This window comes from Ceratotherium simum, chromosome 15, assembly GCF_057802395.1.
Source record: "Ceratotherium simum simum isolate JZ-2026a chromosome 15, ASM5780239v1, whole genome shotgun sequence".
Taxonomy (NCBI): domain Eukaryota; kingdom Metazoa; phylum Chordata; class Mammalia; order Perissodactyla; family Rhinocerotidae; genus Ceratotherium; species Ceratotherium simum.
In genome coordinates, this window is record NC_141914.1 from 11404172 (window position 1) to 11545902 (window position 141731).

Genomic DNA, 141731 nt, shown 5'->3' on the forward strand with positions numbered 1-141731 from the left:
TGGGTTCGATCGCCTTCTCTCTGAAATAACCTTGGGCTCCTTTCCCATTGTCTGACCACCTTACATTTGTCTAACCACTCTTTTAACGTTTCCATGTGTTTTTACTTGGAATTTGAGCTCATCTTATCTTTATGTACGGGGTTTCTTGGGTGGAAAGTGAGGGATTGATACATGTGAGAACGTTTTGAACAGAGCTAGTGCACATTAGATATTTTACTTAAGTTAATCTCCACAGCAGCCTTGAAACGGTGTCGTGCTCTCCATTTTAGCGATGAGGAAACAAGAGAAAGAGCACTTTGCCCATGGTTCTGTGTGATATTTCTTTCTCTCTGTCTCCCTTGTTTCTGTCTATCTCCCTTGGCCTCGTTTCCTGACTCTTTCTTTTCACTCTTTAACATCAAAGATGTTATAGTTTCCCTTTACAGATGAATAAACTTACAACCCCAAACCTTTGCTATTGTCATGACCCTTTATAGATGAGGAAGGTGAGGCTTGCTCAGAAGCGCAGGGAGGGGTTGTGGTTGGACTGAAGTTAACCTGACTCCAGGGCCAGTGAAAACGTTCACAAGCTTCTGTTCTCAATTCAGGATCAATTCCCTTTTCTTTCGCTTCATATCTTCACAATGCATCTACTTTTATCTTCCTCCCCAAACTATATCTGCATCCTGCCGCAGAGTCCATATTGATATAATATTGTCTAAAAAATTATTTTGATACAGTTGTATCCTTATTGTAATTTTTCATTCAACAGGTATTTTTTGCCCCATGTTGTGGCATGCAGTGTGTTGTCGGCTCAGAACCATACGTGCCTAACTGCACGTGGTCCGTGCTCTGTGTAGGGCCACATGCACCATTCTGCATCAGTGGACCTCTGTCAGGGGATCCCACAGTAGACCAAAGCCCAAAATAACCCCAGTATGAGTTAAATGCCCCTTCTCTGTGTTTTAGTCATGTTTGGTACATATCAGTTACCTTAGTATATGAAATTATCTGTTTATGTGGCTATCTTCCTGTTTAATAGTGACTTCTTCCTGGACTGTAAGCTCAATGAGGGGAGAGACCACATGCGTCGTGTTCACTGCTAGCCCCTGTGCCTGGCACTTAGTAGGTAATCAACAAATGGTTGTTAACAAGGTAAACTAATGGTTAAACCTCTCAAGGCCAGGAATTATGTCTTCCGTGAGTGTCTGGCAAAGTTCCCAGCATAAAGGGGTATTCAGTAAACCTCTGTCAACTGAACTGTTGAAGTAACCCTGAAGCTTATCTAACATATCAGAGGTCTGTGAACTGAACCGTTGAACTAACCCTGGAGCTTATGTGACATATCAGAGGTTCTTAGCATCAATAATTCCAATTTTTGGCTTATCAGTCAAGCTGGTTGCAGTACATGACTATTCTCTCTTTTTAGTGTTTCTGAATATGTGTTTTGTAATGAAGAGTCTTGTATTTTTAACTCTTCTGGCCAGTGTGGTCCTAGCTAACTTCTGTGCTGTGGTCAGGCACTTTACACTGGCCATGCTGGACTTTTCTATGCTGGGTCTATTCTACTTTCAGGCTTCTCTGCTTCAATCATGCTGTTTGTTCCCTCTGCTGCATATATTTTCCCCCATGTTTTCTTATCTCTTCAATCCAAAGAATTCCAAGTCATCCTTCAGGGCCAACATCAAGTTTTACCTCCTTCTGGAAGCCTTTCTCAATCCTACTTTTCCTCTTTCCTGTAACTCTCCACCACTTTGCGGGTCTAATTATCTCTCCCATTACACTTTGTTCATGATGCTAATAAAATGTGTTAATATATATTTCTTTCTACATATCTGTCTCCTCTTCTGTCGTGTTAGCTAGGAGAAAATGAAATTTTTTCTGGGCATATTTGTATCTCCAGGGTCTGGCGCGATGCCTAGTTGAAACCTAAGGGCCCCGTGTGTGTTGAATCAGTCAAGAGGACCAGTGTGGTGCGTGGTATACAGAAACACTGTAGCCTGAGTTTAAGTTACTGCTCCAGCCACCTACTAACAGTTAACCTTGGACAAGCTGCTTAACCTTTCTGAGCCCTAGTTCCTCATCTGTAAAGCCAGATGATAAAAATAATAGAAATTAACTCTTCAAATTGCCTTGAGAATTTAATGTTAACACTTTTGCAGTTACACAGAGCAGGGCCTGGTGCACAGTAAGCACACAATCAATATTAGCTCTTATTATTACAACCTTCTTATAGTGAGATGGGTCTCCCAGAAGGGCAGTGAAAATTATTATCAAAAGGATCGCCAATTACTGGTCTGGAGCCTTGAAGAAGCACCATGAGTTAGCAAAGTGTCTACAATTTTGTTTCAAGCTAGAGGCACATGTCTGTGCTCAGTGCGTGGCCCGTAATCCTCTAGCTCTTCTGCACACTTTGCTGGTGATTGAACACCGAGGGACCCACATCTGTGACACCTGGCTCAGGGCCCAGTGCCCTAGGGTGTTATTTCAGGTCAATCCAGTTATGAAAGCATAGGAGCCCCAGTTTTCAAAGAAAGCAGTGTAGCAGTGAGGGTCTGTGCTCTCCGGCAAGGACTGGGTTTGCATGGTCAGGCAGCTGGAAGATATTGACGTGCAGTTGGAGGGATGGATTTGGCTTAGGGAAACGGAAGGCTCCAGCAGCAGGAGATGATCTTTGTAGCCCGTGCTTCAGCTAGGGGCAAATATTAGAAACATAAACGGCCTCGCGGTGGGAGGGAGGGCTGAGGGTTTGGGTAAGGGATATCCTCCTAGAGAGATGACAGTCTGATCCGGTGTGAATTTCCTCCTGGGTGTCAGATGTGCACAGGATTGTTTTCCTAGGTCAGGGAGAGGCACAGCCTTCCGTCTTCCTCCTCCTCCTGCTGCTGCTGGAGGCTACTCATGTAGGGGCCCATCCTCCTAACAGCTAGAAAGCATTAGAGAAAGCCACCTTCCAGGTTAGATTGTAAAATCACAGCAGGCTTATTTCTTTGAGAGCACATAATGTTTGGGGTCCTGGGAAGGCCCCTTCACATCTTGTCTCACTCTCCTCCTTGAGCAGATAACATACATGTGGTGGGTGCATACTATGCACCAAGACTTCACCATGCTAGTGTATTTATTTTCTACTGCTGCCAGAACAAATTCCCACAAATTTAAGGGCTTAAAACAACACTCATTGATTATCTCACAGTTCTGTAGGTCAGAAGTCCACTGGGCTCAGCTGGTTTCTCTGCTTCTGGTCTCAGAAGGCTGGAATCAAGGCGTTACCTGGGCTGCTTTCCCTTCTGGAGGCTCTAGGGGAGAATCCAGTTCTGGGGTCATTCAGGTGGGTGCAGAATTCAATGTCTATAGGACTGAGGCCCCCGTTTCCTTGCTGGCTGCCGTCTGGGGGCTCCCTAGCATCTAGAGACTGCTTTTGGGTCATTGTGTGTAGCTGCATGTAGTCTCGGACATCTGAGAGCTAGCAATGGCACATTAAATCCCTCTTATGTTGTCATATCTCTCTGCCTCCCCTTCCTCTGCCACATTTCTATGACTGACTCTTCTGCCTTTGTCTTCCACTTTTCAATGCCCACGTGATTAGATTGGGCCCACTCGGGTAATCCAGGATAATGTCCCTATTTTAAGGTCTCTAACCTTAATCACATCCACAAATTCTCTTTTGCTGGGTAAAGTAACATATTCGCATATTCTCAGGGTTAGCACTTGGAAATATTTGGGAGGCATTATTCTGCCTACCCGGTGAGGTTCTTTTCATATTTATCTCCCACAATCCTCATAAGGGGTAAGCCCAATAAGGGAAGCATCGTCACACCCATTGTGCGTGTGAAGAAACTGGGGTTCAGAGAAGTTTGCATCACAACTAATTATTGGTGGAGCTGGGGTTTGAATCTTGCTTCAGCGCTCACGCTCCTTCCTCTGGCAGAGAGAGGGAAGTGTGGAAGCAAAGCGGTGGTACGCTGTGTCGCTTTCACTGCAATTCCTGCTGTTGTTTCACCAGTGCTGCTTCTCAACTCAGGGAGGTGGTCACCGCAGTGTCTGCCAGATTTCCAGTTCTTCTCCTGGGCACATGGTATATGTAGCCACTGGGTCTCAGCAGAAAACAGATGTCACGCTCAAAGGAAGTTATTTAGAGAGGTTAATAAAGGAACTGTTTGTAAAGGTGTGGGCAGGGTTAAGGGAAACCAACCAAGAATGGCAAAGCACTGTTAGCTAACAACAGTTGTCGTCCCTGGGTCCCTAGGTCTGGAGGTGCAAGGGGAGGAAATGGTTGCCATGACTCTGAGAGAAAAGAGAATCTGAAGGAGGGGCTGCCTCTCAGGGGCTGTGACCCTTGATAGAGGAACACAGTCACTACAGCCAGGTGGAGAGGAAGGTGGCAAAGTAAATACTCTGACTTCACTCTCCTCCCACCCTCTGAGCTCTTGTTACGGACAGATCTCCACCGAAAGCTGGAGGGAAAGGAGTCTGTTTATGCAGTTCTTGAAGTTTAGTTTCCAGGGCAGAGTATGGAAGGGTGGAGGGCTGATCTGAGGGAGACTGTCCAGCACAGCAGGACGGTGCCTCCCCATCGCCTTGAAATTGGGTATGAATATGTGCCTTACTTTGCCCAGTGTATTAGTTTTCTAGGGTCTTCCTAACAAATGACCATAAATGAGGGGGCTTAAGACAAGAGAAATTTATTCTTTCATAGTTCTGGAGGCTAGAAGTCTGAAATCAAGGCATCAACAAGGCCATGCTCCATCTGAAGGCTCTAGAGAAGAGTCTTTCCTTGCCTCTTCCCAGCTTCTGGTGGATCTTGGCAATCCTTGGAGTTCCTTAGCTTGAGCTGCAATGCTGCAGTCTTTGCCTCTGTCTTCACATGGCCTTCTTCCCTGTCTCTGTGTCCTTTCTTCTTCTTAGAAGAACACCAGTCATTGGATTTAGGGCCCACCCTAAATCCAGTATGATATCATCTCCAGATCCTTAATTAAATACATCTGCAAAGACCTATTTTCAAATAAGGTCACATTCTAAGGTTCCAGGAGTGGACATGAATTTTGGGGGGATACTAATCAACACACTACAACCAGTAAAGTACGTTACTTCTGGACAAAAACATCAAGACCTAGCATGCAATTTGCCACTTTCTCTTCCCCTCCACCATGGCAATCAGCAGTGCTCCAGACAGTGGCTGCTCCCTCAGCCTGGGTCCTGGAGTGAGGATGAGGCAAAGCAGAACCCCAGCTGACCTACAAAGGAAACGCACCAAGAAGAGAAATAAATGTGTCATCTCTCCTGATGGACACATCTACTGTGTTTAATGACCACAGTTCAGCCCTTCAGAGATATTCCCAGCAGCCAAGGCAGCTCCCCACTTCCTTCCTTACGTATAAAAACTCCCTCGAATACTGCCATTAGCCAAACCACTTCGCAGGCTCACTGTTCCCTTAGTCCCAACTCCGTTGGCAACATTTCACTTCACTGTGGTTCCTCTTTGGGGCCAAGGTGTAGAAAGAAATAAATTTTAAAGACAACCTGTTATAACCTTAGAGGGGCAAGTTTTCCAGAGAAAATTACTTTGAAATTAGCTGCAGAGTAGCTGTCTGCATTTCAGGTGGACAGTCTTGTCTCCAGTTTAGGAGAGTTCCCCACCTTGGCAGCTGGGTTCTCTGCCTAAACCAGGGCTCTCTAGGCATGCTCCTCCCTGCCCTACCATGGCCACTTGTGCAAAATTACTCGGCACTGTGCCTCAGGAAGTTTGTTTATTGATGCTACGTGAGTTCTCTGGGTACATCTGCCATCTACTTTTCTGTAATACTGGTCTAATGGCTATGGGTGTGGGCCAGCAGACTCAAACTACCATCAGATGGGCTTTAAAAGTGAAGTGGATAAACTAGGATCAAACTGCCAGATGGGACAGATGTACATATTTGGAATCACAAGGAAGGTTGCCTGATTCCACGTCCCTTTCACCTCACGTATTTGTCTGTCTTGAATGACAGCCTGGACTTGAAGGCTCCAACATACCAACTGCTGCTGCTGTAGATGCAGCTTCTACTCTCTCTCCCTAACTGCAGGCCCCAGGAACCACAACAGCAGGAGGAAAGGAAGAGTTATAGAAACACTGTGCTTACAGGAGTGGTTCTCAAAGTGTGGTCCCTGGATCAGCAGCATCTGCAACATCTGGGAACTTGTTAGAAATGCACATTCCTGGCCCTCCTCACCCCAGGCTTATTAAACCAGAAACTCTGGAGTGGGGCCTAGCAATCTGTGTTATAGGGGGTCTTCCAGGTGATTCTGTTACACACCAAAGTTTGAGAGACACCGGCTTAGGGTTTGATCTCAGAAGTCAGGTGACCTGCCTAGGAGGTGCTCCATCTTGGTAGAAATATCATCAGCTCCTCTGTCGCCTTTGATCTGGTGGGAAAGACCAACCTATGGCACAGTGGAGAAGTCCTAGGAACCTCAGTTGTCTCCTGGCCCACTGGGCATTTTGTATTAGCTGCAGGTCACAGTGCTCGTCAGGCTGCGGTGGCTCCCAGGAGACAGAATCATGTCAGCTACAAGAGAAGCCTCTCGTGTGGAAGCAGGATTTCTCTAACATCTCACGGTGAAGGAGCTCATATTCTACCTCCATTCTGATAGAAACCAACATGTACTTCCAAGCGACTTGAGGATCTCCTTAGTTCTGTATTTAGTGAGTTTAGAAGTAGTTTAAGAAATTGGTTTCATTGTCGCTTACAAACTGCCTTTCCTGAGTGTCCATCAAGGTATCTGTGCTAATCTCTCGTGAGTTTCCACTTACAGAATGCCATTTTGATAAAATGTAGAAATCTTCCATATAGCTACATAATTGAGTCTCTTTGTCTAGAGAATGATGTAAATGAAACCAGGGATTTCCTGGAGGAATGACAGATCAATAGCCATTTCACCAGACGACAAACTCAGAGGTACCTACGTGTCAGTATGTAGGGGAGAAACGAGTCACACTCTATCATGACTCAACGGAAAATTATTCGTTCATTTTCAACAGCCACGTGGGCTAGACCACCTGGAGCTGGTTCTGAGAAACCAAGGGAAAGAGGTCGTCCTCATCTGCTCTGTCCTCAAAAGGGAAGTGGCCTTGTCCCTGGGGTGTGCATGAGCACCTCTTCCTCTGGAGCCGTAAGAAGGGCCTCGGATGGACAAATCACTCGGATTTGTGACTGCGGTACTAATGGAAATTAGTATTAATGGATATTACCACAGAAATGTGGTACTAATGGATATATTCTTCTTCTTCAGTTGTTCCAATGATCCTTTTAATTTTGTCTGGCAGTTCTGGATTGCCTGAGAAAGTCTAACGGTTTCCTTGCACAGCACACAATCTTGGAATTTTTTTTGTCCTTTTTTGGTGAAAAGGTTGCACCTCTCCATCTTTTCCTCCTCTCCACTCTCAGAACCCTCACTGTGTTTTGGAGCATGGTAAGTATGGCCCCAGAAGGCCGTGGAACATGCTTGTGATTTGTGCTCCAATAGTGGCCCCCCTCTCCCTGTCTCGCCTCCTCGGGGGCTGAGGCCTATGCCTATCCAGCTTCCTTTTCCTCCCCAAGAAGCAGCTTTGTGCCAGCGGGACTGTAAGCTAGAGGAAAAGCTATCAAAGCGCTCAGGGAAGGAATCAATAGTAATATATGTAACTGTGTAGATACATCACAAGTGACAGGTTCATTTCCATGTAAGTTAAGATGTTCTTGGTGCCTCTAATTGACACCCTGTGTATCTGTGTGCACGCACACTCCAATGAGGCTACGCATGCTAGACTCACCCTGCAGAGCCAGAGTGGACAGCTGCCCAGGGGCTGTGACTTGATTTGTCTGTGGGGACTCTCCGTGGCTGCCCCAGCTGGTCAGGCCTTGGCCTGGCTCAAAATTCCCACATCACTGGCCTCTTTGGATTCAGGCACTGAAAGTTGTTTAAATGCAAATTGCTTTCTAGGAGGGAGAGACATTATTATTCATTAATATTTGGGCTTTAATGAGTTTATCAGCTTGGAAGAGAGTGGGCTGGAGTCTTTTAGTCATAGAAGCCAGAGAGATATGTTTTAATAATGATAGGGGGAAAAGAAAGAGTGAGATCTGAAATACTGCAGAAAAATATAGCCATAGACTCAAGGAATAGCATAAGGACACTGGTTAGCTGGTAGGAAAAATGATGGAAGAAGGGAAGTGGGAAAGCGAAGAAGGAAGCGCTCCCGGAGTCCACAGTCCTTGCTGCCTGGAGCTCCTAGCGATTCTTTCCTGAGAAGGAGTGTCTGCGGAAACCCTTGCTGATACACTGGTGCATTTCACCTCTACTGTAGCATTACCACTTCCAAGGACTTATGCATTTATTCAAAAACAGCTATTGAACACCTAGTACATGCCTAGGCACCACAGGTGTATCAAAAAACAAACCAGACAAAACCCTGCCCGCATGGAGCTTGCATTCATTGGGGAGGTGGGGAGAGACTCCAGCTGCAATTAAGAAAGGAAATGTGGTACATTTAATGGTGATGGATGCTACAGAGACAAAGAAAGCGATGAGAGGCCGTGGGGAGGGAATGCCATTTTAAACCAGGTGGTCAGAGAAAGCTCACGAGAAGGTGACATTGGAGTAAAAAGGGAGTGAAGAGTGAGCAAGCCAGGTGGCTGTCAACGTGGACATCATTTCTGGCAGAAGGGACAGTAAAGGCAAGGGTCGTGCATCAGGAGCATGCCTGGCCAGTTTGAGGAAGAGCAGAGGGTGGGGGGCAGAGCGGGTACTGGGGGACGTGGACGGTGTGGCCAGATGACAGTGAGCAGGGGAGAGTCATAGGGATGATGGTCAGAGGATCAGAGGAGGTGCAGTTCACACAGGGCTTTTACTCTAAGTAAGTGAGAAGGTTTTGAGCAGGCCAGTGATATTATCCAACTTTCAATTTAATAGGCTATCGCAGGGCTCGGCCAGAGATGGTAAATATTTCTTGCAGGCCGTGAGGTCTCTGTTGCAATTCCTTGACGCTGCTGTTGTAGCACAAGGTAAACTAATAAATGTGACTGTGTTCCAATAAAACTTTATTTACAAAACCAGGTGGCAGGCCAGATTTGACTCAGGCTGATCCTTGGGCTATTGCAATAATCCAGAGGAGAGATGAGGGTGGCTCAGACCAGGGTTGTAGCAGTGGAGGTGGTGAGAAGGGATGAGATACTGGCTGTATTGTGAAGGTAGAGCTCACAGGATTTGCTGTCAGACCAGATGTGGGCTATGAGAGAAATCAAGGAAACCAAGGAAAGAAACCAAGGATGACTGCGAGGTTTTTGGCCCGAGCAACTGGAGAAATGGAGTCACAACTACAGAAATGAGGAAAACCGAGAGGGGAGGTTTAGTGGGGGAGAAGGGGGCTATCAGGAGTCAGTTTGGGACACAAACATTTAAGATGCCTTCAGGATAAAGGAATTGGATTAGATGTTCCCTAACTCTCCTTCTGGCTCTAATAGTCTATGATTCTACAATTGTGAGAGAATAAACGTCTATCCAGTGGCTTCTGCTGTGATCGTGTTCTTCAGGGAGACCTTCCACGCTGCATTACTCCATCTTTCCCACACACAATTGGTGATTATGCTGGCTAGAGATCAGTTGCTGGAAGGAAAAAACACTGAAAGGGAGGCAACTGCCAGCTGAAACTAGCAGGGGCACTTGGAAGAGTGGCATACATGGTGTGTGTGCCTGAGGAGGCTTTGAGGGCTGGAGGCGAATTCCTGTGTATCTTAGTTTCCTGGAGGTTATTCATAATGGAGGGTTGTCAGCCGACCAGGCTAAGAATGCTCAACTCGTTTTCAGAGAAAAAGCAAAGCATCTTCTTCAACTTCACCTCCGCTCCACTCTCAGAATGGCCACATTTCAGGCTTGCTCACCCCATGCATAGACACCCTGGAGCTGGCCGCTGATCCTGATGGCCCCTGGAGACCCACAGGACACAGAAGTGGTCTTTGTCATTAGCTTCTCCAGGCAATTTCCTCCCCCTTCTGTCTCCTCTCTCTTCACTGAGAGATATGTCTTCTGTCTGCCCAAATTCTTTCCACCTAACAGGTGGCTCTGTGCCAGGGGGGTTGTTTGCTGTGTGGAGAGCCAGCAAACCACCTTGAGTGTGAGCTGCTAGTCATATATTTAAAATATGAGCGTTTATCAGAAGCAGCAGATGGAGGCAGCAGAGTGGAGCTCCCAGAACTGAGGGCAGGGAGCGTTTTGTTCAAGTGTAAAGTGCGCACCATCTAGACTCTGCTGGCACCAGCTCATGAAACCAGCAAGAGAAGGAGAAAAACAAAAAAAGGCCACCTTTGTGTGGGGTGCAGGAGGTCACAGCGTTCCCTGACCACGAGTCCTCAGTCCCTCAAAGGCTGCATTCACTCCAGGATGGGAGGGAAAACACTTCTGGGTGCTTTCCTTAACATTTTTGACTTCCCTAAAGCTTAGTAATTTTAATAAAAATTCCAAAGCTCAGAACAAATGGAAGTATAGACCATTTCAGTTATGTACGAATGCATTAATTATTCGACAAACATTTGTTACGTGCCTCAGACATGCCAGGAGTCGTGGAAAACCCTGGGACAGAGAAGAACCAGGCAGATATATATGTTGTAATTCTTAAATATTAGAACTGTCAAAAGAATTTTAGCTTTAATTTTTTACCACCATCCCCAAAACCCACCCTTAAAAGTACGAATATCTTCAAGACCTATTCTAGTTCCTATTTGAACTAAGACAGTATATTTTTTAGTGGTAAATTTCCTCAGGGCACCAGTACCAAGTTCAATACATTAGTGTGGAAAAAAATGATATTAATTTCAAACTGCCTGTTTGAGAAGAGTACTATGATGAAGCCACCCCATGTGGAAAAACCAGTTGCAACAGTTGATCTCAGGTCTGTAGAAGGGCCTCACGTCACTCAACAGAGGGCAGATATGTATATTCATAATAATAAGCCTTTGAGGAAATGCCTGTCTTCAGTGTTTTTTTGAGACTTTGAAAAGTGCCATCAATGAATAAATCACGTATTTCTTCATATTGCCTTTATACGAGAGTCCCAAAATGTGAACCTTTGCACTATTATATATGGAAGATGTGGATCTCGAATCCCCCAGTCGGAATTAATCACTCCCTCCCTCCGTGCCACCAAGGAAGCATAACGTCACATATAAACATACCAAGTTATGCACTTAGCTCTTTCTGACGATACATTGTGAATTCCTCAAAGGAATGTGCACCTCAGCGCCTGACACACAATTGGCACTGAATGCATTGAACGAAAGAATAAAGACAGTACAGAAACACTTTTGGTTACAAAGGAGAAAAAAGAAAGATTGCCACATGTCCATTTTTATCACGTTTTCTTCAGGGTAAAGTAGATACATTAGAAAGCATTCAGTTGTTATGGATGACAGTATCTTTAATCTGCATGCTCTCAGAGTTGTTCTTTTTATTTTGTTTTCTAAGTCATTTATTCAACAACCTGTGTTGAGCATTTACTCAGTTTCAGATTGTGTGAATCCCTGGGGGTACGAAGGTGTTTAAGAGACATTCCTGCCCTACACACCTGCCCTCCTGCACTACAAGAGCGCGGTGCCAGAACTACATTCAGGGAGCTAAGAGAGCACCATGAAGGAAAGAGCCAGGCGAGCGCCAGGATGGAGAGGGGGACTGTAAATTGAGGCTTGGAGGTAGACTTAGAGAGCACCTGGCAGAGCAACAGTTCTCAGCATGAGAGGTATTGACCCCTCGGGAAGTTTGGAAATCTTAGGGGGCATCACTGGTGGTCACGGATGGGAGGATGGCTGTAGCATTTTGTGGATGCACGCCAAAGATGCTAGGTGTCCTGCTATGCACGGTTTAGTCCTCTATAACAGAGAATCATCCTGCATCCAACATGACGTTTGAGTGTCCCAGCAGACATTCATGCAGTTGAAAATCTGATTATAATTATCTGGGCCCAAAACCTAACTCCTGTCACATATAAACACAAAGTAGGCTTTGCACAGTTTTAATAAAACTGCATTTTCCAGGAATATGACTCCCTTGTGAGTTGGAGGAAGACTGTGTTTATCTCTCTTTGGAACGTTGCCAAGAGTTGTTCACTATCCTCCAAAGTCATATTACTGACTGTCTTGTTGCTTGTCGTATTCGTGCCACCATTACAATACACCTGAATCAGTCTTCATTTGTATCTGTCAAGCCCCAGTGAGTCTAGGCAAGCATTTCATCACTTCATGTCTTTGACTGTAGTTGTGCCCAAGCCTTTACATATAAAAATACACTTTTTATTCCATACTACTTGACTTTTTCATGCTACAGTTAAAGTATTATGTTGGATTTTTTAAAATTATGAGCATAAATATGTTATCCATACCATTTATTCCAAGATAGTAAAGGGCAGGTTACTTTTTTAATATATAAAAAGGGAACATTGGGTTTCTAACGCTGAGAAGCAGTGAGATGAGCAAAGTAGGTGGAAAGAGCATTCCAGGCAGAACTCTAAAATTTTAATGTGTACAAGAATCACCTGGGGATCTCACTAAGTTGTAGATCCTGATTCAGTAGGTCCAGGGTGAGGCCTGAGAGCCTGCATTTCCATCAAGCTCCCAAGTAATGCTGATGTTGCTGGTCCGTGGACCACACTTTGAGTAGCAAAGTGCTAGACAAAGGGAATTGCAAGTGTGAAGGTACAGAGCCTTGGAAGAGTGCTTCTGGGAAACAAGCAGTAACTTGGTATAATCAGAGCACAAAGTACGAAGTGTTATGTGGTGGGAGATGAGGTTAAAGAGGGAGGCAGGGTCAGAACAGGCAGGACCTTGTCCACCCTGTTTGGACATCATTTTGTAGACAACAGAGCACCCTGAAAGGATTTGAAGTAGAGATGTGCAACATTGGATCTCTCTGCCACCATGTGGGATGGCTCTGCTGGATGCAGGGAGTCCAGGGACGAGGCTTTTACAGTTATGTTGCCGGAACCTAGAAATAACGAGAACTTGAACTGAGGAAGCCACAGGAGAAGCGGAAGGAAAGAGACAGGCTTGGTTTTGTGGAGTTGGGTTTACTGGGACTTGGTGATTGATTTAGTGTGGGTGGTGAAGGAGAGGGAGGATCAAGGATGACAATGCCTGGCATGAGTTCTCAGTGTATAATGATGCCATTATTGACCAGTGTAGGGAGCAGACAAGGAGAGGAAAGCTTGGGGTCAAGGTTCAGGGAAATTGGCTTTCAGATAAATGATTTCAAGGTGCCTATCCTACAAAAAAACAGAAAGATGTCCAATTGGACCTGGATGTGAAGACTTTCATTAAGAGTGTATTGTGTTGTGGAGAAAAGGGAACCGTTGTACCCTGTTGGTGGGAATGTAAATTTGTGAAGTCACTATGGAAAACAGTTTGGAGGTTCCTCAAAAAACTAAAAATAAAATACAATATGATCCAGCAGTCCCACTGGGTATATTCTCAAAGGAATTAAGATCAGGATCTCAAAGAGATAGCTGCACTCCCGTGTTTATTGCAGCATTATTCACAATAGCCCAGGTATGGATACAACCTAAGTGTCCATCGATGGATGAATAAATGGTATATACATACAATGGAATATTATTCAGCCTTAAAAAAGGGGGGGGACCCTGCCATTTTCAACAACACAGATGGACCTGAGGGACAATGTGTTAAGTGAAATAATTCAGATACAGAAGGACAAATAATACATAGTATCATTTATATGAAGAATCTAGAATAGCTAGACTTATAGAAGCAGAGAGTAGAATGGTGGTTGCTGGGGCTGGGGGGAAGCAGGAACAGGGAGATATTAGTCCAAGGGTACACAGTTTCAGTTACAAAGATGAATGAGTCCTAGAGATCTACTATACAGCAAAGTGCTGATAGTTAACAAATACTGTATAGTGTATTTAAATATTTGCTAAGAGGGTAGCTGTTAACTGCTCTTATCATGCAAAAATATAATAATAAGTAAGAGCGTGGGAGGAAACTTTTGGAAGTGATGGATATGTGTATGGAATAGATTGTGGTGATGGTTTCATGGGTGTATACTTATCTCCAAACTCATCAAGTGGTATACACTAATTATGTACAGCTTTTCCTATGTCAGCCATACCCTAATAAAGTGGTTTAAAGAAAAGTGCATTGTATTTCACTATAACAGGCATCACTCGTACAGGTGTATTCATTTGCCACACTCAAGTGGATTTCCGAGGGAGTGTAGGAGGACCATGTGCCATCTCTACAATCTCTGTGGTTGTCCAGGCCAGGTGTTAGGGTGAGAAGAAAAGAGGCAGTATTAAGACACTTATTTTCTTATGGAAATTGTGTTAAGTATTATCATCATCTGGGTGTCAGAGAGTAGAAGACACATGTGGAATGAATTTCCTGCTTCCTGGGGTCAATTTCCTTCTCTCTCTCTCCCCGCTTCCCTTTCTCTCACTCACACAACACACACACACAGAGCAGCAGCAGCAGCACACCAGAGTTCTGTTTTTGCTCTGCCCCCAGTTTATAGACATTGGCATGTCAGTGAGTTTGAGGTGGTCCTGTGAGGTCATGGGCCTGGCGTCCGCATTTCTGTATTCAGTTGTGTCAAACTCCACAACCACCATGAGCAACCAGTCTTCATTGAGCACTAGGGGCCAGGTCCTTGTCCATAATCTTAAATTGCATTATCTTATTCAATTTTCACAAGAGCTCCAGGAAGGAATTTTATAAACGAGGAAACTGAAGCTTACAGAGGTCAGGTAATTTGCCTAAGGTCACACAGAGAGAAGAAAGGACAAATCTAGCCTTGACCCCATTTCTTTGCTCACTCACGCTCCAATTCTTTTCCTCTTACCTCTCCCAGTCACGCTGAAATAATAGCTGTCCCTCTAACGCCGCATGCTGCTTCACACCTCTGCACATGCTCAGTACTTCTGCCCGGAATCCTCCTCTCTGATATTCAGCTGTCAAAGTCCTACCTAGGGACCACCGTACCTGTGAAGACTCTTCTGAGCCTCCCGACTTGATGCCTCATCCACACTTCCCCTCTTGCATGTATCTGTGCTGTAGTTATGTGTTGACACATCCCTCCCTCTCTCCAGGCTGTGGGCTCCTGAGGGCAGGGTCATATCTGAGTGCTCTTTCCTCACTGTGTCTGGCACATATTACTGTCCAATAAAGGCTTTTGGATTAAACTGGTGTGTACAGTCATTAGCAGGTTCTCAGTAAATTTCGATGGATGTAACAGTCTTTGGGAAGTAAAAAGCAGTTTCTAAAGAAAGTAGATGCTAGCAATGGGCAGAAAAGATGGCTTGGAAAATTGTAATCTTTTAACACATTACTACATATAAAACTTTTTATAAAAAGTAGGTTTCACAATGGACTTCCTCTTCTCCTGGAATCTCTCACCATTAATATTAGGCTTCATTATTTAAATTTAATTTATTGGGAGTCAATATTTAATTTAAAAATCTAGGGTTTTAATAAATAATATTTAATAACTACCAAATTGACACTTCAACATATAAAAACACTTAATTTTTAACATAATTAATTTAAAAATAAAATGTAACAAATAATTACTCTACGTGCAACTTTACACCTTGACCAAGTTCTAGTTCTAATCTTCATCCTCAGTTCTCTTCAGATTGCTCATGTCCATGGCTTTCTCCCTCCTTTTCCTGTTGTTTCTTTAGTGAGGTTTATGTGAAAGAAGATGGACTTTCTTTGGGCCTACAAAAAAGTGGGGGAAATTAACACTGACAAAATAAACAAAATGTAGTTACTTTTAACATACAAGAAGATATGAAAGTGTCTACCAATAAGCATATTTGGGTTTGAATATTAAATTCCATTTTTCCATAGTGTGTGTTTAATTTTATTATAAATTAACAAATATTTAAAACATCTAGAATGCTATCTGTTCTGCCTTTTGTGATTCAGAAGTTGTTCTTGAACGGGGTTCACACACACACATTTATATCTCTGTAAAACCACTGCATTAGTTAGATTTTTCAGGGAACGGTCACTCAGATAACCTCAAGTAATGTAAGTTTATTGTAAGACTATGTTTCTCAGACCGAGGTAGCCATATCTCAGAGGATTACATGAGTTATCGGCCAGGAGTTATGAGAAGCCACTGAAAAAAAAAAGTAGCCTATCTCTTTAAGTTGTTAATTTTCATCAGCCCATTATATAAAAACTAGTCCGGGGGCCAGCCCAGTGGCATAGTGGTTAAGTTCGCATGCTCTGTTTTGGCAGCCCAGGGTTCACAGGTTCGAATCCCTGGCGTGGACAGATGCACCACACATCAAGTCATGCTGTGGTGGTGTCCCACATACAAAATAGAGGAAGATGGGCACAGATGTTAGGTCAGAGCCAATCTTCCTCAGCAAATAAGGGTAAGATTGGCAACAGATGTTAGCTCAGGGCCAATCTTCCTCACCAAAAAAAAAAAAAAAAACCTAGTCCAGATCTTTTACAGGGGAGAATGCAAATTTCTCATGAAATTTTAAAGATAAAAATAACATGAGACTGCAAAGAAATGTTGAACTTGTGATCAGCTGCTTGGGCAGTGTCCCAGACTGCTAGCAGTACACATTCTTTTCTTTTCTTGGGTTCAGTGGAAAAGTCAGAGAAGTATTGCACAGGATTTACGTAGAAATAAGGACATAGTAAGAGCCATATAACAGGTAACGCTGGAGATTGGAATGCTGTTCAAAGAACAGTTGGCTAAACAACCCAAGATGGCTATCTTGAGATCACATCAACAGTCGAATTCTTCACCCTCTGCCCTTGAGCTAACTCTAGCAAGGATCTATATGTCTGCTTCAACAGTTCCTACTCCCACCAGCCAACTACCCTCCCCACTCCTTTATATATCTTTTGGTTTCTACTTTCTTACAGCTTTTGCTTACCAATAATTTCAGTAGATCCAATGGTCCTTCATAGCCTCTATAGCCTTACTTTCTTTCTGGATATCTTTTGCTTCTGCTCCATCTTCCAAATGCCAAAACCAATTTGTATATTAAATGTAAAACTCTCCAAAAGAGGGACTATAATTCCTTTAATTAATCACCATTATCCCTATTTTGACATAAGTTTGAACCAAGCTGCCTCATAGAGCACCAGACAGCCTACATGTTGCTGCCCTTGAGCTCAGTTTCCCTTCTGGTGAGCATGGCTGTTGTTGTGTCAGTGGAGCAACACAATTTAAGGAATAAAATCATCCATTTAAGGGTTCACCATGATCAGGTTTCCTTCGCAGGAGACTGTGGAAGTAGTGTCATGGGCATTCTGACTCTTGCCTTCTCCAAAATAGCCCCCCTACAAGAGGTCAGAAATGGATTCCTTTGGAAGGATGAGCAACTGATATAACCAGATAAGGAGCTGGAGGCTTCTCATTGAAACCAAAATCCTGGGTAAACGTATATAGAAATTTAATGAATGGAATCTTCGTTTGAAGGGACCACCTATGCAATGCAGGTATCCCTTCTTATTTATTTTCCTCTTCCTTAAAAAAAAGTTTTGTACTTCAGTTACAGAGGGTTGAGTTAAACATACTCCTTAATTTCTAGCCCACCATCACTATTGGTCGACGCAAGTCCTCCCCTGATTGATTGATTGATTGAAATCCTCTCCACAATATCTCTGACAGGTGTTTTAACCTACTGCTGGAACTCACTCTCTCAAAAGGGAACAGCCTATACCATATACAGAGGTCTTTAATTCTTAGATAATGATTTTTTACATCAAACCAAAAATAACTATAACTTTGCCCCAATGTTCACAGGTCTTTCCTGTGGAACCAGACAGAAAAAATCAATTCCTTCTCCAACTTGATAGCCTTTCAGTCCCATAAAGTCAGCTATCATGACATGTAAATCTCCACTTTTCTATATGAAACATATTCTATTCCTTAATTAATTCTTCATATGTTGTGGGTTTACAAAACTTTACTCCCTAGTCACCTTCCCTCGGACACACTCTAGTTTGACAGTGTCTTTTTTTAAAATAGGTATTTAAATATTTTTAAATAGATGTGCTCTGTTAATGCAAAATACGATGGGTACAATCTCGCTCCCCCTTCCTTAATTTCATTTTCTATTAATGCATCCAAAAATTTGTATTCATTTTTTTTGAAATAATACCACATTTTTGACTCTCATTGAACTTTAAATATTTTTCAAGTGAACTGCTGTCAGTCCAGAGCTTTCCTACCTTATATTTAAGTAGTTGATTCTTTGAACTTAGATGTAGAACTTAACATTTAACCCTATTAAGTTGTATCTTGTTAATTTCATTCCATCCTTCTCCTTTGTCAAGGTCTTTTTCAAGTTTAATTCTTTAATACAGTTTATCAGCTTTGCCTCCAACTTTCAGTCATCTACAAATTTGATAGGCAAAATTTATACTGGAATTCACCTAATTCACCAATTAAAATGTTTAAGATTTCAAGACAGAGGGCAAAGAAGTTTAGTGTGGTTCTCAAACCTTCGTGAGCAAAATGAATTATCTGGGACATTTATTAAACATGCAGATTCCCATGTCTCATTTCTAGAAATTTTGATGCAGTAAGGGTGGGATGTGACTCCAGGAATGCACATTTCATACAAGCACCACACTTGATTCTGATGCTTTTGCTCCTAGGTTACACTTTAGAAACATCTGTAGAAATGTCCTTTAAGTCTAGGTTGACAGTAATGCATTCATTAATTCCAGCAGGCTGGTTGTCCAGCACAGGGCTGGACACATGGTCAACACGGCATGAATGAGTGAAGGGATGAGGATGGGAAGGAAAGTTCTGCTAATAAGTCAGCTTACGTTTCTCCATTTTAATCACATAGCCAATATGATCGACTTTTTCAAATCCTTTGTTGTACTTATGTTGTATTTTTGATGTTCCTCACTGGGAAACGTGTGTTTTTTGTGCCCTATTCTACATGAGCATACATTGTCTCCTAGCCATCGTTGCTTTCCTTTCTAAGTGCTCACAGATTATGTGCTTAATTCTTGTGTCTAGAATTTCATTGTGAATTAAAGGGTGTTTTGTATTAAAACCCATATATCTCTGTCTGCTAATTCCTGCTTGACTTACAAGAAATTAGAGCAGAGCTTTAGTGTTTGACTTATTTGCTCCCCTTCAGGCCATGTTGATAATCTTTTCTGTTTTAACATGTTTGCAGATAAATAAGAACCAAGTGCCAGACACTTCAAAAAGGAGAGATTTTTTACTTTTCCCCTGAATTTATATTTTTGAAAACTTTCAAAATCCACAGAAAGACTCAAAGAATAATACAATGTTCTTTACCTAGATCAACAATTGTTAGCACTTTGCCGTATTTGTTTTTTCATATCTAATTACAGCTAGACAGATTTTTTCCCCTGAACCAATTGGTCACCATGTTTCTTTAGTCTCTTTTAGTCTAGAACAATTCCTCTAGCCTGTTTTCTGCCTTTCAGGGTGGGCATCTGAATTCTCTTGAGTATACTTCTTGTTTTCATTTGTTTGTTTAGTATTTTTAGTTTTGGCTTTTGAATCACATAAAGTTTTACATATTCAAAAAATAAAATAAAATGAAAGAGGATCTAAAGAAGCAAACTTTAAAATTTGTTCCTAAAGGGGACCAGGGTGGCACATCATGGAGTTCACCACAAATTTTAAGGAACCAGATGCTAAGTAAAGGAGAGAAGGACAGAAGGCTGGGTGGAAGCATCCTAGACCACTGGGCAGTCTCAGGAAGGTTCAGCAAGACGTTCGGGGATTTCTCCAGACAAAATCAGCTATCAGATCAGTCCCCGCCCTCCCAGGAAGGGACCTGCCTGAGTTTGTACCCCTTCGGGCACAAACGCAGCGTGGATTTCAGATCCCAGCCCTGGGTCTGGGGGAGGAGACCTGAGAGGTAACTCATCAGGGTCACGCCCTCTTCTCCGGTTGGTCCTCATCTGATCGACTGCAGGGTTATCAAGGCCAAGCGCCCTTTTGCCCCAACTCAGGACAGATCTAGAGTCCCCACAGGCTCTGTCAAGACTTCATCACAGCTCGGCCTCTCGCTCTGCTCCATCCTGCTTCTTCCCTTTAGCTGCAGCTGGTGCTGATTTTAGAAGTGCTCCCGGATAAACTGCCTGTGCGCCTATCTCCAAGCTCTTATTATCTATGAACATATGTAATCCTCACAACGCTACGAGGTAGGTGCTATGAGCACCCCGTTTCATATGTGAGGAAACTGAGGCACAGAGAGCGGCTAAGCGACTGCCCAAAGGTACTCTTGCAGCTGGGAGTGGCAAAGCTTGACTCAAACACAGGCGTCCGACATCTCTGCCACCCCTGATCTGCCACACGCGCCTCTCCTCGGTGACACCGAGACTGCTGTTAGCACACACAGATCCTAGTTGTATCGCAATTTCAAGATGCCTTTCTAAGCAAAGATGTAAAAAACTTCCAGTAGACTTAGCACACGGAGGGGTCTTGTTCTGACTGCGTGGGAGAGGCGGGCAAGAGCGGTTGTAACCGGGACCTTTGTTCTTCCGCGGGGCCTCAGCCCTGCCCGGGGAGTTCGCTCCACACTCTAAGCTGATTCCCAGGGCTCGGTTTTTCGCTGGTGACATGATACACATGCCACCTCCACTCTTGCAAAAGGAAAGAATATGCACAGCACAAAAAATGAAATGAGGGATAAGTAAGCTTCTTTTCCCTAGGACAAGAGGTAGTTCTTGTTTCCTGACCTATTTGAGTCCACATTCCGAGCTTGGATCACGTAGCTTCACCAGCCTATTTAGCATTTATGCAATCTGCTCTGCTTTCAACAAGCCCTTTAAGATGTGACTTATTTAAAAATCTTCATAAATCTGCAAGGTCAAAATAGCCTCTTTATAGGGAGACTGAAGGAATTATCAAGACTACTGTTGCAATTTACAGTTGGGTAATCTTTCCACTCCAACGATTCTTTCAGGCCAAACAGTAAGCTGACCATCTGTGGCAGGTTTTCCCTGGGGCTGAGAGGGTGCCCAGGATCTGACGCTTTCCTTGCTGAGACTGAGAGAGTCCCAAGCCAACGGAGAGAGTTGATTACCCTACAAGGGACACTTTATGACCCAGCACCATTATGTTACAGGAAATGCTTGCCCCTCTGCTGTAGATACTTTCTATTATCTCAAAAAATATTTACATTTTATTAGTAAACTAGAAAATTTAGAAACCATGGAAGGAAACAAAAAAGAAACGAAAAACCACACATGAGCTCATAATGCAGGAATCACTATTTAAGCCTTTCAACACCTACCATGAGTTTTTCTTTGTGTGTTTGTATACATCTATTTTACAAATCTAAAATTGTGCAGTACAAACAATTCTGTATCCTGATTTTCACTTAGCATGAGCATTCTTCCATATCAGTAAGTACTTTTTGAAAACACCGTTGCTCATGGCTGCACAAGTCTCCACTCAGGACGTGCTCTACTTTGTTTAATCATTCTCCTATTGTTCAGCATTTAGGCTAATGTTTGCTATTAAAGATAATGTTGCTGTGAACATCAAACTTCAGGTTTCTAATTATTTCTTTTGGAAAGGTTTCCAGGACCTTATTGGGTAAAAAGCTAGGGGCTCAGTTAAAGCTACGGGCTCAGTTAAAGCTACCGAATGCTAAACCAGAATGCTTCCGGAAAAGCCTGTACATCAGCAGTGTTTATTCCTGCTCTGCTGAACTCCTGCCAGCGCTGAGTGCTTTTTCAATCTTTATCAGTGTTATAGGTTAAAAAAAATTACCCTAATAATCTGCATTTCTCTGTTTACTAATGAAGTTTAAACTTTTCATATCTTTCTCATTGGAACTTTCCTGTAAATTGTTGTTATATTTTCCCAGATTTTATATTGAGTTTTAACGTCTTGCTTCTCAATTTATATAAACTCTTTACACACTCACTATAATAACTCTTCTTATGTCATACTTATTTCAAGTACTTTTCTTGATTTATTGTTGGATAAATGTTTTTAAAATACTGACACTTAAAAATCTTAAATGTTCCTGATCATGAGGCAGTACATTAAACTCTGCACACATACACACACACAACCCTTGCGAGAGGCCTACGTTTTCCTTTAAAAGACTTTTTTTTTTCACTCTTAGCTCATCAGACTTAAAATTATTTCGTAATATTTGAGAACAAAATGTGTACCATATATGTAATTTTGAAGAAAAATAGTAAAACAAAACCACACTAATCCACTACCCAACCTAAGAACTAAAATGTACCAACTAGTCTGTGTTCCTCCCTGTAATGGCTGATTTTGTGTGTCAATTTGACTATACCATGGGGTGCCCCAGATTAAACATTATTTCTGAGTGTGTCTGTGAAAGTGTTTGTGGATGAGATTAGCATTTGAATTGGTGGACTCAGTCAAGTAGATAGCCGTCTTCAATGTGGGTGGGCATGTCCCATCTCTTGAGAACCTGAATAGAACAAAAAGGTGGAGGAAGGAAAAATTTGCTCCTTTTGCTTCCTGCCTGTCTGCTTGAGCCGGGACCGTGGTCTTCTCCTGCCCATGGGCTGAGATTTACACATCAGCTTCCCTGGTTCTCAGGTCTATGGACTGGAATTGCACCACTGGCTTTTCTGGGTCTCCAGCTTGCAGATGGCAGATCATGGGACTTCCCAGCCTCCATAATCACGAGCCAATTCCTTATAATAAATCTCTTCCTATACACATCATATTGGCTCTGTTTCTCTGCAGAACCCTGACTAACACACTCCCCAATCTCAGATCCCTGCCTTTCCCAAGTGGTAGCCACCATCCTGCTTTTGCCTTTATCATTCCTGTGTCTTTTTAAAAAACGGTTTTATCCTGTATATGTTTAGTTTTCATATTTTTGAGCTTTATAAAAATAGATTCATCTTTTATCTCATCTTCTCAGTCTAGCTTTATTTCATTAAGTACTATATATAAGATTTATCCATATTTTATGTGAAGATATAATTCATTCATTTTCACCCCTAGAAAACATTTCATTTCATGAATATATATATTATATGTCTCCCTATACATATGTGTATATACATGGGAATGGAATTGCTGGGTTGAAGTGTGTGTGCATGTTCAATTTCACAAGTTATCACTAAATTGTTTCCTTGAGCAGTTGTACTAATTACATTCTCAACTACAGAGTATAAGATTCCCATTGCTTGACTTCCTTGCCAATACTTTGATATTTTCAAGTAGTTAAATCTGGTAGTCATTTTTCACTCAGGAGATTTGCGCTAACTTTTTAGGCTTATTTGTCCAAGTCATTCTCAAAAACAAATCAAATCTCTTTTTATTTGGGCTTCTCATTTCTCCTTGAGGTCAGTCACCTTGGCATGATGGCTTTCCACTAAAACACTTAACAAGCTGTTCATCGTGTGTCGTGCTGGGCCTAATGTTCAGCCCTTCTAAGAAGAGGCCACATCAATTCGGACAAGTGAAGAGCAGACTGAGTTAGGAATTAGGGAGCTGAGCTCTCACCTGGTGGTGTCTCTGCAGCTTTGCAGGGCATGCGTATAAGTCCGTCACCCCTCGGCATCCCATCTGCTCACTAGGCATAATAGCGCTGACCTTCCTCCCGCCCTGCAGTGGGGATGAAATCCTGTTGTGGAGCACTTTGAAATCTTTGGATGAAAAGCACGACAGAAGCGCCAAGTGTGATTGTTGCCCGTGCCAGCAACACTATAAGGCAGCATAAAAATAGGAAGCAAAGAAAATTTCATTTTACAGAAGCTTCAGTGAGAAAATTGGCTGGTCAGAATGTCATCCCCTGTTTTTGGTTCACATAGACATTGGCTTTTATAAAATTAAAAAAAAAAAGTACACATTTTTGTCTTTGCCAGACAGAAACTCTTTGATCATCACCATCTCTGAGACTTTAGATGAGTCACTGAGGAGGAAGGAAGATGAACACCTTAGGAGACCCTGTGAAATCAGTTCTTTGTAGTTACCTCCCAAATCATGTCTCTCATTACAAGGCACCGAAGGCACAAAGTCTGAGAGGATGTTACAGCTTGAGGCTTGGGGAAGATCTAAGCCTTGACATTGTCACAACATCCAAGACACCTTGCCCTCTGCTCAGATGCTCTCAGATCCCCCATCCTGCCCTTAATATGAGAACGTGAGAGACGCAGATTTAAAACCCCACGGGGACCTTTGCAACAAACTTTGCTATATCAGGAACCCCCAAATAAGGTGAGTCATGCTGATTAATATGAAGGCTCATTCTAAAAATGACTTAGCAACAATGTTCATAGCTTATACCCATCTTGGTACAATGCTGTGAGTTCTGATGAGCTGTACTCACTTTCCTTGTGAATTGGATGGGCTGTGGAGACAGTTCCAAACCATAGAAAAGATATTTCAAACCCTGATCTTACCACTTGATACGACACTCAGAGAATTTAGAATAGGAACTTTTGACTCTTTTGCCATGTCTTTACCACACAAGTCCTTTTATACTGGAGTTTTAAAAAGCCAACCCCTACAGGGTGGTTTGGTGGCAGCATCCCACTGAGAAGCTGAGAAAGTAAAAGGTAAGGAGGTATAGCCCTGGGCGTAGAGGGGGATGTGAGTGACAGGAGTCCTCCCACAGCTGTTCTATGAAGTTATGAATTATATTGTACTCGACTCCTGACTACCCCCCAGGAAGGCAAAAGGACTGGGCCTTATTGAAATGTTTTGTTCAGACGTTTCTCTGAGATGGTACACATAGTGTTTTGTGGAATAATTTGCATTCTAATTGGCATAATTAAATTATTGCCATAGAATTGGTGTGGTGTGACTTCTGTAGGAACACTTTCCATTAGGAAATACTCTTTAGGAGAAAAATGTCCACTGTCATATCCAGTCACATGGCAATCTCTATTCATTCTATTCACTAACCCCATGAGAATGGTCATTTGCACTGGATTTTCAATTGCTTAACAGAAGAAATGAGTTGAAAAGTGGAAACCCAACCTGCTGATAGTTTCTTCTTCTGCCCACACCTAATAATTGATTTGACTGATTTTTCTCTTTAAATTGACAGCTTATTTATGCTTCTGTGAATTACAATGCTGCTAGGGTCTTTCTTTTTCAAAAATTTTTTTGGGAGTTAGAGCTGTCGAAAGTCAGGCTAAAATTTAGTTCCCATCTTCATAATTCTCATTTGTATAATATGAATTTCTAACAATGGTAGGATACTGGATTATTATGCAGCCTTGAAATACCACGTTGATTAAGACATTGGAGCACCATAGGAAAATGATGGCACGTTAAGTGAAAAAGAAGATGAAATTGCATCTGTACCATGATTTCAAGTACACAAATTATGCATATATAAGCATGGAGTGAAAAAGGAATATGGAAAGAGGAAACAGTTTGTTAAGACGGTGGGATTATGAAAGGTCACCTCCCCTCTGCTTTTTTCTTTTTAGTTTTCCATTAACACTCTTACACTATTTCTCGTGTAATAAGCACAGTTGTAAAAGTATTTAGTTGGGTGCAGAAGATATATCATGAATCTAATAAAGTGTAAGCTACAGGTCCCCTCATTTGCATGGACCCAGTGAGAGCCTGAGTTGCTAAGAGCTGTAGAGTGTTCCAGGTGGAGAGAGGAGCCCTGTGATACTCAGAAACATCTCTATGTTAGCGTTTCTGGTAAATCGCTTGAAGAGATCTCAGAAGAAAGAGACCTAATTCTCCAGCGCTCCTGTAATTTGTCATGATCTATTTTCTCCTTCTAAGTAAATATTCACTTTCATGCCTAATTTTGTATTTGTAAATCTGCATTCTTTTTCTTAAAGAAGGCTCCCATAATTGTACCAGCTTCATGCCTCACAAATCCTGAAGGTGCCTTTGATTAAGTGGGTCACCAGTGACGTGTGAAATCCACCACTAGTCCCATCCCTGCCTCTTCCTGAGAACCACTATGAGTGTGTCAGACAAACTGCCATTGTGCTCAGTGCCTTGTACCTCACCACACTCCCGATTGCACTCTGCCTCCTCTGAAGCTGTTCTCAGGTCTTCATCATGGGAAAAGCAGCTCAAAATACCAGTTCAGAATCTCAGGCTAGGAAGGGACCTACCTGGGAGTCATGTCCAGCCACTCCTCTGTGCTTGATTCTCCCTGTCCAGGCATTTGGGCCTGGGCGCCAACCCCCAGCCTGAGGCCACCCATTGGAAAGGGTTTTTCTTGCCTTGAGTCAAAAGCTGTGGCTGTTGGCATTGCTCTACGCTTCTGTGCTCAGTGGAACAAGCAAGGGAAGAGAGAGTAACTTGAGTTGTTCCTCCACTTCCGTCTTAGGCATGCTGTGAGGCGTTTCATTACAGTGTTTGATTTAATCTTCACAGGCACTCTCTGGGCTAGGTATTATTATTATTATCTAGGGTTACCAGACTTAGCAAGTAAAATAGAGAATGCCCAGTTAAATTTGAATTTCAGAAAAAAACAAATAATTTTTAAATATAAATATGCCCCCCAAAAATCTTCTCTTTGTCTTTGGAGAAGATACTGAAGTGTCGTGTATTTTACCTGGCAGTCCTATTACTACGCCCGTTTTGGAACTGAGGAAACCAAAGCTCACAGCCTGGCAGGTAGCAGAGAATCCAAGCCCAGGTCTTTTTCTCTAAAGTTCAGTTTTTTCCTTCACTATATGATACAATTATATGTCTACCTCCAACCCACCCCAAGCAAAATGTGGAATTAATTTGTCCCTAGAAAAGAACTGCCAAAGCTATTAAAACAAAGAAAACAACACACATACAAAGAACCAAACTTACTCTCAGCTAAGAGAAAACAGTCCCCAAATAAATGGACTACTGGTCCATTTATTTAACGCTATGGGCAGAATCCTTGGTGAGAAACCAGCAAGATCTTTAGCCTGCAGTGTACACTAGAGCTGTGAGGTGACCCTGAGGAAGAAACTAGAACAGTGGGCTGAAACCCTTTCCATGAGAGCAGCTGTTTTCAAAGGCCTCTGGAAAGGATCCTACTCTGTCACGGCAGCAATGGGAAAGGGAGGCTGGGACCCTGATGCACGTCTTTCCACCTGGGTGTCATTGGAACCTGATGTCCTAATCATATTTCCCTGTCACCTCTCAGCACTGATTTACTTTCTCCTCCCATTCTACATGCTGCAGAACTAATTGCCTGCCTAATTGCCAAACTAATTGCCGTGACATTCATTGTTCATCTGCTCTCTTCTCTGGCTTGAGCTCAGGCAGGTGGCTCTTGAGAAGGCAAGGATGGAATTATTCCTGGGTTGCTTCGGGGACAGGGTGTTTCAGAGTGATGTCCCAGCAATTGTTTTTCTCATGGAGGTGGACCAAGAAACCAGCTTCCTCACTGCAGAGAGGACAGTAACTCTTGGCAGAAGTTCACCATCTTCTGGCTTGAGATGGGGTTGCCTTGATGGATTCTAAGTCTGTTAATTTGTACTTCTCAGAAAGTCCCTCTCTCCCATTTAGAGATTAGTATTAGATTTGTTGATTATAAAATTGAGACCCAGAGAGATGAGCCTACTTCTTTTTGGCCACAGAGCTCGTTAGTGACAGAGCTGGATCTAGCGCTCAGATTTCCCAATTCACAGCCAAGATGATTTCTACTGCATTGCCCTGCAACTGTTGCATTCGCACTAATTACTCTTTTACATTTCCTTATAAATTTTTATTAAAACACTATCAAGTAGTATTTCCTTATTGGTAGCTAGAATAATAATCATTAACATTTATTGAGTTGTTATGAATATCAAGCCCTTTCCATGCATTCTCTCATTTAATCCTCAAAAACAGCAGCATGAGCAGGTGTTATCAGTATCTTTATTTTACATACAGGGAAACTGAGGCTCGGGGAGGTCAGTAACTTGCCCAGGTTTGATGTCAGAGCCCATCTTCTGGCCACCACAAGGTCATGTGCAGGATCCTGCTGACAGCTTCTGGATTCTGACACATGAAACAACTTCTGAAGATGGATTGAACGTTGGAGTTGGAGCAACTTGAAACTAATCAACCAGATTATGCAAATTATTATGTAAATTCATGTTGTTGAGCCAGGAGTCATGACATTCCTTTTCCTCCATACGGCTAAGATGGACACAAATGGATTGTAACACTAACAAGGGATGAACTCGGGGAGTTCAGGGGGAAGTCCTGGGACTTACTGGGCAGTGGAAAAGACAGTGTCAAAGGCCTGAGGTTTGGTTTTGGATCTGCCCCCAGCTAGCTGTGTGGTCCTGGATGGCCTGATTGCCTCAGTTTCTGCTTCTGTGAAATGAAGGGGTTAGACTCCATGGTCTCAAAGACCCCTGCCATTCTATGAGTCTCTGATGGCATGTCCAAGATGGAAGCGCACAATGGCAGAGGCGTGTTGTGACCTTCCGGACGGCTCTCCAGTGGCTGTAATTAAAAGTCTTATTGTTTGGTTCTTGATCTTTTCCTCCCTCGGTGACAGGAAGAATAATAAAAGCAATGGCACTATTGTGTGAAATAAGAGTTTTCTCATCCAGAAGAAAACCATGATGCGCACAATAGTAAACCATTTGGAAGCTGAAAAAGTAGTTAGTTGTATAATGCATTGAACAGGATAGGAGAAGTGAATTACGATGAGGGAGAGGGCCTAAGGTTAAAAAATGAAGATTAAAAAAAATTTTGGAATTTTGTTTGCTAAAAAAGGGAGCATTATAAGGAGATTTAACGTACAGAAAGAGGACTCTTTCAAACAATTTTAAAAATGAAGGCTTAGGCACAATTAGAAGAACACCTGGAAATAAAAGAGAAAAATTTAATTTATCTGAAGAGGAAAAAAGCTGTCTTCATGAAAAATAGAAATTTTGAAATAAAGACTTCTGTCAACTGTTGTCTTTTCAATTCTTCTGGGTAATTTTATGACGCTCTTGTGACCTTTCAACTTCTAAATGCTTGTTTTGTTACTGAACCCAAACACAGTTCATTTACCCACTGCATAGTAGCGCCAATAAAGAAAAAAACTGAAACACCAGGCTTGTGGCAAGGAAAGAGGTTTACTATCGAAAGGCAGCCAGACGAGGAGATGGGAGTTAGTTAGAACTCAGATCCACCTCCTTAAAGGGAAAAAGGTAAGGGTTTTTTATCCGGGGTTTTAGGTAGGGGATGGAGAGCATGTGCTGGGGTTTTAGGTAGGGGAGGGGGAGCATGCGGCAGTGCTGGTTGGCACCTTCCCACCAGCCTGCATTTTACCTTGAAGACTGAGTTTCTTTTCCCTTGACTGGGCTTTCCTGGCTAGTTTTCATCTTCAGCCTGCATTTGGCCTTGTGAGGCTGAATCTTGATGTCTGGACCCTTGGGACTTCCTGGGAAAGACAGCTCACTCATATACTAAGGAGGGACAGAGAGACCTGGTTAGTTTTAAACAACAGTTGATTATGCTGAATATGCACAGCTGCAGTTAGCAAAGCTTATCTCAAAGTTTCCGCTTTCTTCTTCTAGCTCAGGGGAGATTCTTTAACCTCTTCATCCTCAGTTTCAGTTTGAGGGAAGGGTGGTAAGCCATGAACAAAGAAATTTAATTTTCATAGTGTGAATTTTATAGTAGAAACCTCCTTAGCAGGATGTACCATGGAAGCCTTGTAGTGATGGAGCCCTCTGGAGGAGAGCGCAGAATTTGAGGCCCCAGTCTGCTCCTTCCTGCTGTGTGACCTTGGGCAAGTCCCATCCCCTCTCCCGCCCTGCAAGTCCTCCCATCTGCAGGAAGTCGTTGGAGTGAATGCCTCTGAGGCCCTATTCTATATATTTGCATTTCTAATTGTAGGGCATGGTAAAAAAAAAAAAAATTATAGTCACTGGTCTATAGGGTAGTACTAGACATTAGAGTAAATCCCAGAAAATCTATTTTTAAAATTATGAATGTAGCAAAAATGTTCATATTTTGGACCAGGAACTTCTGCTGATAGAATGACGCTAGAGCAGTCTGACTTGTTCTCGGGCCAAACAGGGAGTGAACACAGGCTCTTCTTCCTCCTCTGTTTCTTCTTTGTTCACGGGAGTGTGCGCACTTGGGTGGGAAAACACAGCAGCCAGCCCATGCAGGAGGCGCCTGTGTGGGCCAGCACTTCCTCCCAGCGCCCCCCTCGAGTTGCTCGTGTTGGGGACGCAGTGTGTCCCGCACAGCCACTGTGAGCCCAGCCAGAGCTTCCGCCGCGGGCTGGGAGTGACACACAGGGTCACGCCTCGTGGTGGGAGGCGGGGCGCCTCTCAGAGGGAAACACCTGCTGCGGACGTCCACTTGAAGCCCCCGAAAACAAGGCTGAGGGCTTGGGCTGTCCCACCCCAGTCTCCACCGTTATTTTAAGACAGAGAGCACCTATTGGATCACAGTGCCGGCAAGAAACCAAGAAGGCCGCGACTGTGAACACTGGCCTTCAGAGATGATGAGCCACTGAACGAGTTCTGAGCGGGGCCGGGGGCTGGCATGGAGGGGCAGTCAGCAGTGGGACCCGGGAGACTGGAGGGGTGGATGTGGGAGGCTGGTACCTGTCCCATTTCAGAGAGGTGACCCCAGATCTGCATGCGTGTGTGTGTGTGTGTGTGTTGGGCTGGAAAGGGAAGCTTGGGGAAAGAGAGGGTTAAAACCATAACAGTATAATAAGTATCTGAGATATTTAATCACTAGGAAGTGTTCTGAGCCTTTGTCTACAGCCATATTTTCTGAACTGCAGGTCGTGACTCAGCAGTAGATTGTGAAGTCAATCTAGTCATGGGGGGTTCTTGACCTGGGGTCCACGGACGTGGCCCCCCTGCCCTCAGAGGCCCACAGGAAAGACTGTTTCGATATAGTCGATTTCCTTTGTAATCCTGTGAGTTTTGTCTTATGCATTTAAAAACATTACTCCAAGAAGGGATCCATAAGCTTCACCACAGTGAGTAGAAATGGTACCAAAAAAAAAAAAAAAAAAAAGGTTAAAAATCCCTAGGTCAAGACCAGCATTTTAAAAAGTTATTATGATAGACTAGATTAAAAAAAAAGAAAAATTTGAGCTCCACATGTAACAAGGGTAAGTACTGTTTTGTGAAACTTTTGTTTCAGATATACAAATATGTGTGTGTACAAATATACATATGTATATGTGTGTATATTTATTTACATACACGTATTTATTTCTAACAGTAGAGTATGGTCAGAAAACTTGATAGCCCCGATCTATAGGTTTCTAGACATTAGGGTAAACACTAAAAAATCCATTTAAAAAATTATGGGTGTAGAATGTGGTGAGATATTCGTATTTTGGATGAAAGGGTCCTGCTTTGCTGCAGACACTTGACATTGTGCACTCCGCACCGCCACGTTCCAGCCAGCCTCTCGGTTCATGGTGACTTGCTGGCCCGACTACAGCCTGTAACGGATGACTACATCCCACTCTGCCTCGTTGAGGCCTGAATTAATTTGAAGTGAAGAAACCGCTCAGAGACACACATTGAATCCTGTGGTTACAATCTCCAGGAAGTGTCAGAAGCAGAGGTTTTGTTTAAAGGTGTGTCTTCCTGTTATTTCTGTCAGGAAGTTTGTTCTTTCCCATAGAAGCAATGAGTCCATTTGAAGGCACAGAGAGAGCGTGTCTCACTAGGGACAACAGCAAAAGGAGAAATGTGAAAGCGAAAACGAGAGAAATGGGGGGCAGAGAGGAGAGATGTAGCAAATGTTCGGGAAAGAAGGGGTCGAGTTGTAAAGGAGAGAAAGGCAAAGAGAAAAACAGCAAGTGTGTAAAGGGATGGTGCGGCCAGCTGAGCCGTGGGCATTGCAGGAAGATATGGCGCTAGTCTGTTAGCCTCCTCAGGATTCACAGCAGCAGGGATGGTGGAACCAAAAGAAAGGAGAGGCAGTTCAGCAGGAAAGATCCACAAAGACAATCCTAGGACATGAGCTAACGGCAGTTAGACTTGAACCAAGCCAGAGTATGGTCTCCTCTCTTAGTAAACTGTTGCTAACTTAGTATTTTTAAAATGAAACTCATATTTGCTTGATTAATTAGAAAATGTAATCTTCGCTAGAGCAGGGACTTTGCTCACCTTATTCCCCAGACCAGCACCAGTGTGGTAAGGGTGCTATCAAGATTTATAAAGGAATGTTAATTGGTCAGCTGGCAATTGATATCTAAGATTACTTGGAATAATAATAATGATAACTAAAATTTATGCTTAATAGTTTAGAAATCAATTTCATGGATATTATCTCATTTAGTCCTCACCCAGTCCCATCAAGTGTCACCATTAGCATCCTCATTTTAAAAGTGGGGACACTAGATTCATGCCCCTGGAGGATAAGTGTCTGGGATTTTAATCAACACTCTCTGATGCCAAAGCCAATATAGATAGCACTTTGCCTCTTTGGGAATGTTGTACATTAAATGTAAATGCTCCATAAATTTAAGTAGCCACCTCCACAGTAGGTGTGTGTATCAGTTTGGGTCCCCCAGGAAGCAGACACTCTGATGGAGTTACAAGTGCACGAGGAGGAAGAGTACAACCTGTGAAAGATAAAGGAGGATGGGGCAGGATGGGGCAGGGATGCTGATCTGACACTTGTGAAAGGAGAGGTGGAAGGAAGCAGAATCAAGCTGGGAGTGCTTCAGACCATGATGCAGATCTGATGAAGTCTTAATCAATACAACAGAAGTCCCAGAGCAAAGATTGCCTGTAGTAGAGCCCCTCTGGATAGAAATGGCCAGGCTGTGACCCCACTGCCCCCCCACCCCGCCCCACGCTCAGTCAAGGTCTGGGTCTGCCTAGGAAGCACATTCCCTTGTCTTGAAGTTGAGGATTCCGCAGGCACTGCAGCTGGATGCTGTCGGCTCACTGCACTTCTTGCAGCTGAGTGGCAAGCTCCTTCTTGAAGGGAGAGGCAAGTGGTGCGCCCCCATGGCCAGTACAGCATAGCTGATATTTTTCTGAGGACATGACATTTTCTCTGCAATTCCAACCTAAGAACCCTAGCTAGATATTGTTTTATTTAGGATTCCCTGACTTTCTAGTTAGAAAACTGTAGCCCACATAAGGACTAAATGTCTTAGTTTGAAACTACTAAATTCTTACCTACAAGGTTAAGAGGAGAAAAGGGATTACACACAGGTTGAGGAATTAAAATTTGATACCCTGGCTCAGGTCAACTGTTACAAAAACACAGGTGCTGCCACTCCATTTTTCACATTCATAGAGGACTTGGCCAGTTGATCACAACACTCTTCCTCATGAGTTGTGTTGTCTGCTTCAAAATTATTCTCAGCGTAGTGATCCAGACAGACACCACCAATCTATCAATGTTGGCACCTGAGATGAAACTAATTTATCATCCCAGCTCTAGGTAATAGGGACAAATATAGGTCTTTGAGCAGGTGTGTGTGCACAAATATGTGTGTGAGTGGTAGCAAGAGCATGGAGTTGAGGGAGAGAGAATGAAAATGAACACTTGAACTTGTTTATCAGTTAGGGAGTGATGTTTCAAGTTTTTTTATTTATAAGTCTGTTTGAACCCAGGACACTTTTTCCTCTCAGAAACAATGCTATAAGTAAGAATTATGCACAAAGTCATCACCTAAATCCCTACTTTCTCATACAAAGTACTAGTGAAGATGCTTTTGGATCCTAACAAAAAACTCAGCACTCATTGATCTTATCAAATAGATGCTTCTTTTTTCTCCCATAATAAGAAATTCGTAGATAGGCAACTGCCAGCATAGTTCAGCGTTTTAAAAATGCATCCCGTGATTCTGTTGCTACTTTCCTCAAAGTTATAGAATGGTAGTTGTTCTAGGCATTGCCTTCAATGTCAGAAGAATTTGGAAGTAGGGATGTCCTTATTCATCAGGAAAGAACAAATTCTCTAAGTAACCTCCTCCAGAAGACTTCCATTTATATCTCATGGGCCAGACAGGATCACGTGACTGCCTCTACCTTCAAGAAAAATGGGGAAAGCACATATTTTGTTTCTCAGCCTCTATAGTGGGAGGCAGCAAAGGAGAAGGGATTGGCAACAGCTCTTGCATAGCTAACCAGAAGTGAATGGCCCTTACACCTAAAGGATAGCAGTAATTGTATTCTAGAGGTTAAAGTGACTCTCAGATGTTTTTGAGCACAGGTAGAAAATACTCTGTGTTCTTTCTTCTATTCATTCCCACTTTCCATAAAAAAGTAACTTGATTGAAAAAAAAATGAAGTGTCTCTGTACAAGTACATTTGTCGGATGAGGGTGGATTCTATACATATGTGCTTTAGCAAAACAAATGCTTATTTTGAGCTTCAAAGAGCCTATGTCTTAAACTCTAGTCACTGGATAGTCACTGGACAATTTTGCGCTAAAATACTCCTGATATATTACTATTGACTATAGGATTAACCCAACAACTCCCCACAAACTAAAATGAGAATTCTAAAATTAGTGAACAATGAATTACAATTAAAGGTAGGAATGGCAGAAGTTGAAATTTCCAGCCCACTCATGATAACAATTCTCAAAATGTACAGCATATTTACTAAAAATTACAGATGTTCCAAACTCTCTCCATGTCTTTAAGTAGGTCATATGCCAAAGGTGACAATCCTGTGGTGCTGTTCAGTCTTCTTAGTAGAATATAGGATTAAGTCCTTGGTAAGCTCTAATAATGTGTTAATTTTAGATCATGATACCATATTTTAGTAATTCTTAGTAATACACTTTGTAGGTTACTAGAAAGTAGCTCTCAGCATATGTGAAAAAGAAAATCTAAGGCATTGCTTGTCATCTGCTTCCAACAACTGAAGGAAGGAAATTTGGGGGATCAGTTTTGGGTCCATTTTTGGATAATATGTTGGCCCATATTTCAAAGAATCACAATGTAGAAGAAGAGAGCACTGGTTTGAAGTCAACAGCTCGACTTGAATTTTCATTCCACTTCTGACTCTTTGGGGCAAGTGTCTTAACCTCATCAAAGCCCACTTTCCTCATCAGTAGACTAGAAATATTAATATAGAAACTCTACTTACAATCAAAATGTAAGTAAATCTATTTGTTGGAAAGTCCCAAATGACTAAGCTTGCAGTCTCAAATGCATTTCCAGGTACAGGAGCATGAATCAGTTTCTCAAATTTTTACCTAAGGCTAGTGTTCTTGTTCTTACCTGTCCTGGGCATGTATGCCTAGCTGAAAGAATAATGTTGGGCACATAGACGGTATTGAATATATACATTTTGAATGAGTGAATGACATCTTTTCCCCAAATCATCCTTGTTTGTGTCTACTGGAAGTCTGTGGAGGCAGATAACTGCCCTCCTTGGGGATCTCCCAGTGTCCTGGGCTGTCCCTTAGCAGCCATTCTCCATTCTTACCACCTCACCCTCCGTGTGGATGTAAGCCAGATTGGAAGAGGCTTTCTCTCTGGCTAGAGACAAGAGTTTTGGGAACAGGGCCCCATTCGCTAATCCTTAAACTTCTGCAGTGCCTAGAATTAACACGAGGCTCCTACCCCATGCCCCCCCACACACACACAATGTCTAGCTGCACCCTCAAAAAGTGTTCCACGTGTTCCCCTTCTGTTATCCTGTTGATACCAACCATTGGTGCAGGCAGAGCGCTTTTGTACGTTACATGATTTGCTCTTTGTCCTTCAGAATCATTTCTACTGTTGAATAATTCATTCTATATTCACAGGAAACCTTCCTTCTTTTCTCACCACTTTTAAATTTTTAAAAATCTCTTCTGTTTCCATGGTAATTGTATATCTCGACAAGGACTTTTAACAGTCTCTGTGCTCTTAGACTTATTGGATCTGATGTGGTTAATAATGCTTGGAAAAAGTCACAAAATAAACACAAACACAGCAAAACGCACTGATGGCAAACTGCAGTTTTAGAGTCCAAAAGGCAGAAGCACACATTCCAGCATCATCTGTTGGTACCATGTAGCGTGTTCTCACAGGAGAGCTCTGTTTTTATCCAGGAACATCCAAAGGTTGAAAGCCAGTAAGCAGAAGAGTGACTGTAACTAACCTACTTTCTTCACAGGTTTGTTGTTGGAATAAAATGAAAGTGAAACTGTAAAATGCTACTCAGATTTTTTTATCATTTCCATGAAACGTGCCCCATATCCACACTGCCACGTTGGCAAACCAGGGATGGATCTTCATCCTACAAGAAAAGTGGGAATTCTGGACTTAATCCCTCTTCATTCCGAAAATATGAGCACGCACACGCACACACACACACAACACACACACACACCCCACTAGCAGAAGGAGAGGGAGAGATCCTTGTTCACAGAGTTCACGTCTCTCACAGCAGGAAGGGGGGTAGAGACAAAATTCCTGGTTGCTAATAACTTGTCAACTCTCTTTATTTTCACAAGGAAAGACTTGCTGTTATTTGCTTAATAGAAAGAAGCAAATCACTTGACAAATGTTTTGAACTAGATTAAAAAAAGGACACAGGTTGAGATTAAGATTAGGGATTTTTATTTCATCCTGGAAACCCTATATAAATTATGTTGCAGTTGTGTTTAGGTGAAAGGTTTTCTGGACCATAAACAGGAGACTCATTTCCTGGCGTTTCTGAAATGCTGCAGGAATGAGGAAGTATAGATGCTAGCATATGTTCATGTAATAGAATCAAAAAATGAATGACCAATTTTTATGTTGAGTTTTAGAATCACACAGTTATAAACAATTTACATAAAAAGGAGGGGTCATAGAGATAACCCGAAGGAAAACAAGATGGATTTTTCCAGCCAAGCTTGTCTTGGCGCACAACTACTTTAGACATACTGTCAGGTTTTATGAAGATATTTTTCCTCTCACACTTTGCTTTCACCATCTAGAAGCCAAGTCGAGGCACTTTCCTTGATGAGTGGGATTTGTAAGGACTAGCTCAAGAGTAGGCTTTAGGCAAAACTGTAATGCAGATGCAATTATTGCCATAGCTGCATCTTGTTTCAGGGTCTTGGATCTAAGCCCTATCCTCACCCCCAGGCACCGCACATCTCTGCAGACACAATCCCCTGCGGAAGTGGCTCCCTGCTCTTTAAACAGTGCCTAGTGCTTCATTTCTCTTTTGCTGCCATCTAAAATTTAACAATTCTAATATTTATTTCCTCAGGGCCTTATCAGTTCGTAGACATCAATCTGTGCTGAAATCCACAGTTCTTATGATCTAAAAGTGTTATTCAGGGCTGGCCCAGTGGCACTCCAATTTGGTGGCCCAGGGTTCACGGGTTCAGATCCCAGGCGCAGACCTACATCACTCATCAAGCCATGCTGTGGCGGTGACCCACATACAAAATAGAGGAAGACTGGCACAGATGTTAGCTTAGAGCCAATCTTCCTCACCAAAACAAAACAAAAAAAATACAAATGTTATTCTTCTAAGTAGTTTGCATTTTAACAAGGGTAAATAAATGCCTTAGTTCAAAAGAATGGCACCATAGGATTGATAACATCTCACTTCCTCTAGGAAGCATCTCCTGCTTCCCTCCACCTCCCCAGGGTAGAAGTTCCTAGTAAGGCTCCTCAGCAAAGTGTACTTTTCCTGTCATGGCGCTTAGCTCCCATTATTGGGATCATTCGTTTAATTGTCCCCCTTCCTCTGTGTGTGCATAGCCTCATGTATATTCACATACATATACCATTATACTAATTCCCACCACCTAGCTCCCACATGGAAGACCTCAATCAATACTTGTGGATTAGAGAATGAATGAACAATGCTGGGAATTTCAGGAGCTATAGGAAAGTGATGGGGTAAGGGAGAGAAAAGCAGTATTTTGGAGGCCAGATGGCTTTCATTAACGCCTCCTACTTAGTTATTTTTTAAGGCTAGAAGGCCCTGCTGACAAACCTTTGAAAATGCCACTTTAAGATACACATAAAGATTTCAATATCACTTCAAGTGCTTTAGAAACACACTCAGCATTGGATGTAAATGGTTAAGGAGGAGAGCTTTGATCTGCTACAACCACAGGGGACTTTAATCTACAGAACTTATGCAGAAAGTGTCATGGCACCCACGTTTTACTCATTGAAAGAATCCATTGTTCAGGTTGAAACCAGTACAGAAATTACTCCTTTCACCAAAAGGAGGAGAGAATGACAAGAAAAACAAAAGCAGAGTCTCCCCCATCTCCACAGTATGACATAGAATATTCAGGTAAAAAAGAGAGAGAGGGTTTCAGGGAAACAAAAATAAAAAGAGAAGTATTTAAGTGATATTCCAAGTAGACAGTGGCTAGCATTTTGACTCAATTACTAGAGAGTATAAAACTCTTCTTAGCAACACAGTGATAAGAGCTGTTCTCAAAGGAAGGTGAACTTGGAGCAAGTGAATGAGAAAGAGTGAGAATAAGAGCCAGTGAGAACACAACCTCTCTAGGCATGCGGGGAAGGCTCAGCTGAATTAACACAAAGAAGAAAGGAACGTTTATCCCAGACCAGAGACTACACTCTTAATCTTTCATGTGACAGTCTTCTTCAGTTCTTAGTGAGAAGGAATTGTAAATTATATCAGAACTGCACTGTATATAACACGCAGTTTATCAATGCAACTGTGGCTAAGTCAACTGTACGGAGTTCTCAATAATATGGCAGTCCATCATGTTCAATTCTCTTTCTTTTTCTTTTTCCTTTCTCTCTCTTTTATTGTTCTTTGTCTTTACGATATTTCAAAATAAAAAACCTCTTTTGATGGTTTATAGGTAAATATATATGGACCAGGTGGACCAATAAATAAGTTAGCTCGTAAAGTGGCCAAAATCAGTAAAAGTGTCTAACTTCTACATGTCTATTTCAATCTGTTAAATGTTTTATTTACACACAGACACACACACGCACACACACACACACATGAAATCTCATTTAATTCTCTCAACAGCTCTACTCTATAATAATTTTTTGCCCAATTTTTGGATGAATAAATAAATTACGTAAGTTAAATAGCTTGGCCATGACAATCACAACGTGGAGCATGAATTTAAAGCTAAATTGTCTGGCTCTGAAGACTTTACTCTTTTCACTGCAAATCTTGGGAGATAACAGGTACAAAGTAGAACAAAATCAATGTTGTAATTATTGTTTAGTTTAGATAACGATGTAATGTCCTCATTCATAAAGGAGTACATTTCCCTACTCTGGAAGAAGAGGTTGTTTTAAAGCTACAAGATACACTAAAAACTCAGAAGCTATCCATGTACAAGTTTTGGAACCCAGTAGATCCTGGTTTCCTTCTTCCTTTGGCCTGGGCCAGTGGACACAATGGCCATGTTCCTGGCATGGAGATCTCCTTCATAGTAGGTGTTCCTGAATTGGTGCCTGAGGCTCCAAGGCTTCGATGGTTTTCTCTAGGATTCTGAATACCCTACACTCTTTCACAGAGTACCTGCCCATGTGAGTGGCATGTCCATGGCAGCGGTTCAGACTCTATTGCTCTTATTTGTACAATATGACCTGGTACAGGATCACACATTGATATATTTTAATTTGCTCATATGCCAAATCTCAGTGTTTATGTTTGCAACCTGAGAACTGATGGGGAGAATAAAGAGAGGTAGAATTTATATGTACAAACACCATAAAGTACTTTGAGCTTCTCTAAAAGGGGAGATATACAAGACATTACATTTAGAAATTGTTTAGGAGCAGCAAATGGAGAGGAGCAACATTTTGCTTTAAAAATAAACCACATCACAACCCCTTCATTATGTGCAGCACACAATTTAACAGGTGTGTGATTTATTCATTTATTCACAGACTCATGGACTAACCATTCCATCACAGCACTATTGTCCGTGAAGCAAAACACATTTACAACAAACTGTATCAGCTTCTTCAGAGACACGGAATTAGCTGATCTCCAGAAATCCTTTTCTGCCAGTTGAAAAAGAGGGTTAATCATCACCAAAATGGTGAACATGAATAATTAAACTTGACCTTAACAAAGTCCTTTCTTTCCATCCCTGGATTTCTAGTTCATCTATAACGAGTGCTTGATGTGAAAGGGAAAAAAAATTTTGTGTATTATTTCCATTGAGGAAATAATGAAATATAGTAGTTTCTCCACATGCATCTAGAATGGTCTTGCTCTTTTGGGAAGGGTGCTAGAGCCCTGCCCTTCCCCACTTACTCAGTTCGTCTCTGGAGAGGATGGTTTTCCTGATTGGTGAGACTGGGGAAGGCATGCCACCTACTTGGCCACATTTCTTTACTGGGCAAAGTTAAGTGTTGCTAGGTCATTGTTCTTTTTCTCTTGGTCTCTCAGACCCAAGTGCTCCTAGGAGCTGCATGTGCCTGTCTCAAGTCTCCAAGGGGTTAGCTGATCACTGGTGGGTCCAGCTACATCTCTTGTTTTTTCTTCTCCACATGTAGCTGAGTAGTGAGTCATGGTTCAGCGGGTCCCCAGGTGTAGACGTGCAGCAGAGAACTAGTAGGTCTGGGCTGTCCTTCCTGCATAGTTTAACAAAGCACCCGTGCTCTCTGTCCATGACATAAAGCCGATACTCTGCCTGGATTGAGCAGTGTTATCAATCCAGATTTACTGCTGGTAAAGCCGATAGTGGGCTTGGATCCTCTGCTTGCTCCTTTTGCCAAGTTTTCAACTGTGTGGACTTGGAAGGTGACGGTTGGATGAGTGATTTTTACCTTGCCCTCAAACTCCGATAGAAACCAAGATTTCCTGAGGAGAGAGGTAGAGCCAGAGGGAGACGGAGTGGGGTGGTGGGCGTGGGGTAGTACAGGGGAGGTGGATGGATGGATGCCTCTGGGTGTGTGTGGAGAGAGAGCTGCTTTCACTTCTGCCTGCCTTTAATCATTACAATGTCCTAATTAAAAAAATTTAAGAGCTACATTCAAAAATGGTCCCAGGGACTATACTGCTGTCGGCACAGTGGGAAACGTACAATCAATCAGTAAACAGACATGTCAGCTGGGAGACCTTTCAGAACGACATTCCCACTCAGCGAAAAAAAAAATTAAAGGTAGATTTAGTCTATTTAAATATTCTCCAAGATCTTTGTTAAGTTTCAGGTAATAATATTTCTTCCTGTGAATAAGCCTTGCGTGTTTGCCTTTGACCGAGGATAGCCTGGGTCAGAGACCGTTAGACATTCACCTGGCGACTATTATCAGTGCAGGACCAAAAGAAATTCATGCTCAATGAAATGATTCTCCCTTCCTGAGATGAATTCACTTTTTGCTTCCTTCAGCAATTCATCAATCTAATGGGAGAAATAGAAGCTATTGGAATAATGAGAATAGACTTCTAGGAGCGTGAGCCAATATCAACACTGTATTTAATAATGCAAATTCTATTGCTATATATGTAGTCTCAATCTAAATTTGCTTTTAATTAAGTTTCCTTGCCATTGCATGCTCCTCTCTCTCTCTCTACACACACAGACACACACACACACTACATGCACACATACATATATAGATTTTCTCATAGCACAAGTATTACATTTGACCAGATTCTATTGTCACTGGACATTATTGATAATGACATTTATGACACCACTATTGCCATCATCATTATCATCATATGGATGAACATTTCTAGAACACTTTAAACGTGGCTGTCAATGGGTTTTGGATAAAGTAAATACTTCCTGTCTGATATATTATATCCCAAAACAATAACTCTAATTGAGAATACCAGAGAAGACATATTTTTAAAAGTAACGTATGTACCATAACGTGTATCAAAATTTCATACTGTGTCATGACTAAACTTATATAACATGGGATACTCTTGAACTAGAGGAGCTACCAAATTTTGTTATTTCATTGTTTGTATATAGGACAATTTAAAATATTTCTAGGTAGATGATTCTGAGCAGCAGACATCTATCTATTTAATAATGTTGTGAAGTACTGTGGCTTCTCCCATCCTGTCCACCTACGTTTATCAGGATACTCTGGCCATCCCATGGTTAGCAGCCATTTCCAAGCTCCTGGTTTCTGACCTGCTCCTAGCCTATTTCCAGCTTGTTCCTGACTCTGCTTTATTATCTCCCTTTATTCCCTGGACCAGGCCTTTGACTTTGGGCTCCCTTCAAGGACTCCTGGCTCCCTTTCTAGTTGCCTTAAAAGGGATAATCCATCCTAGTGGGCTCTAGATGATGCTGCTGTGCTTTGGGTTCGGGACAGAATAAAAGATGATGCAGCCTGTCTCTAGCACAGCTAGAGTCCAGGTGTCAGATGTAGTTCATTCGTCTTCCCACACTACCTGATCACATAAACTCAGAGTTCTAGGCAAGGGAAATGGTCAGTGATGTTCTCGCTACTGCCGTGGAAGGTACGTGACAGCAGGCACCTTGACTGTCGTGTTCTCTGCTGTAACCTCAGCATTTAAAACAGTGCTGGCCACATCGCAAGTACTTGGTAAGTCTTAAGAAGGCCTAGTAGCTTCTGCTTTTATGTTTCTGGGAACCTAGAACTGCCTGTAAAAGGTCCTGTTACTCTGATGGAGGGACCATGTGCCCAACAGGAACCTGTGAATGAGACCTCATTTGGGAATAGAGTCTTTGCAGATGTAATCAAGGTAAAACGAGGTCATACTGGATTAGATGGAACCCAGATCCATGGCTGGTATCCTTATAAGAAGGCCACGTGAAAACACAGACGCACACAGGCAGAAGGCCACGTGAAAACACAGACGCACATGGGCAGAAGGCCATGTGATGGCAGAGACAGAGATTGTAGTGATGCAGCTGCAAGCCACGGAACATCAAGACTGACAGCAGCCACCAGAAGCTAGAAAGAGGCGAGGAAGGATTCTTCCCTAGAGCCTTCAGAGGGAGCATGGCCTTGCTGATACCTGGATTTTGGACTTCTGGCCTCCAGAACTGTGAGAGAATAAATATCTGTTGTTTTAAGCCACCAGTTTGTGGTAGTTTGTTACAGCAGCTCTGGAAAACTAGTACAAGAGGAGACATCTTGAAGCTACATGGAGAGGAAATGAAGACTCACTCTCCAGCATCCTGGTTGATCCTTCGGATTGCTTAGCCCTAGCTGCTGTCTGACCACAACCACGTGAGGGACCCCAAGTGAGATAAGCAGAACTCTCAAGGGGCCTCAGGCATGTGAGTGTCCATGGCATGGGCCATCTGGGACATTCCAGCCCCAGTAGAGCCCCCAGAAGACTGCAGACCCAGCTGTCATCAAGCAGAATAGAGGAACCACCCACCCAGCTGAGCCCAGTCAACTCACCGAATTGTGAGAGATAATAAAATGGTTGTTTTAATCACTACGTTTTGGGATGGTTTACTACACAACAATGGATTGCCAGAAAACTTGGGCCCCCTAAAAGCAGACTCTGAGATAAGAGAGTGAGTTATTAGGGTGTGCTCCCAGGAAAACTAGAAGTGGCATGGGGAAGTGGGACAGCAAAAGGAAGACAGCCCAGCAAGGATGCAGCACCGAGCAAAGTCCCCTGGAGGCTGTGTTTGACCTAACCCTGCAAGGAGCTCTGGAGACAGTGTAAGTCATCTCAGCATTGTCCCCATCAGCATCAAAGTCACTGGAAAGCCTACACTCCCTTACCCTTCAGCCTTGGTTAAGGGCTGCCCCAGTGATATGTAAACTCCCGGTCACTTCTGCTCTCTGGGGGAGCAGGGGCAGGGGTGTTAGCAGCCTGAGGGCAGCCCACCAACACAGAGACACAGGTGCCGCCCTTTGGGAGTGAAGGAGCACACGAGGCAGCGTGTGTGAAGTGGTAAATGTAGGGTGACTGGTTCGTCCCAGTTTGCCAGCGGCTGTCCATATTTAAAATGGAAAGTCCCACATCCTGGGAAACCCCTCAGTCCTGGGAAAACCAAACAGTTGGTCACCCTAGGAAGGGATCCCAGGGGACATGGGCAGAGCCTGAGAGCATCTGCGACAGTGGATACATGAGTATCCCCAAGCTGGAGTGAGTGGGGCCCACAGGACCCTGCAGAGGCATCTCTGTAAGAGGCCAGGGATGCTGGAGGTCGACTAGCAGCCAAGGACACTTTTAACAATAAGAACCTGTGACCATGACAGGTACAAGTGGTTTCAAACTGTTTCAGACACTGCAGAGGGGCTGCAGACGATCAGAGCGGGGAACCGTCGTTTAGTTTGGCCATTAGAGGCATGGGTGAGAGAAGAGGGGCTGAAAGCATGTTGGAATGATGAGGAGCTGGGCTGGCACTTGAAACGCAACAACGGGCAGATGGGCACAGCGTCACCATGGACGAGGGGGTAAACAGGGTCAGAGACAGGCTGAAAACGGGGGGTCACAGGAAGGATGGGGGACAGGAAGAGATTAACTTACTGCTAGGATTTAGCAAAAAGAATTTCCATACTCCAGAATGATCATCTTTGGATGTTTTCTGAGGGAAAGGAGTTTATGGATAAAAGGGAAGGTGAAAGGTGGTCGTGGGGGTGGCGCGGCTGGCGGCTGGTGGTTCTAGCAGGGGGAGAGATGGACTCCTAGTCACCTCAGCGACAAGCAGAGACACTGCTTTATGTAACTAACAGAATGGAAATAAGGAATTCATTAGCAGGAATGAGAACTCTACAGTGACGGGATGCAAAGATAGTGGGGAGATTTCATTAAGGCTTATATGTTAACGAATGGTTAGAGGTCAATAAACGTAAATATGTTCATTTACTCTCAGATGAAAGGGGTATGTGCAACCAAAAAAGAAATCTTATAGGACAAACAAAAGGAATGCTATTTTATTTAAATTCCACAAGTGAATATACGGAAGAGGCTCTGTTTACAGGATGGAATACTTAGGCTAAATAGGTAAAGAGGTTCAAGACAGGTTTGGATAAATTAGTGAGGGCAAGTCCATGTCAGGTTAATAAGGAAAGGCATTTAAGATTTTCCTGGGTTTTTTTATTTGTATTTTATTGATTTAAATATTTAAGTAATATAAAAGGCCACACAGTAGAAACTTGCTCTCCCGCGTCTGTCTCACGTCTGCCTAGTCCCTGCCTCTCCCACCAGGTAATAATCACTGTCGTGGATTTCCTGTGTATCTTTCCAAATATTTAAAAAATATTTGCATATACAAGCCAATAGGAATAAATCCCTTGAAGGCAGGGCGTTCAGTCTGTTTTGTTAGCTACCATATCCTTAGCACCTAGAGAAGTTCCTGGGACCAGAAGGGGTTCAATAAACAGACATTAAATGATCAAATATATTGACCTCCACAATTGTTAAACAAATAGTCATGTCCTGTACACACTGGCTTATGCATCTTGCTTTACGTATTTGAGAATATGTCCTCCAGATCTTTCCTTATTGGCACATAAAGGCCTTCACCCTTTTCTCAGAGCTGAGTTATATTCCACTGTATGGATGTACCATAATTTATTCAACCAATCTCTTATCAATGGCCACTTAGTTCGTTCTCAGGTTTTTGCTATTGCAAACATCACTGCAATGAATAATCTTGTGTGATTATTGTTTTTGTAGGATAGGCTCTCAGAAGTGCAAGACCAGTTTTTAAGAAGTCATCCCCTCCCCCAAATGTCTCAGATAATGGTGACAGAATTCTTTATCAAATGGACCCCTGATCTGCCCAGCATGACATGTCTTGTGTTCTTTTTAGTGGTCATTGGGGTTGTTAATGCCAGGTGTCTTTGGCCTACTTTTTTAAAAATGCAGAGAGATTTGCAGAATGAGAAACAGTGAGACGTATTGGAAGCAGTGAAATTGACCCACAATGCTCCACATCATGCTGAAATATCACAGCGGAAGCAAATCTAATTCCCAGCTCTTGTGTGGCCGGCTCTCTAAGCTGGCTGTTTTCACTGTGAGGTATAGGTTTTAAGTGCCATCGTATAATAATGCACATCCGTGTTTTTAATATTTTTCTAAGGACATTTGAGTACCCAGGCCAATATATAATGGCTTCTTTGCCAATCTCCCCTCATCATAGCCTTTCATTTTAGCCTAGCCTCAGGGCTTTGATCTTATTATTTTGGTCAGACTGTGACATTGCGGACATCAGGCTGAAATGACAGCATCCCACTGGGTTTATCCCAGTGTTGGTTCCTACAGGGGAGGGCAAAGGCGAATCGGACACGGCTGATGCTGCTAAAAGACAACAGTCTCTGACTCTTGAACCCAGACACACATGGCTTTGCTTCTTTTCACTGCCATATTTCCATCTGAAGTGGGAAGACAGTGATACATGCCCCGCACCCTTTGAGGGTGTGGTGGTGCATATTAATGAGATAAGCTTCAAAATGCAGTTTGAGCTCTTCAGGCAGGAGTCCTTGATAAAAACTGGGTTATAGAAGTAGTGAGATGAAGGGGCCCATTCCAACCATGACCGGGTTTCATTACAGAGAACTGCTCTAAGCCTCTGACTCCAACACAACACCTCGGAACCTTCAGTCCAGTGCATATGTGTTTTTAATATTCTGCTTTATCTTCTTACGTACTCAATGCCAGGGACTGTGGGTAGTTATTCAATCAGCAGGAATGTTTAAACGTTCGCTGGATTTGGATGGAGGCATCACCTTCAGAAAGAGCCTTGGGCTGCCGGCTGGGAGATGGGCTTTTCTCTGACTCCACCCCAACCGCCTGAACGCCGTGAGCAGCTCGCCTCACCGGAACCCCAGCTTTCTCTTCCCTAAAGCAGGGGAGTGATTTCTGCCCCGCATCTCCGCGGATGAATGGGAAAGTCCAGGGAGTGAAGATGGGTGCACAAGCTTGTTCGGTAGAATAGGGCACTAAAGAGAAATAGGAATATTAACGTCTATACAGGGTCCTCCCTCAAATTGGAAAGAACGCTGAGATGTCGGGAAATATTCGACATGCTCGAGGCCAGGGCTTCCCAATCTCAACTGATCTACGGACCGATAACATATTTAAATTTTCTACTGTGATATATCAAAATCATGTAGGCCTATATATGTGTAAAATATGTGTATAGGATACATGCAAAATATGCATGTACGGATATAAAATATAGGGATGTCAATACTTCGACAACAACAACAAACAAATCTGCCTTGCAGTCGGCTCACATCGAACTAGGCTACGAAGGGAGTTGGTTTTCTGTCCCCTAGAAGAGACAGGAAATGTCAAAAGGGCCCAATGCCAAACTCAGATCCTGCCAGCATGCATTCCAGCCCTGGGAGCAGTCCCGTGGCCTTTGGAGCCTGATACAGATTCTATTCCAAGAGCTCTAGGGATTCAGTGAGAGGAAAAAACCTGTTGATCGTTTTTTTTTTCTCTCTGAAAGTGGACAGCTAAATGGGGGCTGGCGATGCTGGTACCTTGTGGTGGTGATTAGAGTCTAACTGGCAGCAAGAATTCACTAGTTTCCACTTAAATGCCAACTAGACTAAGCAGGTAATTCAGAAGAGTGAAGCAGCCAAGAGAAGAATTCTTATAACCCGGAGTCATTATATCTAGTATTCAGAACTGCAACTGACAGCCTCATTTCAGGGATGCAGTAGGCAGTGGTGCAGCCTGAGGTACAATGGAGAGCATTAGTTCCCTTGGTCTGATTGTCACAGGTGGGAATGCTGGTTTCACGTTGTGGCATCTTCTGATTTTTAGTCAAGGTCTGCAATCTAGATTTTTATGTGAAATTCTCCTAATTTTTGAATGTTGGTGTGTGTACACACATACACAGACATACATCTACAGATCATTATGTGAAACAAACTGGAGTGGTCTCCTTGGGGATTCTTGGACTCTCTGGAGGTAGAGAGGAGAGGGTGGTGCTAGCCAGGAGGAGCAGACGTGATCATAACCTAGCACTGAGGCAACACTGTCACGTTCTCTCCTTCTGGAGCTCAGCCCGACCTCTGAGGTGGGGGTAGAGAGGTTTCTGGGCCATGATGTAAACATCTGTCACCTTCCTAGGGACTGGCAGGTGGCCCCTTTACAACTGTTTGAGATTCCCCATTTGGTGTGTCAAAGATCATGGGGCCCCCTGGCCATAAGGGATTTAACATGTGGGCAATGGAACTATGCTTGGAAAACCGTGTGAGTTTCTAAGATAAGCTATATGAGCCATATTACAGGAAAGGTGGGTCCATGAAGTGGAACTAACGGTGACCCCTATCATCATAAACACTGGCTACTTCTAATAAGGGGAAAAGGTAACAGGGGATGATTACCATCTTTGCACCAGTAAAACGGCAGTGGTGAAATAGAATAGGTAAGCAACAGGCCTCCTAGAAGATGATTCTGGGGAACTGGTTTGCTCCAGAATTGGAAGGATAAGTACTACCAAATGATTCATTGTCTTGCTTCTTTGACTCCCTGGGATTCCCCAAATGCTAAGCAACAGGCAGGAAAGTGTCTGCCAGGTCACGGACAACAGCTATGAATTTGGAGAGGGCACTTCTGTTCAGCTGATTATTTCAATTTTTCACCCATAAAAGTGTAAAGCCAAAGAACACCTTTTCAATACACTGTGAGAGCTGGTTTGGAAAGCAAAGGCTGGATTCTTTTCTCTCACTGTTAAGCCTGTATGTAGAAATCAATCACACCTAATTTAATCGCACCTGCTTCTATTTTGATGATAAGATCAAAGGATTTATAAGCTAAGTAATACAACCCCAAGGAAGGGGGACGGTGGGCAGAGTGCCAGAGGAGGTGAGAACGAACACACCTAATAGGTGCAGCCACATACAGCATCCCACTTAATACTCACAACCTCCCCAGAGGAACGCATCATTACCATCCATTTACAATGAAGTGAGTTTTCTTTTTGAAGATTTGTTCCAATTACAAATCAAAGAGTAAAATAGAAGTAATATAGAGGACATGAGAGAAGAAGGGAAACATTAGAAGCTCCATTCTCTTCACTTGCCTTTAATTTATCTGATTGACCCGTCGTAGTCTCCTTCCTCTGGCCAGTTTGTAAGGGTAAAACTGTTTGATCCTTGGTCCTTTTCCCAGTCTCAGTTTCTGAAAGATCTTACCCACTCCAGGCTTGAGGTGCAGCCTCCTGGTAGACAACTCTCGTCTCTAGTCCGGATTCTGTCCTACATTCCAAAACCTTGCCTGCTCCCAGCTAGCCACCTTATGCATAAATGAATGGGGCTGGACTGCTCACGGCCACAGGGTGTGTGTTGGGCCAGAGTCACTCCAGCCCCTTCCAAAATCCCAGTGAGATTAGGACTAAATAGCATCTATCTAAACCAAGAGATAAGAAATCTGACTGAACAGGGTGCTTTGGGATCAGCAGCACCTTCTGGAAATAATGCTTGGAGGCTGCTGAATGGTTTCTGAGGCCCATGCATTTTTCTGGAGTGCTGGACATTTTGGACCCCCTCCAAGGTGTGGTCACTGCAGGGGGATCCGACTCAGTATCCCTGCCTATTTCCTATTTCCCTACCAGCCCCAGGCCCTGGGAAGACCAGATCTCCCTCTCATTCTCCATGACCTGGCATTACTGCATTTAGCATTTGGTAAGATACTAACTCTCTCTGGTCCCTGGTCTGCTGCCCCTGGATTGAAACTCCAGGACTGCCACTTCCTGATCTGAAACTGGACTAAATCATGACCTCCCTGGGCAGACTTGGTCTCTGCCATATTGCCTTCTCCTAGGAAGTAGAAGCTTGGTCCATTTTCTCATGTTCCACTACAGTTTCTGTTACGGCACAAAATTGGAGTTCTCTTCCCAATGTGCATAAACAAGCCAATTAATTATGGCACCAGCCTTCGAAGGGAGAAATCATCTTGTTATTCTGCAAGATTGATCTCCAGGGAGACAGGCGGCTTGTGCCCTCAGATCTGTCTCCCCGATTCAGGATTTGGGACAAAATTTAAGAGGTTAGGGAGAACAGGTTGGCACGCGGAAACGCTGGTGGGACAGGTTTCGATTGGTGGGCTTCAGCTATGTATGGTAAGGTATTAAATATTTATGATGAGGTTCTAAACATCTATGATGAAATTGGGAAGGAATTTTAACACCGGATTTTCCTGAATGAGGGAGCTCTCGCTTTTGATACTAGTCCGGCTTTCAAGTTCCAGTCACGTCCCAGTCCTTGGGTTCCGTAGAAGGAGGCTCTTTGGTTCTGAGGTTGTTTCAGGTCATGATATCTTCTTTTGCACATGCCCTGGCTGCATGACTTGGCAGTTTTTCTGAAAGACAATCCTTAATCACTTTGTTGATAAGAGATGGGGTCTGTTCAAACTGGCTCTAAATGGGCCCGTGGTTACATTTCTAGTCAGGTTCCTCCACCATCTCCCACTACAACATATGTCACACCAACTCTTGACTGACAGTATTTGCAGTTGTCTATTTGAGTGTATCCACATGGATATTTTGAAAATTCTTCAAATTCAACAAGGTTCAAATCAAGTGGGGACTCTCTCCTGACCCTGAATCTGGTTCCTTCTCTATGTGCAATATGTAGGAAGGGTTAATGGCAATGGTCAACAGTGGGAAGGGAGAATTTGGGGGGAGAGGGAGGCGGATTGACTATTTGTATAAAAGCCAAAAAAGGGCCGGCCCTGTGGCTTGGTGGTTAAGTGCGCGCGCTGCGATGCTGGTGGCCCGGGTTCGGATCCCGGGTGCGCATCGAGGCACCACTTCTCCCTCCATCCTGAGGCCGAGTCCCACATACAGCAACTAGAAGGATGTGCAGCTATGACATACAACTATCTACTGGGGCTTTGGGGGGAAAAAATAAAATAAATAAAATCTTAAAAAAAAAAAAAAAAAGACAAAAAAAAAAAGTTTATCAGGTGGGGAGGGGCAATATTTATTTGTTGTCAATAGCAAATGCTAGACTTGAACATTATATTAAAATCCTCTTAGGGTTGATATTGAACCTTTTAATCTCAAGTTCCTGCATCCCTTGTGCAGTCAGCCAGCCAATCACTGAGACATGGGGGCTTGGAGATGGAGAAAAGTTTATTTGAATAGGCCAAAACAAGAAGGCGGGAGGATAGGTTCTCTCAAATCCACATTCACAAGAGAAGAAAGCAGGAGGTTTTATAGAGCTAAGGAGCTTGGCAGGGGGAAGTTTCAGAGAAACAAAGGGGTGATCAGTGTTTCTTCCATTCCTGATAAGCCCTTGGGCAATCTGACTTCTGGGCATCAACGGCAGCTGGGGGCTACTTATCTGGTGATTGTAACTTCTTTGCAGGCATTCTCTTTCTTCTGTAAAACAAGCTCATAAATCCTTGTGACCATTGAGTCACCCCTCAGGTTAAACAAGAAAACAGCACATTGACAAGATCAAAAGGTAATCATGTTCTTATTGAATGTTTACAGTAACCCTCAGGTACCTGGCTTCAGGGTTAGGGTTGGGGTTGGGGTTAGGGTTAGACGAATAGAATAGTGTAGCTGTCAACCGTAGCTGCCAAAACTTCCTTGCTTTTTCTCCACCAATACCTCTCTGGAAAGTCATGACTGGTGTCCTCTCTTCCTCTTCTTCTCAGCTTCTTCTGCCCTTTTTGTGTGTCAAGAATTTCTATCTTTGCCACTAACTGGGTGATTTTGGTCAAATTTTTTCTTCAAGCTGTTGTGATGATTTAATACATATATTCTTTGCAAAATAGTAGCTGCTCAATACAGGGCTACTATAATTTTTAAAAAATCACTACACTATAACCAACTTGACTTACTGTTGTCCTCCTACATCATATATCCCTATATTTCTCAGATTGCAGGTTTTATGGCATAACGGGTTCAATCTTCCTCTTTTTCTTTTTTCTCCCCAAAGCCCCAGCACATAGTTGTGTATCCTAGTTGCAGGTCCTTCTAGTTCTTCTATATGGGACGCTGCCTCAGCATGGCTTGATGAGTGGTGAGTAGGTCTGTGCCCAGGATCCGAACTGGCAAACCCCAGGCGCCGAAGTGGAAGGCGCAAACTTAACCGCTATGCCACCTGGCTGGCCCTGGCATAACGGGTTCAAATCCTGAGTCCACTATTGTGTGGCCTTGGGCATGTTACTTAGCTTCTCTGGATCTCAGTTTCTTATCTGTAAAGTAGAAACAATAACTCCATCACTCAGTTGCAAAACAAAATGTGATAATAAAGATAAAATGCTCAGCACAGTGCCTGGCATACAGTGATAATAATGATCTTCATCACTCTCTTTGTGCCTTTGCTCATGTTAGTTCTTTTTCCTGAAAAGCTGCTTCTCCTCTTTTTCATTTTGCAAAATTCTAGAAGACCTGGTTGAAGGAGACTTTCCTCTCGGTGAATTCATGTTTCATCAACTGTGTTCCACTGCATCCAGTTTCATTATTATATTTTATTGTATTATGCATATTTACCACTTTACCTGCTTGACTCCTTATCCTGGCATTCAAAACGCTCCACTTTTTCTTTTTCTTCCAGTGTTCCTTTAATACTTCCTCTAGACCACCTGATCCCTTAATACTCTTCCACACCTCCATGACTTTGTGTCTTCCTCTCTGCCTGGAATGGTCTTTCCCATTTTTCTTTGCTACTGGAATTTTACTCATCCATCCAGGACTAACTCTATGAATTCTTCTCTGTTTTCTCCAAGTTAGAATTACTTTTCACCCAGATTCAGTAACACTGTTTATTTCTCTATTAGGAAATGTACCATTATAATATTTTAATTATATGTACATATCTTTCCCATTAGACTGTGAGCTCTTGGAGAGAGGGATTATGTCTTATTCATATTTGTTTCCCTCTGGATCTAACACTGTGCTCAAAATAGATTAGTTATCCATCAAATTTTTATTGTATTTATATACATAGATTTACAAAATAGCATCCACCTAAACCAAGAGATCAGAAATATGACTCTTCTGGGTCAGCAGAACCTTCTGTAAAGCTTATGGGTTGCTGAATGGTTTCCAACAACCAAATGAATAAATGGTCCAAAATTTATCACAATCTTTATCTGAAATAAAACATCCAGTCATGAACATAAATATAGGCTAACATTTAATGACTAACGAAGCCAGGAAGCATGAGAAATCGGGTCATATGCAAGAGAATAGGTCAAAGAAACTAAGAAAAATCTAATAAACTCTGGCTGTGATTTTTAGTTCCCATGTATTATGTAGAATCCTTATTGAAATTTATGGTTGTGGAAAACCGGCCAGTTTCAGCTTCAGCCTGGCTGGGTCAGGGACATCTCCCGTTATGAATAGGAAGCTGCTATACAATTAAATGGATCAATGATGCAGTGAACTGAATTAGTTGTTTTTTTTATAGTCAAGTAATTGGACTAGTTGTGCATTCTACATTTTTTCAGTTGTACGAGCACGATCTTTGAATCTATCGTGTAGGAAGATGCTTGGGCTGCTCTAGCCTATTGATTCGAGAAGCAGTAAAAGGAACTGAGTTTAGTTAGGAAGGCAATAAAGTGACATCAGTAAGATGGTGCAGGGGATGCATATTTTTTGACACACTGGGTAGCTTTATAGAGACTTAATGATGTTTGAGAACAATTTGCAAATCTGGTCTAATTCAATTAGTACTATAATAATCTACCTTAAAATATGGTGGGACATTCTGTTATATATTTACTGCACTTGATTCTGGTCCATGAAACATTATAATACTTATTACCAGTGGTGTGCTGGTAAATTGGCTGTTTTCTTCTTGCTTTTTAAAGCCCTGATTTTTAGTGTTTTCTTATTTCTAAGGTGTAAATACTCCCATTGTGGGCTGGTTTTAAGCTACCAACAGTTTAACAACTGCTCTCAAAATTTCTGAAGATCTGACAAGCAGCTCTGAGGAGCTGGTACATCATTGCAAGTTATAAAAAGTGGAGGGGAGCCTGCTAAAGATTTAAAATCATGCACTTTTAGGAGTAGAAGCATTCAGAATATTCTAGTCCTACTAAATTTGCAGGGAAAAAACTGAAGAAAAAAATTGACATTGAGGATAAATGATGCCCTAAAAGTCATGTGGAAAGTTACTAGCAGACTTGGGATTAGAATCAAGGTGTTTGGACTCTCCATGGAGTATACTGTGCAAAAGCCTTTACATAGGGAGTTGAGGAAAAAAAGTCACTGGACATAAATGGAAACATGACTGTATCATCTTGTTTGGGATGTGGATGGGACAGGATGGGTGACAAGAGCTGTGGACATGAAGTTCCCACACAGCTGCTCCAAGCTGTGCTGAGAACCATTTAGGAAACTGCAGTTTGGAATCTTGGTATGTCAATGGGCAGGTCACTTAACATTTTTGGGCTTATAATTTTTGTTAAGTGACAGTTCTTAATATTGGTGTGTCTCAAACTCTAGTGTATTAAATAACCTAGGGTACTTATTATAAATCACCCCAGGTGGGGCTAATGTTAAGAAAGTCCACAGGCCACATTTCAAGAAACAGTGTTTTAGATCCTCTTTAAAGACTTTTCAGAGCTAAGATGCTTTATCTGTCTACTTGCAGCCAGGGAAAATTTCTAGAGTGGTAGCTCTCCAATGTAGTTCTTAGACTAGTGGCATCAAAGTCAACTGAGGAACTTTTTAAAAGTTCTGATCCCTAGTCCCAGCCAAGACTTCTGAAGTAAGAATTGAGGGAGACGGCTGGGAAATTGAGTATTTTTTAAAAAGTTGCCTGTTTGTTTTGATGCCCAACCAGAGTCAAGAACTCCAGAGGTTGCTCGCCTGGAGAAGGCTTTGCAGGGTAAGAAATTGGTAGCCAGGCGCTGACTACTGACCCACGAGAAGGGGCCACGTACAGGAGCTTTAAGCCTATTCAGGAGATTCTTGAGGAGGGGATGGTGGGCTTTATGGTACTGATGGTCTGATGGTCAACTGGGAAGTATCCCTGCAGTACATTGCAGTGCACCGACAAAGTACAGAGGGACGAGGGCAGATCTAAAATAAGACGCTGATGGCGAGTCTGCAGATCACAGGTTTGAACTTCGCATGTCTCCATCAAAAGCACACAATTATGGAAATCTAATGTTGAGACATATTATTTAGGACACACTAAGATGAGCATGGTTCTTCTTCTCCTCTCTTGTGTATTTAAAAAAAAAAAGGCTTGTAAAAAAAAAAAGTACAAACTAGTGAATCCAAAATTGTTTTTACCCTTTAGAATTCCATTCCTCCTTCTTAAAGTCTTAGGATTTATGACTTGGTTATTAGGCACATTAAGTTTTTAAACAGGTAAAGCTATGACGATGGTTGCTACTTGACTACAAAATAGGGCAGTACATTCTAACTACTATTCCTGCATCGTTATAATAAAGACTGCTTTAAAGGAAAAACAAAAATACTTTTTGCCTGGCATGGAAGAGTTTTAAGAAGAAAAGCATTTGGCCATGTAATCCTAGATTTTCTACAGTCTCCTAAATCCTCAGAGTCTACTGACATTCACAGAGCATCGCATGCTTGTTAACCATCCACGCAGGAGAGTTACAAATCAGAGAGAAGCACGTGCCTCCTCATCCGTCTTCCTACACAGGTCGGCTGGTTCTAATAAAAGGTTGGAAGATAATCTCAGGTTTGTATACTGATTTTCACACGCTCATTCTAAATATGCATTCTGCATTCTCAAAGTATGTTCTTGGGTGAAAAGGTCTGTGATTACATATTTGTAAAAAAAAAAGATTCACAATGTAGAAGAAATGAAATGTGAAGAAAATGAAACTTGTTCAACATTTCTCAAATTTACTCGTTACAGAAACTTTTGTTTTTGTGTAAAACTCATGGGAAATGCTGACCTAGATAAATTAGAGTGCAGTAGAAAAAAACTTCCTTAGAGTTGTCAAAAAATTGTTCCTACTTGGTCAATGAGTTGATGCTAAGTTTAAGACATGTTCAATGGACAATGTAATTTTATTGGAGAAATCATAGTATTTCAACAAATTGATTCAGAAGGCTAACTTCTATATAGAGCATATAATTTCCAAGAACTATCATTTCTTAAGCTTTATATTTTGAAATAATTTCAGATTTATAAAAAAAATTGTAAAAAAAGTACAATGGATTTCTATATATCCTTCTGCCAGATTCCCAAAATGTTAACAATTTACATTTTTTCTCCTTTTCTCTGTGTGTGAATATACAAACACACACATATACATATATACATTTTTTTCTCAAAGTTGCTAACATGATGCTTCCATACCTCCAAATATTTGTGCGTATTGCTAAAAGTATATTTTCTTACAAAACCACAGTACAAATATAAAAAAAATAACATTGATTTAATACTACATCCAATCTACAGACCTTATTCAAATTTTACTGTTGTCTTAATAAGGTCCTTGACAACAAATAAAAATTTTTCCTGTCCCAGGATCCAATCTGGAATCACTCATTGCATCTATGTCTTGTTAGTCTCCTTTAATTTGGAACAGTTTCTCAGTCTTTGTTTTTCATGACCTCGTCACTTTGAAGAACATAAGCCGTTTTGTTCCACGTCCCTCCATTGGATTCATCTGTTTCCTCGTGATTAGATTCAGGTTATGCACTCTCAGCAGTGACCACATTCGTGTGTACCCTCTTCAGAAGCCACATGACCCCTGTTTGTTCCACTACTAGTGATGCTAACTTTTGATCACTTAAAGTGGTGTCTGCCAGGTTTCTCTACTGTAAAGTTACAATTTTTTCTCAAGGTGGAGTGTCTTACACACTTTGAGACTATGTAAATATTCAGTTTTTCATTAAACTGTCACCTACTAGTTTTAGCATCCATTGACGATTCTTGCCAAAACAGTTTCTGCTATGATAGTTGTCAGATGGTAATTTCTAAATGCAGTATTCCCTTTACTTTAGCTATTGTAAGGAAGACCTTTCTCTTCTCCCATTGATTATTTATTTCTATCTGTATGGACTCACAGGTTCTTGTTTTATTCTATGGGTTATAATTCATTACTATAATTATTTTGATGCTCAATTGTCCCAGGTTGGCGGGTGGGATACCCCTCAATCTGCCTGTGTCCTTTAGCCATTTCCCCATCATTCTTTGAGCACTTCCTTACTTTCTGGCAGAGTAAGACATTTCAAGCTCATCTTGTGCTTTCCCCGCCCCAGCCCAAGAATCAATAATTTTTCTAAGAAGCCTGTTTTTTAAGTAGAAAATTTAGAAACCAAGATCTGAGTGCCAGGTATTCTCCTTGTTACTGGGCTGTCACTGCTTCTAGGCACTTTCAGGGGACAAAACTAGTAAATATATGTATATACGTGTACATGTTATCTCTGTATCTATATTTATTTCTATTAACTTACATGTATGAAAAAACCATGCGTTCACACTGATGCTTCCAATTCCAATCCAATACCACAGGGAAAAACCCTCATCATTTATTATTACTATCTTGAAACTGTGTCAAAACTCACAGGCTTCAAGTCATTAAATTTGCTATGCTGCAGAATACGACCTACGAGATATTCTGGAACTGCCTAACGCCACTCGTCCACCCATTTACTTACTCACACTCTTTTTGTGCTAGGTACTTGGCTAGGAATACGGAAATGAACGACTCTCCCTATCCTTTAGCAGCTCAATCTATTAGCGAGGGTAGAAGAAAAATAATTACACAGTAGTACAGTAAGTTCTGTATTAGAGGTATTTGGTATTCTACGGGAACAGAGAGGAGGAGCACCCAGCCCAACCTGAGTAAACTGGATTATCTCAGAGAAGGAAGTAAAAATGGGCTGCTCTCACTACTCCTTGGAAGAGTTCTTAGATTATTGTGTGTTTGCACAAAATGAAGAGTGCACTTTGCTTTTGAGCAAAAGTACGTTTTTTGGAGAGCTCTGATTTATCTAGAAGGGTTCTCTGCATTGATTGAATTCATCACAAAACTGCTCAGCCATGACAGTATCTATGCAAATAAATTCCAGGGGAATCAATGTTAGCTTGTGGGACCACAGGTCAGGTTACACTCTACTAGACCCCTCCCAATGACCATAAAGGAAGGGAAAAGTTTTGGACTTTTCCCAACTGTGTATTATCCCATGGTGGAGTTTTCCCTGCTCTTCTTCTTTACGAATTAAATAAACTGGTTTATTTGCCATCGTATTGTCACCCTCTTGAGTAACAGAGTAGTTTACACACAGGTTTTCTTTTATCTAATTAATCTTAAACTAGAAAGAGTTTGAAGAAAAAGATTTGTGTGTATGTGTGTATTAGAGTATATATCTAGAAATTAAAGGCTAAGAAAAAAATTGGGGAAAGAAAATATTAGGATAAAAAATGAGAAAGGGATTTTATTATTTTCGTTGTCCTATACACACAGTATTCTCATCAAAATTTACCACCAGAGCTTTTTTTTTCTTTGTAAAAAACAAATGTGCGCTATCTTCTGGTCTGTGCTCCCCTCATCAGTTTCCCCAGTTCTCAGTCTGGTCTCTCTAATATTGCTTATCGCATCAATTTAGAAATCCCAGTCTAGAGAGTTGCTACGATGTGTTAGTAAAGACCCCCAGTACCAGAGGCTGATCTTCGCATGACTTGCTGTCTCTCCTTCCACTACCAAATGATCCCTTGGTAGAGCCAATACTGCAGGAAAAAGTAGAACTGAGACATGTATAGACCCTTTAGCCACTATAGAAGCAGGGTCAAACATGACTGAAAGATTTATTAGGTGGCCTAGATCATAGAAAATATAAAATCATTTTAGTTATGAAACTCTCATGATAAATAATAAACTTTAGATGTTAATAAAGACACTGAAGTTTTTTCTTATGCTTTTTTAAAAATGTAATTTTAGGTAACCCTAAAGCTGAGGCGAGGGTAGTTTGGGTTCTGGGAAAGAATCCCCAGCCGTCATTAGTTGCCTCCGCGCACACACCACTCGTGATCACTGCAGAGGTAGCCCCACCTGAGGGCCAGACTGTGTCAAAGGTCCATGTGGTGAGTGCAGCAGCAGCCACAGAAAGCATGGGTCACATACATTGACTTACGCAAGGAACAATAAGAAAAGCGATCCATGGGGGGGGTTGTTTAATATATGTAATGATTAGTGAAAGCTTCTGTGAAAGCGAGAATTTTTAATTACTTTATTAAATATTATATTCAATTTAAAGGCTTTAACCATCCATAATCACCATGATACAATGTGTGTGTGTACATATGCAAAAAGTACCCACTGACCATGCTTTAAAAGGTATAACTGTGTTGAAATCTATGCAACATGAAATATAATTTGATATAAAAAACCCACTAACCAGAAGCATGAAAACCAGTATGTTTTAATAGGAGCCTATTGTGGATTCTGGAATGACTGTGGCATGCATGTCCCTGGTCATGTTGGACTTCTCCTTCAGTTTTGACTGGAGTAATGTGTGTTCCACGACACCGATTCGAATGTCCATCTGAACGGTTTCTTGCTTCAGCTTTGTTAAGCTCTGTTTAATCTTCACCAAAGGAGCTGCAGAATGAAAACAACATGGAATAAAAATGTCCATTTGGAGTCTCAGTGTATTACAGAATTGTATGACATTTTCCTCACTTTGTCTTAAGCCAAAAATAGGGTTAAAAACATAGCCAACAACTTCCTGACATTCACACAGTTTTGCTGTGGCATTTTAAACACCTGAGATTTTTAGGATGGGAAATGATACAGCATTTGATGTACTGAGGCTGAATTTCCTTCCTTTTCTAGGGGAAGAGTTGCTAAAGGAATGTTTAAAGATGTCTTCAATATTTTTTTATGGGCTAGTGTATCTGTCTGAAGGAAAAAGGGATACAGTGGGAGAAAAAGGGCAGGAAGAATTACCTTTGAGATATAGATAATGGGTTCATTCAAACATTCTGCAAAACCCCTATCCATCCCTTTTTGAAAGATCACTCAGTATATACCATTAAAACCCTAAAAAATCTTTCTAGAGCATAGAAGGACCTTAGGCAATCACCACTCATGAAAATAACTAGCTCGTGGTGGAGGATGATTACAGGAGGATTATTAATTCTTCTCTATTTGACCCCTGCCCAGTCAGCTCTACTGGGGAAGAGGAAAAAAAACAAAGGTCGTCACATCACTGCCTTTGTGCCATTTGGGTGTACAATTAGTGCTCTTTTGTACGTAAAATGGAATAATGAAGCTCTTTTGATGAAGAGAGAACAAAATATTATTTTTTTGAAACTGGCACAACAAAGTGCATATTTAAATATTTCCAATCTATCTCTGAATTGATATAGTTTGAATTAAAAAAATCCTAAATGATAGTAAAAAAACTATGGCTCTTCTCTGCTGATTTCTAAGGAAAAGAGGACACTGATCATCAGACATCATTTTTGCACCGTGTACCTCTCCTCAAACAAATACATTCAAAAAAGCAGGCTCCCTACTTATTAATACATTTTGTTAAATAGATTCCATGAAGAGAGATTCTTCTCTTGTTTATTTTCTCCTTAAAATGAGTGTGTACTCACCACCATCAGTCATACTGCTGCCTTTTTCTTCCATCTCTTGTTTTACCTTTTCTAGTTCTTCTGTAACCTTTCATTGAAAAAAAGTTTTCATGAGCACTGAATTTTAATAAACTTCCAAAAATTTTGAATGATGTATTAGGAAAATTAATTTAGATATAATACATACATAAAGGGATATAAATACATCAGAGGTATTCTGGACATATCTGAATAATAAGATAAAGTACACAGATATGCAAAGCTTTTTTATCTTCTGAGAGTGCTCCTTATGTTGAACTCCACCAAATCACTTTCTCATGAACTTCTTCAGGTGGAAGGTGACAGAACAAAAAGGATCTGACTTGTTTTTGGCATTAGGCACTCACACCTTGTAGTTATCTCATAGCATCTACCATGCAAGTCTCTAAGAATCAGTTATTAATTAAAATAGTATAAACATCCTAAAAAGATTTTGGATTTCTACAGGTTCACTAGGTATCTTTCTTAATATTATAGTTTTATAAGAGAATACGCCACTTTTTCCTCTATAGACACTAAAAATAGTGTTTATACCATATGGCTATATATAAAAATACTCTAACTGCTCTATCCAAACCATGAGCTCCCAGAGGCATACTGTGCTGTCACGCTCGCTCTCATCCGTACTCTACATCACACTCAAAACGACACTACTATAGCCTCTATTATTAGCAAAATTCCAAACTAGGATTAATATAGGTAGAAAATACTATCTTCAAAAAATGGAAAAATTCTGATATGATCTAGAACTAAGCCATAATTACCGTAACTCAGTAGGCTTTATTTTTATCACACGAGTGAGTAAAAACTTCCTTGGGAATAAAGTGCTCATCCAAGTAAAGCAAATTAATTTTTTTCAGGCCCCTGAAACGTTCCAAGTGGGGATAACTACCTACTCCATAAGAATGAGATGGCTCCCCGGACTCCCTTCAAGTGTTAATCTATCCCACGTACGTGAGCACTTCACTTCCACATAATGCTTTATTTGCCGAGAAACACTACACGATTAGAGTCTAAATATTTCTAAATGTATATTTTTAGTATTTTAAAATAACTGTTTATTCTTCAAATAATCTCTATAAAAGAAGCTTAATCCTACTATATAGCAAAGTTTGTGATAATTACACTGGATTGTAACTAAAGATAATCTTGGATTTTAGTCCCACATTGGCTATCGACCTTGTTTAAGGGTTTTTTTTCCTCTCAGCTCTTCAGTGAAAAATGGGAATATACATTAGATCTTACCTCTCTTGCAAGATGATGGAAATAAATACAACAATACATGTAAACATTCCAGAAGTTTTCAGAAGGAAAGGGTTACAAGCCACTCCCAGTTTGTGGACAGAGAAACACTCGGGATCACATACCAGTTATCAACAGCAGTCATTAAAAACAAATCTTCTGTCTTCCAGGCTAACATTAAAATTTCTCATAGACATTTAAGCTAGTGCTTTAACCTACTCTTCTATATATTAATTGTAATCATTATATTCTAAAAAACATTAAGGAAGGTTAAGAATTTGCTAATACTATCAGCAGGTTTTACGTTGGATTTAATAGAACAACTTCAAGCATTTTATGGGAACAAATAAGATACACATACATAATTGATTCATTGATAAGAAAATTATGGATTTTCTCCTAAAGAAAAGGATTTAAAGCCACAGGCAGCAATTATTGAGATAAACAACGCAGGCCGCAGCAGCATTAAACCATCTGAGACTCCGAACAGCCGGGGCCCAGCTGACAGGTGAGAAGACGGACGAGCACACAGCTCGAACCTCAGACAGGAGTCTGGTCCTTTCAGTCACGCCGCCATTTCCCTGCTGGTATCGCTCCCTTGCCTGAGGGAGAAAACATTTTGTTTAACGACACATTCAAAACAGAAGCAGATTACTTAAATAGGACCTCTTTGTGTTTGCAATTTCTGCATATCATTTTATGACAACCCCCTTCCTCGCCAGCGAATACATTTGTGAAAGTGACATTTAACCGCAGCTATTTCAGGCCCCTAATAGGCACCGTGTATTTAACTAAAGCACCATAAATGATGAACTACTGCAACCTTCATATACCGACTGCGCATGGGCATGGCTCCTGACAGAAACTGTCCTCAGCCGTTCCCAGACAGTTTACGGGAGCGGCTCTTGGTCGATCTAATTTGCGTACTGTGCAGAGAAAACCAGTTCTAAAAAATCAATCATAATAGAGCATCACGATCAGTAATTAATAAAGATTAATAAACAGCATAACAGTATGGAATATGTTTCTGGCAACTAATCTAACAATCAATTATTTAATATCAATGTTTGAGAGATAAACGGTGGCTTTAATCAGAGACTTTTACAGCATTTTAAAAGTAAAAATATCCACAAATAGATGTGTATAAAAGGGAATAATTAATTAAACAAATAACATAAAAAAGTGAATATTACTTTCTGTTTGGTCTTTGAGAACTTCTGAAATACAGAAGTATCTCAAGTTTACTTCAATTTCTTTCTTCTTTTTCTAACCTTGTCTGCTGAAAGAAAAAAAAAGATGCCTTCAACTGACATTTGCAAGTGTTCTTACTAGTCTTCTCCATCATCAGGAAAGACGGGCACAGACCCTAAAGGAAAGCCTTTAGTTCCTACTGCTGGGACAAAGAACTGTGCTTTCCAAGGCTGAAGATTATATTTTTTGGTTGAAATTCTAAAACTTTGAAAGGATTAAAAAATTTGCTCACTTAATTAATTAAACTGCTCGTCTCTGAACATGTCTTGCTTTCATATTCCTTATTGTGTGGCTGTAAGCCTTTATGGCAAGGATGTCTTCTCCCTCTGACACACGTACATGCATACTATTCTTCTTCCTCCTACTCATACGGTAAATTAACAGCAGACTGAGAAACAAAACCAGGTGTCCTGACACTCTGTTCCTGCTCTAAGCCATGTTCCCCCACAATATATGCCCTCGCTTATTTAAATCAAATGAAGAAACGCATTTAAAGACTTCCAGGAGATAATTTCTATCACATGTAAAATAGAGATGACAAGTTCTATTGCCTCCCTGGGCTTCCTAAAGTGGGGACTCAATGTATTGCTGTTTGTGAAAAGCATTTCACGATTCCCAAATGAAAAGTGCCACGTCAAGTTTAGGGACTAGGGTCATTAACTGGAATAGAGCCCTGGATATCATTCTTAAATTACCTCACTCAGCTGGGCTTGGGCTGCGCGATATTCTTGAACCAAGTGCTCAAGCTGATTGTTGATGTACTTTTCTCGGCTGCCAATCTTTTCCAAGGTCCTACTAATTTCATTATGGAGTTTGTCCAAAAATCCCTAGAAATTCCATGAGATTTTAGTAGATAAAAAAATTCATAAATACATTTTTCAAAGATAGTTTAAAATGGGTTAAATCTCCCCCAATCCATTCCCCAAATTGTCAACCACTTATGAAAAAGAAGATAGTTTGCAATTTTCAATAGCAAAAGAAGTCTGTAATGAGAAATATTTTCAGTAAAGAAGCACCTGGCAGGGTTGGTTAACTCATTTGCCCTTATGCACATCTAAAATGCACGGGAGGGGAATTTGCTTTACATCAAGTTCACAGAGTAGGTAAGGGAATAACATGACTTTCTCGTAGCACAATTCAAAGATGACTGGAACATTCCAGTTGGAAGTAGATCATTAAACTTATAGCTCTAGCCTGGGACCCATAATCTCTCATTCCAACTTTGCTTCTTTGTGGCGTCCTCCACAAGTCCTTATTTCTGGTAGGGCAGCACTCCTGGGAAAGCTGTAGGTTCTAGGCATTGCTGGCCTGGTGTTCTCTTATCCTTTGGGATTCAGAGAGGAAAGAATGGTGAAATGTTTCTCTCTAATATATATATACAGTCATGTGTCACTTAACGATGGGGACATATTCTGAGAAATGCCTCGTTAGGTGATTTTGTCATTGTGTGAACATCATAGAGTATACTTACACAAACCTAGATGGTATAGCCTACTGCACACCTGGGCTCTGTAGGATAGCCTATTGCTCCTAGGCTACAAACCTATATAGCACGTTACTGCACTGAATACTGTAGGCAATGTTAAGTATGTTAAGTAACATTGTAGCACAATGTTAAGTATTTGTGTATCTAAACATATCTAAACACAGAAAAGGTACAGTAAAATGACAGTATAAAAGATAAAAAATGATATACAAGTATAAGGCACTTACCATGAATGGAGCTTGCAGGAGTGGAAGTTGCTCTGGGTGAGTCAGCAAGTGAGTGGTGAGTGAATGTGAAGGCCTAGGACATCACTGTGCACTACTGTAGACTTTATAAACACTGCACACTTAGGCTACACTCAATTCATAAAAAAATATTTTTCTTTCTTCAATAATAAATTAACCTTAGCTTATTGTAACTTTATAAACTTTTTAATTTTTTTTTAACTTTTTGACTCTTTTGTAATAACACTCAGCTTAAAACACAAACATATTGTACAGCTGTACAAAAATATTTTCTTTCTTTATATCCTTATTCTATAATCTTTTTTCTATTTTTAAAATTTTTAATTTTTTTTACTTTTTAAAATTTTTTTGTTACAAACCAAGACACCAATACACACATTGGCCTAGGCCTACACAGGGTCAGGATCATCAATATCACCATCTTCCACCTCCACAGCTTGTCCCAGCGGAAGGTCTTCAGGGGCAATAACATGCATGGAGCTGTCATCTCCTACGACAACAACGCCTTCTTCCAAATGCCTCCTGAAGGACCCGCCTGAGGCTCTTCTTGAGGAGGTGTCATTCTTTTCAGAAACATGTCTACAGTGGTTTGCTTGGTTTGTTTCTTTTTTTCATCATACATTTCCTGTAAGCGTATAATGCACCATGAACATTCCTGTCTATTAATGAAAATCCTTCAGTGTTGGGGTCCATGTTTTCAACTTTTTAAGGAGCTTGTTGAAGTCTGCAAAAGCTTCTGCTAAACATTTCATTGTGAATTTTCTTGGGGGTTCTTCTTTTTCTTTTCCTGCAGTTTCCTTTTCTCTTTCCTCTTCTTCAGCTATGTGTTTCTGTTCCAGTTCCAACAACTCATTAGCCAATTTCTCAGGAACAACCTCTGGGAGCTCCTCACTATCATCCTCATCCACACCCAGGTTCAAGTTGTTTGCCATCTCAATCACAGCCTCATTGATTTTTGCAACCTCCTCATCTTTGACAAATCCTTTGAAGTCACAGACGAACCTCTTGAGTATCTTCTCCCAGATGCCATTCAACACTCCTTGGTGACATCACCCTATGCCCGAGCAAAGTTCTTGATGTGGTCATAGATGTTGCAATCCTTCCAGAATTGCATCAGTGTCTTCTCAGTGTCTCCCTCAGTTGCAGCAATAGTCTGGGCAAAGGTCTCCTCAGGTAGTAGGCCTTCAAAGCTGCTATAACTCCTTGATCCATTGGTTGCATCAAAGTGGTAATATTTGGAGGGAGAAACACTGCTTTGATATTGGCATGAAGATCATCAATAAAAGGAGGATGTCGGGAGCATTATCAACAATAAGCAAAATCTTAAAAAGTATGTTATTCTCCAAACAGCACTTCTCTATTTTGCTGTCACAGCAATTCAGGAGGGCATCTTGGAAGAGGAGCTGGGTCATCCATGACTTCTTATTGCTCCTGTAGTACACTGGCAGCATGTGCTTACTGATATGCTTGCAGGCCCTGGGGTTCTCACTGTGTCAGATCACAAAGGGTTTCAATTTGTAGCCTGCAATATTGCCCCCAAGCAAGACTGCTATCCTGTCCTTAAAAGCCTTGAAACCTGGCATTGACTTGGCCTCCTGATGAATAAAATTCCTTTTAGGCACTGATTTCCAGAATAGGGAGGTTTCATCCATATTGAATATTTTCTCTGGCAAGTAATTTTCCTCCATAATCAGCTTATCTAGAGTTTCCAAAAATTCTTCAGCTGCCTTCACATCAGCACTCACAGACTCATCACTCACTTTCACATTATGTAATGAATAACAACTCTTGAATTGTTTAAACCACCCAGAGCTAGCAGTAAATTCAACACAGTAGTTGGGTCCAGCCTTTTCTTTCAACATCACAAACAAACTTTTGCTTTGGCCATGATCATTATGGTGCTGAAAAGGATACGCTTCTGTGTCTGGTCTTTAATCTAGGTCATTAGAAGTCTCTCCATGTCTGATATAGGCCCTTCTTGAATTTTTGTTAGTCTTGTTGCCTTCAATGAAGCAAATTCTCTAACATTTTCCATCACTTTGTTCTCCTTCAAGATTGTAGCTATGGTGGAATGGGACAGGCCTGACTGGCGAGCAATAACCATCAGTGATTTTCCACCTTCGTAGGCCTTAATCACTTTTAATTTCATTTCCAGGTCAGTCATTCAATGTGGCTTCTTACTGGCAACATTAGCAGTGAATTTTGTACAGTTAGAGGCCATGATGAACAAAACAACACGAGATTAAATCAAGCACCATAGAAAATGATGCAATCAAGAGATGTGGTAAACATGAGATGTATGAGGCTGCTGCTGGTGTAACACAGCATACCGCTTTACAGTAAACTTTTTTTTTATAAGGAGAAAGAGCACACTCTAAAATAACAATAAAAAGCATAGTATAGTAAATACATAAACTAGTAACACAGTCATTTATTATCAAGTATTATGTACTGTACATAATTGTATCTGCTATAATTTTATACAACTGGCAGTGCAGTAGGTTTGTTTACACCAGCATCACTACAAACACGTGAGTAATACATTGTGCTACAACGTTACAACAGCTATGATGTCACTAGGTGATAGGAATTTTTCAGCTCCATTATAATCTTATGGGATCACCATTCTAGACTGAAACATCATTATGTGGCACATGACTGTATATATATCAATATATTGGACATATATCTAATATATGTAATTTAATAGATATATATTATATTGCTTTTATATAAAGTTACCTTTCTTTAGTTGGTTTAAGTGTTAGGGCTGTTGAAATGCAATACGGTACACATTCAGTCAGTAAGCTCCTCAAAGGCAAGGATTGTGTCTTTTTTTACTTTCACGTTCTCCCTTAATAGGTGTTCCACAGATGAGTAAATGTGCATTGATTTATCTGAAGTAATTCACACACCTTGGTCTCCTTTAGAGCAGACTCAATTCCACTTTTGTGCTGGTGCATTTGGTCAACATGGATTCTCCAATCCTACAGGCATAAGAGCAAAGAACAAGTAAAAAATATTACATTTCCTTCTTTCTTCTACTTTTTTGAAGTTGAATCCTTTATTTTAATTACTTTGGTTGCTCCCTTATTTCAGGCGAGAGAGCCTTATATATAGCTTGCAATCAGATTATAAAGAATTATGTGTAGAGCACTTTAGGATAAAAGGTTCTAAATAAATGTAAATTATTTTATGTGTTCACAGAGTGATGTCTGATAATTTGAATATAAATTATTCCTGCACTGCTGGTGGTTAATATTTATGACCAGCCATCAAAATGAAAAAATATTCTAATTACTAGAAAAGAAATATTTAAGCAGTAACAATTATGTTTGCCAGAAGCAACTCCAGAATTAAGTATCATATATCAAATATTAGTTTGTCCCTTGGAAATTAAAATGGGGCAGGGCCCTCTTCTTCAGTAAGATTTTGGAGTCTCTTTCTTAAGAAAGGAAGTCTATAATGACTATTAGAGTTCATATATTTTGAGGTATACTGTACCACTACCAGACTGATCTGACTTAGTGTGCATATTTGAAGTCTACTCCAACATGTTAATTTCCTATAAGACATCCTAAAAATTTTTTGGTTTATATTACTAAAGGTAACAATTTTAAGACTTGAGAAATACCCATCATAAGAGAAAAAATATTATGGTAGGTTGAAGCAAGTGATGGAACCAGGATATTCTTTAACCGCACATGTCTGCCTGCATACCCCGGTGCTCCGCTTTGCTATCCACACTACTTTGTGAAGAGAACAATATTCTGAGAAGAGTCCCATTCTACTGATTTCTTAACGTTGAAACAAGGGTTAGTGACTATAGGGTAAAAAAATCCTTGGGTACTTCACACCTACCAATTATAAAACTATAATATATTAAAGCTGCAAAGAACCTGAAAGAGCATCTAGTCTCACCTTTTCATTTCACAGATAAGCAAACAGAGGCCCAGTGACAGAAAGGGGCACACCCAAGGCCACATAGGTAGTGGCGCACCTGGATCAGAAGCCAGTGACTAATTCCCACACAATATATTTCGGCACTTCAGAGTCAATAAAAGGAGCAATGGGCTACTTGACACCAGTGAGCAGAGAACAAATCAGCACTTTCCTTTGTCCTTAAGCATTTTTGTGCCTCGTGAACAAAAAGTATCTCAGAATATGAGAGCTGGAAAGATCTTAAAGATCATCTACTCATCCACTGAATAGTCATCCAGCACAATGTTTTCACTTTACAGTTGAGGGAACTGTTCACCACCCGGAGCAATGACTAGACAGATCTGGCAAGGAAACAGGCCCTCCACCTCAGCCAGTCAACACTGGAGTGGGCAGGAGAAGCAGCTGGCTGGCCTCCGGCAACTGGACCAATTAGGTCCTGTTTAAGCCCAAGCAAGCATCTTTGTGAAAGAAAATGAACGTAACAAGTATCATTATATTATTAATTTTTTAAAAAAGTACTCAGCCTGTCTGATTCCAAAAAGAATTGCAGAAGCAATAAACACCATCTCAAGTATCCCTATCAGTCTTTGTCGTTGTCACTCTCTCTATATATATACATACACACACACATTTTATATATATAGCTTTTTTATTTATTATAATTGATATGTTTAAAGTAGTTTGTTTTCTGCTTTTTCTATCCAGCATTATTTTCTACCCCAGCAAATGTAAAAAATATATTTTTTCATGGATTAACAAGTATTTTGAGGGAAGCAAACATGCCTGACTCATCCATGTATAACTATGACAACTTACATTGATGTTAAACTCCATGGAGGAGCTGGCATTTCAGTGGAGCCTTGCAGCAAGAGTAGCATTTGATCAGGCTGGAAAGGAGTGGGAGAGGAAGGGTATTTCAGGCTGAGGGAGTAACAAGAACAAGGAAAAAGTGGAAAATATATAGGGAACAAGTAGCCCAGGCTGGCTAGAAAATAAGACACAAAGTTCTTGCGATGACGTGGGGTGGGGAGGATGAATGATAAGGAAATAAAGCTGGAGAGATAGGTTAAATTATATCAAGGGCTTAGTTAACTAAGGAGGGGAGATTTTACCTTGTGGATAATGCGGAGCTATCAAAGATTTTTGGTTTCGGTTTTAAAGACACGTCTGTGTTTTGAGAAAGTAACAGAGTGAAGGACTGATCAGAAAGGCAAGCCTGAAGACAGGCAGGAGACCAGTTAAGAGGCTGTGTTGTGAATGGTCCACGTGGCAGATTAGCAGGGCTTGAATGAGAGCAGTGCTTGTAAGAACGGAAGGGAAGGGATGGATTTAAGGGACACTGCAGAGACAGAACTAGCAGGACATAAGGACTGACTAGGGGGAAGTGCGGGTGGCTGACACGGAGCTGGGTAAGCAGAGAAAGTGTCTTTAAGGTTTCCAGCCTTAGGAACTAAGTGGATAGTAATATAATATCACAGTGTGACAAGAACAGAATAGATTTCAGGGAGTCAGAAATACTGAGGAACTTGGTTTTGAACTTTTTAATTTGATAAGCCACTGGGACATCTGTGTATTCTTATTGCCTTTTAAAGTTGAAAGCTAGTAATCATTTATAATTATCTGCCAGGCAAATCTGAACGTTTGTTTTATTCAAATCTTCTAGATAACTACATCAGGAAATGTGTGTATTTAAAAAAAGCCTTAAAAGTGTTCTTACCCTTTAACCCAGCAATTTCACCTCTCAAAATTATTCCCAAGGAAATAATTGGGGATATACACAAAGATCAATGTGCAAGTTCCTTGTAAAAGTAAAACAGCAGAAAACTCTCTAAATATCTAACAGTAGAGAACAGTTTAAACTAATTTTGTAATATTCATTTCACCACTAAAAATAACACAGTATGATACCATTTTTATAAAGCTCAAACCAGCAAAACTCAACAATACACTGTTTGGAGATAGACATATATGTGAAAACACTTAAAAAAAAAAAAAAAAGAAGCTACTGACAATACACAACTTGAGGAGAGTGGGTACCCATGGGTGGGGAGGGGTGGCAGCAGAGGAGCACACAGGTACTTTCAAGGGTGTTGTCATGGTCCAGTTCTCAAGTTGGGGAGTGGGTTCAGGAATGTTTGTTTTATTACTGGGCCTCATAAATATATACGTATTACATATTACATATATTAATATTGCATATCAAAATGTTAAATTCATGTTTTCAAAAAAATATTTAATTATCAGCAAAAATGCATGCTAACATACAGCAAAGCAGAAAAATATTCCCAAAAAAGTATAAGCATTAGGTGTCGAATTTAGTAAAAATTAATATTTGTGTATATTTGTATGTATATGTGTGTGTGTGTTAAGACAGGGATTTGATATTAGTGGTTTAAATTTCCAAATTTCCTACAAGAGAATTTTATCACTTTAAATCATCAGGGGAAAAAAAAAGTAAAACACTTTCTAAATGCCCAACAAGTTCTTGAAAGGAGTTTAATATAGTTATAGCAGAAAATACAAATGATTAGACCTGTAAAACTTTAAAAACATGAATATAAAAAGGCAAAATACATAGCTTTGAAAAAACTACAACTGAGATGATTAAAAACTTTACAAAGTTTTGTGGTAAGAATGGAGAAGTGATGGATTTTAATGATATGTAAAGACTTGATCTCCAAAATAAGTAACAGTAAAAGCAACCGTTTAACAATGAGAGCAATTCTCATCTTAGTAGAGAATCCATCAGGTCACAATGCACTTTTATATGCCTTGCCTTACGTGAGACACACAGGTTTGGAGCACTAAGTGGGTATCCGCATCTCTTCTTTTTCATCACCACCCTTCCCTGTAAGAGGGTTATGTGAGTCGCAGGCTGCTTGTGGGAGGAGTATGCTTCCCTGCCCAACTGATGCTGGCCTTGGCCATGTGATTCTCTTTGGCCAGGGGAACGATGGTGGACACAGCCTATGCCAGGACTGTGCAGAAGCTGTAAGAGGCATCCACCGGCTCTCTTGCCCTTTCTTTCAGCGATGATAATAGGCATGCCCCACACAGGTATCTTTTCAGTGTGGGTCTGGGAATAAGAAACATGGAACACAGCTGCAGTAGAGCCACAGCTGAGCCACACATCAGCAGACATGTATCTTCAGTGAGAATAAATGTGTGGTGTCATTATTATTGTAAACAACTGCAATTTGGGGATTGTCTGTGATATAGAAAAACTGACTATATATACATATTTTATAGGAGGAAAACCGAGAATTAGATAGGTTACATGACCCTTCCAAAGTTTCACGTCTGGAAAATGGAAAGCACTCCCAAATCAGTGCATTTTCCACATATTATATGCTATTTTTCTGTGATAAAATGTACTACCAAAGAGTATCGAAGGAAAACCAAGAATTCTTTTTGTTATATATCAAGTGAGACCAGAGGGCCCCTGGAGTTTACTGGTCACCTATTCCAAAGTGCTCTAAGGGTGCTCATTAAGCATCATTTCTCCTCTCTACTGAAGTTGAGTTTTTCACCTAAATCTAGCACATTTCCTCTCTTGATGGAAATGAGAAAACTAATAACGATACAGGATATCATTTCTTTAGACTTTCTATTTTTCAAAATCCTTTCATACAAAGTTTCACGTATAACTCTCTCTGTCACTGTGAGGTAGATGGCAAAGAAACTGTTGGAGCCATAACCCCATCCCCACTCCAAATTCTGTGGCACCAAATTACATATCTCCCTTTTTCAGAAACTGGAGAACGGTGATGACATATCTGCAGATGGTGACTCACCGTATACCATAAAATAAACTGTATGAGATCTAGCTGCAGTTGTTATGGTGCCTGGAAAGACTATATAGATCTCTGGGTTTTATTTCAATAGAACAACACCCGAACGATGATTTCCTTCGCATACGCAGAGACATTTTGTTTCTTTGTCTGCATCTCCAGCTCAATGCTTAGAGCTCCTCTCTGAAACCGCAGGAGAAAGAGACTGAAACACGAGCTTGGGATGGCAAATGGAACTTAAATCTGTATATAAGTTTCACTAATTTACAACTTGTAAAATGTCAAACTCTCAGTTTTTTTTCACCCAAGTTTGAGCTTCTTTATGTGTGGAGAGGCAGAGAGCCAAAGGACTCTTGATAGAAAAAAGCCGAGGGAGACACTTGTGTACTGGGATGTTTTTTCCTGGGCTCAAGAAAGGTCTGTGCCAGCGCACTGCTGACTCCGGGAGTTCACGGGTCTATTGGTACCTTTCGCTCCAGCCCCCGAGGGCAGGAGCAGGGCCCCAAGGCTCTGATGTGACCAGCATTGCTTTCTACCACAAGAACGTTACTTCTGCCATCCACTCCTCCCTTCTCCTCTATTCTTACTGCTCCTCTCTCCATTCTGTTATGAGTAATCACCAATGAAACCTTACTTCAATGTCCTGTTTTTGCAGTTTTATTTTAGTGAGTATTAAAATATTCACAAGGGCTTTTATCCCTCCATTTAAGGAGCCTAACCCCATTTTTCTCATTAGGCCTTTGTTTCAACTCTGAATTCACTTCCTCTAGGGATTTTCAAGATCACTCTGGGGAAGAAATCCTGTACCTCCATTTCACAGATTGGGTAACCAATTGAGGTTGTGGGATTTTTACACTGTCAATCACAAAATGAATAGAATCCAAATGTCCTTTCTCTCACTTACAGATTTTCCAGTACACCAGGCTGCCTCTTTCATTTCCTTACTTTGTCACCTAATTTCAATACGAAGCACAAGAAACTCTGACAACTCTCAATTCAAGTTTGCACATTACATATATGTCTCTCAGCTTGGTTGTTTTGCTAAAGCATAGATACTACAGGAGCTTTGCTGCTTCTAATTCGCTGCAGACGAACAATCTGGATAACCAAGCTTGTTAGAATAATCTCTAAAATAAGTATACATAAGTTCCAAAGAAGGAGTTATCAAACTCTCCTATAAATAAAATGCATGAGTTTTAGTACATAGTTTTTCGTGGTATCTATTTTGGCTACTCAGAAAGCTTTCCTATCTCCTTCCTTGGGTATAGAGCAGTCACCAACAGTCACATCCAACATGAGATCTTTTTAAGTCTAATAATAACAACTTCAATGTTAACATTCAAGGACCACTTAGCATGTGCCAGGCACTATGCTAAGCACTGTCCATACATCATCACATAAAATTCTCTTAAAAACTCTACTAAGATGAGGAAATTGAGACATAGCTACTTTTACGCAGACTGCCCAAGCTCACACAGGCCAATCAGTGGCAGAGCCCAAGCTTGCACAGACCACTCTATCACAACATATCATTTCCCTGGTGAAAGGGAGTAAAGTGTAACTAAAGATTTTAAGGGAGTAATGGGTAAAGGAGACTAGTTTTATCTGTAATATTTAAATTTTTATGAGAATGTATTTATATATCAATTGTATAATGAAAAACTGAATTTAAAACATTTTATGTAATTAAAAACTTTCTCACAAAGAAATATTCAGACCCAGATGGCTTCATCAGTGAATTTTCCCAAACATTTAAGAAAGAAATAGCAACAATCTTATACAAACTCTATCAGAGAAGAGAAGAAAAGGGAAGAGCCAACTTGTTTTATGAAGGCCTGCACAGCACTACCCTAAAACCTGACAAAGACACCTAAAAAACAAGAAAGAGTACAGATCAGTATCTTTTGTGAAAATAGATATAAAAATCCTCTACAAAATACCAGCAAATCGAATCCAGTAACATATAAAAAGGATAATATATCATGATTAAGTTGCATTTATTCCAAAATTCAAGGTTAGTTTAATACTCAAAAATCTATGAATATAATCTGCCATAAAGAGAGAAAAAAGGAGGAGACAAATCATATGATCATCTTAATAAATGAAGAAAAAAAATCATTTGAAAAAACTTAACATCCATTCATAATAACTCTTAGCAAACTAGGAACGAAAGGTAAGTTCCTTAATCTACTGAAGAATACTTATACAAGTCATAAAGCTAATATCATACTTAATGGTAAAATTGAAATAGTGAAGCTTTCCCTCTTCTAATACCTTTCCTTCTAATATCTTATATCCAACTTATATCCAACATAGACTAGAGTTCTTAACCAGTATATCAGACAAGATAAAAGAAATAAAAGGGATAAGGCTTATAAAGAAAGAAATAAGATCAATGTTACTTGCAGATGATATAATTGTACACACAGAAAATGCAAAGGAATCTACAGGTCTACTGTTAGAATGCATGAGCGAATTTAGCAAGTTTGCTAGAGATGTGTGTACATATACACATATGTACACCCACATATAGAATTGTATTTTTACATACTGGCAACAAATAAAATAAAATTTAAAAGATACTATTTCAATAGTATCAAATAACAACAAACAGACCAATGTCATAAAATAGCATGTTGAGATGCAGACCCTCACACATATGCTCGCTTTTCATGACAGAGCAGTGCACTGGTGAAAGGATAACCTTTCCGATAAACTGGGTCAGCTGCATATATACACGAAAACCAAATAAATCTTGAGTTCTACCTCACCCCATACACAAGAATCAATGCTAGATGGACTGCAGATCTCAATGCAAAGGGAAAACAATAAAGCTGCAAGAAGAAAACACAGGAGAATCTCTTCATAACACTGGGGTAAGCAAAGATTCTTAAATAAAACATAAATATTAGCCATACTTGCTTTCCCCACAAAAAGACCATTTTGAGTATATTAGAATTAAGCCACTATTTATCATAATACACCAATAAGTGCGGAAAGGGAAGCTAAAGAGTAGATATTTGCAATCCATAAAAAGGACTCATATCTAGAATATATAAAGAACTTCTATAAATCAAAAGAAAAAGCAGATAACCCAATAGCAAAAGACAAAAGAAGATATCCAAATGCCAAATAAACATATGGAAAGGGGCTCAACTTCATTAGTCATTAGGGAAATGCAAATTAAAATGACAAAGAGACATTACACCATACCTACCACGATGACTGAAATTAAAAAGACTAAAACAAAACAGAATGTTGATAAAGATGTGGAGCAACTGGAACTTTCATGCACTGCTGGAAGGAATGTAAATTTGTATAGCCACTTTCAAAGAGTATTTGGCAAGGTCTGCTAAAGCTGAACATACACATACACTATGACCTAGCAATTCCACTCCTCGTAGAAATTCCAGTAGAAATGTGTACATATATTGACCAAAAGACATGTACAAGAATTTTCAAAACAGCATTATTTATAATAGTCCCAAACTATAAACAACTCACATAAGCCCAGATGTGGGCTACTCTGGAAGGGCATGACCTTGGGTTAGGCAGCTCTCCGCCACTGAAGGCGTGTACAGCTGGAAGTTATCTGCTGACCACACTCTCTGCGGCTGGGCAGCAAGTCTGTGCTTGTAAGGTGATCTGGACCGTTCATCTCTGTTTCAACCACAGGGAGACAGACTTAGTTATGACAATTATAACTATAGCTGTGGTGGTAGAGAGGTAGGGCCAAGTGTGAGCTGCAGTCCAAAATCGATCAGTCTCAAGATTTCAGTGTGGAATACTGACGTTCCAAGACAATGTTTAATAACCCAATCCATGATCAATGATAATATTCTTTGGAAATCTGATGGCAAGAAATCAAGGTGAGTGAAAGAGGCAGAGAAGACAGCTTGATAGAAGGAGTTGCATATGTCTAACTTCACTGTAGCAAATATCTCTGGAGCAGGTCAATAATTTATTACACTTTCTGCAAGGATATGAGCAGCACATTTCTCTTCTTCACCAAGAACAACCCTTCCTAACAACAGAACGTTATCTGTATTCTCTTTTTTGCCACTTTGCACAAGCAGTTTTGCAGTCTCTTCTTATTCTAATTGTTAATTTTCAGCTGCATCACTGCTCACATTTGTGCATGTACTTGTGTGTGAATGTGTGTGTGAGAGAAAGAGAAAAAAAGAGAGAGATTGTCCATTAAATTAAATAACTTTTTCATGAGATTGAATTACTTTCTTAATGAAAAATGCCCATCGGCTTGTGCAATAATTACAGAATGTGGCTTTCCTGAATTTTTAAATGTGACATTTTTCTTTCATTGCCAGCAGCTTAAGTCTTCTGTGGTATATACCCTTGTGGTGCAAAAGCACGATTTTTCTTTATAAGTGTTGAAAGAACTAAACATACAACTTAAGAAGAATTGAGTATGTATGTGCAGTGTATGTTGTACATGTGTATTTGTTGCAGGGGGTGTGGGAATCACAATCGCTGGAAATATGTGTTTTATCAGGAAAGTTCCTGCTTTCTAGATATTCTTCTTGTTGTAGACAAAAATAAGACAGTGTGCATAGAGGGTAAGCAAAGGCTACCATAACAATCACTGGTATTCTCACACCTGCCTGTAATTGAGCTGAAACTGGAGATCCATAATCTCTAAATAAAATACCTTGTTACTTAAAGAATCACATTGCTAACGTGTGCTCAGAGATTATCTTTGCTGACTACCATCTGTTACTACAGTGTTTTCACATGTTGACTCAGACTTATCATGTATGCTCACTCCATCCACACCCTTTTTATATGGCCACACAAACCTTCTGAGTCAGGGTTTCCGGACTTTAGAAGAAGTTATAAGCCCAGAGAAGAGACTTGGCAAGGCAGACAGGGAGCAAATAGGGCCCTCTGAGAAAGCAGGACACTCTCAGGCCAAGTCGGAGGGTAATTATTTAAAGGGTGCTCAGTAACTGCGGTGGAGAGCTGGAAGGGATGACCTTGACAGTGCCTCTCAACTTCAAGAATCTACTAATCAGGGGCCGGCCCTGTGGCCTAGTGCTTAAGTTTGGCACACTCTGCTTTGGTGGCCCGAGTTTGGTTCCCGGGCGTGGACCTACACCACTTCTCAGCAGCCATGTTGTGGTGGTGACCTACATACGAAATAGGGGAAGACTGGCAACAGAGGTTAGCTCAGGGCAAATCTTCCTCAGCAAAAAAAAACACAAAAAAACAAAAAACCTACTAATCAAAACTTTGATCTCATACTGATACTCAAAAAAACAAAACCTGAAAAAATAAATATAGTCATCTGCATATTTGAAAAACCAAGTAACATAAATCGTTACCTTGGCATAAGGAAACAGAATCAAATACAATGGGATAAAAACTATGGGGGTAAAATTTGTCCAAATATTAAGAAATTTATAATAAACCACAGTGACAGTGAGAACTACTCTAACATCGTTGACTGGAAAAATGAGTCAAGCCAATTACAAAGTACATTTGATAGGGAAGTCCATGTGACAAATGGTTTCTGCTTCAATTCATAGTTTATATTAAGTAATTTAAAGGAAACATTAAATCATACTTTGCAATAATGAAATATTTAGGCAGTCTGGAAACTTTAATTACAATCAATATGTGTTAAATCACTGCTCTCAATCACAAACGTCTACTTGAGGTATATCTGCCGTGAGGTATTAGGAACTTCCCTCTGCAGTCTTTACCTAACATGCAGGCTTGACTGGTTATTTCCTTAAAATCTGCTAGCACTGCTGATGCTCTTTCGTAAGAGCTGATGGTAATCTCTAAAGCAAAAACACTTGTTCTCCTATTTCAACTTGTGATAAATGAAACCTTTCCCAAATCCAGTTGAAACATTTATCACACTCAGGGTAAATAGGAAGGAAGGCATCAACAACTATCTTGAAACAGAATATCCTGAATGTTCAACAAGACGGTGACAGGAACAGCTAAAATCTTTTCCAGTTGCTTAAGGATGGCTGGGTTTTCCTCCACCCCTTTGCAGCAGTTTTACATGTATAATTTTAAGCATAGTTATTCTTTCCCATATCCCTGATATCTGTCTATGACCCACACGCTACATAGAAAAGAAAAAAAACCTTGCGAATACAACGTTAAGTCCACAAAATAGCATATTTTAAAAATAACACAAAAATCCAACATAATGCTCTGTTTTGTGTAGTCTCCTTTAAAGAAAGCTTGCCTGTAAAAGTCCATCAGTGAACGTTTCCCCTCATTTTCTGAGACGACGTGGCGGTTGAGCAATCACGCAGGCTGCTCTGAAATTGTATGTGTGTCTGGTTAATTTAGGCAGTTTATTTTGATAGTGTTCACCTCTTTTTGATTATAGCAGGTGTTTCAAGGATAAATTTGCTGAAAGTTGGATTTTGTTTAAACAACAGCAGCATGTACATTTATGGCCTTACTATATTAAGAAGCATTTATTGTCTGGCAGCAATAGATACAATTACAGACATTTGTGACAGTAATTGGAGCTATTACTCCCGCACGGAGCCTCATGGAGACCAACTTATTGCCACCTGTATTTACATTTGTTACCAGTAATTGTAAAAGCTGAGTTTTTTTTTTATTTGGTGCCTTATTTTCTTTTTAATTATGTGAATGTTTCTCAACAAAAGGTCTGTCTACCAGAAAATCTATAGGAATTTAAATGCAGTTTCTCCATTACTCAAATAACAGGCACAATCCCATTTTAATGACTAATATATACATAAAATACATTCCTGTATCCTAGCCCACAGAATATAACTTTTTGCTCATGGATGCAAGAATCTTATCAATATAGCCTATCCAACAACTAGAGCACAAGTCTTAAGAAATGCTCTTTATTCCTAAACTATAACAATTTATAAATCCCTACAGGTCGGAAATATTTAGAAAGCTAAACTTTATTAACACTCTTCTTACACTGCATCCAAACACATAGAGATGACAGAAGGTCAAAGCAAGTTACTCTCTCCACTGCTTTGGAATGAGTAAAGTACCCTCTACTGCTTCCAGATACAGATTTGTCTACAATAGCAAAAAGAGAAAGCCAACCATTGCACATTTCTGCAGGATTTGGCTTCCAATTTGAAGAGACTTAAATTTAATACAGCAATTCTGTGGTCCCTCCAGGTTCATTTAAATGGAATTCCACCTGCTGAGTAATGAAGGCCTCTCTCCTCCCTCTCAGGTTTCAGCTCGCACAGTGCCTAAAGAGCCCAAGGGCTCGAGACTATTGCAATGATTCCGTCCTTAGCACAATGACTCTTCCCGAAAGGTTTCCTGCTGTGAATTACCCAAGGCAACACCTGTATGGTTTATTTATGTTAAAACAAAATCCAATTGCTTGGAGTTGAAATTTAAAGTTCAAGGTTCTTTTTACAACTGCACCCTGAGAAAGTCAAGAACTGAAGAACAGGTAAGGATGTAAAAAAGCAGTTCAGTGAATCAAAGGCTTGAAATAATTAGAAACACATGCTGCAGTACTTCCAAAGCCTTTAAAAAAATCTCTTTATCTAAATCCCTTGTAATAAACCTAAAGATTTACATAATGACTAGAGACATTTTGGTGGAATGAAGGGGGTACCTAGCCAACTATCGTTTAAAACAAAGTAGGAAACATTTAATTATAATTTGGAAAAAATCTATTTAAGTCATTAATCAAAAATTTAATTACAATATCCACAGGGCATTAAAGCATGATAGAACATTTGTTCCCTGCATTAAATACCTAATATTAAATCATTATAATATACAATCGTTTAGGAATAAATACTGTAAAACTGAAGAAAAAGGCCTATGTAAGGTTTAGTTGAAAACTGATTTCTCACTTTCTGCTCTTCCTTATTTCTGGGGAATAGGAACAAATATTTTTAATATTTACTTGGTTTGCTATTATAGTAAAAACCCCTGACCTGAAAAACATCATTCTCCTGATCAAGACTAATATGATTGATCATTTTAAGAAGCCATTTCCCTTGGTTCAATGAATGAAGTTGAGAGACAGAATCTACAAATGGACAACGGACAGGCCACATTCTCACCACCAGCTCTTACATGGCTCTGCCCCATCCTTCCTCCAACCAGATGCTACTCCTCCGGGTCTGACCCAACTGCTGAGCGTGGCCGAGTCATCTCCACTATCTAGCACTCAGCTGCGGACTGAGGGTAACCTTCCAGCACTAGGGACAGCGATCTCAAGCTACGGTTTACAATTTTTAAGGGTGTGTGGAAATGCTCATGATGTAACGATATGTTAAAAAAAAAAAAAAAAAAAAAAAAACAAGAGTCATCTTAACTGCACATGAAAGTGCACAGAACAGTGGTCAACATAGTCAGTGAGTCTTCGGGCACCATTCCAAGTGCTTTAGCCAGGTTAACTCATTTAATCCTTTTAATAATTCTTGGAGGTAGCTTTTATAACAAACTCCATTTTACAGATGAGGAAATGGAGGCCCAGAGTGGTTGGGTAACTTGCTCACAGGGTCCAACAGCTGCGTTAGAGCCAGGATTTGTACTCAAGCAACCTGGATTCAGAATCTGTGCTTTCAACCAGTACACTGTATTGTCGCTAATCGACTAGGTAAGAGCCTGGGTCGTAAGTTCAGATATCGTATCTGTCACTCACTAGGCAAAGGCAAGTTACTTAACTTCTCCATGTTCCAGTTTCCTTTTCTTAGTAAAAGGTACCAGCATCTCATCGGAAAGGGTTAAATGAGTTAATATGTGTGAAGTGCTAAGAACAGCACTGGGTACACAGTAAACACTTAGTAAATGTCAGTTATTACCATTATTATATTATATATACCTTTACAAGGGATAAAACTGGATTTACCAAGTGATATTTATATGAACCCAATTACATCCCCACGTAAGAATATACAGCTGATGTTTATAAATATTCCCTTAAATGATAGACGCATTAGTGCAGAAATTTTGTAAATTCTTCCCGAATACTGATATAGGCACTGAATAAAGAGGGCTACGATAGAACACAATAATAGCACGATAACAATACTGTAATGTAACGATAATTAACATTTATTAGGCATTAGCACTGTGTCAGACACTGTTTTAGTGCTTTACAACAACTCTGTGGGGTAAATAATATAATTAGTCCCATTTGACAGAGGAGGAAAAGGAGGAACAGAGGGGTATGGTAGCTTGCCCTGGGTCACTCAGCTAATGAGTGATGTAAATATGAATTCTGGGTACTGAGGGAAGGTGTGAGATAGGCCCCATCTTCTCTGGGTCTTTATTGCCACCACAGTCCCACCACGTTTCTGAAGCTTTGGCTCAATAAATCAGGAATTGAGAGTGGTGTGTGATTGCTAGCTTCTAATCCACAGCACACTGCCTGCCCCTTATCCCCTTGAATTATTGCTTCCATATATTTTTATAATTAAAAACAAAATTGTATTTTAAAAAGACTCAGAGATTAGGAGAATTGTTGACTAGTTACAGATTCAAGTCTAGTCTGAGCATAATCACAGATGTTTGCTTTTAGTGTTCACTTCCACCAGAGTAGTTTTGTAACACTTGTGGGCATCACTATTGGGTCTAATAAAGAACAATAAAAACTCAGCAGAAGAGGAAAGGGTAAGGGAAATAAAGAGAAAAAATGAGGGAAAGAACCAAAAGTACAAGATGTGGAGTTGCAGTGTGCCAACAACACCCACAGACGACTTTATTAGGTGGCACTGATGTCCACTCTAGTTTAGGTGTCCTCAGACTGCCCTTCTAAGGAACTGACTCCTGAGCCGGCCTCACTCAGTCATAACTGAGGCATTAACTAGAATGCAATGACCTAGGATTTGGCTGAATTTATTGACTCTCTTGGCAGAACTTCTGACACACACGATTCCCAGTTGGGGCAGATCTGAGTTGGTCTCTGGGTAAATAACTACAGTAGAAGTAACCAGCAGGAGCATTCTCTATAACCAACTCTAAAAAGGGAGCTACTAATATAGTCCATTCAAGCTAGCATATGACAAAAATCCTTTATCTTCAGTTGTGAAACATATTATTTGTATTTTTGGCAACATATTTATTTTCCCAATTGTAATTTGTTTAAGCTTATATTAAAATTTGTTTGCATTCTTTGAGAACGGGCAAACAGTAACAAGTGGTGCCAGAAACAGCAGGAATAAGCTAGCCTAGCAATAAAAACCTAATTACAACATTATGGAGGAGATAACAAATAAAATATTGGTATATGACAGGATCTCATCAAAGCATGCATACTATAATATGCAAAAAGAACAGAAAAGGAGATTTACTTTTTTTTTGTAATTCCCTGCTAAGAAGCATACAAGGAATAAACTAAACTTGTGAGGAAAAAAAGCAAAACAAACATCTGATCCAGTGCCAAATAAAGATGGGACTTATTTACTACTAACACAAGGTCATTTTAAAGAAATTTATACTAGATTTAAATAATGGAGGCCCTTTATTATTTATCTCCCAAATATCTATGCTACTTAATCTAACAGTGATCAGTAAAACACATTGATTTGAAGATAATTTCTTTTTTTTCCCTCAAACACAAAGTTGAAATCTCTAAATGTCCAAAATCGCCTGTGTTGAGTAAAAGGTATTGTTTTGGACAAAAGAAAAGGAGAAGGTTTGGTTTTGGTAGAGTCAGGAGTTGACGAAGAATGGGATCCACCACGATGATGGAGTCCACCTCTTCTGATGAAGGAGGATAATGAGTCCATGAGAAACCTCATATGTAACCAGATTACTTTTATTTCTGAGACATGAAATACATTTTTCTATTCATTAGTCCCTTATTTTCTCAAATCAACATATAATTTATTTTTCTTAAGTAAGCTGAATTAAGAATTGACCCTAAAGCTGTATTTCCCATTTGCTAAATCTGAACTACTTAGAAGAAAGAAGAGTTTGTGAAACACTGGACACAAAGACCACAGGATCTAGAGAAGAATTCTGAAAAAGCAATCACATGTGACTTTAGGTCAGCATGTTTTAAAATACATATATTTTTTTGTGTGTGAGGAAGATCAGCCCTGAGCTAACATCTGCCAATCCTCCTCTTTTTTTTTGCTGAGGAAGACTGGTCCTGGGCTAACATCCATGCCCATCTTTCTCTACTTTATATATGGGACGCCGCCACTGCATGGCTTGACAAGCGGTGCGTCGGTGCACGCCCGGGATCTGAACCGGCGAACCCCGGGCCGCTGCAGCGGAGCGCGCACACTTAACCGCTTGCGCCACCGGGCCAGCCCCAGGTCAGCATGTTTTACCACAAAAATCTAAATTCAAAATGATATTCACATAATCTAAAAAATACTAAAAAACAAAAAAACTCACTAAAACTTTATCTGACATTTTAGAAAGTTGCCTGTAAAACTTGATTGTATGATTAATTTGGCACAGTATATCCTCATAAGATCAAGGCTGGTAATGTATGGCATGAGACTAAGAGTCCAATTTTCAACTAATCTTCCGCAAATTAGGAGAACATTGATTCTTTAAGAACCCAGGAGTTTTATAACAGAATTTGACCTGCACTTAGTTTTGTAAAACTCTATGTGTTAGCAGTTATATTTACATTCTTTCTTTATTCAGTTACTTCTACTACGCAGACCATGCTTGAAAAAACACTCTCATGTAATCCTATCAGGTTCTAAATGAGATGTTTGATTCCACGAGTTTACTTAGCTTGAAAATAAGCAAATTAAATTTGCTTCCTTGTGGGATCAGGACGTACTTGAGAGTCCCCAACTACACCATTATTTTAACATGTCATTCTAACTAGAATCACAATAATAGTGATTTTTAATTTTCTGAAGAGAATTTGTTCTGACAAAACTAAAGAATCAGAAATTACATTTTTACAAAAACAGTTCCTTTTTGCAAATTAGGACTTCCAGTAGAGGTCTAATCAGTGAAGAAATTCTTATTAATATGTATTGACACATACATAAGTAAACAAAGAATTCACGGCCAGTGTAGTCAAATCATAGCTGGCCTCCATAGTGACTGGGTAAATACATGGTAAACAGGCTGCAGGATTTACTCACTCACCTTCAAGTTTGCTCCACAGCTGTTCACAGTCTAGTAAGACCTCTGCTGTCCTTATCCTGTTCTAGGACTGCCTTGGATACAGTTCTACAATCCCAAATCCAGACAGTCTAAGAATGAATTAGCTTCCAAGGCACTATGAAAATAGCAACTTTTGTAGGGCTTCACTTGGGGGCAGACACGGAACCATATTTTCAGAGTGACAAGCTTCCCTAGAACCTTGTTCCATAATGTTGGGGCTTGTCTTCAGCCTCCAACGATGAAAATCCTTCAGTTTCTTTACCTACATGTCTCTCTAGCACCTTTTGTAGAGATTATTATAGTACTAATGAGAATAGTATTGTCTAGTCACCCATTAGCTTGCTCTGAAATTCTTATAAATTATAGGTAAAAAGAAAGTAGAAATGTGATGAAATGGGCCAGTTCATCTGGCCTAAACCCCAATCTTATTGCATATGATTTCTTATTATTTAATTTTTAATCATATGTACTGAATAGATAATGTAAGGCAACTTCCAGGATGCCTTCTGTTTTGCCATCCAGCTGAGTTCTAAACCATCTTCTAACTCTAATTAGCTGGTTTACAGTCATAGAATTCCAATTTCATTCACTATTCACCTAAACAAAATATGATTACCAATAAAATATATTGAAATGTATTGAGAAAATACCCCTCAATCCCGGGGAAACAGGATGTGTTCCAAATCACTTTGAAGATCTACTTCCTGTTTTTTGGACCGTATTACATTATTTGTTCATTCAACAACAATTTATTAAATCTCTATTAAGACAAAACATTGGAAACTGAAATCTTACTGCCTTTCTTAAATCATCTGTATAACTGGGAGTACCTCTGACCCTGAAATTGCCTAGAAAAATCTGTTTGAACAAAACGTGCTCTCTCTTCTCTACCTTATTGTCAGTCCTAATCGTGACTTTCAGTTGTGGTAGTACACGTTCCACTTCTAGACTCCATTCCGCAGCATCTGTTGTGGATTCCAAAATATCTTCTTGTTTGGCAGACTCGTTCATATACTAAGAAAGGAAAGATATCACAAGATTGAGAGTTTATAAAAAGAAATGGTAAAATTTTGAGGCATTTTAGCAGTACTGCACAATTTATATCAAGCATGGCAGTGTTAAAATTATAGTGGCAGAAGAAATTCTTTTCTGTCACCCTATCCATATTGAAAGAAAATGATGCACCAACCTGGGAGAATAGCAAAATAAGTATTCTAAGAAAGAAGCAAATACACGATTAAACTATTTTTACAAAGAACAATGCTTTTGAGATATCAGAATAAACTCAATGGGAACACTAACAAATGGACAAGCCATTTAGGCTCATTAATTGGTAAAAGTAGAGGAGATACCAACACTCACACGTTTGGTAAGAAAACATTGTTTCAGTTTGAATTTACTATACTGAAATACAAACCCCCAATCTGAAAGATAAAAAAGGTAAGATCCCAGAAGCCAAGAGCTCATTATTTACCAATTTCATATTCATAATTAAAGTGACATTTTGGTTAGGTCAAACTATATTGTAGTTTAAAAATGTGATTTAACACAGACCTATCTGAACTCAAATAGGATGGTGGCCAAATTTTTGCATTTGGTTTCTGCTGTTGAGTAATAAAATCAATTCATGCCTGTTTCCAAATCACAAAAGGAAAACCTCTTTTTTTTTTCATTTTCCCAGCCCTTCACATTTCAGCATTAAGTATGTATGGATCTGAAAACGTAAAGAATGTACAAAACAATTTAAAGATAAAGACTAATGCATTAATTTTGGTAGCAATTTTTCCTTTTAAGCTCCCTTGATAAATTACAAGAAAACACAAGAACAAAATATAAAAATTTATTAACATAGGAAAAAAGAGACCCGAGAGACATAAACAGCCAAATACAATGTATAAACCTTAGATGGATTTTAATTTGAACAATCTGCAAAAAGATGTTTTTGAGACAATCAGGGAAATTTGTGTGGAAGCGTACTAGGTGACATTAAGGAATTCTTAATTTTATAGGTATGATAATGGCATGGCGGTTATGTTGAAAAAAAAACGCCTTATGAATTAGAGATAAATGCTGAAATATTTACAGGTGAATTGACATGGTGTCTGAAATCTACTTTGAAATACTGTGGGGCAAAGGAAAAAGGAGAAGCGTTCGAGGCAACATGACTGACAAAATGTCAACTGTTGAAACTGAGTAATACTGCATATGGGTTTATTATCTTATTCCCTCTAATTTTGTTTATGTTTGAAATTTCCCATAATATAAAATTTAAAAATAAAAGACTAGATAAACAACCTCATGGTGAAATTACATTCTCAACGTGAATTTATGTCACTAAAAGACACTTCTTAAATGAAAACTCATTAGACTTGTCTTTCCAATCCAGTCTAACACTGAGGACAAGAATAACCTTACACTGAGATTTGTATTTTGGTGGGAGCTTGAGGTCTTTAGGGGCTTTGAACTCACTCCCGACTGAGTCTCTAGGGCACCGTGACATAAGAAAGCCTCTCTCTCTTACCTCCAAGCTCATATTAGCACGTGCTGAACAACCTCAGAGCCTTAAAGGGAACATACATTGCGTTTTGTTCAGACGTGCAGGGGGCTCTGTAGTTCCTACGACACAATTAGGGGATGGATAACTAATACATGCTTTTACCTTTTACAATATGTGGTCTGAATTTCTTTAGTTATATTCTATTTAAAAAACCAAAAGTATAAAAAATACAAGCATTAATTTAAAAAAAGTAAAATGTGGAAACTCTAAGTTAAAAATGTTCAAGATTCTACTTTAAACATTAAAGTGCTCATTTTAATATAGGAACATTTTGAGTATGTAACAGAATGCTATATACATCTATATAAATTGAATCCAGGGTAGTACAAGAGCGCCATAGCTGGGGAGAGGGGTGGCAGTATTCACAAAGTAGCCATGTGTGAAGTGAGATGAGAATATATATGATGGCAGGAGAAGAGATACTGGGTCTCCCAGCTGAAACCTAAGGCCACGAGGAAAGTTCTCTGTGATGTAACTCCACGTTGGCACCCACAACACGCGTATACTTGGGAGAGCCAGGCACTTGCACACCCACCGGCACATCCCAACACCAGTCCCCAGCTCTAGGAGCCCCACTTCTGACTGGCTCATTTTCTATACCAAACAGGGTAGATTTATGGGGATGAGAGTGGGGGTGGGAGAATGTATGCACTGCCAGAGGTATGTGAGCCCTGACAGAGTTATGGGCCCCCACATCTCAATCCCGCAGAGCCAAAGGGGCATGTCCTCAGCAGCAGTTTTGTATGATTCTTAATAGAACGCAGATGTTCTCGTCACTGATTTAAAAATAAGTTTGAGGGGCTGACCCAGTGGTCTAGTGGTTAAGTTTGCATGCTCCGCTTCTGTGGCCCAGGGTTTGCAGGTTCAATTCCGGGCACAGACCTATACACTGTTCATCAGACCAGGCTGTGGCAGTGTCCCACATACAAAATAGAGGAAGACTAGCACAGATGTCAGCTCAGGGACAACTTTCCTCAAGCAAAAAAAAAGAGGAAGACTGGCAACGGATACTAGCTCAGCACCAATCTTCCTCACGAAAAAAAAAATAGTTTGATTTATGAAACCACCATTTGGGTGAACTGAAGCTAGATGCTACTGATTAAATCCTCAAGCCAATGCTCCCCAACCCCATCCCCTCATTCCCCTCCCTCCTTACAGCAGGGTGGGGTCCAGAATCACCAAACAAGGCCAGAAAGGTACCCATCTAAATTCCTACGTTTTTCAGGCCTGAACATAGGACTGTTCAATTGTTGTGCATAACATACTAAAAAATTTTACTCAAGGAAGGGCACATTTTTCTAATTTTCACAAAGGCAAATGGGTTAGCAGTGGCCGGGTTTGAATCAGACTCAGAATCTAAGAGTCAGCAGGGTACAGGGAGATCACACACTGCATTGAGATATCCCAGTGCATAAGCTACCGTTTGCTTTTATATTGGGCCCATGAGTAAATCGCATTTACCCTTCTTAGCGCATGATCTGGTTCCCTTAAGCAATGATTTGGTAACTCCTACTCCCACTGTCCTAAAATGATTTAATGTAGCAGCTCAAAAGTTTTCACTCACTCCTAGGCCATACTTAATGTACCGGGGGAAATGGCCTAGTTACTAAATGAAGAAAGGGCAGAAGGAAAACATTAGGTTTAGTAGAGCAGCATTAACTTATTCAAACTATACGGTCTCTTTCTACTTCCATGTTTGTGGATCTGTTTCATAACCCTGTGCCACACTCAAAATTTCCTAATGCCTAATAAGTGGATATATTAACTGAGAAAACCCTACATATGAAGTATAAATCATTTTAAAACTCTATACCATGCCTTGATTATAATACTTGGAGAAAATCTTTCCTTTCCAATTGCTTCTCCATTTAACAAATGGTGTTTTCTGTGGAGCTATTAGTAAAAGAGAAATAAATGGCTGTTTCTATTTAATCATAATTTTATATTATCATGACAAAGTCCCTCTCTGAAACAACATTAACTAAGATAAAGCATAGCTCTGGGGAAATTGTGTTTTCCCTTAATGCTGCTGAGGAAACAATTAGAAGCTCAATAAGACACAGGTTATCCAGAAGTCTCATTTATAATTAATTAATTTACCTATAAGCCATTTGTTAAGCTCCTACAACATGCAAGGTAAGAATCCAGGTACTGTGCTTGGTGTGGAAAGATAAAAGGATTTAATCCCTGCCTGTAAAGAGTTTACCGCGTGTTAGCAAGAGTTTGAGGGCAAATAGTAAAGGGGGCAATAATTGGTCCTAAGAAAAGGAAACTGACGAAAACTGACCATAAGACTGCCAAAGGAAGAATTAAAGATAACTGTCTAAACCATCCCATAATGAACCTTGGGCTCAAACAGTGGGCATACCACCAAAGGCAGTTCAAGGATCAAGCATGCAGTGCTAACAGTCTGCTCAGAATCCTGTTCCAGTAAGTAACCTCCCCTTTTCCCAGGTAATATTAATGGAATGGTTAAGCATCTGAACAAATACTACGTTCTGTGTGTGTACAAACATACACATACACACTATATATATGTATGTATATATATACATATTTATATATATAATATATATTACATATTTATATACATACATACATATATACATATGTATATATATAAGTATATACATATTTATATATATACATACATATATACACACACATAATTGGATGTGGCTGGTCTTACCGCTGGAATAAGGGAAGGTCCCGCATGTCAGCAAGGGAGATCACGTGAGGGTAAATAAAGCCCTTTGCAGCCTCTGAGCTGTTGGATAGCCTGTGTAGTGCTGCAAAGCTGTTCTGGTCCCACTAGGTTAAGTGTAAATACAAAACCTGATATACTTTCAAAATACCTTCACCTCTTAGTTAACTCTGGGAACTCCAGGTAGGACAGGACAACGAGCAGGGGGAATGATGGACTCGATACCAACAAAGGGAGACTGACCTATTAGCAAGTTAAGTATTAACACAGAAAACTGTTACAGGTGATATACTGTGGAAGCACTGGTCACGTTTTTGGTATACCTGATGAATTGCCATCTTAAGCAAAGAACTTATAAAAATGTCTTTGGAGTGAAACCATTCCTAATATGTACTGCACACTTACTATTGGAAAACCCAATACAGGAAAGGAGACTAAAACAGGTTACTGGACAGAGCAATGTTGACTATGACTTCCTGATACCAGCAACAGTTACCCATCCATTTCAGCTCTGCTATGTCCATGACAATAAAAGTCTGGTACCATAGGATCTTTTTGATCCCCAGGGTACAAGCTAGGTTGGGCAGTTGGCTCTGGTTAAGATATTTCCCCAATGGGAATAAAGAAGGGAGAAAGCTAGGAGCAGGGTAAAGCAGTGTTTCTACAACTTGACTACAATACTTCCCTTGATCCTTGATTGAGAAACACCTTGTCTGGTAAAGGGAACATATATGGCTGCCTGGGAAGACCCAAGACAGAAGCTCAAGGCTCAGGCATCCATGAGAAGACATTTCCATGGGAACGGAGACCCCAAGTCAGAAGCTACAGAGGGATCACAAGTTCAGATGGGAGCCTGGCCAGGAGAATCTAGATGGTGAGGGTCTGGCAGAAACTGGATTCACAGACTTCCAGGTGAAAATGGGAGATGAAAGGAAGGTAGAAAATCCCAAGACTAAACTAGTAATGAGGCAACAGGAAGTGGAGGTGCTCGAGCCTTCAATTACTAAGCCAAGACCTCTGCCTTTTAGGAGGATGAGGCACCACGGTCAGACTGGATACTGGTAAAAGCTGACACTTAGCGACCATAATTTAATCCTTTCTTGATGTCTCTTACTGTACCATCCTGTAATACAATGATGCCCTCAGGGCTAAGAGATGTTGATATGACTGCTCCCAAACTAAATGATCCCAGATAGCTATAATTTTTTCATTTTTATGTCTGCTTTTAAAGTGTTCCTGTAGCTTCTCTTGTTATCAAGATGCCAGTTATCACCTTGGGCTGTCTCCTTGATCGCCTGTAGCACCTCATTTTCCTCCTAAACTGTTGTGGGTTTAGAAACCTAATATCCAAGCTTGTTAGAATTTAAGCAAAGTAAGAATACAGGGAAAAAAAGTGAGACCTCAGGAGAGAGGTGAGGTTGGGACGCTTCATGGAAATTATTAAAAATGGAAGTGGTTATACTTACGCTGGTTGCTCAGTGGTATTCTTCCTCATTCGATGTTTCATTCAAGATAGGATAGGTGGCCAAGAAGGTAAGTACTAAATATTATATATATGGTGTTACTATGAGTTAAACAGAGTTTCTCCTAAGGGTATCTAGTGTTCCTCCTTCTTTACCATCTATCAATAAAAAGCTAGATAGAGGGGCTGGCCTGGTGGCGCAAGCGGGTTCGCCAGTTCGGATCCCGGTGCGCACCGACGGACCGCTTGTCAAGCCATGCTGTGGTGGCGTCCCATATAAAGTGGAGGAAGATGGGCACAGATGTTAGCCCAGCCCAGTCTTCCTCAGCAAAAAAAAAAAACAGGAGGATTGGCAGATGTTAGCTCAGGGCCGATCTTCCTCACAAAAAAAAAAGCTAGATAGAGGGATAAATAACAAGTTATTTCCATCAAGAAGAGTGTTCCCTCAAAATTCAATGATTTTAACAAACCATATGTAAGTCAGAGAGTTTCATGTCCCTACTAATCATGATTAAAGAAGCATAAATCATGAGTTTGATTCACTATTTTCTTTCCAAATTAGGTTTTACATGATTTAACACTCTATCACTATGTAGAAAAATGTTTAATACCACACAAAAAGTATTTTCAGATTTGTTCTGAATAACTAAATTAAACCCTAGCTATAACTTATCAAAAGAAATAGATGGTAGCCTCTGTCTTTAAATATATGAAATTCATAAGTTTTTTTTAAAGTTCAATTTTAAGACTATCAAAAGAAATATTATCCTGACTTATAATACGAACTAAGGTTTGAATAAATTACTCCCACAAATCAAAAAAAGTAAAAAGCAAGCTCCTCAAATTCACATAAATTTAATTTTCCAATAAGAAATCTGAAATTTCTGAATGAGAATTCAACTTTCAATATTATTACTGTTTAATTTACCAAACACCTACCCTTGCTACCACTTGAGCTAGTTTAATGTATACTAAGTGCTAAGGTAAAATCATCTCTGATTTTTTATTTTCTCAAAATAAAACCAAAAGAAAGTACCCCAAGAAGTATGAATGGAGAAACTACTGTATTATAGTTTATAGATATTTATAGACATTATAGTTGGTGTTGCAGAATGTGCAAAATAAGTTTCTTTATGGCCTGAATTTCTCTAAGGCCTCTTTCCTTTGACACGGCACCTCATGGACATACCAGTGCCCAAATACATTTGAAGAGCTCAATTCATATACCCACTGACAGAGACATGCAAGTCCAATTAATTATCAAGATTAAATAGTCCCAAGACTCAAGGAAAAGGGAACTAAGTTGTCTTGAGAATAACCACAGCATGCTTAAATGTTAAGAGGATGGGTCTGGAACCCCATCTCTATTTAAATCCCACCTCTATCACTTAATAGCTGTTGGTCAAGTTAGGCAACCTCTAAATCCCAGGGCTCCCACCTGTAAAATGGAGATAATAATAGTACTCTCCTCACTGGAAGGGTTGCTGTGAGGATTAAATTAGATGATGTATTTAAAAGGTTTGCACAGTGCCTAGTACACAGTAAGCCCCCAATATATTTTAGTAGTTATTATCATTATTATATGCCAAGCATGGTACTAGATACTTTCACATATGGTTTAAACGCCCAATACCACGACCATGAATCAAGGGAGTCCTATTCCCATTTTTGCAAATGAGACAAGTGAGGTTCAGATTAGTTAGGTAATTTTCCCAATGTCCCATCATTAGTAAGTGGCAGAGCCCAGGCAATGTCACCCTAGAGCACCAACTCTGAAACACCTTACTATCTGCCTATCAATCCTCTGTCATATAGGTTACAACTATATTCCCCAGTTTCTCACTTGTCATTTAACTTTACGGTGTTCCCCACCCCACTCCTCCATACGTAAGGTTTTAATTTTTGTGCATTCAGATTTATCACTTTTTCTTTTATGGTTTTTAGTTTTCTTGCCATGCTTTATCATGCCTATTTCAACCAATGAGTATAGCACTTCTCACTCATGTTTTTATTTGTTTTTGTGTCTCATCATTTTTCAATTTGTTGATCCACATGGGGTTTACCCGGGTGTAAGATAAAAGGGAAGAGGGGCCGGCCCCATGGCTTAGCGGTTAAGTACGCGTGCTCTGCTACTGGCGGTCCGGGTTCAGATCCCGGGTGCGCACCGACGCACTGCTTCTCCGCCATGCTGAGGTCTCATCCCACATACAGCAACTAGAAGGATGTGCAACTATGACATACAACTCTACTGGGGCTTTGGGGGGGAAAAAAAAGGAGGAGGATTGGCAATAGATGTTAGCTCAGAGCCAGTCTTCCTCAGCAAAAAGAGGAGGATTAGCATGGATGTCAGCTCAGGGCTGATCTTCCTCACAAAAAAAAAAAAAAAAAAGATAAAAGGGAAGAGTCCATCTTTTTTCTCGAAATGGAGAGCCTGTTATCCTATCACCATTTAAGTGATTAGTTAGTTCTCCCAACTCATTTATGTTGCTTCATACACTAATATCGCTGCATATCTGGATTATTTTATGAACTCTGCACTATTTCATTAACCTATTTATGTGTCAGTATCATAATTTCTTTTCAGACTTACAAAAAATTATATAAATAGCAAAAAGAATTCCCATATACCCTTCACCCAGAATCACTAAATGTTAGCATCTTACATAAGCTCAGGGAAATTCTGCATAAAGGGAGAGAATCTTTAGACCTGGGTGCTGAAATTTTAAAATTTTTCTTTGTACTTTTGGTGCTTTCATTTTTTTAAAAAAAACAAGGAATATATTTCACTTTTAAAAAGAATAAAGTTTTATTGTTAAAAGCAGGTAAAATATAAGTTTGAGTAACTTCCAAAAAGTAGCCGGTACAGGCGGTAAACGCTTTAGTAGTTTGAATAAGAAAGAGAAGTGTATTCTAATGGCAATGATGAGGTTTAAGTTTAACCTTACAAGGATATATGGGATGTAAACAGGCAGAAAAGAGACAAGCCAAGTGTTTCTAGTCAGGAAAGCATCACAGGCCAAAATACTGAAATAGGAACGAACATGGCTTCTGAAGATCACAACGAGAAGAGACATGAGGGGCCTAGAAAGATGTATATTGGGGAGCAAAAAAAAAAAGTCGAATACATCGTGAAAGATCTTAGAATTAGGTTGAGGAATGTGAATTTTGTCCTTTAAGCCAGAGGGGAGGCAAAGAGCTACAAGCAAGGTAAAATGACTTTATTTATCTAACAAATCTTTATTTAGTGGCTACTATATGCCTGGTACTGTTCTATTCAAGGAACAGCGAATGATAAAAATCCTCATGAAACAACATTCTAGTTATGTTTTACGAAGATTTATGGGTCATAGATTTGTGGGACCATAAGATTAAATGGGGCTGGAGTGATAAGAAAAGATGTCACTAAGTAGGCAGAATTTGAGATGAATCTTGAACATCTGAGTCAGGGAGAGATGATGAGAAGGAATTTTAGATGAGAGACAAAGGAAAAGAGGATGGGATGAGATGGGGGCAGATATGCTCAGGAGGTGTTTGAAAACCTACGAGAGGCCCCGTTAACCTGGAATAAAGTTATTCTAGCAGAAGAAAATAAGGTTGGCTATGTAGATAGTTGTCAAATTGCTAAAAGTCTTGAAAGCCAGACCCAAAATTTACTGTTTTATAATCTATATAAATCGACCTATAGGCAGTAAAAAGCCATCAAAAGTTATTGAACTCAGAATGACCTGATAAAAGTCATGTTTTGGTAAGTAAGATAGAGGAGAAGGGTGAAAAATATTTTGGGAAGGGTGGGGGTAGAATTGAAGGATAAGGACCAAAGACGATTTAGGTCATTACTGTTACATACTCCAGACAGGAGAGGGAGAGGACCTGGCCCTGAAAGACAGCTAAGGGGATGGATATGGAGATATTTCAAAGGCAGCATCCACAGGTCTCAGTGACTAACTAGATGTCCTGGATGAAAACGAATCATCCATCAGACATTCAAAGCACTACCACTGCCAGGGGTGGACGGGTTGAGAGGGTGGATTTAAAAAACACAGGTTTATAGAGGACTGAAGAAAGCACACATTCTGGGTACCCACCTGCTATACTGAATTACACAACAAATATCTGCTATTAGTGTTGATTTGGGAAATAAACCTATGCATTTATAAAATGACAGCTCTCAAACGATTCCTGGAAAAAATCATTATACTGCTTTTTATCAAACTCCCCTTAGTCATTTCTGTAGGGGAGATCTTATGTGACAGCAGATTTAGTCTAATGGGCCTTTGATAATAATCCATGTGACAGATTATGAAAATAAAGCCATGATATCATCAGGGCTTCCTAATTTACATCAAAATGCAAGCTTCTTGATAACTTTATACCCTATGTAAACTTCTTACTCAAAAATACTCATGCCAATCTAGAAACTTATTTGTATTGAGAGATCAGGGCTTTGCCTATTCTCCTACAGCACATAAGAATGTTGGTAACTAATTCCAGCCTCTAGGAAAGGTGAAAAACTACACAAAATCAGAAATGTATCAAGTGCACACTCTATGACAGCACCATGCTAGGTGTTGTCCACAAGTTAGGTTATATTAATCTCAAAACAATCCTGGGAAGAATTGTGTCCTCGTTTAACAGATAAGAAAGCAGAGTCACAGAGAGGTTAATTCACTGTGGCCATGTGGCTAATGACCCGCAGTCAGGATTTTATCAAAGGCTGCTTTTCTGCCACAGCATCGACCTTGAAGGTATAGACTCAGATCTGGAAGGGACCTTGAAAAGTCCTTGCTTCCTACTTCTTGTTAGGCTCACAATAAAACCAGGATGGAAATAAGGATCCTCCCTATTTCAAGTGTGGATTCAAAAGCCACACTCAAGATCAAGCAAAATTCTCTTTTACACCCAGCAAGAACTGCCGACTGAGCCTCCTCTGAGCAGTGAGGAGCACAGCTTTTTTTCTCTAACCTACATTTCCTATTCACCTCCAGATGTAAAACTGATGGGCTGGTGCAGGTCACTTACCAGAGAAATAAAAGTATTTACTCAGTCATAATATGTTCCATCACACTCAAACATGCGGTATTTTAATGGTTCCTCCTGGGAAATACCAACCATAAAATTCTCACAGCCCAGCACAGATAGGAGGACTAACACTCAAATGTTTTAGGAAAAGAGGAGAAAAACATTTTCCTCAGTCAGGAATCAGAACCAGTGGTAACCTATAGGGCAAGTTATGTTATAGAACAGAATTTTTTTTCCTGTACTACTCAGACAGGACATTTCGTCAAGAAGTAAAGTGTAAGTCATATGTAACATAAAAAAAATTTAAAGTATTTAAGATATTAACCAAAGTAGATCCACTTTCCTCCCCTTCTTGATTATAATATTGCAGACTTGCCATGATGATACTCTAAACTAAAACTAAAATGACATTTTTATTCTAAGCCCAGATTTTTACTTCTTTCAGCTTTTGCTTTTTAAGCTAAAAAGTCTCTCGTTCTTGGTACAATGAATTTTTGGCTAAGTAATTAAAAACCAATTGTGTTTAAACCTTTTGAGATAGTTTTATGCTGTATAACTCAGGATTTGGTTTCTAAAACCTCAAATTTAGCATCTCAAGGAAGAATGGTATCTATGGCATGTTTGAAAAAAATGTTTTGAAATGAAGTGATGGGCATTTAAAAATAGAATTCAGAGAGCGCACAGCTTCCCTCCCATCTTTCTTTACTGGAGGAGGAGAATGACACATGTGTGTTATGCTGCCAGAACACTGCTGTTATAATTCTATTGAGCTCAGAATGGAGGGGAGCTACAAAGACCACTCGTAATTACAGCATAGCTACCATGAACGTGCAGGCGGTTTCCAATTGACATACTCCAATTAGAAACAGAAAGGACTCAACACCTCCCTAACACCTTGCCACCAGAGCCTTCCTTCCCCGCTCCCACCCCGCACATCTCTGAATATTCTACTGTACCCCTAACCATCAGGGACCCTCCCCAACTGTCAGAGCTTTAATACAGCACTGGTATCCTCCCCCATGACCACTCTCAGGGAGGTTTTGGTTAAATTTCAGATTTCAAGAACTTTCAAGAATCAGAGGGACAGAGAGAATGTGGAACTTTGTGGGCTAGCCTTAAAGCCTAATATCCATCCATAATTTTTTTCCCTTCTGAGAAAAGCTATATCAAAATTCAAATAACCCACAAATGAACCTGTGGAAGATAAAGCAATCCCTCACTAATTGCAGGAGCTATTTTCTTGAAAAGTATTATATTTGGCAAAACCATAATTGGGGTAAATAGAATTAGAGGGGAAGATCACACAACAAGAATGACTTTAAATATATTTTTTAAACTTCAAAGTAAATAAATGTTCTGAAAAGCAGCTGCTTCCAAAACAAACCAATATTATCATTGTAAGCATCCATCATCGATAGGAGGAACCATTTTCTTAGACACCATTTTCAATGTTCATGAAACACTTAGGCAGACACTTTCAAGTTTAGTCAACGAGCAGACAGTATCTCTTTACAAGTTCTCTCAATTAGCAGTCACGGGCTTCAGATGTATTGTTGCAGTCAGGAAGATGGGCCAGCAGGTGCCCTTCCAAGGAAGGACTTCGTGCTCAGCTGCAGAGCATGTGGCCAGCAGACAGCCTCCTGCTGTCAGCTCCCTCAGGCTCTGTCTCACCCAGAGAGCCACCTCACCCTCCCTGGGGTACGTCCTTCCCAGGCACTGAGCCCAGCAGGCCACACTTGCTCCAGAGCTCCTCAAGAGGTCGGCCAAGGCTTTGACAGGCCTCCACCACAGGCAGACCTCTCCCTTGGCCCAATCCTTCTCCCCTTCCTTTCCCAGGTGTCTACTTCTAATAAACATCTTGCACCCCAAAGTCTCTCAGTGTCCACTCCCAGACAACACAAATCTGCAACATATGTCTTTTTCATTTGCATTCTCTCTTGCTCCATTTACCACAAATCTCAGAAAAATGCCTGTGTATACCCATCTTCTTCAATTATCATGATACTAAGAGTACACTTCTCAGCGTCTAGACTTCACTCTATTTAATGAAAGAAAGGAATATAAGTAGATCTCTCCCTGCATTATCCCACATGGTATACAGAAGAGGAATCAATTATTGTTGAGAAGTTCTTTTCTCTATGAAGATTAAACCATACCTTGCCTATAAAATTATAAAACAGCACTCTTTCATGTATGCATTCATTCGATATTATTCAATATTGAGCACCCCTACACACAAGGCACAAGTGAAAAAAGCTCTTGCTCTAGAGGAGTTTGCATTCTAGTGGTTGAGACAGACATTAAACAAATCATAAATTAATACAACGCCAGGGTCTGTGAAGAAAAATAAAGCAGGGTAAAAGGATAGAGGATGACTGGAGAAGTATCTATTGTTTCGAAACCACAGGTAGAGAGGGATTGCTATAACCCATACACTGTTGGGCTAGCACAGCCACATGTATATTTAGTACATCCATTTCCTAGATGGTTTATATCATTCTTGTTCTAGTGAAGAATTCATCACATTCCACTTCACTAAAATAGTATTTCTTCTGCATTATGAGTCCACCTGCTGCATGAAACATAAAATCTTAAATCTCTGTCACTAACCTATACAGCAATTCTGTCTTGGGGAGAGAGCAGTCTGAGACATTATAAACTACAGTCAGATACAGCTGTCTCAGGCAGGTTGTTTTCGTGGGCAATATCATAAATTTGCTGGATTTTTTAAAATATGAAAGGGTTTTCCGCCTCTTTGGTACTTCATGGCTGACCATCCACAAACACCTGGTGTTCAGACTTCTTCCCCTTGTGAAAATGCAACCATACACAGTCTTAGCTCAAAAGGGTATACGTTATATCATCCTTGTCCAAAAGATCTATATAAAGGCATAGGTTGGGGGAAAACTCTTCCTTATATAGCTTAATTGAGGTGAAAAATGGAAATCAGGACCAACAGGGACTTAGAGTAGTGGTAAAAGCAAATGAAATTTCTTTGCTCCTTCCCAATACTCAAACTCCTTTGTCCAGAGGGAATCCCAGGTGGCCTTTACAGGCCTCTGTTCATCACACCATCAGTATGAGAATGAATAACACAAATGACAGCTTCTTTCTGAGAATAACTGTGTATGCATCTCTACTTTTGTTTTTTTCCTCATACTTTAGGAGAACTTTGTCATCATCATCTTTAACACATACAAGAACACCAAGCACCAGGGTCCTTGCTTAAGGAAGGAATCAAACCATACCTGTCCTGTTGAACTCTTATAGTGAGGTAAGGGAAAAGAGCAACAGACTTGAGAGTTTGGAGAAACTGAGTACAAATTCAGCTACTCTTAATTTATTAGCTTTTTAAAAGATTAAACTGGCCCAAGATTATCAATTTCAGTTTTTGTAGCTGTAAAATGGAGATAACACCTACCCAAATACTTCACAAGGTCAGTAAAGGACGTGTTTTAAAGTACTCTGAAAACTACAAAGTGATCTGCAAATGTATTGTGACAATCGGAGTTTGTTTGTTTGGATTTAAATGCTAACATATTATTCTGATATAATTTCAATTGAGCAATAAAAAATACATTCATTCATTTAAGAAGTATTTATTCAGTATCTTCTGTGTTACACTCTGGGGAATATAACAAATGATAGTTATCCCTGTTATTAAGGAGCTTATACAAACCAGGTTTGAGGGGGAACGTGGGGAGAAGATGTGGCTTTGGTTTTTGCCAACACTTACTGAGCACCTTCTATGTGTCAGACATTGTTATCAATGCTTTACGCATAGTAACTCCTTTAATCTTTAAAAATCCTATGAAAACGGTAATATTTTTATCCTCATTTTACAGATGAGGAAGATAAGACACAAGAAGTTTGGAAACCTGCCCAAAGTCAGACACCTAGTAAGTATTAAAAGTATTAAAGTCAACTCACACACTCAGGCAAGTTAGCTACAACGGTATATCATGTTATATTATACTGCAAGTTGGGTAGAAATCATTAATAACAATAACTAACGCTGACTAACAATACTAAGGCAGTAAATGATAAATGAAGAGATCATCCTGGTGTGGGGTGGCCAAGGAAGTCTTCATGATATGAACCCAAAACTAGATCCACACTTGTGTGTAGAATTTAGACAAAAATATTAAATAAATGACAAGTAAGAATATTATATTCAGTATGTCCTTTTTTAGTATGCAAGAGGCATCACTTTATTGAAATATAATATACACATAGGAAAATACAAAAATCCCATATGTACTTTTGAAATACCTCATTGAATAGGTTCTCTTTTACAGACTGGATTTATTTCCTAATTAAAACAGAGCAAAAACTGACAAACCAATGTCTGACTACCTATTCACATACCAGTCTTAATATAATCCATTTTATTTCAAAGAATTAACATTTAAGTATTTTCCTATAATTAAGACCATTCAATACTTGCCCATTATAATGGAAAATAATTTGAAATCAAATAATATATGTCTTTTCATAATAAAAATTGACATAAGGCAAATAAATTACTTGGAGTTTACTGTGTTGATGTTCCATGGTATAGACAGGAGGCTGCCCTACTTGCCCCTCTGTATTTTTATATTTGCTATAATTATAACATTTTATATACGGAAAAAAAATTTTGAGAGCTACTTTTCAAATGACACATAAAACAAAGGCCAACAATGGTTTCTACTTGTTTCGATCTCCAGCAGAACACGTGTAATGACTGCTTGTTGGTCCTGTGTGTATCCCAAGTAACTTACCAAGCGATAGGTCTGGGCCTTTAAAACATTGAGATCAATAAAGTTTTCTTCATTGTCTGTCTCCTCCTCCTTAGGAAAATAAAAGAGTTTTAAAAGTTAATAATTATAAAAAGTTATAATTTAAAAGATGTATTTCCAGCTTTCACATACATAATATACTAAGCTCGATATAAAGACTAATGCAGGAAAAGGTATTTAAAAGCCTAGTAGCGTGCATAAAGTAGGGCATGGTGTTATTAGCAGCTCATCTGTGTTTTTGAGGTTTTGATGGTGCCATTTAAAATAGAGCCTTTTTCACAGGTACTGAAGAAAGAAAAAAAGACAAAAGGGCACCATTGCTGTAGAACTAGGGATAAATAAACATAAGAACAGAACACGAAACGGTCCCAAGCAGCATATAAATAGACAGTGGAAGGAGTTAATGGAAATTTTGAGTAACATGACAAATAGACAAAAATGAGAGGTTGACAGACACAGAATATTCTCACCTGCTCCAGGGACCAATCACATTAATGCATATTTTTGACATTTCATGTCTTATACGTGCAAGGTTAATAAGTTAATAACTCACCAGTACACCTTGGCCCGTGGCCCCTAAGTCTATTTAAAGATATTAAAATATTAAGTCTATTTAAAGATATGAAATATATATATTTAAGATATTAACCTTGTATCTTAGATATTAACTATCTAAAAGGATAGTTCAGGTAGATGCCAAGCTAGTCTTGATCCCTGGGCCAACTGGTGTGGGGGGTGGGGTCAGAAGTGAGACCAATCTCTGACCAATCTTGAGAGGCAATCTCTTCCCCTATATACAGTAAATATGGATTCTGAGCAGGTTCTATGAGCACCGAGGAAAAAACACGAGCTCCCCTTTCTCTTCAAATCTTTGTGGTGACAAGTGACAAAGTAGGTGAAACAAATTTAGCAATACCCCAAGCTTAAGGACATGGTAATAAAGCCAAAGGAGCTTGGTCCTCAAGTCTTGTAAAGAAAAAAACAAGTTAGTGTCGTTTGGTGGACACTTTCACGTGTAGAGCCGTACAAAAGCTGCAGTGGTAGATTTCAAAAATAATCCTTATTTTCAAGAATTTAAAAGTATCTAAGACAGTGGTTCTCAAAATGTGGTTCTGAGACCAGCAGCATCAGCATCACCCAAGAGCTTGCCAGAATGCAAATACTCAGGTTCCTTCCCAGATGTACTCAGGAACTCTGGGGTGAGGCCACTAAGGTAAGATTAACTATGCTAAGCTTTGGGGAACAGGAAAGATTTTAGTAAAATATGCAACAATACACATGGAGATTCCATACATTCAAGTGACATTTTTTGGGGGAGGAGGCAGTGGCGTATAGAGGTGTAGACAAAACTGATCTGTTTACATCTTAAATCTTAAGCACACATGCAGATGCACACCTTTGAAAAGCAGCTCAGTCTATTCTGTGTTTGCACTGATGACAGTCTACTTAACAACCAGAGTAAATGACTGAAATGCCAATGACTCAGTGCCCCTGGGAGAAGAGACAGGTTTACAAGGCCCTTACCATAACCTAATCAGTACTGTTTACATAGGCCATCAATAAATACTTGTTGAATTGTACTGGATTGAACACTAACAGGTAAAAGCTTTAACAGTAGGTACTAGAAAAAGTATTTTAAGTTATTAAATATTATTAAGAGAGCATTCGAAAGGAATTCAAATATAAACAGACTTAGACAAAATAGTTTTAAATTAAGAGGATGCTAATCGCAGTAATTTAGGAGGCATTCAATAATTTCCTACCATTTCTTTGCCTAATATGCACCCTCTTAATTCTCTGTCAATTACGAAGGATGTGATTATATACAGTGGGTGTGAACACTGTGTGTTGTGACCAATACTTCTTTTTCTTTCCTTTTTTTTTTTTTTACAATTATCAGTGTGTTCTATCTTGATTTGGCCAGTCTAAAACTGAAGGTTTCCAGTTTCTAGATGATTACAGCAGAACTTTTCTCTATCAGAAATGATGTTCACCATCCTTGAGTTACTGTACAAACTCTGGCAACAAAGTGAAGTAATATCCCACCATTCAAAGGTTTTTTGGCATTGATTCAGTTCTCCCTAGCAAGAGGAAGGGGACAGGGAAGAGAGGACTCCTTACAACAATATGACGACACTAAGGAAGAGAGGAAAGAAAAAAATTCCAGAGACACAATGTAAGGGAACTAACAGCCTTAGAGGCAACCCTTCGAGGAAGGCCTTCAGTTTGGTCTTATGACAGCAGAAGGTCTTTACCTCACAGTCGGGAAGAAATGTGCAGAGGCTGCTTTCTAGTTTGTTTCTCAAATTTACATACCTAACAATGCTGCCTTGAACTTTAAAGGATTCTCAGGAGAAAATTAGCTATAATTTCTAAAAGTTACATGGCAATGTGCTGACATGATTTTGTGGTCAAATATTTAATAAACACGTACAATGCACCAGGTACTGCACAATAAACTGGACATACAAAATAAAGGGCAACACTGGTTTCTGCCCTCATAGAGTTTTCTTTCTGACTAGTAGGTTTTTGCACTTTTTTTCCTGACTGGCAGTTTCAAGTCATATGTCTTTGAAGCTAAATGCTGATGCACTAGGACCAGGTGTCTGTTGATAATCTATTAACTAATAAACAGTTACTAAGAAGACAAGATGAGGAAAATAACTGAGGAAAATAAATGAGGTGAACAATTGGGAAGATGTGAGGATTTAAAATTTTCTGAGCCTGAATGGAAAGACCTATCGCACAAAGAATAAAGTCTAAACTCTTTAAAATGCCCAAAATGATCCGGACCTGGTCTATCTTCCCAGTTGACCTTAAGCCACCCTCCCTGTCCCTCAGGAGATCTGGCCACAGTGGTTCTTCTCTCAGTTCCTTGATCACGCTGAGCCCCTTCCCCCTCAGAGCTTTCTTACATGCAGTACCACCAGGGTCTTGCCCAGCGTCTGTCACATAACAGGTGCTCAATAAACACTTGCAGGATGAATGAATATATTTCTATCTTAACTTTTAAAATTTATCACATTAAAAATATCTTTTAAATTGATTAGTTTTACAATGGTCTTTTTCCTTCTGTAAATAGCAGAGTCTATTTTTATATATACACTTTAAAATATTTATACTGCTGAGAAAACACATGCTAAAAACTTTGAAGATACAAAGAAGCATAGAAAAGAAAAATCATCCATAATCCTTCTATCCATATATAACTAATGTTAACATATTGAAATTTTTCTTTTTTCCATATTTTACATAGTTGAGTTTATGCTATAGTATAAGTTATCATCCTCCTGTCACTAACATTTCTTTGTAAACAATTTTTTTTTTTGAGGAAGATGAGCCCTGAGCTAACATCCGATGCCAATCCTCCTCTTTTTGCCGAGGGAGACTGGCCCTGGGCTAACATCCGTGCCCTCTACTTCATATGGGACGCTGCCACAGCATGGCTTGATAAGTGGTGAGTAGGTCCACACCCGGGATCCAAACCTGGAAACCCCCGGCCGACAAAGCAGAACACTCGAACTTACCCGCTACACCACCGGGCCAGCCCTGTCAACAACTTTTAATGGCTACATAATATTCTACTATTTGGATATAGTCCAATTTATTTAATGGTTATTTTCAGGATTTGTTATAAAACAATGCAGTGGTTAATATCTTTGTAGCATATGCTAGCTTAATAAATTACTTTAAGCTGAAATACAGAACATACTTATTGTCTATTGATTTTAAAAATCACCTGAAGAATTGGTTTATGACAGTAAAATACACTATGACATTTTTTTTTCCTCAACATTTCAATTTCAGATCATATGTATACCTAAAACACCAAGGTCAATCCATCTCCGGTTCTGAGAAAGAGCTCTATGTCCCTACCATTTTACTAGTCTAAGCAGTTATAGAGAATTGATCATTTAGCTTCACACTATGGATAGGATGTTATGAATGGGAAAAGGGCCAGATGCTGCCAAACAATTTAAATAATGTTGGTATTTATAAGTATTTTTTAAAGTTCCTGCAAGAAAGTACTCATCTAATTTTAGAAGCATAAAGAAGTTTCTGAGAAATGAATGGTGTTCTTATGAAATAGAATGTATTAATCCTAAACTTTACTGTTCTGTTCTGAATTCCTTTTTATGGCCTATTTAAGATCATGGATGGTTGTTAATAAAATGTTTACTCATATAACTAGTGGCCTACTACTTCCTGTCTACAGTTTAACAACCTCTCCTAAAATTCAGACCTCAACTATTAGAGAACATGAGCATTAACTTAACCAAAGGTCTAAACAACTGATACTGGTACTCTACTTAAAAGCTTTTCTTCTCTAGATACAATAAAATACATCCCAGAGAATGGAAGTCTGGGGGAACTAAGAGAAGGGAAAGGCATCCAAAGATGAAAATGAACAGAAAGTTCAGCAACATACATACCACAAATTCTTCGTCCACTTTATTTAACGTTAATTCTGCATCATCTTCTGGAACAGTTTCTTCTTCTAATTCTTCCATTGGGTATGTTGGTCTAAAATAATAAGGCTTAATATGAGATGAGCATTAAAAACAAAACACTGTAGCTGGACAAAAAGGTATAATGTGAATATTAAGGATCCTCTCTACATCGGATCTTGTCCTTTTTCACCCCCTCCTTCCAAAATCACTGTTAAATGTTTCACATACTCTTCCTGAAATTTTCTGTGTAAAGAAGCAAAAACATTTATCTCCAAACTTAAAAAATAAGTACACAAATGGGATGATACCATGCATATTGTTGTCCAACGCACTTTCTTCACTTACTAATATATCGCATTTAAGTACATATACATCTTCCTCTCTTTCTTTATATACCTGCACTGTATTCCATTGAACAGCAGTACCATAATTAAACTGGCAACCTATTGCTGAACATTGAGATTGTTTCTAGTTTTTTTTACTAGACAGTATTGCAAAGATCATCCCTGTACATTTATCATTATGTATATCATTTAGAATAAATCTGTACAAGTAGAATGGCTGGGTCGACAACTTTGTACATTTTATTGTTCTGCTAGATATTGCCAAAGCCAACTTCCAAAACGTTACCCTAATTTACACTCCCAACAAGAGTGACTCCATTTCCATACATTCACCAAAATGGTATAAAAACTTGAATATTTGCCAATCATCTAAGTGAAAAAAATCTCTTTCTTGTTTTAATCGCATTTCTTTCTCATGAGAGTGGTTGAACACCTTTTCATGTTTTAATTGGTTGTGTTTCTTTTTCAGTGAAATGCCTATTTACGCCTTTTGCCCTTTGATTTTTTGTATATTAAGAAAATTAACCACTTTGCCTAATCTGTGTTCAAAATATTTTGCTTAGTTTATTACCTATAATCTTGGCTATTCAGGACTGTTACAATTCTTATTACATAGACTTGGCAACCTTTTCTTGCACAGACCCTAGTGTTAACACACATATACAAGGCTTTCCCTCACACCACATGTCCCACACCCCTCTGGTCTTTTAGTACTCCTGTAGTTTCATTTTGCATATTTATATCTTTGGTCAACCTGAAGTTTATTTTGATATAGGTAATAAGAAGGGCTCTAGCTTTATTCTTATTTCCAAAATCTAATTAGTGGTCCTAACACTTAGTATTGAACAATCATTTCTCCATCAAGATTAATAACATGTATTTCCCATATTAAAAATACTGAAAAGTATTTGAGTTTATTCTGCAAACTTATTTTAAAAATCCATACCTCAGACAGGTTAACAAAATACAAAAATCAACATTTAATATTAAAGAAGGAAAGTACTGTGAACCAAATCAGTCTTCTTAAAGAATAAATTTCCTAATTTTCATTAATTAGAATTAGATAATATCTCAAAAACTGCTCTAGGATTTGTTTTGGTATATTTAAAAGTATATAAAATAATCATCTATAAATAGGTAACATCTATGTAATTTATATATTACATAGCTGATATATTCTCTAATGCCTATTGCTTTTCAATGTTTTTTCCCCTTTTCTTCCCCATGTCAGTCCTTATAAATTATCCAAGTCACAACACATGGCCAAGAATAACATATGCCCAGAAACAAAGGGAGTAAAAAACCAAATAGTGGTTGAAATAGTAATAGCTTCTATTAGCTATTAATAACTGAATTTAGAATACATTGGGCAACAGATTTAATAATTTTAAAAAGTGTCAAATGGAGCAGCACATCTCATAACTTATCTTAGAATCTAGTAAAGAAGTATTAGTAATGTTTGGGTTGAAGCAATGAAACTGCCTTTTTTTAGGTCAAAAATAGATGAATATCAGTAATTTCATACGGTTCAATCTAAGTCAAGTAAATTTTTAAAAGTACTTATTAATAGGGAGTAGATTATTTACCTGAGAGAATATAATTAAATATACATTAAAATACTAACAGGGAACAATATGTGCACCTTTCTAAAGAAGTTAGTTCTAAATCAAAAATCACTGCTTATATTTTACCTGAATAATACCTTCTACAATCTCTGACCTATCAATAATCCCAATCTTCAAAGGACCAAATTTATGTATTTTCTAATTATAACCTACATAAATGGACAGTTTCTGAATATTTTATTCCTTCATCTATGTGGTCAACATTGATTGAGCATCTGTGATATACGAAGCACTATGCTAACTGCCATAGAGTACATATGAAGATGTCATCACCTCTAGCAAAAAAGCCAGATCTGTAAACAAATGATTTTAATACCATGGGATAAAAACAATAATAGAAATATAAATGAAGCACTGTCAGGTCAGAGACAGGAGCAATGAACAATGTCTAAGAGAGTGTCAGGTGGCTTCTTCAGTATTGTTGCCCAGTCCCTATAAGCAAAAGAGAAAATCCTATTTAAAGTACTATATTAATTTCCATTTTTTCCTTAAATCTGCAGCTATCAGTAACCCCCATGTGTATAATATGCTTGTGTGTGTAAACAAACATATGCAAATAGATTTTTTTTAAATGTCCTAAATTGACAAAGATATATAGTTACAGTTAAACCTTTAAGAATTACATATTTGAACCAGGAAGGGGTACAATGATATCTAACACATTACTTCAGAAATGATTTTGAAGAACTAGATATTCCAGTTTTGCTTAAGCTGACTTTCTTTTAATCACCTGTGGCATTTTCAGTTTAGACTAGTCAAGAGGAAATACCTATCAGTTCAATTAAATAGCTCTGAACTCTTAGAGGAAAAAGCCATGCACATACAAGTACTATTATGAGGTTAGGTAATTTTTACCTTTTCCAGGTGAAACCAATATATTTTAACGCTTCTTCAGCTAAACAGTCAAGAACATAGCACACATGCTCTCCATAACCTGACTTTAATTTTGAAGGAGGAAAATCTGCAGTTCTCCCCTGAAATACAAGAGATGAACAGGATATTATTTGTTATTTATATTCCAAATGTCAAAACATTTTAAGCAAAGTACTGCTGAATAAATGTATCACTTCTCTATTTTTCAAATATGATTTAAAATAACTGTAATTACATTGCTTCTTAGAAATCCATCTCTTTAGTCTTTTTTTAATCCATTGATACATTAACTAAAGGAAAATAAAGACGTTTTATTGTCAAAAGTATCAAATTAAAAGGCAATAACCTCATTCAGCAGAACAAATCATTGATCTTGTTAGGGTGAAAAATCAGTAACAAATGACTAGCTTGGTATCATACAGTTAAACAACCATGTGAAGGACAGAGTGACTCACTTGTCAAAAATTAATACCATGTGTGCCAAAAATTCTTCCTGCCTGTTCCAGGAAAAGTCAAAAATGAAAAGTACAACTGCTACCATGCTCTATTAAATCAAAGTTCCCTTTCAAATACAATATGTTTCAGCCTCCTAGTTTTTTATCACTTTTTAGAAGGAGAACTAAGCACCCATGAATTTATCTCTGAGACATATCAAGATTAACAAAATTATTATTACTGTGGGTTATAAAGAGTGTATCCTGAACATTATGTTCGGCATTAATGTTATAAATAATATCAACCATTCTGCAACAGTTTTACTTGAAAATAAATCCAGGTATAATTTTATATATGTGTGTGTGTGTATATATATATATATATTTAATTATATATAATAAATTAATATATATATTTTTTCAAAGTGGATTTATCAAAAAGGCTAGAATTTATGTTGTTGAATTACCAATATTAAAATTCATAACTTGAGAACATGCAGAAAGAAGACAGCTCTTTACACTTACAAATGATCGAAGCTCAGATAATACATTAGATATTGTTGCATTAGGGTCATCATACTCTTGAGGCTGCTCAAAGGGATGTCCTGCTTTGTTAATCAGCCAAGCAGCAAGAGTGCAAAACATGTAGAACTGTTCACCAGGGTTGGTAGGCAATGCAAAATAGTGTCTATTTCAAAACAAGGGGGAAGGGAAGAATATGAAGGAATATGAAATACTGCAAATAAGCCTATAGTAATTAAAAGACCTAAGTCCAAAACTGCCAAAGGACTTTTTTTTCCCCAAATGGCCTTAAAATCAAGACACTGATAATTCACTCTTTTAAATTTCTAGTAATCCACAGTACTCAAAGTTCTTAATCAACAGGATTAGGGCAATTACTACTATACACAAAGTATTAGGTCAAAGACCTTACACCCGGAAAATGCAGGGCATGTAAAAAAACAGAGCATGTAGAACTTCTGCCAAAATCATTTACATGTCAGGAATAATTAATGAGATTACCTCCTGAAAGTGGTAATTTGGAATTAAGAGAGTCTCAGAGTTTAAAAAAAGACCTGAAATGATTATTCACCACACATTTTTACACTTTTACAATGTCATTGGCGTATTTACTTACTGTTTCTAACCTATAATATACAGTTGTTCTCAACTAGCTGCATATTTGAATCACCCGAGGCGCTCGTAAAACTACTGCTACTGGGGCAAACATTGCTTCTTCCCTCATGGATTAAATCAGAACTTCTGGGAGTGAAGCCCCACTATGGGTACATTTCAAAAGCTTCCTAGATGGTTCTAAGGTACAGCCAGGATTAAGAACCACTGAGTATCACCATCCCCAGTCTAACAAACATTTGTTGACTTTTGTTAAATCCCCTAGCCTACTAAAAACAGGCCTATGAGGATCACTATGATTTATACCTAAACATGTTAGGAATAAAACTTGATAGCAACAACACTCAAGTAAGTTTGGTCAAAGATCTTATTTTGCCTTTTTATGTGTAGCTATAACTATTGTTTATAATATATTTATAGTTGTTACAAGTATTTTTCGTAAGATTCAGCAGTCTACTCCTTCATGTTTCTCAAACTTTTTCCTGCAGGATAAGTGTAAATATTTGAAAGATAAGAGAAAGCTGGGAAGAAAAAAAGGCCAGGAAGTCCTTCCAGACATATGCTCACAACCCTTTCAAAGGACCCCCCGCTAACAACTCATCTTTTCCTTACTGGCTGATAACAACTCCAGGACAGAGGAATGGATACTGAAAGATACTGTAGAGCTAGGACTGTAGTTCTTAAACCTTAGCATGCATCAGATTCACCTGGAAGGCTTGTTAAAACGCAGACTTCCAGCCTTAGAATTTCTGATACAGTAGACCTGGGAAAGGGTCTGTGGGATTGCATTTCTAACAAGTTCCCAGGTGATGCTGATGCTGTTGGTGCGGTGACCAAACTTGGAGAACCGTTGGTGAACATCTTGCAGAACTCCTGAGGAAATAGTACAGAGGTGTATCCATAGACCCTTAAGGACATTTTCTTTTAGTTTGAAAAATATACTTGGGAAAAAAATGCAACAGAAAATGTTGGTTGTTTACATTATCCTGATTAATTCATTTAAGTAAAAACTCCCAATCCTATAATTTCTATCAGGGATCAAACAACACTACTTTTTCCTCCAACTTTTCTCCTATTATGGACTGACTTAGCCATATGGACAGTTTACATGAAGCCTATATATCTTACAATTCAAGTTACCAGAAGAGAGCAAGAAATGAGATCAAAGGTGTCATGGGAAATTGAGCCATTAAGAGAGAGTACTACGGATTTCCTAATCTAAATAGTCTCTTACACAATAAAATAAATGTTAAGTATTAACGTGAAGGAAAAGCTATAAAACTTATCTGGCTATTGCTACATTACATTGATTGGAGGAGAAAATGCTAGCAGTCTCTTACTGTCAGCAACCAGTGGCACTGCCTTCAGGATATGAGGGACTTTTCCCCACCAGAACAAGGGCAGAACTTCAGGTTCTAGGATAAAGAGACAATTTCAATAGTTGTCCCTTCATTTGTCTTTTCCACTTAGTTTCTGAGAGTATTGTTACTGCAAAGGCAGAAGTCTTGCAAACCATAGCAAAGCGTCAACAAGTTTACTAACTGTATGTAAAGCGCTCAGGAAGGTCCTAGGTACCCAGGGTTGCCACTCCAGGACAAGTCCTCTCAGGAGAAAACGAAAACTAGAGATAATCTAAAAGATACTGGCATTACCTCCGGGGATGAGATTATGGGTGATTTTAGTATTTTTCTACACATTTTCTTGTGTTTTTCCGAGTTTTCTACAATAGGTACTTTTATAATCAGGACAAACACAGTTTGTGTTCGCAGAGGTGCGCGTGTGCTTTAAAGACTAGGTAAGCTGTCTTCCAGCCCTTTCCTCCGTTCCAGAACTTGTTCACTCCCTACAACATACCAAGTCTAAACTCCATGAGCTCCACGGCCCTCCGTCGCCCAGTTTGGGGTGCAGCGCCCTTTCCTGGCTAGGAAGGCGGAGGCAAGCGCTTGCTAACCCGCTGGCATTCCCCAGAGGCCTGAGCAGGGCATCCCCCCAGCGCCCGGCCGCCACCCAGGCGCGGGGGGACGAGGGCACCCACCTGGACGGGGGCTTCAGGTTGCTCTTCCGGAGGAGCTCCTCCTCATAGCGGAGCAGCTTCAGCTTCTCCACCAGGTCCTCCATCACCACGAACATGTGGTAGGCCGCGCCGGGCCCCCGCTCCACGACCACCTCCCCCGCCCCTTCGCCGCGGGACCGGGACACCCCATCCTCCAAACCCGACGGCGGGACCACCGCCGCGGCGGCCGCCATCGCACAACAGACAGAAAGAGCCCGGCCTGGGCCGCGGCCCTCAGACCTCCGCGGCCTCTGCCGCCCGCGCCCCAGCAGCCCGGACCGCCGCCACCGGTTACCAGGCGACCGCCGGGCAACCCGTCACCAAGGAAACTAGACTCCGCCTCCTTCTCGCCCCCCTCTCTTCTAAATTCCTTCCAACCAGGGCGGGCTTCCTGCATGACGTCACGTCGGGCCCCGCCCCTTCCCCTGCCTGCGAGGAGGAGGAGGTGGCCGGGAGGCGGCGGCGCGCCGCGTCGGCCTCGGCTGCTGGGCGGGGGAGGGGCGGCGGGCGTTTCCGCTGGGCTGGGCCCCGGGCCCCTCCCCGGCGTGAGGCGGCCGGGGCGTGGGGTTACCCCGGGCGGCAGAGCGGGCAGCTGAGGCAGCTGGTCGCAGGTAGAAAGATGAGAGGGAGAGGGAGACGCGCAGTGTCGATGGCTGTGCCAGCCCACTCATACCTCTCTCTCTTCTCAAAACTGCAAGTTTTCACAGTTGCAAAGATAGTCGAAATCGTAGGTTTCCCTTTCCCTCAGGAACTTTCCAATGAGAGGCTTTTTTTCCTTGAACGTAGTCTGTCAGTAGGGAATGCTGTGTTTGATTTAACAGTTTCTTGTTCAGCTTGAAGTATTGTAACGCCCGCTGTTACTCCAGCGCCGGGAGAGGGCTTGTCGGTTGGGGGCGGGGGAAGAAAGGCAGAGGATGAGCAAAAACGAGGCGTCGGGAAGGCTTTGTTCCACTTCAGAAACAGGATCCTGATGCTGAACACATCCCGATGCTTAATCTGTTTTAAGCCCAACACACGCGGTATAAAGTTTTGGGGTGTCTTGTTAAAATCAACAAAATAGAGGAGATAATCTTGAAAGGAATTTCCTTATAGCTCTAAGTGTGATAAGGACAGTGTTACTACTGTCCCCTGTAGCTGCTGACCTGGAAAATGCAAGAAAGGGGACAGAAGTGACCACAGCTTTACGGTTCTCAAAAAAGGCTTGTGTATAAAGCACTGTTCCCAACAGCTACATATAAAATGAGGTAAGTGGTTGTAGGGACACTAGCCTATGTGCCCTTTAAACCCCGTGTCCTTGAGGCTCCTTGGCTGGGCTAGGCGCCAGCACTCATGACGCTAACAGTCCTGGGCTTGGCCACCCCACCTGTTTTTTCCTGGGAGAGTTAGCACAGAGACCCTCACAGTCTGAAGGAACACGGAGGCCCTCCAGGGCGGGGTGCTCTGGGGCTTGGAATGCAGATCATACAGGGACAGTCCCCCTTGGCAAGCACGCAGCCTTTGTTCCTCTGTCTCCTTAAGCAAGCTTCTCTCAGGGTGGGGGAGCGGGTGCACATTTCCCCCCCAGGCGGCCGGCACTGGACCTTCCCTGTAAGTAACTCCCCACTAAACCCATATGTCTCGTTCGCTGTCTCCGGGTCTTTTCTTCGCTTTCTCTGCAACGTATCCCTCACGCAGCTGGGCGTGTGGCGGAACAGTGGTGATGCTGGAGGTTTCCTGGGAGAAGAAAATGCATGGCAAGAGGTTGAACATGTGTTTGTGTTTATAATGTGAATGTTGAGGGATCCCTGATCTCTTCTGTCTGCTACTAGAGAATATAGAAGAGTTACATTTTTTGACATAACCGAAGTTTGAAATTTATCTGTAATCTTTTTGTTTTCCTTAGAAAAATGGGCGGAAGATCACTTTTCATTTTAATATCAGTCTGGACCTAACTGGTTCCTGATACTAATAAAAGTATCAAAGTGAAGGATCAGAAAGGCAAATGCTTTTTTCTGTTTACCAAAGAAAGGAAATACGTAAAATAACTGATTTATGTCGAAAGTAACCTAAAGGGGAAGGCCACTGAAAATTGCTTTTTAAATCAATAACATTGTTTGCCTACATTGTTTGTCATTAACCAGCTGCTTTTAATAAGGATGCGTGGGAAAACTGGATTTGACTCTACCCCACTGCCAAATTGGTTGTCGTCTTTGCCTCTTTAGAGCAGTGTTTATCTCCCATATATCCCCACCACCACCACCACATGTGTGGGTGAGGGATGTGTGGTACATCTGTATAACTCTCAGAGTACAAGATAGATGTATAGCTTTTTAGGATCACAAAAAAAGAACTCAGATACATGCTTTGGGGTGCTTGGTTAATCAACAAGCAACCTGTGGCTTTTTTTTTTTTTTTTTTTTAAGATTTTATTTATTTATTTTTCCCCCAAAGCCCCAGTACGTAGTTGTCTGTCATAGCTGCACATCCTTCTAGTTGCTGTATGTGGGACACGGCCTCAGCATGGCTGGAGGAGTGGTGCCTCGGTGCGCACCCGGGATCCGAACCCGGGCCGCCGGCAGCGGAGCGCACGCACTTAACCGCTAAGCCACGGGGCCGGTCCAACCTGTGGCTTTTTAAATGACTCCCCAAAAGGTGTCAAACTTTATTGTTAAGTTGGTTACACCCAGGGAGATAAAGGCTTCTCAAGGCATGCTGCCTGCATAAGATGTTCTAACATTTTCGGAAAGTTATATAGCACTCAGGATGAAATAGTCAAACGTTTTTTGGCTGACTAGAAATCCTCCAACAACGTATGTATTTTGACTAGGGAAAAAAAAAAGTCTCTCCCAGAACCTAGCCATTTCCTTCCCAGGTACAATGCTGATGCAGCCTGGCTTGAAAGCAATATGAAGAATTATTTTGCCTTTTAAGTGTTGTGAAGAAGAAAAAAAGACTAAACTATAAAGCATCCCCTATTAACTGTGGCACAGAAAGAATGAAAGAAACAAGGGAAAAGCCAGCTGTTTTCCCACAGAAAAAAAGATGGGAAAGCGCACTGAAATGTCATTTCATTTTCATAAGGCCCAGGGATTATTTTTGCTGAATCTTTGTTTACTGCAATAGTTGATAACACTTGAAGAGGACTTTTCCCCGATAGAAGTAGTGTCCTTCACAGGTGTAAGAATGCACAGTCAAATCCTCTTCCAGCTGTCATGGCCACTTGGAAGCTTTGGGGTACATTTGTGTCAGTTTTTTTGCAGGACTAGCTCATTCATTGACTAAGGAGTGAGGTAGAGCTTGAAGAGAATGGAATGTTGAGGCATGTTCATACTTTCTTTAAAGACTCTTAAGAGAGATTTATCCCTGGCTCTACTGTGTGGACCACCGTTAATAGCTGGGCTTCTGACTCTGACTTGTATCTCTTGTAAGCTATCTGTGAAATGATTGGAGGTAATTTGTGAGGCCCTTAAGGTCTTTCTGTGAATGGGCTAATCTCTGAAAACTGAACAGCATCCCAGTCAAAGCTGATTTAAGTTAAATGGATTTCCCTGGAAGGGGTTCAGCAAGGCTAGGGGTGAAAAGGAGACAGGTTCAAAGATGGAAGAAGGCTTTCCAGAAGCATCTCCAAATATAAAAAACAAGTCCTCCAAGAAGACTGGACAGGCTTAAAGAACAAAGCTTCTTTGCATTATAAACGGCTTAGTACCACCCATTTGGGATGTTAAAAACTTAGAAAATCACTGATTGAATGAAACTTCCTTAACCTATTAAAAATTGTCGGCCAAAAATCTAGACAGAAAAGTCATATTTAAATGTGAAGCATTAGAGGCAATGCCTTTTAAAGCCAAGGACTAAGTGAAGACATCTACTCTCCAAAACTATACTAGATGCCTGAAATTTATATAATGTTATAAACTAGTTTTACCTCAATAAAAATAAATGAAATAAAAGCAGAGATATCTCACAAAGGTAGAATAGAGAGAAATTGAGTGAGAGAGACGGAGGGCTAACAGATGACTGAAGTTTATCATTAATAAGGGAGATGAGATGGGAGATGGTTTGAGGGCAGTAAGTTCAGTGTTAGACTCACTGGTTTGGAAGTGGTGGGAGGCATCTGACTCGAGACTGTGGCAAATGTAGGACTGGAACCCAAGGACGGCAGGCAGCAGAGAGAAATTTGGGAGATATCTGCAAAGAGATATTTGAAGAATTGGAGGAAATCTCGAATTTAGTCCATGGATATGGAGTTTTGCCAGTTTCTGAAAATATTAAATATGTGACAATAAGAACAAAACTGTACTAGAGATCAGAGTTAGCACACTAAGACAAAAAAAAGAGTATTGCAGAAGAAGAAACTATAGCATTTGATATGATTAAGAAATTCAAGAGGGGCCGGCCCCGTGGCTTAGCGGTTAAGTGCGTGCTCTCCGCTGCCGGCGGCCCGGGTTCGGATCCCGGGTGCGCACCGAGGCACCACTCCTCCAGCCATGCTGAGGCCGCATCCCACATACAGCAACTAGAAGGATGTGCAGCTATGACAGACAACTATGTACTGGGGCTTTGGGGGAAAAATAAATAAATAAAATCTTTAAAAAAAAAAAAAAAAAAGAAATTCAAGAGAATCTACAGAAAAGCTGTTAAGACAGCTCAACAAGTTTGCCATATATGAGAGCCAAACTGAAGAAAAGTTACTGGAAAAATGAAAACCTCAATAACAAACCATATATACCACCAGGAATAAGTATAGCATTATCTTTATGGAGAGATTGTTAAACTCTACTGAAAGTCATAGAAAAATCCAAATAGGGATACAATGTTCATGAATGAGAAAAATCAGTTATCTTTGCTCAATCTATAAATTCAGTGCAATTCCAACTAAAATTCCAACAAGGCTGATCCTGAAATTCATACCTAAGAGTAAATTTTAAGGAGGCATGAGCTACGTTGAGAACAGCATTATATCAGTGAATGGAAATTTTACCCATTCTGCAATGCATGTGGAGAAGTGTTTAAGAACACTTGTAACAAAGATGTTTCTAAGAAAAAAAGTATGAGGAAAGAATCATGATATCAGATCAGTAAGGTTCTTAATAAAGGTATAACTTAGAATAATGGCATCACAGGAATAAATAGAAAATAGGCTGGAAAAAGGTGAGAGTTTATATTCAAAGTTGGTGTTACCAATTAGTGGAGAAAGATGAACTATTCAATAAATGCTATTGAAGCTATGATTTATCCATACAGAAACAAAATTACATCTCTAAATTCCAGCACATAAAATCCAGATAGATTGAAGACAAAGATGTGAAATACTTGTAGAATGTTTAGAAGAAAACAAAATAGAGTATCTTTAACCTCAATGTAGGAAAGGATTTCTTGAAGGAAATAAAGAACAAATTTTAAAGAAAAGAGAAAAGCATCAAAATTTAAGAACTTAAATACAGAAGAGGACTCTATAAACAGTGAAGAAAGAAGATATTTTTGACTCATATAATGTCAATAGATGAGTCTCCAGGATGCATAAACATAATAGATCATCACTGCAAGGTCTCTGTGCCATGTTGGTGGATTTTAGATGTGTTCTTCTAGGTCAAGATTTCTTGGCCTTGGCACTATTGACATTTTAGGCTGGATAATTCTTTGTTGTTGAAAACTGTTCTGTGCATTGTAGGATGTTTACCATCATCCCTGGCCTCTACTCACTAGATGCCAATAATACCCACCCATAGTTGCAACAATGAAAAATGTCTCCATACATTGCCAGCTGGCCCCCGGAGGGCAAAATCACCCGTATTTGAGAACCACTGCTCTGGATGCATGGGTTGAAATTGCAAATGCCTTTATAAGGACAAGGAATGTAAAGATAAATGAGTGGTGTGTGTGTGTGTGTGTGCGCGCGCGTGCGTGCGCGCATATGTGTGTGTGTATGTGATATGATCAACTAGAAAACTCATGTACCTTCTCAAGGAGGGGACATTTTTGTCACACAGGAATGTGGCCCAATTTTGCCATGTATTATGGTTTTGCAAGGATCTGAACCTGGGTTTGTATGTCAATGTGAGATCCTAATGCTATTGAGGGTGACCTTTCTTCACGGGAAGTTATTTTAGTGGCTACTTTAGTTGTTAAAGATATTTGATTTATTAATGCATTGAAGTTCAAAATTGAGAAGCCTTATTCTTAACTTTTAGTTTGATATTCAAATTTTATTCAATTTATAAATATAGTAAATTTGTTACAGTCAACTTTAAGGGGAGGATTTATAACTTAAATTCCTACAGAGGTTTTAAACTGTGTGTAAATTATTATATTTGTTTTAATATTGTCTGACAAACCGTTCCAGATATTGATAAATCTCTTGAACCTAAAATTAAAAAAAAAAAAAAAAAAAAAGGCCGTAAGGGAATAAGTTCTATTAAGTATTCCAGTCCTGTTTCTAAACATAGATTTTAATGTAAACCAAAAAGTCTAAATCAGTTACTCAATTACACGTTATAAACTGGATTCACAAGTCAGTTTCTCTAATAGGCCAAATTTTCAACCATTAGATATCTAAGTATCAACTATGCACAAATTATTCTTTAACGATAATTACTGCTATGGGTTTGACTTTCATTATTACTGTAATTAGTGTTGCAGTTTTGGGGATTAAAATATACTCACCCACCTGGGAACCAATCATCATCACAACTTGAGCCTGTGAAGTTTCCCATCCAATGTACCAAGAGATTGCTGGGTGAGATGAGGATGAGCTTCTTGCCCAAAACGCCAATGGGACACACTAAGTTCTAACTTGCTATAACAAACTCCCTAACTTAGAAAGGGAAGTGGTTTTGTAACACATTCCCCTTGGTTTACTTCATTTTCTAGTTCTTCTCTACTAATGGAAGTCTTCCAACCCCACTGAGGTTATAGTTAACTGCTTCAGCTAACTTTGGCTCTCAACATAGATAAATGCCATTCAATTATATTGTACATATTTCATGGCTTTGCTTTTCTCCATGGTCTCATTTTCTTGGGGAAGAAACAAAGTATGTGTGTGAACTGACTTCAGTTTTCTGTCTCTGTATAGGCCATGAGGATGGTTATTGAAGGGTTTCAAGTAGGTGTGTGTATGTTTGGGGAAGGGGGAGTGAAAGATGATCAAATTTGCATCTTAGAATGTTCTGGTCATATTGTAGAGAAGGGGCAAAGGAAGGTGAAAAAGTGATTAAGAAGGCAATTTGAATAGTCAGGTAAAAGAGGGTCTTGAGGTGGGATGGGTGGCAATTAGAATAGTAAAAAAGCGATAGATATTAGGATATTAGATATGAGGGTGCATTTTATCTCTCTATCTGTTTAATCTGTAGGCAGAACATATACAAAAAACTAGGCTAGACTCAGATGAAGGAGTGAAAATTGGTAGAAGAAATATCAACAATCTGAGATATGCAGATGACACCATCTTACTGGCAGAAAGCAGCAATGACTTGAAACGACTTCTGACAAAAGTGAAAGAAGAAAATGCCAAAGCAGGACTGCATTTGAACATCAAGAAGACAAAAATCATGACTACAGAAGAACTATGCAACTTTAATGTAGACAATGAAGACGTTGAAATTGTTAAATATTTTGTTTACCTTGGTTCATTCATCAATTTAAATGGAGATTGCAGCCAAGAAATCAAGAGAAGACTGAGACTCAGAAGGGCAGCAATGAAAGAATTAGGAAAGATCATCAAATGTAAGGTAGTATCATTAGAGACTAAGGCCAAGATTATCCACACCCTCCTGTTCCTGATTACTACGCACAGGTGCGAAAGCTGGACAGTGAAGAAGGCTGACGGGAAAAAATGGATTCATTTGGAATATGGTGTTGGAGGAGACCTCTCCAGATACCCTGGACTGCCAGAAAGACAGACAAGTGGGTCCTAGAGCAGATTAAGCCCAAACTATCACTGGAGGCAAAAGTGATAAAACTGAGGCTGTCCTATTTTGGGCACATCATGAGAAGGCTGGATTCTTTGGAAAAGACAATAATGCTGGGGAAAGCAGAAGACAGCAGGAAAAGAAGTCCAAATGTGAGATGGATTGACTCCATAAAGGATGCCATAGGCATGAGTCTACAAGAGCTAAGTAGGGCTGTTAGGACAGGACATTGTGGACGTCACTCATTCGTAGGGTCACCAGGAGTAGGAACTGACTTGATGGCACGTAGCACACACAGATATTAGGAAGCAGATTCAACAGAACTTAGTAATGGGCAACATGAGGTGTTCTCTGGAGCATGAATGGCACCACAAAGATAGCTCCCTTTGGGGGAAGAAGGCTGGCCTTTATACTCCTGTCTCACTGGGTTGTTGGCTGTGGGCTGTCCCAGACATCTCTGGCCAAGAGTAATTGTCTGAAGAAGAATGCAGCTGTGAACAATGAGCGGCCAGTACTCATAGCAACTGGGGAATGGGTACATCAGCCTGGTAAAAAGGGATCTGGGCGGGCACCAACAGCTTTTACTACCATAGTTGACGTTAACATGCGGCACTTCTGAATTTCTTTATGTGGGATGTCTACCGAAGTAGTGAAGATGGTCTTAAGCTAAGATTTTCAAAAAAAGTAAGGCTGCTAAAGGTATAAACCATTGATCAGCTATAGTAAAAACTGTCAGATGGGAAAATAGCAGGTAAGTAACTCTACAAATATTGAAACATTCAATCTAGTTTCTTGATAAGAGTTCTTTCTATTCTATCATGTATGTTAGTAACACTTTGGTTTGATACATATCGGGGACTAACAAGAAGGGTTGATCTGATTTGTCAGAGTTTTGAAGATTAAGTAGAAATAAGTTTATTCTGTAAGGGCTAGGTTAAGAAGATTCCATTTATTTTACAGTCTGGGATGGCATTTTTCCTCCAAGGAAAAATTAAGTTCAAGACAGAGTGTAAACAATAAATGTCATGAGGAAAAGCATTCTTAATGGGGCTCCCTAGAGCCTAATAAAAGCAAAATCTGCTGGATACTACCTCTTGTGGAATTATCACATCTTCATGGTACAACTCTGCATCTTGATGCACAGTACACCAAGCTTTCTGACGGCCTGTTTCACAAATGGTTATCGGCACCTTGTCTTGAGGTTTTGGAACCTATTGCCCAAACCATTACATGGTAATAAAACATTAAATCCAAATGCCTGATTTTATTCCTAGCTATTTAGTGAGATGATTTCCTACTCCACACCTACACACTTTGTGTCATGAGTAGAACAAGTAATCCATTCTGCCTTTGCACCCAGTGAGATTTTGACAATGAGAGAAATATTTTCTTTCTTTTTGAAGATGTGAATGTGAAAGCCCAAACTAGTAGATCCAAAGATCAGTGTTTTGCTTTTGACAGCTGCAGAGGGTGTTTTCTAAGACTTTTTTGCACAGCAAACATCTGAGTTCGTATAATATGTTAGGCACTGTGCTTGGGCATGGTGGTATGGAGACTTAGGAGCCTAGTCTCTGTGCCCAAATATCTCATACTCTAATGCAAGAGACGTGCGTAACTTGGCAGGTGCCACATAGGATGATAGAGAAGTAGAGTGTGTTCTGGAAGAAGGCTCTTCAGACTTCTTTTATCCTACCCCTCTACAAGACAGAGTTGGTTGTGCCTCCTCTGTACTCCCATATCCTATGATCCATTCTCTCTCTGGAGTCCCATTTTTCTCCTAGGCTCTGAAGTGTCTGGAAGGATTGGTCAGGATAAGTTAGTAGGAGAACCAGTATGTGTGAGGTAGATCTCTTGTCTGGAGAGCCAAACTTCAGAACAAAGGTGATGGCTCCTCTCCTTTGTGTCCAGTGTGGGGGCCAATGCCCTTTAGCCTTTTGCTTAGGTGTGTAGGGGCATGGGCTGACTCTCTTTGCCTAGGAACTTTAGCGAGGGGTCTGCCATATATAGTCAGATATTTCCAGAATCTGGAGAACATGCACCTGTGACCCATCTGCTAAGAATTCAAACTGGAATGTGTTTAAGTGCATTCCAAAGAACTCACTCCAAAATAGCCCTATATCAAAAGCATCAACTAAAAATTCTTTGTATGACTTTCTCACAAATTACATTTTCAATAAGTCTTTTGCTTGATCTACATGCCCAGTATAGAATTTTTAAAAAATTGTAACTGCAGAGTTCAGAAGAATACTCATAAACTCTATGTAAAACTTTTCTTCCTTTTCCCTAGTGCCCCAAGGCGGAGTATGGTTTGTCATAGTATCTCTCTGAGGAAGAGTAGACAATTGATGGTATATAGACTGTGTGGTTGTCTAACCCCCAGGAAGAAGAGGAGATTTTCCCTGCTGTTCCCCCATAAAGCAGGAATTGATGGTTTCCTCTTCACCCCATAGTGCTGTGAAAAAATGGCTAACCGTCTACCAACCCATTCTTTCCCTATTAATGTGAAATGTTTATAGTTATTTGTTCCATTTTCAGACTCCAAACTTTGAACAGACTTCTCTTTGCTCATTCTCATGCCTGTAAAACTGTTTTTGTTTTCATGGCTTTAAAATAAGATTTACCCTCTGGTAGAACAGCCCACTTCTCTAATTCTCCCAATCTTCTTGATTATCATATATTTATTCTTCCAGATGAACTCTAAATTTATTTAATGTTAAAATATGTGCTATTAGAATATCTTTTATAATATTGAGTTTATCATCCAGGGTTATAGCATATACTCCATTTGAATCTCTTATTGGGTTAAAAAGGTTCCTGAAAAACCATTCTATTTTCTATTTTGAGACTGACAGTTGATTTTAAAACAGAAATTTTTGCTATTTTCCTTATGCTAGTAAGATAGCACTATTGAGTATGAAAACTCCATATTTTACTTTCTAAAGACAAGGACAGACTGTTACACTGCAAAAGATTTGGATCTCCTTGGCTTCTTGAAGGAGGAATAATACTTCTGAAATGAGAGGCTGGAGCTTTTATAAGTAAAATTAGAAATGCCTCAGAGGATCTTGCTCTTTCAAAGGAAACACCAAGTCCTTTTATAAAATAAAAAGAAAAAGGTCTTTATTCTTGCTTAGAATACAATCATGGCTTCCTTATAGTTTTCCCTGCAGATCTGGTCCTCTTTCATGCTTTTGTCTACATTGTTCCCAGAGTAATCTTGCTAAAATGCAAATATGGACATGTTACTGTCCTACCTGACATCCATACATGGGTCTCCCATTCACAACAACATCCAAATTTCTTAGCTTGCTATACAAGCCTCCAGGGACAGATCCAGGCTTCGTGGGGCCTGAGGCTTATGCAATTGGGCAGGGGGTGCGGAGGTTGGGGGGAATCTCCTTTTTTTGTGTGTGAGGAAGATCAGCCCTGAGCTGACATCCAATGCCAATCCTCCTCTTTTTTTTTTTTTTTTTACTGAGGAAGATTGGCCCTGTGCTAACGTCCGTGCCCATCTGCCTCTACTTTATATGGGATGCCACCACAGCATGGCTTGACAAGCGATGTGTCAGTGCGCACCTGGGATCCGAACCTGTGAACCCCGGGCCATCGAAGTGGAGTGCGCATACTTAACCACTATGCCACCGGGCCGGCCCCAGGAATATCCTTTCTAGTAAAAAGAAATACAAAATTTTGCATTCAAAATCAGCTATGGCTAGAAGGAGGCATGCAAGTGGGGCTCCCTGGAGCATAAATTTCACAATTTCCTGGTGTATCTACCTCTACTAAGGCAATTGTTTTATCTCAAATGAGTTGAGGTTATTGGGTCAATAAATAATGACTGAGATATCCAAGAAGTATCCAAGTATCCAAGAAGCTGAAGTTGTTTATCACCCTATAGAGGAGGAAAAAAACTTTCCTCTACCCTTCTAGATTCTCTGGCTGGGGCCCTGTAAATTAGACTGACAAAAGACAGATAACAAGAGAATAACAGTTGGTTAACATGTGCAGTGAGCATACATGGGGGAGAAACTCAGTGATGACTAGCTCAAAAGGATGGTTAGAACTTGGGCTTATCTAGCATCTTAAAAAAGAAGAATAAATTCATACAGAAGTGACAAGACAAAGGAAAAGGGTTTTAGGCTTCCAAGGTAAATATTTGGGGGAAACTAATGGAAGATGAGGGTTGTTTTAGTAAGGCACGTTACATAGATTCCTCTCAGTGCTGTCTCTGGGATAATAAGAGTCACCAGTTGTTAAGAACCTAAGTTTGATTTTATGCAAGTGTGGGGGAAGGCAGAGAGCTTTTATTGGCATCTGTTGTTTCTCAGTTGTCTTCAGCTCAAAGCAACACTTATGCCAAAGTGGCATATTTTGTTGTGGCATATTCTCATCTCCTGTAGCCTAGAGATCTCTGACTGAACTCAAGATCAGCTGGCTGGCTACATATGGCCAGGAGGGCTTTTCCTAATTGGGGACAGACATGTTGAGCCCTTTTTATGGTCACCACAATAAGGAGAACATTAAGCCCATAGTTTTCAGACTAGGTTGGTTTCAAGTAGGTTCAAGTTTGACCCTAGAATTACTAAATTAGATACAATTAGTTAAATTATTTCCCTGTGATTTGAGACTGCAACTCTCTACCCTGGTAGTAACTAACTTCCTTCACTAATCCTTAACTACTTGGTTGAAATATCTATTTAACAGTCTTCCTGTATGGTTGAGCCACAATTTTTAATTTTAATGATGGCTGATTGGATTCTGTATCTCTTATACCTTTGTCTGGCTTTGCAGTCCATGTCACCAAAGTCATGCTAATGACACCTATGACTAACTCTTCCTCACACCAGACAATGGGTCTGGTTTCTCCTCAGTTGAGACTGGAGAGAGTGGAATGATGAGAACAACTACACATACTCGCTCATTTTTCTTACCCTATATAACCACCCTTTCCTCACTCTAAATTCAGTTCCTCCCTTTTGTTTCCTTTTGAGCCTCTTTTTCAAAATGGCAATGACCTCTTATTCTTTAGTGGACTTTTCTCTAAAGCACTTGTGTTAGCCTGAGTCTTCCAAGGAGCAGAGGCCAAAATGGGGTTAGACGCTAGAATTTTATTAGGCTATATGCCTGGGGTGGAATATGGGAAGGGAGGTGGCAAAGTCTGGGTCAGCAGTCAGATCCTGGTGAAAAACTGACCCAAGTGAAGAATAAAGGGAAAGAAGTTTGGGTGGAAGCACTCATTCTACATTGCCATGCCTTCTAAGGGCCCCACTGAAAGCTGACAGCCTTTTATATCACCCTGTATATGGGTGGGATGAATACTCCCAGGTTTGGAATATGTTGCCTCCAGAAGCCAAAGACGCCTTCCAAATGCTTTACTTCCTTCTTTGTGTAGGGAATGTAATATACATTAATTGTCTTTTACTTTGGAGCATGTCCCAGCATACCCCTGATCACTGGGTTCTCAAAACTTTACTGAGGGGACTGGCACCTGAATCTGATCTCTCACCTCCTGGAGTGAATACATCTGACCAATGCCTCCAGCATACTAACCACCTCTTGCTCCTGCTCAGTCAGCATTATGTCGTGGGTGTAAAGGATAGGTGTGATATTCTGTGGGATGTCCTGAAGGTCTAGATCTCTTTGAACCATGACAGAGGGCAGGAGAGTTAACATAGCCCTGAGGGAAAAATTTAAACGAATGTTGTTGTCCATCCATGTGAATGTAAACTGTTTCTGATCCTCTTTGCCGATTGGGATTGAATAGAATACATTCACTAGATTAATGGCTGCATATTGTGTACCTGATGCCGTATTAATTTGCTCTATCAACCATACCATGCCTGGTATAGCAGCTATAATCTAGGATACGTCTTGGTTGATTTTGTGATAGTCTGCAGTCCTTCTCCAGGATCCATCTGACTTTTGAAGGGACCAGAGTACCAAATTAAATGGAGATATGATAGGAGCCACCATTCCTGCATCCTTCGGATATTTAGTGCTGGTACTCATCTTTGCCACACCTTTCCATGGGTTATGGTAATATTTTTGATTTACTATGTTGGGGGGGCAGTTTCAGAGGTTTCCATTTGACTGTCCCCACTATGATAGCTCTTACTGCAGAGGCCAAGAACATAATATGAGGATTATTGCAACTGCCAAGCATATCAATTCAAATCATGCTTACAGGCACTGTATTGTCCTGGTACATACTTGCCATGGTGTGGAGGAGTCCCTCCGAGGGCGCCAGCTCCTTCGTTAGTCAGTGGGTTACAGATGTGAAAATTTGTTCTGGCCCAGGAACTGAACAATTGATTGTGACTCTCAGTATCCTGTGACTCCATTCTTGTCTTTATTTGGTTGTGATGTTAAGCAACACCCTTGTTAGCTGCCCATCTGTTTTGCCCCTAGAGACACCATGCTCTATTAACCACATCTACAACTCCCTGTGGGTCAAGCAGCCTTGGCTATCCTCCGGCCTTGCTAGTCATTATGGTAATTACAGCCTCCTGGTTCCTGACAGATAAGTGCTGCCATCTGGCCTCTATTACTTCAAGGCTCTATCATCTCCATGGATGCTAACCAGTCCAGCAATGCAACTGATTCTAGTATCAGCATCCCTGGCCTGTAGAAGAAAGCCATCACAGAATTTCTTAGTGGCACTGGTGCCCCTCTCACCAGTGCATTCCAGATGGCCTTGGTGAATGGTGTGCTCTCTGGGCCCTCCTGTAGAACATCATCTTCTGGTGGGTCTTCAGGCCTTATATGTCCATACCATATGCCCACTTTCCTCAGCTACTTAATTCCTTCATCTGCCTTCTGCTGGGCAACTTGGACATTTCTACTTTATTGAGAGTTGGCCAGGCTTCTAGGAGCTACCCCAGCTGTGAGTTCACCTATCCTCTGGAGTTCTTGCTAGGATGTTAAATTGTGGGTCTTGACAAAGTGTCCCCAAGTCAATGAATTCTGGCTTATTCAATTGTACATTCTGTCCCCATTGATCAAGCACTTTCAAAATCTACTTCCAGGAGTAATTTCATGACTCCTGCTAGCATATGTCAGCTCATTCATATAATTCTCTAGCTGTATAATCTCTTTCTACCCTTTTAAGGCCAGCACATCTCCACCTGGGTTAAGTTGGGATTTAACCCTACTTATTGGCCTGGCAGCCAAGAGAGTTAATAGGGGAAACCTGTGTGGATATCACCTGTTGCCTTGTCAGGATGAAAATTCTGCTGTGCTGCAGAAATGCTAGTTCTTACTGGGGAAAGGTGTGCTACTTCTGCAATCCCAGAGGGTCTTGCAGGTTGCAGAGTCAACATCCTCAGGACATCCAGTCTGATGTCTCTATCCTGTTGCAGGGTTCCGGGTTTTCCCCACCAGAGCCCTGACCTTCACATAAACTGACCTGCCTTGGCTGAGAATTAAAATGTCTCTGGAGTTCTGGGACTTGAAAAATCAAGTCTTCAGCCTACTACTACTGTCTACCCTCCCAGTGGAGGATGGGCCTCTTTGTAAGCTACCACCAAGATTTCCTGGCTCTCATATTTAGCTGCTAACTGCTTGTTAGAGACTGCCTTCAGTCTCTTGTCCCTCTGCAGGGTGTCAATACAACTTAGCAGTAACCAGCCAACTCTCCTACCTTTGTAAGCATTGTTCCCTCCAGTATTTTTTAAATTTCAGTATCATTCTTACCTGTCACAGCATTCACCTCCACTGGAACATTTTCCAGAGAGCACACCTTTCACTAAGGCCATCAGGAATGTACTGGTGAGAGGTCACTAAAATCTAGCAATTTAGTCACTACCTTTTGCTAGACACTGTGTGTTATCCACCAAGCAGGACAGTGTCCTCTGTCTGGGACAGAGGTGAGCCCATACCAAACCCCGTCTTACTGCCTGTTTTTTTTTTTGGACCACTCCTGGTTCCACTGGTGTTTGTCTGGGTCCTCTGAGAATCAGACACCAAGACTGGGTTAAACATAAAAGGATTTTATTAGAGAAAATGCCTGTATGAGAAAAAATGATGAAGGAGATGGAAAAGGCTGGAAGAGCTGTCAGACCATGGGCACGTCTGACCTCGAATGAGGAAGAGCTAGAAGGAAGGTTGAGTGGAAGCATGCAGTTACAGTCTAAGGAAGGCTCAGCAAGGCCATTGAGGAAGTCCTCAAACCAAGATCAACCGTCAGAGGATGAAGTGTCTCCTATGGCACTCAGTCGTCACCTGGGAGCAGCCTTTGGGAAGCCCTCACTCTGCACAAACAAGGCAGGCATTTTTCAGATTGCACCAGTTGGAGCCTCTGGTCAATTCTGCTCATTCTCGTGGCCACCACAGCTGCATCAGTGTTGTAGTTACTATTTACGTGTGATAACATACACTAAAACTTAGCGGCTTAAGACACCATTCTATTCTACAAGTAGTGTTAAAGAAAAACCAAAATGGAGGCCACAGTTTGAATATACCCCTAGCCAAACACTCACAGTCACATAACCAAAACTTAAACTGTCCTGATTTCCTGGAAACACCGACTCTGACCTTAAATAAAACTTAAGCTTTCTTCATGTCATTGTGACCGTACAACTTCCTAGCCAATCGGCTACAAATAAGTAAGCTTACCCAGTGCTACTCCCCTAAAAGGAATGTAAGTTTCTAGTAACCAATAGCAATAGAAAACAATACACTTTCTTTCTCATGCTTTGTAAACTGAGCTGTAACTGCTGAGACCTGAGCTTCATACACTTTCGGTTTTGAAGTCTGTTTGCGGAGTTTGTTTCTTGCTCAATAAAATATTCATATCAAGTAAAGCTCTCTGAATTTTCTTTTGAGTAGATTCTATGGGCCAGGAACTCAAATAGAGCATATCAAGCATGGCTTGTCTGTGCTCTGATGTTTAGGGCCTCAGCTAGGAGGACTTGGAGGCTGGGGTGACTCCATGGTTGGGGGCTAGATTCCTCTGATTTTTTCACTCATTACAGGCACTGGGGCCACACCGGTGTGAAGATTAGGGCTGCCAGTTAGGGTGCCTACACAGGGCCTCTCCATGAGGCTTGGCTTCCTCACAGATGACAACCTCAGGGTAGTGAGACTCCTTACAGGGTGCTTAGGGCTCCAAGTATAATCATTCTGAGTGAACAAGGAACACCTTTTATGATCCAGCCTCTGCTGTATTGTATTGGTCAAAACAGTCACAAGCCCACCCAGTCTCATGGGAAGGGGACAAAACCCCCCCACTTTTTGATGGGAGGAGTGACATAATTTTGTGGCCATTTTTTTTTTCAACCATCACAACCAGTCAACAGGTTCCTGTAAGGAAGGCTGTAGAAAACCTGCAGCTTAATTTGCTGCTATTGCTAGCTTCCTGGATTTAAAACACTCATAAGATTCTCCAGCTTGTATTGTAATTGCCCGTTTACTTCTGTTTCAGTCTTTGGTCCCCTGCACCTGGCACACAGGTGCTTAATGGGCATCCAGTTAACTGTTCCTCCCTTAAACCTATTTTGGGAGCAAAACTAACATATTTAATAGTCTACAATGTAGGGAAACAAAATTACAAGTTCATGTGGTTCAAGTTATACTACAAGAGTTAAGTTTTCTTTGCTCCCTCATCTGAATTAAATCTAGGTTAATGAAAATGGAATTCTCCAAATAACAAACCGGGGGGAGATGTTTCAGGATTCTTCTTTTTTCTGATAAACATTTCAACCACAATCTGACATATAATTCCAAATAATAAAATCCTAACTTGCCTCCTGAAATGGCCTTTCTAAACTGGGAATTGGGGAACTGAGTTCTTATCCAAAGGCAATTAAATGGCCTTAATAAGTAACTAACGACTTCTTAAGGACGTTCTCACTGTATTCAAGAGTCATCTGTTTACCACGGTGAGACAACTATAAGAGAATTGGGAAGAGCGACAGCACTTTGTCCTGAAGGACATTCAGAACAATTCTTGACCCTTCTCTACTCATACCTCCCTTTAAAAATATTACCAAAAAGTAAATGAAGAATATTAGATAATAAAATGGATTAAAATAATCTCTACCTGCACAGTAGTTAAAATGCAAAGTAACAGAAGCAGCAAGAGGGAAATGAATGAGACCAAACCAAAATACATCTTATGACCTTGTGTCAAATTACCCTTGGGTTTGTTTAATCTCTATGTGATTTATAAGTGAAGAGCTAGCTAATGTGTGATATTGTTTGGAGAACTCAGAGGTGTCAGAGTGAAGGCAGTTTTTCCAAACTAAAATGAGTTGGGAAGATAAGAAAATCCACCATTTAAAGTAAATTGGCTCAGGGACTAGCTGAAACTCAGTTCAAAGCTAAAGAAACTTGGCTTTGACCTATCAGTAGATATAAAATTCTTATTTTAGTCTTGTGCAGCAATAGATAGCATTTATTTATAATTTTGATGTTGCCTGTGACAAGTTTCGTAGCTCGGTAACTTAAGAAATTTGCAGAATTTTAAAGAGAAAACAAATCATTGAAATTAGAAAAACAGCTTTCCTACCAATCCATGCTTTTCATTATTGATTTGATAAAGCAATAGTTTACCTTGAATTGTAGAGAATCTAATTATTGGACTTGGGCCTGTCTTTCTTGAAGATTGGTAGGATTACACCTTTATCTTTCTCATATACTCCTTGGTTTTTGTACTCAGACTAGAATAGAGCAATGTGGACTGTGCTGTCCGTGGTCTCCCTCTCTCGCTTCTGGCAAGTCTGATCAAAGAGAGAATATATATGTGAAGATAGGAGATAGCTCTTTAACTTTGTTTTAGCATAACATCTACTGGATTGAAAGCTTAAAATAATAGTGGAAAGTACCATGAATCCAGAAAGATCTGGTAGGTAGCTATATCCTGATTAGAGACCAATTCTAAGAGTTATGGAGAGAGGGGAAGTGGGGCACCTATGTCTGACATCAATTAAGGCCATAAAACTAAAGAGAAGATTCTTTTAGTTTAAGAAATTAATTGAACTTACTGGAGTCTTAAGAGAACATAATCCTTCAATACAATTTAATAATACATGTACTTAGTGGTATCTATTTGTCATTGGTAGTTTCTACCTATAAGGTCAGGGTAATTAACTGAGGATTAATCCTTTTAGATACCAAAAGTAACATTTGATGGGAGTCTTCTTAAATGTGTGGTGTATGTCTTCCTGGTCTATTAAAAACCAGCTCACTGAACAGCAGTTATGCTACCACAGTGCAGATGCCCATCCCCCACCAACAAGGAGATTCTGACGTACTGTGTGCAGACGGGGCCTGCACAGGTATGTGCTTCAAATCTCCACAGTTGAATCTGAAATGCAGCTAGTAGTTATGTGATCCTCCAGGAAAGTTACTGCTTCTACCTTACATCATGTTGCTATAGATAAAAATTCAGAACTACCTTCTTTTTTTTCACGAAATACTGCCTGTCGGATTAGCTACACTGCCGTGTGACATTCTGCAATGTGACTTTTCCTTCCTCACTTATCACTTGGCTCTGTCCATCTTGGGCTTTAACTTCCTATTAATACTGTTCCACTTTACAGTGAAGATTTTCCTCCTTTATGAAGGAGAAATAAAACTAAAATTAAGCAGTTCTGCCTCCGTTAACTGGATGATTTTTTTAAAAAGTCATATTCTTTAAGTAGTGGGTCTATCCTGCCTTTATTGCTTTCTTCTTTTGCAAACCTAATTTCAACTTCTTGATGCAATCCTTTATTACTTTTGGTTATACGCCTGTTCCCTGAAACTATACTCCGAGATGTTGAATTTATCTACACTTTCTTTTTCTCTTTCCTCTGTTACCTCCCAAATGACTCAGGTGCCAGAGTTTAGTTTGAGCCTCCCATCAGGTCTGAACTGTCTTTCACAATAATAGACTGTCTGACATTTGAATGCCCTGAATGCTTTGAAATAAACCTTTCTAATATCTGGCATACTTTTCCCAATGTGCTTGACATCTTTTCTTTGGTTATGATAGATTCTGAGGTGTTTTCAATTTCTCTCAAATTTGCTATTACTTCTACTTCAAAAAGAATTAATTTATGTTGGTCAGAATGAAATTAACTCAAGGGGAACAAATACTTTCTTCCAGAAAAGCAGCGTCTTAAAAATCATACTTTTTTTTTTCCCAGAAGCATTTGTCAGGCAAATGAAGAATTTCAGAGTATATTCTTTTTCTCAAGATCCCCTCTGTAGGAAGCATGTCTATATCAATAGTGAACTCCAACAAAGTTTTATGTAAATAGCATTTTTCTATTAGTTTCTACAATAGAAAAAATATTGGAATCAACTAACATGTCCAGTGGTACATAGTTGATATTCCATTGTATATATGAGCTCTAATTTAGGCAACATTGAAAAAGATGTTTTAAGATATTTATGGAATAACATGGAAAAATACTCATGCAATAAAAATGTAGGTTCGAAAATTGTGCATAAACAGCATAATATCAGTATTCTAAAAATATATGATACAAAAAATAAGATTAATCGTCATATTTAAAAAATTATTCTGTAATGATTGCATTATCTGTTTTTCTTTTTTCATTTTCAAAAGTCTCTCTTATCATATACTACTTAAAAAATAAGGAAACGTTATTAGACCATTTTTTTTCCCTCATATGTACACTTCTGTTCATGGATGTCTGCTTAGTTGGGGTTCTTGATCACTTTGACATCTTGTTTTAGAATCAATTTAATAATCACATATCAAGTGTGATACAGGGGACAGAGGAAACAGTTGCTTGCCAAATAATTGTTCCGATTCTTTCTCTTGCATGATAGCAGCATTTGAGTATTTGCTCTGTGCTAGGCACAATGCCAAGGGTGTGAAGTACACAGTGTTTTAAGTTCTAATTTAGACACTGCCTCACTTAAGTCTTAAAAGAAATCTGGTGTTTTATAGATGTGGACACTGAAGCTCAGACTATCCAAGGTCACACAGCTGATATGTGGTGAGCTATATTTGACCCAAGGTCTCTAATGACACAGCCAATGATCTTTCGACTACGAAGTGAACATGACCCTGCTTCTTCCAATAGTACTTGGAGAATAGGGCAGCCCCTAACGGAATTATTTGTATACGCAATAAAACTTCTCCATAACCCAGTCTTTCAATTATATTTTTGTATTAAATTAAACTTTTTATTTTGAGATAATTGTTGATTCACATGCAGTTGTAAGAAATAATACAGAGAGATCCTCTGTACCTTTTACCTAGTATACTCCAATGCAAATGTTGCAAAACTATGGTACAACACCATCACCAGGATAGTGACATTGGTTCAGTCAGGATACATCAGCACAGGGATCCCTGACTTGACGTTTTATAACCACATCCACCTTCTTCCCCACCCTACTTAACTCCTGACAACTACTAAAGTGTTCTCTGTTTATATAATTTGTCATTTCAAGAATGTGACATAAATAGAAGCAAACAGTACATAACCTTTGGGGATGGGCTTTTTAAACTCAGTGTAACTCTCTGGAGAATCATCCAGGATGTCGTTTGTATCAACAGTTAGTTCCTTTTTATTGCTGAGTAGTATTCTATGGTATGAATGTTCCACAGTTTGTTTAACCGTTCACCCATTGAAGGATATCTGGGTTGTTTTCAATTTTTGACTATTACAAATAAAGCTGCTGTGAACATAACTTTTTGTGTGAACATAACTTTTCATTTCTTTGGACTAACTGCTTGGGGATGCAGGTGCTGAGTAACATGGGGGTTGCAGGTTTAGTTTTTAAAGAAACTACCAAACTGTTTTCTGGACTGGCTGTACCATTTAACATTCCTATCAGCAATGTATGCGAGATTCAGTTCCTCCACATCCTCAGCAGTGTTTGGTGTTATCTTTATTTTATTTTATTTTAGTTGTCATTCTTTTTTAAATTTTATTATTTTTCATTTTTAAAATTTTTTATTTTGATAGATGTGTAGTGATTATCTCATGGTAGTTTTAATTTGCATTTCCCTAATATCGAATGATGTTGAACATCTTTTAATGTGCTTATTTGCTATCTATTTGCTATTCTCTTGGATGCAACGTCTCTTCATGTCTTTTGTTCATTTTCTTATGGATTCTTTGCTTTTTTACTGTTGAGCTTTGAAAGTACTTCATATATTCTAGATATAGTCCTTTGCCAGATATGTGGCTTATGAATATTTTCTCTCAGTCCATAGCTTGTTTTTTCATTCTCTTAAAAGGGTCTTTCACAAAGCAAAAGTTTAAAATTTTGATGAAGTCAAGTTTATAAATTTTTCTCTTTGTGGATCATACTTTAGGTGTCAAATCTCAGAACATTTTGTCTAACCCTAGTTCCTGAAGATTTTCTCTTATTTTTTTTTTTTTAAGTTTTACATTTAAGTCCAGGCTAATTTTCTACCTCAGTGCTAGAAGCAACGATTTCTCCAAGGACCCCTGGTTTCTTTTATTGGAGAATGGTATTAGAAACCAAGATCTAGGCACCAGGTGTACTTGTTGTTACTGGAGTGTCATTGATTTTAGGTCCTCTCAGCCTGCAGAGCAAGGAAATATGTGTTACACTAACCCGTATACTAAAATTCTCACATACATATCTATAAATAGTTTTATGGGCAACCGTATATATCTATATTAAGCTAAACCTGAGTTCATACTGATGTCTCCAACTCTAATCCATTACCGTATGGATTATTCCAGCTTCCTCCCTTTGCTTATCTGTAAATTCCCAACAGTGAGACACCTGGCTCCCATCATCTGCCATCTCTTTACTTAATTGTTTAATTCCAGTATACATGTATAGTGGTATCAGAATTGTTATTCTGTATCAACTTTATAAACTAGAGTACAGTGCTTCTGTAGAGTTTCTTTTGCTTTAGTTTGGAGACGCCACTCATTTCCAGAGTTACTTTACTCAACACCTTTTCCCCCACTCCCTTCAGTGAAGTTGTTTCATACATTTGTAGTACAATTAGATTGTCTTGTCACAGTTTGCATTCCATCCTGGAATCCTCTACTTTCTAAATGATTTTTTTTATTAATTTGCATATATTTAAGGTTAACCTTTGTGCTATGAAGTTCTATGGGTTTTGACAAATGCATAATTTTGTGTATCCACAATCACATTTTAATATAGAATACAAGCCTTAAAAATATCCACTGTACTTCACCTATTCAACTTTCCCTCTTCCCACTCCTCCCTGGCAAACACCAATCTTTTTACTGTCTCTATAGTTATGTCTTTTCCAGAAGGTAATATAATTGGGATCATATAATATATAGCCTTTTCAGGCTGGCTTCTTTCACTTTGTAATATGAATTTAAGATTAATCCATGTCTTTTCCTGCTTTGATAGCTTTGATAGCTTTTTTTTTAAAAAAGTTGACTAATATTCCATTGTATAGATATACCACAGCTTGTTTATCAGTTATTCAGGGACATCTTAGTTGTTTTCAGTTTTTGTGATTATGAATAAAGTTTCAAACAACATTCACATGCAGATTTTTGTGTGGACATACACTTTCAAATCAGTTGAGTAAATATCTAGGAGTATACTTACTGGATTCTATGGTAAGACTATGTTTAGCTTTGTAAGAAACTTCCCAACTGTCTTCTAAGGTGACTGCACCCTTTTGCATTCTCATTAGCAAAGCATGAGAGTTCCTGTTGCTCTGAGTCCTCACCAGCAATTAGTGTTGTCAGTTTTTTCTTAAATTTTAGCCATTATAATAGATGTGTAGTAGTCAATTATATTCTTATTCTTAAAAATGTGGTGGAAGACAGGCTGTTTTGCAATGCAGAAGAATTAATTAAAGGCAATGATACTGTTCAAAGACACTGATAACCATTGACTTTGCCTCCTCCTCACAGAATGAGGATTGGCCTCACTGCTAAGGAATTTACTTCAAGACCCAGGAGAGCTCATATTTGTAAATGTTCCCTTAAATCCATGGTTTTCAGCCCTATCAGATCCAATGTTCTCTTACAACAAATGCTTGTAATGCTTTCTTTTCTAGGCCAAAATGAAAGTAATCAGTGGTATAACCTAAATAGATAGTTAAAAAAAAAAAAAATCAATATACTGCCCTGTTACATAAAGGAGAAATTTAAAAAATTTAAAATAAATTTTATATTCCAGCAGGTAAATGTTCAATCATAAATACAGTAAAGGACAATGAAGTAGTCAGGTATTAGTACCTTATTCTGGAATAAGTAAGTGAGAGGATCAGAAGTCATTCCATCATTCCATATAAAACATATAGGGAAATTGAAGCAGTGGTATGGGTGGACACTAGAATAAAATCTAGTATTATTCTTGTATATAAAAAAAAGAGAGCTATTTGAATATAATGAGAGGGAACAACCCCAGCTGAAGTAGGAATAACGTGCCAAGATAAATTACAGACCGTTGCAGTGAAAACAACGGGGATATACAATTCTTGCCAATGAGTGCAGCATTACAAGTATGCTGTTAAAATTTCCTGTATTAGGACATAGGGTATGATAGTGATGAAGTGTCACATCTCCTATTTTGAAATCCCATTACATGCTGGGACATATGTTTATTTTCGGCTAAAAAGGCCTGGGAGGCTATATTCTTCAATAAGTAATAGGAACTATAGAATGGATTGGAAAGAAACTATAAAACAAGAGGCTATAGAGAAATCATGTGATGAATTATTAGGGACAATATTGTAGTAGGAACTGAAAACAGGCAACTCCAAAATAATTTCAATGCTATTTTCATGACATAAGTTTTTATCCTTGTACTACAAAAAATAATGTAAGATGGTAAGAATGTGAAATTTTAAAAACATTTTTATAATGAAATGAAGTGAGATCCCCGTGTGTTCTGCAAATGTAATAATATTTGGTGTCAAGTCACTTAAAAGGAGTCCCAAAGCTATTAGATATTTCAATCTGCCTTGTTGTTTTTGCAGTAATTGCACTTCTGTGCTGAAACCCTTTTTAACTAATATGCACTTGAAAATGCTATACAACATTGAGTAGACAGAAAGTAGAGAGAAAGTAAATTATTCAATAGTTTTAAAATAGTCTTTATTCCATTTAAGCTTTTCTCTCTATAATATCCTTCTCTGGAATTATGTTGACTTTTTGCATAAATATATGTAAAATCCTCTCAGTATCTCATCTACTAAAGTATCGTTAGTTTATACTTGTAGTGGGTTTGGCACCCTGGGATATTAAACAATTGTTCGGGAAGATATATCTTGTGTGGGATTGTCCTATTGTTTTAGAATATCCGACATCCCTGGCCCCTAACCACTAAATGCCTGAGCCTCCGTTTCTCTGTTCCCAATCATCAGACAAGCAAAAATGCTCCCATGCTTCCGAGATGTATCCTAGCCTACAGCACCTGCCTTGCTGACAGCCTCGACTAAATCTATGGTACCTGACCTTTCGTGAGGAGTGTTGTACATTTCAGCTGTTTGAGCCTGTAGAGTGAAGCCTGGACAAACAGATTCTGTAACGATTTCCTGGTGACTGGAGAGGCCATCATGTGTTTGATGAAATGGGAGTTTAGAGCTGAGTTTAAATGATAAATGTCAGATTTTGCACAGGTACGTGCAAAAAATGCCCTGGAGGAGTAAACTGGCTATTAGCAAAGAAGAAAGCTAAGTCAGAAATTAATTTTGCTCCTGTTTTGTTGTGTTCTTTAGTCCACAAAACTAGGTTAGAACGTGGGAACCAGGAAGAAAAGGAAACTAATATGCAGGCGTGTACCATATACCAAGAGCTCTATTGATACTTTCAAACCTAATCTTCACAAAAACTCTTTGAGGAGGTTGCACTGTTCTCGTTTAATCCTCACTTAATAGTAAAGGAAACTGAGATTCTGAGAAATTATGTGACTTTTCCTACCTCTGTTGAAAAACAGAATCTGCCAAAAAGAGGAATAAGGAGAAAATCGGATGTTGGAAATGGAACAGATTGGCGGACTTATGCTGTGGAGTAGGCAAACAAGCTTGTTAGGTGAGAGAGATCAATGTTTTGGGGGAAATAGAAAGCCTTCGTGAAGTGGTAGGTCTAGGCGCTCTGTACTCCTAACTTGATCTAAGGTCTTTTGCCCAAGTGGTAAGAACATACCCCATAGGTAGGAACAAAATACACCACCCAAGGTTTAGGCTTGTTTATTCAGGTCTAGCTGTGGCTAGACACCCATAAAATAATGGGGTCTGTGTTTGTGCAATAATTAAACATTTCAAATTGAAAGATGGATGAAGTTTCCCTTAGCTCAGATTAAAGATTCAGTGACGTGAGTTACTTTCTGAAAGATTATGGACAGAAAACCTCAGAGTGTTTATTTTATGTACCAGCCTTGGCAAGATCTATATTTAAATCAGTGGTTCTTGTTTTAATTCTGGAGTCTCAAAGGCAATGCACTGGAACGTGCTCCTGCTGGCTCATGAGGGCCAATTGTTAAATTTTCAGGAGTTTTGCCATCTGTTTGTTAAACCATTGATAGTTTGAAATCTGCTGTGATGGGAATATTTACATCACAGAAACCAGCAAGCCCTACAAATCAAGCCCCTAGTCCCCCCTTCCAAAATTAACTATTAAACTTTGATTTATTTGTACTACTATTTAAAGGTTATAAAATGATTCCACTATGGTCATTGGCATTTATTTGTGCTCAAGGGATCTTGGATTTCTCAGGATATCTTTCTATGGTTTAAAATTGTTGGCCGTGTGACAACTACTGAAAAGTTTTTTGCTCCTTTGACACAACCCACTTTCAATTGGGATGAGGAGAGTAACAAAGTTACTTATTTTGGGGGAGACCTCTTGTGCAGATGGTGGTGGTAATCAGTTTGTGGCTTATTATCATTAAGGCTTTCATTATTTCCATTTATCCTCATTCTTTACTCCCGCTGCCCTCTGCTGTCACTGGCAAACATTCTAATCAATTTACTGTCTATACTTTTGTATATGTTCTTGTAAAATGTGTACTGTTCTGCATACATGTATTAACTTAAAGAAGTAGTTCATCTCATTCTTTTTTATTCTATTTTGTACCTTGTACACCCAGAACTAATTTTAAGGATTCTTAATTTGACTGTGTTATAACCAATTGTCCTCTGGGAAGACTTCACTAGTTACTTTCCCATCAGCCTTATTCCCACATTTTTGAGAGATTCCGATATTCCCACATTTTTGCCAATACTTGACAATTATCTAGCTTTCTATTTCCAGGCTCATAGGTGTAAAGTGATATCTTTTCTTAATTTACATTCCTTTGATTACTAATGAGTTTGAGCATCTTGTTATATATTTGCTAGCCTTTGGGTTTTCTTTTCTGTAAATAGCCTGTGGATATTTACCTTGCACGACTTTTTTTCCATGGACTTCCTGTCTCTTTATTGTACAGTCTAGATATTAATTTCTTATCAATTTCACATCCTGCAAGTCTCTTTGGAAGAGCAAATTTAAGTACCTTTAATATCCAGGCCCTAAAGTTAGTCACCCATAACTTCATATATTTTGGTGCTAGTGTACCAAGAAAAAAACTCTGCCCATTACCTTGCCCTCCACCCTCCTCATTATTCTTTTATCAGTCAAGATAGATAAGATTATGTTGCAATACCAAACACCCCCATATCTTTGTGGCTTAAAACAGGCAGCACACCTGAGTAAGAAATGAACATGTCAACTGTAGATCAGCAGAGGTGTTCTGCTTGTCACAGTCACTCAAGGACTGATGGACCAGCTACCACCTCAAGGATTGCTGGTTGCTAGGACAAAGGGAAAGAGAGAATTCTGGAGGATCTAGCACCAGCAATTAAATACTTGTCCTGCAAGTGACACCTGTTATCCACAACCCCTTGGCCAGGAGTGATCATGTGGCCTTATCCATTTCCAAATGGGCCAGGAAGTACAATCCTGCCATTTTACAAGAAAGAAGAGAGATGCCAATAGCCTTCAAAAATCACTAGTATCTGCTCTTCTGGCCACCAAATATGCTAGTCACCACTTTCTTTCCTGCAGCCAAAACACATTCGACCTTTCTTGAAAGATACAACCCAAAAGTCACTTCCAGTCAGTGCATCAAGCTCAAAGTCCAACATCTTTGAGTGATAAGTAGAATTCTTTACATCAAGTCCAGGTGTGGTTCTTCATTGTCTGGAAACACAGACTAAGATGACAATTTATTAGTTTCTCATACACCCGATATATATTGGCGGCATAAGGAAAGAATAACTGAAATAAACTTTCAGTGGGACACTTGGGAGTCAATGGCAATTTTAAAACCACCCTGGGAATGTTTTGTGAGGGTCCTTTATTCTGTGGGTGGGAGATGTTTCTAATTAGGGCTCAATTCTGCTTCCTGGGAGAGACGTCCAAGTCTATTGTTTTCCAAGGTCTTTGACTTCAGCCTTGGAGTGTTTCTCCCTTCTCCGCTATCATCCTTGGCTACATTTGAGGAGGACATTGGAGAACATATTCTCCTCAGAGGTTGAGAAACATTCTCAGCCTGTGCTTTAGGGCCCCAAGGTCATTTTAAATTTCAAATAGTCTCCAAATTTTGGTCTAGGCTTGTGGTTCTTTGAACTACAACTACAAATGTAATTGGATTCTCATCTGTTTGATTCCAATCAGCAGCATGTGTCAGTAGACACATCCACAATTATTTTTAAGACTGGGCTAAGTTCAATTAAGTGCACGGCTTGAACCTACAAAGATTTGGTGGGAGAAGCATAGCCCTTGTCTCTTCACTGAGCCATTTTGCCCTCTAAAGCAGTGTAGTGGATGCTATAACCTTAACTAGATCTGTGCTCCAAGACAACTGACATCGTCCAGAACTTTTAAGCTCTGGCAGTGCCTTTGATTGGGTTCTTGCTGTAAGGCTAAACTCTAATAAGCCTTTTTTGCTCAAAAGGCCCCTCATTTTTATCTTTTGCCAGTTAGGGACAAGAAGCAGTGCTTCTCCCAACCCCGCAAGTCTTAGACTTTCTGGATCCTCTCTGCTCCCGTTCATTTTTGCTTGGAAACCAGCCAACTCTTTCCTGAGTTAATCCATTTCTTGTTTGCTGAAAAATGCAGCCACTGGTAATTAAAATTCTCTTTTCCAACCTTTTACCTCAGAGATGCAAGTTTATCAGCATATACATTACATACTGTCCAAAGTGTCGCAGGTGACAATTTTACCAAATGTTCACCTCTGTATAACATGGATCATTATTCTTCCAGCCTGCAAAATTTATTTTCTTGCTACTTAGCCCCTAGGCTAATGTCAAATAATTTGGGATTTTTGTTATGGTGACATCTCCTTTTCTAAGTACTTATTTGTGTAACAATCCAGGCCTTCTCTCAAAGATGGATGATTAATGTAGCAGGTAACTATGAGGTCCTGCTGCTTACTGGACTATCTTCCCCTCTGTTACTGAGTTAGAAGGAGAAGATGATTAATTGGTTCATTTTCTCTTAAGGTCCAATATTTCTAAGTCAGTTACCAAATATAACATGTTAAAGTAACACTAAATGAGTATCAAAATCTAAATCATCAGTATCTAAAACTAATACATTGAATATCTCTTTTCCCTCTTGTTACAATTGTAGCAATCTTGAAGATATTCCTCATATGATTTGCCTTCTTGGCTGACCCTTTCACACAGGTATAAAGAATAAATGTGTAACTTGGTAATACCTGCATTTGTCAAAATATGCTTGCATAATCATAGGTTTTCAAGGAATTGTATTGAGGCCACTCAGGTGCCAGTTTCGTGGCTTTGTCTGTTCAAGGGATCCTTGAGTAATTTTAGACACTAATGTATTAGAGTACAGATTTTTGGGAGGTAGAGAAATGAATGATGCCCCTCTACCCTGGGGGCGTTGGGGTGGGCAACAGACTCTTTCATGAGGCTTGAGGGAGCTGCTGCCAGCTTCACATTTAGAGTTTGTTGAGCAATAGGTCTCAGACCCATCTAGCACTGCTGGGGCATATAAAGTGGATGGAGATCATAAAGAAGTCTGGATAGGCTAAAGAGGACCAAGATGACCCCAAATTAACCACTGCACTGAGCTTGGCATCAAGAAGACTCAAGCATCCCCTGAACCCAGGTGGTTAACACCTGATCATTGGGTACCAGAGTACCAACTCCATA

General features: G+C 39.9%; 1 protein-coding gene across 1 annotated transcript; it reads right to left on the reverse strand.

The window, feature by feature from the left end:
* Positions 1 to 58054: 58054 nt before the first annotated feature.
* On the reverse strand, positions 58055 to 112011 carry IFT57 (intraflagellar transport 57). Its single transcript, XM_004436602.2, has 11 exons — positions 111726 to 112011; positions 109082 to 109244; positions 108105 to 108223; positions 105263 to 105353; positions 100812 to 100880; positions 85198 to 85320; positions 67399 to 67470; positions 63448 to 63579; positions 62041 to 62103; positions 60242 to 60308; positions 58055 to 59237 (listed from the first exon to the last, which is right to left on the reverse strand). The coding sequence occupies exons 1-11, from the start codon at positions 111935 to 111937 to the stop codon at positions 59059 to 59061; spliced, it is 1290 nt and encodes a 429-aa protein (XP_004436659.2). The 5' UTR covers positions 111938 to 112011; the 3' UTR covers positions 58055 to 59058.
* Between the last annotated feature and the right edge of the window lie 29720 nt (positions 112012 to 141731).

What these genes read in the sequence shown, in the direction of transcription:
- IFT57 (XM_004436602.2), bottom strand. Translation starts at nt 111,937, where the DNA reads ATGGCGGCCGCCGCGGCGGTGGTCCCGCCGTCGGGTTTGGAGGATGGG. An exon ending in CTGCTCTAAAGGAGACCAAG is followed by an intron (nt 63,580 to 67,398) that starts GTGTGTGAATTA and finishes TGGAATTTCTAG; the next exon opens with GGATTTTTGGACAAACTCCA. An exon ending in CAGCAGTATGACTGATGGTG is followed by an intron (nt 59,238 to 60,241) that starts GTGAGTACACAC and finishes TTCATTCTGCAG; the next exon opens with CTCCTTTGGTGAAGATTAAA.